Below are 115049 nucleotides of genomic sequence, written 5' to 3' on the forward strand. Positions count from 1 at the left end.
GATTTTTTTCCCGCAGTGGATTATAAAAGAGAGATTGAATCTCCTGAGGTAAATTGGGATGGTAGGCAGGCAGTAAAAACTAAACATGGCTTGTGTTCTTAAAGGGGCACTTCACCATGTGACATTATCAGGAGTCATTTTCTCAGTCATCTTTTTGTAGAAACATGCTGATTTCACAGACACTGGTATGGGTGAATGAGAACTCTGGATAAAAGCATCTGCTAAATGGCATACAGTTGAAGTCGGAAGTTTACATACACTTAGGTTGGAGTCATTAAAGCTTGTTTTTCAACCACTCCACACATTTCTTGTTAACAAACTATTGTTTTGGCAAGTTGGTTAGGACATCTAATTTGTGCATGACACAAGTCATTTTTCCAACAATTGTTTACAGATTATTTCAATTATAATTCACTGTATCACAATTCCAGTGGGTCAGAAGTTTACATAAGTTGACTGTGCCTTTAAACAGCTTGGAAAATTCCAGAAAATGATGTCATGGCTTTAGAAGCCTCTGATAGGCTAATTGACATCATTTGAGTCAATTGGAGGTGTACCTGTGGATGGATTTCAAGGCCTACCTTCAAACTCAGTGCCTCTGCTTGACATAATTTGAAAATCTAAATAAATCAGCCAAGACCTCAGAAGAAAAATGGTAGACCTCCACAAATCTGGTTCATCCTTGGGAGCAATTTCCAAATGCCTGAAGGTACCACATTCATCTGTACAAACAATAGTACGCAAGTATAAACACCACGGGACAACGCAGCCGTCATATCGCTCAGGAAGGAGACGCATTCTGTCTCCTAGAGATGAACGTACTTTGGTGTGAAATGTGTAAATCAATCCCAGAACAAAAGCAAAGGACCTTGTGAAGATGCTGGAGGAAACGGGTACAAAAGTATCTATATCCACAGTAAAACGAGTCCTATATCAACATAACCTGAAAGACCGCTCAGCAAGGAAGAAGCCACTGCTCCAAAACCGCCATAAAAAAGCCAGACTATGGTTTGCAACTGCACATGGGGACATAGATTGTACTTTTTGGAGAAATGTCCTCTGGTCTGATGAAACAGAAATAGAACTGTTTGGCCATAATGACCATCGTTATGTTTGGAGGAAAAAGGGGGAGGCTTGCAAGCCGATGAACACCATCCCAACCATGAAGCATGGGGGTGGCAGTATCATGTTGTGGGGGTGCTTTGCTGCAGGAGGGACTGGTGCACTTCACAAAATAATCATGAGGGAGGAAAATGATGTGGATATATTGAAGCAACATCTCAAGACATCAGTCAGGAAGTTAAAGCTTGGTCGCAAATGGGTCTTCCAAATGGACAATGACCCCAAGCATACTTCCAAAGTTGTGGCAAAATGGCTTAAGGACTACAAAGTCAAGGTATTGGAGTGGCCATCACAAAGCCCTGACCTCAATCCCATAGAAAATGTGTGGTCAGAACTGAAAATGCATGTGCGAGCAAGGAGGCCTACAAACCTGACAGTTACACCAGCTCTGTCAGGAGGAATGGGTCAAAATTCACCCAACTTATTGTGTGAAGCTTGTGGAAGGCTACCCAAAACGTTTGACCCAAGTTAAAAAATGTAAAGGCAATGCTACCAAATACTAATTGAGTGTATGTAAACTTCTGACCCACTGGGAATGTAATGAAAGAAATAAAAGCTGAAATAAATCATTCTCTACTATTATTCTGACATTTCACATTCTTAAAATAAAGTGGTATTCCTAACTGACCGAAGAAAGGGAATTTTTACTAGGATAAAATGTCAGGAATTGTGAGAAACTGAGTTTAAATGTATTTGGCTAAGGTGTATGTAAACTTCCGACTTCAACTGTATATACTGTATAATGAATGTGAGGTTAAAGTGGTCAAGTGCCCCTTTAAGGTCTATGTTATACAGAGGCTACTCCTGTAGTTTTGGTTACTCAGCCAATTTTCCCTTCCTCCCTAACCAACCCAAATCACTGCAAAGACATGCTCTCTCTCTCTCTGTCTGTGTAGTATCTGTTGGAATATCAACCTCACCATGTTTTTGTTATCATTTTGTCATTCCCATGTTTTTGTTGTCTTATAAAAAAAAATGAATTACCCCTTACTGCATGCTTTTTATTTAATTATTTGTTAGTACATTGATTGACACTGAAAATGTTGGCTGCTGTTCTCTCTGTACTATAGAGGGAGCTCATTGGCTAATTTGTGTCTTCACCTGCCTGGAGTGGAGACATCTATGGGTGACATTATCCAGCCCATGGTGATGTGTGTGTGTCATGGAAACAGCAAATTAACACTTGGCTACTGTAAGTGAAAAGACATGGATCAGGCTAGGTGATACCTCTTCCTGAAAAAACAGATTGAGACCAAATGACATGGGGGTTTCCAAACTGAGGAAAAGAATGGCAACAAGTATACATCAACTTCTCTGATCGAAGAAACGGGTAAGTCACAGTCCCAGGGCTGCCTGTTGAATCGGTGTCTCACCAAGCTTTACCCAGCCAGGCCCAGGTAATCTCATGCTCGTCATCAATTACTGAACCAATCTCCTATTAATCCCATCATTAGATAGCCAGCCTACAACAACTTCCTGGACTTGTCACTGTGACCCAATAAAAAGGGTTTCCCTGCCCTCTGTCCAAGCCCTCCCAGACTGATCTGAGACCTACTTCATGAGATTGGATCTCTTCATCTGTAAAATGACCAAACTGATCCAGGACCTGTAATGAAGGCTATATAGTGTAATCTGATGTGTAACAACTTTCTTATGTACTGGTGATGATACAGAAGCAGGAAACTAACAGTGTTGGGGAAGCTACTCTTAAAATATAGTTTACCAAGCTACCAATTACGTTACACTGGAAGAAGTTAAGCTACAACTAACTGCTACCCTTAAGAAGTATATAGTTTACGTAACTAAAGTTACTTTGAAAAAGTAGTTCACTACATCCAAACTACTTTGTGAAAAAGGATATCTAAATCTGAAATCTCACAGACTACAAATTGCAAGACAGATCACTCTGGGGTCAAATGTTAACAGTGTGTAATTTAGCCTGTTAAACACAAAAACAATGTTTCAAGTGAGAATTATGGAGGTCTGATGCCGAAAATAAATCATTATTGCCTACTTCACCCATATTTTATTTTCCTTTTGCAAAATTTTTTACCTAATGTGTAGTTCCAGTAGTTATCTACACCGCTACATGGCAAAACAAGTAATTAACTACTGAAAACACTACCAAGATTTGATGTAGTTAAATTACTCAAAATATATGTAAACTCAGCAAGAAAAGAAACAAACTCTCACTGTCAACTGCGTTTATTTTCAACAAACTAAACATGTGTAAATATTTGTATGAACATAAGATTCAACAACTGAGACATAAACTGAACAAGTTCCACAGACATGTGACTAACAGAAATGGAATAATATGTCCCTGAACAAAGGGGGGTCAAAATCAAAAGTAACTGTCAGTATCTGGTGTGGCCACCAGCTGCATTAAGTACTGCAGTGCATCTCCTCCTCATGGACTGCACCAGATTTGCCTTTTCTTGCTATGAGATGTTACCCCACTCTCCCACCAAGGCACCTGCAAGTTCCCGGACATTTCTGGGGGGAATGGCCCTAGCCCTCACCCTCCGATCCAACAGGTCCCAGACGTGCTCAATGGGATTGAGATCTGGGCTCTTCGCTGGCCATGGCAGAACACTGACATTCCTGTCTTGCAGGAAATCATGCACAGAATGAGCAGTATAGCTGGTGGCATTGTCATGCTGGAGGGTCTTGTCAGGATGAGCCTGCAGGAATGGTACCATATGAGGGAGGAGGATGTCTTCCCTGTAACGCACAGCGTTGAGTTTGCCTGGAATGACAACAAGCTCAGTCCGATGATGCTGTGACACACCGCCCAAGACCATGACGGACCCTCCACCTCCAAATCGATCCCACTCCAGAGTACAGGCCTCGGTGTAACGCTCATTCCTTCGACGATAAACGTGAATCCGACCATCACCCCTGGTGAGACAAAACCACGACTCGTCAGTGAAGAGCACTTTTTGCCAGTCCTGTCTGGTCCAGCGACGGTGGGTTTGTGCCCATAGGCAACGTTGTTGCCAGTGATGTCTGGTGAGGACCAGACAGTGTTTAAACCCTTTACAATGAAGATCTGTGAAGTTATTTGGATTTTTACGAATTATCTTTGAAAGACAGGGTCCTGAAAAAGGAACGTTTCTTTTTTTGCTGAGTTTAGTTCACTACTACCCAACACTTGAAACCAACCTATTACCCCATCAAACCCATAAACTACTGTAGTATTGTTGGATTGAAAAGATCACATTTCAGGTTAATAGAAGCTTAGGGCTGTGTTCAGAAAAGTTGATTTTGGGTAATGGGCACACACTATGGAACACTCTCCCACATTCCATTGACGTCTATGTATGACGTCTCACCTAAGTGAGAGGTAAAGTTCAGCACAGCCTTACATAATACACTGGGGCCAGACCAACATCCCAGTGTCTCACAGGTTGTGACGGATATTATTGAACAGGGCGCACATGTCCAGAACTTAACACACGGACATCTATTGTATAATGGACATGACTTGATTCTTTATGTTGTTGGAGTCATTTCTGTAGAAGGCCTGCCTGCACATGGACAGTGTGGTGCCATTGGTATCAAGTGCAGTCAGTTGAAAGCTATTTTAGATTGGCGTCAGCAACTGGATTTGGTTACAATCATGATAGTTATTCTCTGCAACTACTACTACTGTACTACTACAATGTATTAGGCCAGTGATTCCCAAACTGCAAGGGATCAGTAGGGGGGGGGCGCGGGGTCTCCACCCCCACAAAAAAATAGATACATTTTTTTTTAAAGGAACTCATTCCGGTTTTAAATTTACTCGTGAAAGTTGTAATAGTAGAATGCATAAGGTGCAATTTAGAAATTGGGATAGCATCATCAGTTAATCTTGTCATGTTAGTTATTGTAGACCTTAGAGAGCTATTTCTAACTTGTCAGAAATGTTCAGATCAGCTAACACTTTCATGGAGTTTTATTTTAGCCCATAGATATTGTTGGAATTTTTTTGTCACTCAAATATCACATGAATACACATTAGACATGGCAAAATGTATAGAATTGCAAGAAAATGTGATTTAAAACTGCTACATTTTCTTTGGGCCCCATGACAAAATGTGTAGAATTGCAGGAAATAAACTTTAAACCTGCAAAATTAGGGGTGTGAATAGCTTGTATCATGAACAGTGCTTATGCCCATGGAAATAGGGGGGCCTTGAGTGAAAAAGTTTGGGAACCCCTGTAGGCTATCACTATACTACTGCCGCTTTTTATATTTGGTATCCTATAATAAATTATGAAGATGATGTCATTGAAGTTTCCTGCACTATTTGCAGCTACTATATCATAGTATAACCTCCTGTTCATAATCTTCATCGTTTTAATCTAGTCCTAGAATTGTCAAACTATTCCGTAAAGATTTTTTACAGGGGATTGCGGGGTTCGTGTGTGTGTGTGTGAAATGTATGATCACGTGAGAGAGTGTGACTATAATCTGGCCGCGAGAGTGGGCTATGGGTTGAGTGAGTGCATAGCTCCTATGGGCGGACGCTGATGTATTTCCACACAAACCACCGCTGCTCTCTCCCAAAGCACTGGGACACATTTATGGTGCTACTTCACTTATGTGGACTATAGAACAACTTTTCGTGCCTTGGCCTAAGCGAAAAAAGACACAAGGATTCAAAGAAAGGCATGGAAAGTCAAGTATTTCCAAGATGACCGATGGTTTGGTCACCGAATAAGTTATTTTTGTCGCACGAGAGGGAAACTCAAAACAAGGCTGTTTTTGGAGTTCCACCTCCCCTCTCTCCGTAGAGTTTGATTCAAAATTCGAAAGCCAAGATGGCCGCCGATTCCGTGCAGGTAGGAAAAGTTTACAACTGTTACAATAAACGCGTAAAGTTGTAATGCGCGTTTTCCAATTTAGTAGACTCACTTTATTTTATCGAACATTCGCAGTAGGTTCAAATCTGGAGTTTTATAAATTTCTGAGGGATTTATCCACCCTTTCCCGAAGGACTGGGAATTATGGATTGAGGCCTGGAAAACAATTAGAAGGGGAAAAAAATCCAGTTTTGCATTACTGTGCACTTGAGCACGCAACATCTGAACTACTGAATTCATCTGCTATAGATTATTTAAATGTAAAATATATTATGATAGTAAAATGTTATTTTTTTTTACATTTTGGTAAACAAAATTGTTCAGAACGAATTGGAAGAACATTTTCCATTTCATATCCCATTTTAAACCGAGACGGTAAAAGTAATGTTCCATTTTAAACTCCTTTGTAAACAGTGACACACTTGAGTCAAGTGGGCGCGTGGTAAAGCCCAAAGGTGTCTATTAAAAAAAACATGGTTTACTTGGTTGGAGCCTAGATTTAACGTAGTTGAAAATAATGTTTCAAGTATAGGCATGCAAATCCTAAATGTTAGCTAAGCATTCATTCCCTTAAACATGCTTGAATTTGTAGCTAATCATACAATGCAACATTTAGAAACCTCAAGTGGCTGACTGAAAATAAATGAGAAAGTTTCAATCTGTTTTTCGCCTCTGAACTGTAACAAATTAGTCAGAAGAAAGGTTGTGGTCACCACTGCTGTCACTGGGATGACGTCACCTGTCAAATCTGCCAATTTGTATCGGAAAAAAATGAATACATGTCCATCAAACAACAATGTAGCCTTGAAGCATAATGATGTTTTCGGACCATGCAATTTAGTAACTTTGTATGGTTCCAAACATAACTAAACTCTCTCCTAAACATTTACATTTGAGGACATTAACCTGTGAAAATGTTGCCTTTGTTTGCAGTTTCTATAATTAGATTGAAGCTGGAACACTGTTTGGAACCTTATTTGCACCCATGAATGCAGACTAGTCTTTGCAGACATGATTTCACAAGACTCGTATTCTTAAATGGGTGACGGCTGAGATTGTTTGGACAGTGAGTGGAAGGCTCTTGTATTTGTCAAGTTAATTATGCTGCTATCGGCCACTAAACAAAATAGTCTATTTGGAAACTATTCAGACCCCTTGACTTTTTCCACATTTTGTTATAACGAAAAATAAATAATAATCAATCTACACAAAATACCCCATAATGACAAAGCAATTTATTTTATATATATATATATATATATATATATAATCTTATTTACATAAATATTCAGATGCTTTGCTATAATACTCTCAATTGAGCCCAGGTGCTTTCCGTTTCCATTGATCATCCTTGAAATGTTTCTACAACTTGATTGGAGTCCACCTGTGGTAAATGTACATTGATTGGACATGATTTGGAAGGCACACCTGTCTATATAGGGTCCCACAGTTGACAGTGCATGTCAGAGCAAAATCCAATCCATGAGGTCAAAGGAATTGTCCATAGAGCTCTGAGACAGGATTGTGTCAAGGCACAGATCTGGGGAAGGGTACCCCAAAATGTTTTGCAGAATTGAAGGTTCCCAAGAACCAAGTGGCCTCCATCATTCTTAAATGGAAGAAGTTTGGAACCACCAAGACTCTTCCTAGAGCTGGCTGCCCAGCCAAACTGAGCAATCGGCGGAGAAGGGCCTTAGTCAGGCAGGTGACCAGGAACCCGATTGTCACTCTGACTGAGCTCCAGAGTTCCTCTGTGGAGATGGTTGTCCTTCTAAAGGTTCTCCCTTCTCTGCAGCATTCCAAAAACCAGGCCTTTATGGTAGAGTGTGATCTGATCAGTGTCTGTGTTAGTAGGCCATCAATAGAAGAACAGGAACTGGCATTAGCAGCACCAGCAGTTAGCAGTGCACGCATTGGGTTAGGTAAAGTTAGTCTTACATAATAACCATAGAAAAATAAATGAAAATGGATTGCAATTTATGATCCTAAGGGGAATATAAAGAAATTAAAATAATCTGGGATAATAAAAAAAATCTGTCATGAATAAAAAATGGTCAACGTCACCCTTTGTTCAGAGAAATGCAACAAGTTAATGAGTTTACAGCAGCAAAACAATGGATTTGGGGGCATTTTGGGTTCAATAGTGGTCCAATGATAGCAAACATATGACATTGACAATAAAAGCACTCGAATGAAATGGTCTCTCGCCAATCTAGAGAAAATAACAAAAGCTGAGAGAAAAATGTACAAATGGCTCATTAACACTCTACCAAAAGGCACCTAAAGGACTCTCAGACCATGAGAAACAATATTCTCTGGTCTGATGAAACCAAGATTGAACTCTGGCCTGAATGCCAAGTGTCACGTTTGGAGGAAACCTGGCGCCATCCCTACGGGGAAGCATGGTGGCAGCATCGTGCTGTGGGGATGTTTTTCAGCGGCAGGTACTGGGAGACTAGTCAGGATCAAGGCGAAGATGAACGGAACAATGTACAGAGAGATCCTTGATGAAAACCTGCTCCAGAGCGCTCAGGACCTCAGACTGGGGCGACGGTTCACCTTCCAACAGTACAACAACCCTAAGCACACAGCCAAGACAAAACAGGAGTGGCTTCGGGACAAGTCCTTGAGTGGCCCAGCCAGAGCCCGGACTTGAACACGATCGAAGAGACCTGAAAATAGCTGTGCAGCAATGCTCCCAATCCAACCTGACAGAGCTTGAGGATCTATGGGAGAAATTCCCCAAATACAGGTGTGCCAAGCTTGTAGCGTCATAGCCTCGAATCTTCTTGGATGTAATCACTGGCAAAGGTTCTTCAACAAAGTACTGAGTAAAGGGTCTGAATACTTATGTAAATGTGATATTTCATTAAAAAAAAAATGTTTTTATACATTTGCAAAAATTTCAAACTATTTTTGCTTTGTCAATATGGGTTATTTTATGTATATTGATGAGGGGGAACCCCCACCCCCAATTTCATCAATTTTAGAATATGGCTGTAACGTATCGAAAAGTGGGAAAAGTTAAGGGGTCTGAATACTTTCCGAATGCACTGTAACTAGTGTAGGAGTGACGAAGTTGTGTTATTGCCAATAAACTATGGCCCACAACCTCTTGCTCATCAGTAGTTTGTGTCTTGTCGTAATCCTGCCAAGAAAGACAGGCGAACCATGCACTGTTCCCAGGTCTCACTGCACAGTTTGGCTTGTGACGTAAGAGCAACACATCCAGTTAGACATGTACCGGAACCTTGATGACAAGTACGTATTTTGTAAACCTCCCGCTTTGGGCTTAATGTGTCAGTGTGTAGTTCATATGTGTATGGTCAATAAGCAGAATTGCTGTCTTACCTCAATTAGCCATGAATTCCCTAGTTGGAAAGCGGCTGTTTTCTAGAAGCTGTGCGGTGCCATTTTCCCAAAATGTTCCCCCACTTGGGCCAGCCCCCTAGCACTTAGAGTTTCAGCCAATGAGCTTCTGCCCCTCACCATTTGAGTAACAACTAGCAAGACACAGCACACACAGCAGAGAGAAAGCAATGACGTGGTGTGCATATCTGCACATACAGTACCAGTCAAAAGTTTGGACACACCTACTCATTCAAGGGTTTTTCTTTATTTTGTACTATTTTCTACATTATAGATTAATAGTGAAGACATCAAAACTATGGAATCATGTAGTAACCAAAAAAGTGTCAAACAAATCTAAATATATTTTAGATTCTTCAAAGTAACCACCCTTTGCCTTGATGACAGCTTGGCATTTTCTCAACCAGCTTCATAGTGCCCTCAAAGCTCATCACTAAGCTAAGGACCCTGGGACTAAACACCTCCCTCTGCAACTGGATCCTGGACTTTCTGACGGGCCGCCCCCAGGTGGTAAGGGTAGGTAACAGCACATCTCCCACGCTGATCCTCAACACGGGGCCCCTCAGGGGTGCGTGCTCAGTCCCGTCCTGTACTCCCTGTTCACTCATGACTGCACGGCCAGGCACGACTCCAACACCATCATTAAGTTTGCCGATGACACAACAGTGGTAGGTCAGAGACCGGGCCGTGTGGTGCCAGGACAACATCCTCTTCCCTCACCATGTTCAAGACAAAGGAGATGATTGTGGACTACAGGAAAAGAGGAACCCCATTCTCATCGACGGAGCTGTAGTGGAGCAGGTTGAGAGCTTCAAGTTCCTTGGTGTCCACATCACCAACAAACTAACATGGTCCAAGCACAACAAGATAGTCGTGAAGAGGGCACGACAACACCCATTTCCCTCTCAGGAGACTGAAAAGATTTGGCATTGGTCCTCAGATGCTCAAAAGGTTCTAGAGCTGCACCATCAAGAGCATCCTGACTGGTTGAATCACTGCCTGGTATGGCAACTGCAAGGCCTCCGACCGCAAGGCACGACAGAGGGTAGTGCGTACGGCCGAGTACATCACTGGGGCCAAGCTTCCTGCTATCCAGGCTTCTTAACAGGTTCTACCCGAAGCCTGAACTCCTGAACATCTAATCAAATGGCTTCCCAGACTATTTGCACCCCCCTCTTTTACGCTGCTGCTACTCTCATTATTTATGCATAGTCATTTTAATAACTCTACCTACATGTACATATTACCTCAATTATCTCGACTAACCAGTAACCCCTGCACATTGACTCTGTACTGGTACCCCTGTATACAGTTGGTTAGGACATCTACTTTGTGCATGACACAAGTAATTTTTCCAACAATTGTTTACTGACAGATTATTTCACTTATAATTCCCTGTATCACAATTCCAGTGGGTCAGAAGTTTACATGCACTAAGTTGACTGTGCCTTTAAACAGCTTTGGAAATTTCCAGAAAATTATGTCATGGCTTTAGACGCTTCTGATAGGCTAATTGACATCATTTGAGTCAATTGGAAGTGTACCTGTGGATGTATTTCAAGGCCTACCTTCAAACTCAGTGCCTCTTTGCTTGACATCATGGGAAAATCTAAAGAAATCTGCCAAGACCTCAGAAAGAAAATTGTAGAACTCCACAAGTCTAGTTCATCCTTGGGAGCAATTTCCAAACGCCTGAAGGTACCACATTCATCTGTACAAACAATAGTACGCAAGTATAAACACCATGGGACCAGGCAGCTGTCATACCGCTCAGGAAGGAGACGCGTTCTGTCTCCTAGAAAGGGACGTACTTTGGTGCGAAATGTGCAAATCAATCCCAGAACAACAGCAAAGGACCTTGTGAAGATGCTGGAGGAAATGGTTACAAAAGTATCTATATCCACAGTAAAACGAGTCCTATATTGACATAACCTGAAAGGCTGCTCAGCAAGGAAGAAGCCACTGCTCCAAAACCGCCATAAAAAAGCCAGACTACGGTTTGCAACTGCACATGGGGACAAAGATCGTACTTTTTGGAGAAATGTCCTCTGGTCTGATGGGGAAAAAATAGAATTGTTTGGCCATAATGACCATTATGTTTGGAGGAAAAAGAGGGACGTTTGCAAGCCGAAGAACACCATCCCAACTGTGAAGCACAGGGGTGGCAGCATCATGTTGTGGGGGTGCTTTGGTGCAGGAGGGACTGGTGCACTTCACAAAATAGATGGCATCATGAGGAGGGAAATTATGTGGATATATTGAAACAACATCTCAAGACATCAGTCAGGAAGTTAAAGCTTGGTCGCTAATGGGTCTTCCAAATGGACAATAACCCCAAGCATACTTTCAAAGTTGTGGCAAAATGGCTTAAGGACAACAAAGTCAAGGTTTTGGAGTGGCCATCACAACGCCCTGACCTCAATCCTATAGAAAATGTGTGCGAGCAATGTGTGCGAGCAACCTGACTGACAGTTACACAAGCTCTGTCAGGAGGAATTCACCCAACTTATTGTGTGAAGCTTGTGGAAGGCTACCCAAAACGTTGGACCCAAGTGAAACAATTTAAAGGCAATGCTACCAAATACTAATTGAGTGTATGTACATTTCTGACCCACTGGGAATGTGATGAAAGAAATAAAAGCTGAAATAAATCATTCTCTCTAATATTATTCTGACATTTCACATTCTTAAAATAAAGTGGTGATCTTAACTGACCCAAGACAGGGCATTTTTACTAGTATTAAATGTCAGGAATTGTGAAAAACTCAGTTTAAATGTATTTGGTTAAGGTGTATGTAACCTTCCGACTTCAACTGTATATCCTCGCTATTGTTATTTTACTACTGCTCTTTAATTATTTGTTACGTTTTTTTTCTCTTAACTGCATTGTTGGTTAAGGGCTTGTAAGTAAGCATTTCACTGTAAGGTCTACACATGTTGTATTCGGCGTATGTGACAAATACAAATTGATTTCAATTAACAGTCAATCATTACTTTAAGACATGAAGGTCAGTCAATGCAGTGGCAAAAACCATCAAGCGCTATGATGAAACTGGCTCTCAGGACCGCCACAGGAAAGGAAGACCCAGAGTTACCTCTGCTGCAGATGATAAGTTCGTTAGAGTTACCAGCCTCAGATTGCAGCCCAAATAAATGCTTCAAGTAACAGACACATCTCAACATCAACTGTTCAGAGCAGACTGTGTGAATCAGGCCTTCATGGTCAAATTTCTACAAAGAAACCACTACTAAAGGACACCAAAAAGAAGAAGAGACTTGCTTGGGCAATGGACATCAGACCGGTGCAAATCTGTCCTTTGGTCTGATGAGTCCATTTTTGAGATTTTTGGTTCCAACCGCCGTGCCTTTGTGAGACGCAGAGTAGGTGAACGGATGATCTCCTCATGTGTGGTTCCCACCGTGAAGCATGGAGGAGGAGGTGTGATGGTGTGGGGGTGCTTTGCTGGTGACACTGGCAGTGATTTATTTAGAATTCAAGGCACACTTAACCAGCATGGCTACCACAGAATTCTGCAGTGATACAGTCCCACTAAGTGAAAACCAGGTGGGATGACAATTTTGTTTTTCAACAGGGCAATGACTCAACACACCTCCAGGTTGTGTAAGGACTATTTGACCAAGAAGGAGAGTGATGGAGTGCTGCATCAGATGACCTGGCCTCCACAATCACCCAACCTCAACCCAATTGAGATGGTTTGGGATGAGTTGGGCCGCAGAGTGAAGGAAAAGCAGCCAACAAGTGCTCAGCATATGTGGGAACTCCTTCAAGACTGTTGGAAAAGCATTCCAGGTGAAGCTGGTTGAGAGAATGCCAAGAGTGTGCAAAGCTGTCAAGGCAAAGGGTGACTTCATTGAATAATCAAAAATATATTTGGGTTTGTTTAACCCTTTTTTTTTTTTTGGTTGTTATTTCATAGTTTTGATTTGTTCACTATTATTCTTCAATGTAGAAAATAGTCAAAATGAAGAGAAACCCTTGAATGAGTAGGTGTATCCTAACTTTTGACTGGTACTGTACATGTGATGACATATGCATTTATCGGGGACCACTTTTGGCTACTTTCAGAACTACTGGCTAAAAAGTAATATACAAAAGTATCAGAGAATCTCTCTAAACTGACCAGGGTTGTAAGTTACACCTGTCATCTATGTATTTGTGATGGACCATAATTTCCAAGCACTGCAGTCTTTTAAATGCTTTAGTCTGGCCTGGAGGTGAGGTTGTTGACCTGATGTAGCCTATGTGACATTTCTGTTTTAAATGCAGCTATCAAACCAAATGTGTTGAAGCCGGTTTAGGGTAATACATTGTGTAAAGGTTGAATGGTGTTCAAGGTTAGTCAGGATTTTAAAAAATAAATAAAAACGGGTACCATCGCGCTCTACCATAATTCCAATAGTCTTGGTTTCTAAAGTCAGGCTTTTGGCATAAGTTAATGTCTGCCTGACCAGCTTTTCCATTGTCCCTCAAATTTAATTGAGCTTTTCTTGACATTTGAGTTGAAGACTATTTAGCCTGCTAATAGTGGAAATTCATACTTTTTATGTTAGCTTTGGTTTCGCTGCATGTTTTAAGGTGACATTATATTAGGTGCGTGAGAAATAGGCTAATCTAACATATTAATGAGTAAGGACACAAGCTTTTATCATTTTCGATGATTAAAACTCCTGTGCAAGCCTGTCAAATGTCAGTGTTCTCCTCGGTCAGTTCGATTTTCTTAGCTATTTTGTTGCTTAGAGGGAAGAATAAGGCTGGTCTACGTCTTTGTATTGTGTTCAGTGGTAGCCTAGTCAAACAGAGTTACGGCAAAGCCAATTGGGTTGAGCTGTCTTTTTACCTCTTCCAGGAGTTGAGTTGTTTACCTATGAGTCATACAAGGAGGCGGAGCCTGTCTCCCTCTGGACTGGAATGTACTATAGGCCTCAGCATTGCATATTTCCTCTGTAAAGCACCTTTATGGGAGGAGAGGGTGGAGTTAAAGATGGATAAGTTTTGGCCACTAGCCAGCCAAAACAGGGAACTACCGTGCACTCTAATGCCAAACACACACTAAGCCAGTTTTTTTTTAAACTCTAACTGGGTCAATCAGTGCATATCAATTAGGCAAAATAAATGCTGGCTACTTTGACACAAATACAATAGCTCTACGTTATTCCATTGGCTGTTGGTTGAAACACGGTGCTTGCTTGCACCACCAAAGTAGTAGACTAGATTATTTCATTAGCCATACACTGAACAATTATCAGTACTAAAAGCTGTAGACGGCGTTGGGAAGCGACCTTGGCAAAAAATTACGTTACCAACTCTTTCCCAGGCTCCCAATCTTAACCTTACAAGAAGCCATTTACATGTAGTACACAACTGCAAGCCACCTCCCACTCCCTCACACGTCGCTCCATGGGGGAGGCCATTGGACCGCTGGCATTTTTTTTTATACCAATGTTTATTTTAAGACTCAGCTCTCTCCCCGGAGTGAGATTAGGTCCCATTCTCGTCTCCTGTGACCTCACAGAGCGCAAGGCTAAGCAGGATTTTGTTGTCCCTCAGACGGTTTGTGTGTGTGTGTCTGTCTGTCTGTCTGTCTGTCTGTGAGAGTGGGAAGGGTTGGACATAGAGAGTATGTGTCCAACTGACTTTTGCTTTTGAGTCACCCAGACATGTTGCTGTTGTAGAGGATAACTGTTTTAGAAAAGAGAGAACTTTACTTATGTTATTGTGATGAGAGGAAGAACAAAGCAGAACTTCAAAACATGCATGGACGGGCTTCTGTTGCAGATGTGATGGAGACAAGGTTGATGGAAATCGATGATGTTATGGTAAGGAACATAGATTTGTGTAGGAATAGTAAACTATAGGAATGAGCATTTGAAATGATTTCAGTATTCGAATAATATATTTTTGGGGATATCCAGATAGTTGAAATATATTTGTTTTTTTAAAGAAGTTTTATTTTTGTATAACCAAATCTTTCATTTTTAATGTAAATGGCATGTTATAGAAGGTTCCAGACACCTTTTTTGTGATTTCACATTTTAGAGAAACGTACAGCAAACAACTTCCTCATCCTTGTTCTGTAGTATGGGGGCCGCAAAAAATCTTTTTAGCAAAGGCTCCAAAAACACCCTAATACATCAGTTTGGAAATGGTAAAGCTCTCAGTATAGTGATGCAAGTCTTTAGCTGTTGTATATATGAAATTGTTTCATTCCGAACTGCAACATTAAATTCCATTTTGTTGCGACTACCTAGCTAAAGTAGCATTGCTAATTGAGGCTATTTTCCTGCGCTCCCCTTCCAGTGTCTACAACAGCTCCATTCATATGAAACAACAGCCTACCTATTGGTTGGTCTTTCTGATTTAGCCAACTTAATTCCGTAATTTGAATTACATTTTGCTAGTGTTGCACGGTATACCGGTACCACGGTAATATCATGGTACCAAAACGTCATGATACTTATGATACCAACATTTTAGAATACCGTAGTACCGTTTCATATGATACTACTGACTTTTTCAGACCTACCGATATAAAGAACCTGCTGGCTTCTATTATAAAATGTTTATAAATTCAGTTTTGTTTGTAGATAATAATATCCACTTCACTTTCATGCACATATCACGTGTGGCAGCTGTAATCAGCCAGCTGCATCCCCTACATGCCCTTACCTAAATCAAATCAAATATATTTGTATTTGTCATATACACATGGTTAGCAGATGTTAATGCGAGTGTAGCTAAATGCTTGTGCTTCTAGTTCCGACCATGCAGTAATATCTAACAAGTAATCTAACCTAACAATTTCACAACAACTACCTTATACACACAAGTGTAAAGGAATGAATAAGAATATGTTCATAAAAATATATGAATGAGCGATGGCCGGACGGCATAGGCAAGATGCAGTAGATGGTATAGAGTACAGTATATACATATGAGATGAGTAATGTAGGGTATGTAAACATTATATAAAGTGGCATTGTTTAAAGTGGCTAGTGATACATTTATTACATCAATTAGTCATTATTAAAGTGGCTTGAGATGAGTCGGTATGTTGGCAGCAGCCTCTCTATGTTAGTGATGGCTGTTTAACAGTCTGATGGCCTTGAGATATAAGCTGTTTTTCAGTCTCTCGGCCCCCGCTTTGATGCACCTGTACTGACCTCGCCTTCTGGATGATAGCGGGGTGAACAGGCAGTGGCTCGGGTGGTTGTTGTCCTTGATGATCTTTTTGGCCTTCCTGTGACATAGGGTGGTGTGGTGTCCTGGAGGGCAGGTAGTTTGCCCCCGGTGATGCGTTCTGCAGACCTCACTACCCTCTGGAGAGCCTTACGGTTGTGGGCGGAGCAGTTGCCGTACCAGGTGGTGATACAGCCCGACAGGATGCTCTCGATTGTGCATCTGTAAAAGTTTGAGTGTTTTTGGTGACAAGCCGAATTTCTTCAGCCTCCTGAGGTTGAAGAGGCGCTGCTGCGCCTTTTTCACCACGCTGTCTGTGTGGGTAGACCATTTCAGTTTGTCCGTGATGTGTACGCCGAGGAACTTAAAACTTTCCACCTTCTCCACTACTGTCCCGTCGATGTGGATAGGGGGCTGCTCCCTCTGCGGTTTCTTGAAGTCCACAAACATCTCCTTTGTTTTGTTGACATTGAGTGTGAGGTTATTTTCCTGACACCACACTCCGAGGGCCCTCACCTCCTCCCTGTAGGCCATCTCGTCATTGTTGGTAATCAAGCCTACCACTCTAGTGTCGTTTGCAAACTTGATGATTGAGTTGGAGGCGTGCATGGCCACGCAGTCATGGGTGAACAGGGAGTACAGGAGAGGGCTGAGAACGCACCCTTGTGGGGCCCCAGTGTTGAGAATCAGCGGGGTGGAGATGTTGTTACCTACCCTCACCACCTGGGGGCGGCCCATCAGGAAGTCCGGGACCCAGTTGCACAGGGCGGGGTCGAGACCCAGGGTCTCGAACTTAATGACGAGTTTGGAGGGTACTATGGTGTTAAATGCTGAGCTGTAGTCAATGAACAGCATTCTTACATAGGTATTCCTCTTGTCCAGATGGGTTAGGGGAGTGTGCAGTGTGATTGCGTCGTCTGTGGACCTATTAGGGCGGTAAGCAAATTGGAGTGGGTGTCAGGTAGGGTGGAGGTGATATGGTCCTTGATTAGTCTCTCAAAGCACTTCATGATGACGGAAGTGAGTGCTACGAGGCGATAGTCATTTAGCTCAGTTACATTCGCTTTCTTGGGAACAGGAAAAATGGTGGCCTTCTTGAAGCATGTGGGAACAGCAGACTGGGATAAGGATTGATTGAATATGTTCCGTAAACACACCAGCCAGCTGGTCTGCGCATGCTCTGAGGACGCGGCTGGGGATGCCGTCTGGGCCGGCAGCCTTGCGAGGGTTAACACGTTTAAATGTTTTACTCACGTTGGCTGCAGTGAAGGAGAGCCTGCAGGTTTTGGTAGCGGGCCGTGTCAGTGGCACTGTGTTGTCCTCAAAGCGAGCAAAGAAGTTGTTTAGTTTGTCTGGGAGCAAGACATCGTGGTCCACGATGGGGCTGGTTTTCCTTTTGTAGTCCGTGATTGACTGTAGACCCTGCCACACACCTCTCGTGTCTGAGCCGTTGAATTGCAACTCTACTTTGTCTCTATACTGACGCTACCTGCTTCTCTCCATCCGCTCTTCACGTGCGTCTATTCCTCCCGTCAGTTTAAAAAATATATAATTCAGCCCTGATGGCGAGCGGGGATGCAGACCAAGACCCTGATGAGTTTTCAGTAGATTTGTACATTTGTTACATTGGAGCAGCACACAAAGCCAGCAATGTTGATACATTATATAATTTCATCGCCTGTTATAACCAAGAGCACAGACCAGTCTGAGTACACTTTGCAAGTTCACTGTCATGCAGTCTGAGTGTCAGAGAGGGAAATGGAGCACCGCTTCGCAACAGGCATGCTTGCACCTTTACAGCAAAGAAAACGTCTTGTCTCTAAAAACTAAAATATGACCTATATTACCTGTGATGCCTTTTTTTTCTTTATTGCGCATTTTATATAATTTCACAAACCAAGTCGCAGGCCATTTTTTTAAAGTCATCCTGGGTCACTAATTATTGGTTTGATAACAAAACAACGTTGTTCAGTCATGTTACCTAGCTAGCTAACAACCTGGCAACTTGACAGTAGGTCAAGGCTAATTTGATTGGAACAGGAAGAAAGGAAAAGGGTCTGCTACTCATGAGATGTGCTTCAAAAGGTATGATTCATATAGGACTAAAATATACTGAACAAACATATAAACAAAACATGTAAAGTGTTGGTCCTATTTTTCATGAGCTGAAATAAAAGATCCCAGAAATGTACCATACGCACAAAAAGTGTGTTTCTCTCAAAATTTGAGCACAAATTTGTGTACATCCCGGTTACTGAGCATTTCTCCTTTGCCAAGGTAATCCATCCACCTGACAGGTGTGGGTTATCAAGAAGCTGATTAAACAGCATGATCATTACACAGGTGCACCTTTTGCTGGGGACAATAAAAAGTACTAAGGAGTATTTATGTCTGTAATAAAGTCCTTTTGTGGGTTAAAACTCATTTTGATTGGCTGGGCATAGCTCCCCAGTGGGTGGACCTGGCTCCCAAGTAGGTGGGTCTATGTTGCTGGAGGGACCTACTGACTCCATATACAGTGCATTCGGAAAGTATTCAGACCCCCTGACTTTTTCCACATTTTGTTACGTTACAGCCTTATTCTAAAATGGATTAACCTCTTACATCTAGACGTTCCGCTAGCGGAACACCTGCTCCAATATCCAATGATAGGCGTGGCGCGAATTACAAATTCCTCTAAAATACAAAAACGTCCATTTTTCAAACATATGACTATTTCACAGCATTTTAAAGACAAGACTCTCCTTTATCTAACCACACTGTCCGATTTCAAAAAGGCTTTACAGCGAAAGCAAAACATTAGATTATGTCAGCAGAGTACCCAGCCAGAAATAATCAGACACCCATTTTTCAAGCTAGCATATAATGTCACAAAAAACAAAACCACAGCTAAATGCAGCACTAACCTTTGATCTTCATCAGATGACACACCTAGGACATTATGTTATACAATACATGCATGTTTTGTTCAATCAAGTTAATATTTATATCAAAAACCAGCTTTTTACATTAGCATGTGACGTTCAGAACTAGCATACCCCCCGCAAACCTCCGGTGAATTTACTAAATTACTCACGATAAACGTTCACAAAAAACATAATTATTTTAAGAATTATAGATACAGAACTCATTTACATTACATTTAAGTCATTTAGCAGACGCTCTTATCCAGAGCGACTTACAAATTGGTGCATTCACCTTATGATATCCAGTGGAACAACCACTTTACAATAGTACATCTATATCTTTTTTTGGGGGGGGTTAGAAGGATTACTATATCCTATCCCAGGTATTCCTTAAAGAGGTGGGGTTTCAGGTGTCTACGGAAGGTGGTGATTGACTCCGCTGTCCTGGCGTCGTGAGGGAGCTTGTTCCACCATTGGGGTGCCAGAGCAGCGAACAGTTTTGACTGGGCTGAGCGGGAACTGTGCTTCCTCAGAGGTAGGGGGGCCAGCAGGACAGAGGTGGATGAACGCAGTGCCCTTCTTTGGGTGTAGGGCCTGATCAGAGCCTGAAGGTATGGAGGTGCCGTTCCCTTCACAGCTCCGTAGGCAATCACCATGGTCTTGTAGCGGATGCGAGCTTCAACTGGAAGCCAGTGGAGAGAGCGGAGGAGCGGGGTGACGTGAGAGAACTTGGGAAGGTTGAACACCAGACGGGCTGCGGCGTTCTGGATGAGTTGTAGGGGTTTAATGGCACAGGCAGGGAGCCCAGCCAACAGCGAGTTGCAGTAATCCAGACGGGAGATGACAAGTGCCTGGATTAGGACCTGCGCCGCTTCCTGTGTGAGGCAGGGTCGTACTCTGCGAATGTTGTAGAGCATGAACCTACAGGATCGGGTCACCGCCTTGATGTTAGTGGAGAACGACAGGGTGTTGTCCAGGATCACGCCAAGGTTCTTAGCACTCTGGGAGGAGGACACAAGGGAGTTGTCAACCGTGATGGCGAGATCATGGAACGGGCAGTCCTTCCCCGGGAGGAAGAGCAGCTCCGTCTTGCCGAGGTTCAGCTTGAGGTGGTGATCCGTCATCCACACTGATATGTCTGACAGACATGCAGAGATGCGATTCGCCGCCTGGTTATCAGAAGGGGGAAAGGAGAAGATTAATTGTGTGTCGTCTGCATAGCAATGATAGGAGAGACCATGTGAGGATATGACAGAGCCAAGTGACTTGGTGTATAGCGAGAATAGGAGAGGGCCTAGAACAGAGCCCTGGGGGACACCAGTGGTGAGAGCGCATGGTGCGGAGACAGATTCTTGCCACGCCACCTGGTAGGAGCAACCTGTCAGGTAGGACGCAATCCAAGCGTGGGCCGCGCCGGAGATGCCCAACCCGGAGAGGGTGGAGAGGAGGATCTGATGGTTCACAGTATCAAAGGCAGCAGATAGGTCTAGAAGGATGAGAGCAGAGGAGAGAGAGTTAGCTTTAGCAGTGCGGAGAGCCTCCGTGACACAGAGAAGAGCAGCCTCAGTTGAATGCCCAGTCTTGAAACCTGACTGATTAGGATCAAGAAGGTCATTCTGAGAGAGATAGCAGGAGAGCTGGCCAAGGACGGCACGTTCAAGAGTTTTGGAGAGAAAAGAAAGAAGGGATACTGGTCTGTAGTTGTTGACATCGGAGGGATCGAGTGTAGGTTTTTTTCAGAAGGGGTGCAACTCTCGCTCTCTTGAAGACGGAAGGGACGTAGCCAGCGGTTAAGGATGAGTTGATGAGCGAGGTGAGGTAGGGGAGAAGGTCTACGGAAATGGTCTGGAGAAGAGAGGAGGGGATAGGGTCAAGTGGGCAGGTTGTTGGGCGGCCGGCCGTCACAAGACGCGAGATTTCATCTGGAGAGAGAGGGGAGAAAGAGGTCAAAGCACAGGGTAGGGCAGTGTGAGCAGGACCAGCGGTGTCGTTTGACTTAGCAAACGAGGATCGGATATCATCAACCTTCTTTTCAAAATGGTTGACGAAGTCATCCGCAGAGAGGGAGGAGGGGGGGAGGGGGAGGAGGATTCAGGAGGGAGGAGAAGGTAGCAAAGAGCTTCCTAGGGTTAGAGGCAGATGCTTGGAATTTAGAGTGGTAGAAAGTGGCTTTAGCAGCAGAGACAGAAGAGGAGAATGTAGAGAGGAGGGAGTGAAAGGATGCCAGGTCCGCAGGGGAGGCGAGTTTTCCTCCATTTCCGCTCGGCTGCCCGGAGCCCTGTTCTGTGAGCTCGTAGTGAGTCGTCGAGCCACGGAGCAGGAGGGGAGGACCGAGCCGGCCTGGAGGATAGGGGACAGAGAAAATCAAAGGATACAGAAAGGGAGGAGAGGAGGGTTGAGGAGGCAGAATCAGGAGATAGGTTGGAGAAGGTTTGAGCAGAGGGAAGAGATGATAGGATGGAAGAGGAGAGAGTAGCGGGAGAGAGAGAGCGAAGGTTGGGACGGCGCAATACCATCCGAGTAGGGGCAGAGTGAGAAGTGTTGGATGAGAGCAAGAGGGAAAAGGATACAAGGTAGTGGTCTGAGATTTGGAGGGGAGTTGCAATGAGATTAGTGGAAGAACAGCATCTAGTAAAGATGAGGTCAAGCGTATTGCCTGCCTTGTGAGTAGGGGGGGAAGGTGAGAGGGTGAGGTCAAAAGAGGAGAGGAGTGGAAAGAAGGAGGCAGAGAGGAATGAGTCAAAGGTAGACGTGGGGAGGTTAAAGTCACCCAGAACTGTGAGAGGTGAGCCATCCTCAGGAAAGGAACTTATCAAGGCGTCAAGCTCATTGATGAACTCTCCAAGGGAACCTGGAGGGCGATAAATGATAAGGATGTTAAGCTTGAAAGGGCTGGTAACTGTGACAGCATGGAATTCAAATGAGGAGATAGACAGATGGGTCAGGGGAGAAAGAGAGAATGTCCAATTGGGAGAGATGAGGATTCCAGGATTCCGTTCAACTCCTTTGTGCAATCGAGGTGTCCGATTTTAAAATAGCTTTTTGGTGAAAGCACATTTTGCAATATTCTGAGTAGATCGCCCAGCCATCACGGCTAGCTATTTAGACACCCACCAAGTTTAGCCCTGACCAAACTCCGATTTACTATTAGAAAAGTTTGATTAACTTTGGTGTTCTTCGTCAGAATGCACTCCCAGGACTGCTACTTCAATAACAAATGTTGGTTTGGTTCAAAATAATCCATTGTTATATCCAAATAGCGGCGTTTTGTTCGTGCGTTCAAGACACTATCCGAAGTGTAAATAAGGGTCACGAGCATGGCGCATTTCGTGACAAAAGATTTCTAAATATTCCATTACCGTACTTCGAAGCATGTCAACCGCTGTTTAAAATACATTTTTATGCCATTTTTCTCGTAAAAAAGCGATAATATTCCGACCGGGAATCTGCGTTTAGGTAAACAGACGAAAGAAAATAAAGCATGGGGTCGACTCGGGCACGAGCCTGAGTCTCACAGTACTGTGACCAGCCACTATCCAAACGCGCTACTTTTTTTCAGCCAGAGCCTGCAAAGCCTTCCTGCATGGAATCTTCTCAGGTTTTGGCCTGCCAAATGAGTTCTGTTATACTCACAGACACCATTCAAACAGTTTTAGAAACTTTGGAGTGTTTTCTATCCAAAGCTAATAATTATATGCATATTCCAGTTTCTGGGCAGGAGTAATGATCAGATTAAATCGGGTACGTTTTTTATCCGGCTGTGAAAATACTGCCCCCTAGCCATAACAGGTTAAATAAAACATTTTCCTCATCAATCTGTCTATATAAGGTCCCACAGTTGACAGTGCATATCAGAGCAAAAACCAAGTCATGAGGTCGAAGAAATTGTCTGTATTGCTCTGAGAGGATTATATCGAGGCACAGATCTGGGGAAGGGTACTAAAACATTTCTGCAACATTGAAGGTCCCCAAGAACACAGTTGCCTCCATCATTCTTAAATGGAAGAAGCTTGGAACCACCAAGACTATTCCTAGAGCTGGCTGCCCGGCCAAACTGAGCAATCAGGGGAGAAGGGCCTTGGTCAGGGAGATGACCAAGAACACGATGGTCACTCTGACAGAGCTCCAGAGTTCCTCTGGAGATGGGAGAACCTTCCAGAAGGACAACCATCTCTGCAGCACTCTACCAATCAGGCCTTTATGGTAGAGTGGCCAGACGGAAGCCACTCCTCAGTGAAAGGCACATGACAGTCGCTTGGGGTTTGCCAAAAGGCACCTAAATGACTCTGACCATGAGAAAGCTCTTTGGCCTGAATGCCAAGTGTCAAGTCTGGAGTAAACCTGGCACCATCCTTATGGTGAAGCATGGTAGTGGCAGCACCATGCTGTGGGGATGTTTTTCAGCAGCAGGAACTGGTAGACTAGTCAGGCTCGAGGGAAAGGTGAACGGAGCAAAGTACAGAGAGATCCTTGATGAAAACCTGCTCAGGACATTTGCCCCAAGCATAAAGCCAAGACAATGCAGAAGTGGCTTCGGGACAAGTCTCTGAATGTCTTTGTGGCCCAGCCAGAGCCCAGACTTGAACCTGATCGAACATCTCTGGAGAGACCTGAAATAACTGTGCAGTGATGCTCCCCATCCAACTTGACAGTGCTTGAGAGGATCTACAGAAAAGAATGGGAGAAACTCCCCAAATAAAGGCGTGCCAAGCTTGTAGCGTCATATCCAAGAATACTCGAGGCTGTAATCGCTGCCAAAGGTGCTTCAACAAAGTATTGAGTAAAGGGTCTGAATACTCATGTAAATGTGATTATGTTTTTTTATGTTATAAATTTTCACAAAATTTTGAAAAACCTGTTTTTGCTATGTCGTTATGGGGTATTTTGTGTAGATTGATGGGGGAAAAAATCTATTTAATCCATTTTAGAAGAAGGCTGTAATGTAACAAAGTGGAAAAAGTGAAGGGGTCTGAATACTTTCCGAATGCGCTGTAGGTTGACCTTTCATTGTAATTCCATTCAAGAAGACTCTCTAAACCTTCCCCAGTTAAGACTGGCCGTAATGATGCAGGTCAAGGCCCGTACTAATGCCCAATTCCAAAACAACTCCAAGCTACTAACCCCTAGTCACTTGTGTATATCTGAAAGGATTGGATAGGTATGGGGCCAGAAGTTTTTCCACAGCCTTTAATTTGGGCTCACAATAGCCTAATTTCCCTAGTCGGATCAAGTGGTAAAGGAAAAACTCCTGGCCAGCAATGGTGAACATTTCACCTAGCCTGTCAGAGGTCACAGAGCTATAGCAATATTGCAATGTAATCATCTTATCCAGTCCTTTCATATCACCACGTGTGATTAAGTGGCAAAGGTGGTCCAATGACCTGTGTTTCATCTTTTGGTTCTTGTTAAAATATAATAAATCCTAGCCATTGACTCAGCTGACCAAAAAAAACTGTTAGAGGTTTGGTGGGTGTGAGATTGCTCCTAACCCCAGATCTAGGGTCAGATTACCCTACCGAAAGGCCAAGGTGGGATGAAAAAATATCTGACCACTTATCAGTGGTTAGGGGGCTTACAACCTAACCACTACTTCAAGATGAAGTTCAGCTTCAGGTGGTACTAACCAGAAATGTAGTCTTGATCTCTTGAGAACTGTCGAGACTACGTAAATGTTGTCTCAGTCTAGGGCTCCGGTCTTGACTCTATCTATACTACTATTCTCCTTCCAGAGCATCCATTTTAATCCCCACCTCTCTTCTCTCTTGTCCCCCAGGGTGATGCCAGGGGCCAGCTGGTGTCTGAGCGGCTGGGCCTGGGCCACAATCTGGACCTGTCGGACACCATGGTGCAGCAGAAGCTGGACGAGATCAAGGAGCAGATTCGCCGCGAGATTCGCAAGGAGCTGAAAATCAAGGAGGGCGCGGAAAACCTGCGCAAGGTCACCACAGACAAGAAGAGCCTGGCCTACGTGGACAACATGCTGAAGAAGTCCAACAAGAAGGTGGAGGAGCTCCACCAGGAGCTCCAGGAGCTCAATGCCCACATTGTGGTCAAGGACCCCGATGAACTGCTAGGTATGCTTCTTGTTCACTGGGCATGGAGAGGAATTAAGGTTGCAAAACTCTGGAAGCTTTTCCAGGTTTTTCAGAGATCCCGGTTAGAGTATTCCTAGTTAAAGGATTTCCTCCCTGCTTATTTTCTCCAGATTCCAGGAATCCTTCAACAGAAATTTCTGAAAAATCTGGGAATTTTGAACGTGAAACTTGTTTTTTTGATATGAGGTGTATGCACTGAACTAAATGCCCCCCTCTTCCCTCCTCAGTCCTGTTTCAGTTCACATTGTGGTTAATGACCCTAACAAACTGCTAGGGACTGTATGGTCCACTGATTCATGGTGAGAAGTGAATTGGGTGGAGTACAGTACCCAAATTCACTTTAGTTTAGGGCTGGGCGGTATACTGTATTTTGCTACAGTATATACCAGTACAGAGGTATTTCAATGTTTGGTTTGTTCAATGTGACACGCTACTCCGCCATGTGTAGCGTTCATTTTTCTAGTTTACTCCGCTGTTTGAGTTGTCTATATCCTCTCGCTCTCTCTCCATGAGGCTTTCCACACAGACCAAGCCCCGCGCCAATCAATCAAGGATCGCAGTTAGTGTTGCTCGACCAGAAGACCGCTTGTTCAGTCTGCATGGTCAATGCAGTACATGCAGCATGATGGAAATGATGCGGACAATTACATTGATGGAAACTACAATCTATCTGCAACATTAAATCTGATCTACCCCCTATAAAATAAAAAAATGTTAATAAAAAAGGTCAATTGTTGTAGCCGCTAATGCTAACCGCTTGTTAGTGGGCTAGCACGCTAATATATGTACTGATTCAGAGAATCGCAGCTAGTTAATAAAGCCTGATACTAGTGATGGTGGAGGCCTAAATCGGCATGTTTTCTGTACAACATTATATTCTAAATCAAAGAAGAAGAGATGAAGCATGAATATGGTAGCTACATGAAGTAGCTAAGAGAACATTGAATGTAGCCAAAGGTTATAGGGTCCCCTAGGAAACGGTGACCAACACTTTGGTTCTTAATAACACCTCCCTGGCTTTTTCATTTGTTGTCATGTCACACAACACTGTATTCAAAGTGGCCGTTATTGTATTCTAACTATAGAATTATAATAATCATTATATTTCCATGATTCCTACAGTTTCACCCAATTGTTTTGATCTAAATCGCAAGTCAAATTGCAATTGAAATATTTGGTTAAAAATAAGGCCTCGGTTTTTTTTTAGGCCCATATCGTGCAGCCCTACGTGGCAGTGTGGAAATGATCTGAAATGAGTGCAGGAAATGCAGAAATTGAAAATGCTGGGGGGAAAAATGTGGGTTGAAGTTTGATTGAAAAGTATAAAACAATCAGAATGCCCCATTTGAAAACACTTAGAATGTACTGAATGTGTTGCCACCCTAGGGTCATGCACTACTTATAAAAAGCAAATTTAGCAAAACATAAAATGCCAGCATAACGTCAAATCAAAAAATATAGTGATATGATATTTTGGCAGCATCCTACTTCAGCTGTGGTATTTCTTGGTACAAGGACACTCACTACATGATACAGCACATAATTACTCATTTGACAGCACCAACACAAGTCCACACAATGCATGACAAATGCACAGGATACACAAATAGGACCTACACACAATGAATGCACTCTTTTGTGGTGCGTCATCTTCTAGGAGCTGACACTGATACATCCCACATTCCTTATTGTGTTATTGCCTCCGTTAGTTACTTTCGAGGCTGTTGGAACCTGCTGTTGTGAATTTGTGCGCAACAATGTTTTTTTTTTACCGTGTTACTGGAACTGGGGAAATTCATTATTGTGTTGTTGTGGATGGGCAGGGAATACTTTCTCAAATTGATAATGGGAGAGAAGGAATGGGTTTCTCTGCTGCTATTGCATATTCTACTAGTCATTGGAAATGGGGGGGACCTTTCTCTATATAATACTAGTCTTAAGGGGGAACAAATTTAGCCTGACTCATTGATCCCTTATCTGATGAGAAAGGGCTTTTGTTAACTTACTCATGGCCAGAGGAATGTCATAAGGCGTCTTGGAACTAGGAACTGACCTCAGGTCATCTCCTCAGCAGCCAAGTTCTGGTTAACGTCTGCTCTTGATAACTGATGTCAGATCAGCTCCCCCTTCACTCCCAACATAACCAGCAGAATTACAAAACATTAAACAGGTCTTGGGTCAGTTGTTAAATGGCATGATGTCACTGTATACATTACATGACCAAAAGTATGTGGACACCTTCTCGTTGTTACATCTCTGTTCAAAATCATGGTCATTAATATGGAGTTGGACCCCCCTTTGCTTCTATAACAGCCTCTACTCTTCTGGGAAGGCTTTCCACTAAATGTTGGAACATTGCTGCGGGGACCTGCTTCCATTCAGCCACAAGAGCATTATTGAGGTCAGGCACTGATGTTGGATGACTATGCCTGGCTCACAGTTGGCGTTCCAATTCATCCCTAAGGTGTTCAATGGGGTTGAGGTCAGGGCTCTATGCAGGCCAGTCAAGTTCTTCCACACCGATCTCGACAAACCATTTCTGTATGGACCTCGGTTTGTGCACGGAGGCATTGTCATGCTGAAACAGGAAAGGGCCTTCCCCAAACTGTTGCCACAAAGTTGGATGCACAGAATCGTCTAGAATGTTATTGTATGCTGTAGCGTTACCCATACCCATGAGAAACAGCCCCAGACCATTATTCCTCCTCCACCAAACTTTACATTTGCCACTATGCATTGGGGCAGGTAGTGCTCCCCTGCCATCCGCCAAACCCAGATTTGTCCGTCAGACTGCCAGATAGTGAAGTGTGATTCATCACTCCAGAGAACGCGTTTCCACTGCTCCAGAGTCCAATGGAGGCGAGCTTTACACCACTCCAGCCGACGCTTGGCATTGCGCATGGTGATCTTAGGCTTGTGTGCGGCTGCTCGGCCATGGAAACGCATTTGTTGAAGCTCCCGACGAACAGTTCTTGTGCTGACGTTGCTCCCAGAGGCAGTTTGGAACTCGATAGTGAGTGTTGTAACCGAGGACAGACGATTTTTACGCACTACACGCTTCAGCACTCGGCGGTCCCATTCTGTGAGCTTGTGTGGCCTACCACTTCGTGGTTGAGCCATTGTTGCTCCTTAACGTTTCCACTTCACAATAACAGCACTTACAGTTGACCGTGGCAGATCTAGCAGGGCAGAAATTTCACGAACTGATTTGTTGGAAAGGTGGTATCCTATGACAGTACCACGTTGAAAGTCACTGAGCTCTTCAGTAAGGCCATTCTACTGTCAACTTTTGTCTTTGGAGATTGCATGGCTGTGTGCTCAATTTTATACACCTGTCAGCAACAGGTGTGACTGAAATAGCCAAATCCACTAATTTGAAGGAGTGTCCACATACTTTTTATATATACACTGCTCAAAAAAATAAAGGGAACACTAAAATAACACATCCTAGATCTGAATTAATGAAATAATCTTATTAAATACTTTTTTCTTTACATAGTTGAATGCGCTGACAACAAAATCACACAAAAATAATCAATGGAAATCCAATTTATCAACCCATGGAGGTCTGGATTTGGAGTCACACTCAAAATTAAAGTGGAAAACCACACTACAGGCTGATCCAACTTTGATGTAATGTCCTTAATAAGTCAAAATGAGGCTCAGTAGTGTGTGGCCTCCACGTGCCTGTATGACCTCCCTTCAACGCCTGGGCATGCTCCTGATGAGGTGGCGGATGGTCTCCTGAGGGATCTCCTCCCAGACCTGGACTTAAGCATCCGCCAACTCCTGGACATTCTGTGGTGCAACGTGGCGTTGGTGGATGGAGCGAGACATGATGTCCCAGATGTGCTCAATTGGATTCAGGTCTGGGGAACGGGCGGGCCAGTCCATAGCATCAATGCCTTCCTCTTGCAGGAACTGCTGACACACTCCAGCCACATGAGGTCTAGCATTGTCTTGCATTAGGAGGAACCCAGGGCCAACCGTACCTGCATATGGTCTCACAAGGGGTCTGAGGATCTCATCTCGGTACCTAATGGCAGTCAGGCTACCTCTGGCGAGCACATGGAGGGCTGTGCGGCCCCCCAAAGAAATGCCACCCCACACCATGACTGACCCACCGCCAAACCGGTCATGCTGGAGGATGTTGCAAGCAGCAGAACGTTCTCCACGGCATCTCCAGACTCTGTCACGTCTGTCACATGTGCTCAGTGTGAACCTGCTTTCATCTGTGAAGAGCACAGGGCGCCAGTGGCGAATTTGCCAATCTTGGTGTTCTCTGGCAAATGCCAAACGTCCTGCACGGTGTTGGGCTGTAAGCACAACCCCCACCTGTGGACGTCGGGCCCTCATACCACCCTCATGGAGTCTGTTTCTGACCGTTTGAGCAGACACATGCACATTGTGGCCTACTGGAGGTCATTTTGCAGGGCTCTGGCAGTGCTCCTCCTGCTCCTCCTTGCACAAAGGCAGAGGTAGCGGTCCTGCTGCTGGGTTGTTGCCCTCCTACGGCCTCCTCCACGTCTCCTGATGTACTGGCCTATCTCCTGGTAGCACCTCCATGCTCTGGACACTACGCTGACAGACACGGCAAACCGGGCCACAGCTCGCATTGATGTGCCATCCTGGATGAGCTGCACTACCTGAGCCACTTGTGTGGGTTGTAGACTCCGTCTCATGCTACCACTAGAGTGAAAGCACCGCCAGCATTCAAAAGTGACCAAAACATCAGCCAGGAAGCATAGGAACTGAGAAGTGGTCTGTGGTTACCACCTGCAGAACCACTCCTTTATTGGGGGTGTCTTGCTAATTGCCTATAATTTCCACCTGTTGTCTATTCCATTTGCACAACAGCATGTGAAATTTATTGTCAATCAGTGTTGCTTCCTAAGTGGACAGTTTGATTTCACAGAAGTGTGATTGACTTGGAGTTACATTGTGTTGTTTAAGTGTTCCCTCTATTTTTTTGAGCAGTGTGTGTGTGTGTGTGTGTGTGTGTCTGTGTGTGTGTGTATATATATATATATATATATGTGTATATGAGGTCGCCCGATTATGATTTTTCGATACCGATTATTGGAGCCCAAAAAACCCTTTACCGATTTAATCGGCCGTTTTTTAAAATTATTTTTTTATTTTTTTTTTGTATTTTTTTTTAAATCAATTTAGCCTCAAATAAATAATGAAACATGTTCAATTTGGTTTAAATAATGCACAAACAAAGTGTTGGAGAAGAAAGTAAAAGTGCAATATGTGCCATGTAAAAAAGCTAACGTTTAAGTTCCTTGCTCAGAACATGAGAACATATGAAAGCTGGTGGTTCCTTTTAACATGAGTCTTCAATATTCCCAGGTAAGATGTTTTAGGTTGTAGTTATTATAGGACTATTTCTCTCTATACGATTTGTATTTCATATACCTTTGACTATTGGATGTTCTTATAGGCACTTTAGTATTGCCAGTGTAACAGTATAGCTTCCGTCCCTCTCCTCGCTCCTACCTGGGCTTGAACCAGGAACACATCGACAAAAGCCACCCTCGAAGCAGCGTTACCCATGTAGAGCAAGGGGAAACAACTACTCCAAGTCTCAGAGCGAGTGACGTTTGAAACGCTATTAGCGCGCACCCGGCTAACTAGCTAGCCATTTCACATCGGTTACACCAGCCTAATCTTGGGAGTTGACAGGCTTGAAGTCATAAACAGCGCAATGCATTGCGAAGGGCTGCTGGCAAAACGCACGAAAGTGCTATTTTGAATGAATGCTTACGAGCCTGCTGCTGCCTACCATCGCTCAGTCAGACTGCTCTATCAAATCATAGACTTAATTATAACATAATAACACACAGAAATACGAGCCTTAGGTCATTAATATGGTCGACTCCAGAAACGATCATCTCGAAAACCAAATGTTATTCCTGTTACATTGCACAACCTTCAATGTTATGTCATAATTACTTAAAAATCTGGCAAATTAGTTCGCAACGAGCCAGGCTTCCCAAACTGTTGCATATACCCTGACTGCGTGCAATGAACGCAAAATGACACAATTTCACCTGGTTAATATTGCCTGCTAACCTGGATTTCTTTTAGCTAAATATGCAGGTTTAAAAATATATACTTCTGTGTATTGATTTTAAGAAAGGCATTGATGTTTATGGTTAGGTACAGTCGTGCAACGATTGTGCTTTATTCGCAAATGCGCTTTTGTTAAATCATCCCCGTTTGGCGAAGTCGGCTGTCTTTGTTAGGAAGAAATGGTCTTCACACAGTTCGCAACGAGCCAGGCGGCCCAAACTGCTGCATATACCCTGACTCTGTTTGCAAGAGAAGTGACACATTTTCCCTAGTTAAAATAAATTCATGTTAGCAGACAATATTAACCTCTTACATCTAGATGTTCCGCTAGCGGAACACCTGCTCCAATATCCAATGATAGGCGTGGCGCAAATTACAAATTCCTCTAAAATACAAAAACGTCCATTTTTCAAACATATGACTATTTCACAGCATTTTAAAGACAAGACTCTCCTTTATCTAACCACACTGTCCGATTTCAAAAAGGCTTTACAGCGAAAGCAAAACATTAGATTATGTCAGCAGAGTACCCAGCCAGAAATAATCAGACACCCATTTTTCAAGCTAGCATATAATGTCACAAAAAACAAAACCACAGCTAAATGCAGCACTAACCTTTGATGATCTTCATCAGATGACACACCTAGGACATTATGTTATACAATACATGCATGTTTTGTTCAATCAAGTTCATATTTATATCAAAAACCAGCTTTTTACATTAGCATGTGACGTTCAGAACTAGCATACCCCCCGCAAACCTCCGGTGAATTTACTAAATTACTCACGATAAACGTTCACAAAAAACATAACAATTATTTTAAGAATTATAGATACAGAACTCCTTTGTGCAATCGAGGTGTCCGATTTTAAAATAGCTTTTCGGTGAAAGCACATTTTACAATATTCTGAGTAGATAGCCCAGCCATCACGGCTAGCTATTTAGACACCCACCAAGTTTAGCCCTGACCAAACTCCGATTTACTATTAGAAAAGTTTGATTACGTTTGGTGTTCTTCGTCAGAATGCACTCCCAGGACTGCTACTTCAATAACAAATGTTGGTTTGGTTCAAAATAATCCATAGTTATATCCAAACAGCGGCGTTTTGTTCGTGCGTTCAAGACACTATCCGAAGTGTAAATAAGGGTCACGAGCATGGCGCATTTCGTGACAAAAGAGTTCTAAATATTCCATTACCGTACTTCGAAGCATGTCAACCGCTGTTTAAAATCAATTTTTATGCCATTTTTCTCATAAAAAAGCGATAATATTCCGACCGGGAATCTGCGTTTAGGTAAACAGACGAAAGAAAACAAAGCATGGGGTCGACGCGGGCACGCGCCTGAGTCTCACAGTACTGTAACCAGCCACTATCCAAACGCGCTACTTTTTTTCAGCCAGAGCCTGCAAAGCCACGATTCAGCTTTTTGCCGCCTTCTGAGAGCCCATGGGAGCCGTAGGAAGTGTCACGTAACAGCAGAGATCCTCTGTAATGGATAGAGATAATCAAGAAGGGCAAGAAATTGTCAGACAGGGCACTTCCTGCATGGAATCTTCTCAGGTTTTGGCCTGTCAAATGAGTTCTGTTATACTCAGACACCATTCAAACAGTTTTAGAAACTTTGGAGTGTTTTCTATCCAAAGCTAATAATTATATGCATATTCTAGTTTCTGGGCAGGAGTAATAATCAGATTAAATCGGGTACGTTTTTTATCCGGCTGTGAAAATACTGCCCCCTAGTCATAACAGGTTAACTAAATATGCAGGTTTAAAAATATATACTTGTGTATTGATTTTAAGAAAGGCATTGATGTTTATGGTTGGAGCAACGTGTACCTAAGCGATTATATGCAATGCAGGACAGGCTAGATAAACTAGTAATATCATCAACCATGTGTAGTTAACTAGTGATTATGATTGATTGTTTTTTATAAGATAAGTTTAATGCTAGCTAGCAACTTACCTTGGCTTCTTACTGCATTCGCGTAACAGGCAGGCTCCTCGTGGAGTGCAATGTAAAGCAGGTGGTTAGAGCGTTGGACTAGTTAACCGTAAGGTTGCAAGATTGAATCCCTGAGCTGACAAGGTACAAATCTGTCATTCTGCCCCTGAACAAGGCAGTTAACCCACCGTTCCTAGGCCGTCATTGAAAATAAGAATGTGTTCTTAACTGACTTGCCTAGTTAAATAAAGGTAAAAAAAAAAAAATTGGCCAAATCGGCGTCCAAAAATACCGATTTCCGATTGTTATGAAAACTTGAAATCGGCCATTCCGATTAATTTGTCGACCTCTAATATATAATATATATATTTTTGTATTATTTTACCTTTTATTTAAACAGATTTTTTTCTCATTGAGAACATCTCTTTTCCAAGAGAGACCTGGTCCAATAGCAGCAGAGGGAACAATGTTTCAGACAAAACAACTTACATACACTAACACAACATTAAACAAAACTATAAACACACATACAGTACAACAAAAAACATTTTGTTAAAAACACAAACATCTTGACTAAAAACAGCTGGCCTAAAAACAATTACGCTTTTCTATGATATATATATATATATATATATATATATATATATATATATATATACATAGGTCAAGTGTTTAAACTCCACGAACGAAACTAGATCATCACATTTTAAAATGTTAAGGAGAGAATTCCAGGACCACAGTGCTAAGTAACTAAAACTGTTTTTACCATGACCTGTTCTAATTTTTGGTACTGTTAGAAGCAAATCAGAATGGGACCATCATTTATATTTATTTACTGACCTGACTAAAAAGGAACAGAGATAAAATGGCATTTTACCCAATATGGCCTTATAAATCAGTGTATACCAGTGTTTAAGCCTACGCAAGGTCAATATATAGTGTATGTCGAGGGCTCCCCTATCTGTGGCTGACCTGGGATCAGGCATTTGTCTTGGGGAGTGTTCCCCTGTCAGCGCTCCAGGAGTGACATCACCCTGCTTGCTATTCAGTGACTCAGCGCTTGTCGGCCGGCCCAGCGTGGGCTGTGGAGAGGAGGAGGCCATTGACTGGTCCTGACCCTCGACCAAACCCCTCTCCTCTGGAGGGAAGCCCTGGTTCACAGGCACACGTGTGGCTACACACTCAGATGCACACGAGATGCGCACACACACAGATGGTCAAATGTCAGTGTGGACTGCTTTAGTGACTGCAATACTCACACAGATGATCAAATGTCAGTTGGGACTGCAATGGTGACTGCAATACATTCTATATATATATACACACACAGACACACACACACACACACACACACACACACAACATGGCTGAGTATCCACCATCTATATTTGCATCTGCTGACATTCCGTCTATCTGATGTTGAACACAGTTCAGTCATATTGTCTGAGGAACCTTGCGGACCCGTAATCATTCTCATTAGCGTCAGACTTTATGACTGGTGTTGCCTAGAGCAACCTGACGTACTCTTCTTTCATCTCCCCTATTTAAAGCAACCACAGAGATTCACTGCCAGCTTAATGGGTGATTAAATGAATCATTAGGCTGTGTTTGAATGAATCTGCGACCCCTGAGGCGTTTTAAAGATTCTGCAGAGACCCCAATGTTTAACAGTATGCTCTTCTCATTAAGGTGTTGTGTGATAATTGAATGCTAACTGGTTAGTGCTGTTGACTGGGTATAGGCCTAGAGCTTGTCAGCTGTGGTGCCATTTCAATGTAGCGTTGCAGGGGGGATGTGATGCTATGGGGTCAAGTCAATTCCACTTTCTAAGCTTTTAATTGGACCTGTTATTGCTAATTTTGAATTTTACCAGAAAAATGAAATTTAGCCCTCAAACTGTCACGAGCCAGGAAAAGCCAGTCAGGCAGGTTTATTTTCCCACGTGTATGATGAAGCAGTGTTCACTCGGTTCTCTTCGGGGTATTGAGGAGGTGTTCAGCTCAGCAGCCATTCGAGCCCAGGCACGAAAAGCAGTGAGCTCATGCCTTAGCACTGCAGCTTGACTGAAGTTATACACTTTTGTTTTTGTGAGTGAGTGGGTTGCACACACAGCTGGAGACCCAACAGCTCCTTGGGCAGGAGGAGAGCATGGAGCTCCTGGGTGGTGTTCATTTGGGTTCACCGTAGCAAAACACTGACAAAAACACGGCGGGACTACCTGAAGTCGTCCAGCACGAAACGCTTCATTTTCCGTAGCAATTTTCTTCTGTTTTGTGCCTAATGAACAAGACCCCGACTTTAACTGCTCTCACAACTGTGGCAAAACACCCTGAGAGACATCGGGGGCATTGAGCAAAAAGGGCCTCTCAGTCATACCATAAACAGGCATGTCGTATTTGCATGTACAGTACCGTCACATGTAGTTTTCAGCAAGTTCACGCTTGTTTTACTCCGGAGACTGCCACGGCGGGTTCCCCTAACTTCTGTACAGTTCGAAACAAATCCCAATGCTTTAAGTCATTTTGTCACTTCCTCATATTAGGGATGGGTAACACCAGTCGTTGGGGGCCGGAGTGGTGTCACTTGGTGCCAGCGCTCTCCAAATTCACCAAAGGAATGTGCTTTGTCTCAACAGACCTTTTTCCCGCTGAAACTCTTAACACATTCAAAAGCAGATACTGGAACAATATTTCTAACAGAGAACGTGGGGAATGGTCAGAGGCGATCTATAGAACACTAATGTAATTTTGTTTATTTTGTGACGTCATAAAAAAATGTATGAAGTAAATACTGTAACTTGGAAAGTATACCCACTGCATATATTTTACGATGCCTTGTGCATGTAAAATGAAAGATTATGAAAGATTATGAAAGTGTTTTTGTTAGGAGAGGGATGCGATTTGAGAAGTTATAAGAGTTGTTTTCCATGACTTTGCACAGTGAGTAATCACCGCCCCTGAGTGTGATCAGGGAGCGTGCCAGCCTGCCGGAACCGCCACTCTCGAGGAAACTGTATAAATGATGGGTTAAGAAAAAAACACATTGGACCAGAAAATCGTGAAGCTGCAGCTGCGCGTTTAAAATGGTTTGAACTTTAAATCTCAACACGAGGTGGAGACGATAAACTCACCTCCCGGACAATCACTGGTACGGCTGATTAGCTGTCTTAAGTAAGTTATCTTCTAAATCGAATTTAAGTAGGACCATCCTGTTACTCTGCTCAAACCATCGCATTACGCTACTCTCATCAACCCATTAGGGAACCATCGATACGGCTGTCTAGCCTATCTTTAAAGAAGCATCTTCAAGAGCGAATGGAAGGAAAATCAACTCTGTTCAGGATTACACGACAAGTCACCGGATACCGGACAACTACGAAGAAGGACAACAGTAGAAGAGTTGTTAGAACCATTTCAGACAATCAGATCCTTACAAGCATGTCTCAAAAAAAACAACCCCCTTTCCAAGGCTGCCCCGGTCACCGAGAGATCCCTGGCGAACAAAGGCATTTCACGTAAATACATTTATGATTTCTTGCTCAAAGCGGGCGGTGGTTCGTGTGCAAAGTATATGGTTATTGTAGGTGGAAGTAGTTTCTGAATGTGGCAATGTTAAGTGTCTCTGTCCCTCTCTCTCCCTCTCCATCTCTTCTTTAACAAGCATCCATGCTGTTGTCATTCCGCTAGGGACCTGTTTTCAGCATCTCCAGTCAATAACCAGTGCAGAGTGTGTATGTTTATCCTGTGTACCCATTTAATTAGCTAGTAAATAAATAATGTAATTTTTGTAGTTCTGAATCATAAGTAAGGCTCAGGTTTTTGCAGATGCAAGGTTACGACTGTTCAAAATGATGATATGATACGAGGTTGTGATTAATAAGTTGACGGTTTATAGATGTGATAGGTAAAGACCTTTTTAGAGTTTAATTCGGGAGATGGTAACTCTTTAAAGAACCGCTCTCGTGGTGCCCCAGATCCTAATGAGTTAATTGTTACATGATTCATTTAATAGGGTAACAACTAAACATAGTTAATTAGATAAATAACAGTCTTCAGATTAATGTTAAAGTCAAGTCACGCCATTTTCGGGGACCACTTTTGGCTCATGACCACTACTTTCAGAATTACTGGCTAAAAGTAGTGATCACCGATATGGCATTTTTCACCGATATCCAATATTTTCCTTGCCAAAAAACCCGATACCGATAACCGATATTAAAAAATGTTGTGGCCTTTTTAAGGATTCTAGTACAGTTAAATACAGTTAATACCGCTGTGTCTGTGTGTGTTAAGGCACTGCATCTCAGTGCAAGAGGCGTCACTACAGTCCCTGGTTCGAATCCAGGCTGTATCACATCCGGCCGGGATTGGGAGTCCCATAGGGCAGTGCACAATTGGTCCAGCGTCGTCCGTGTTTGGCCGGGGTAGGCCGTCATTGTAAATTAGAATTTGTTCTTAACAGACTTGCCTAGTTAAATAAAGGTTACACACGCACACCACGCTGGCCAAAAAGTTATTTTGTTGGCATTTAAGTATGTCCCCATTACCAGTAAAACATAATCAAAACCTATTTCTTTCACTTACTTGCTGTGCTGTTTTTTTTATTTGTTCAGTCGTTTCATTTTCCACCATGATTTCTATGGAACGCCGTTTTGGGTCTTTGCCACTATTTGACGTGTCAAATAAGCTTGTTGACCAATCAGGACCTGAATATGACTGCACATCACATAATAAATTCATGCGTTAATAAATATTTTACGTAGTTATTATACGTTGATTACACTATCACTCGTATTTCATATGTCACAAGGATTCATCAATATGTATGCTATGATGCTGGTAAGTTGTCTCGCGCACCTACAGTGCTAGTCATAAAAAAAAGAAGCTAGCTAGCTCATGGATGCAAACAATGTTCTTCCCCAAAAACATAGCAAAACGACATAATCCGTTTCAGTAGCTATCGTTAGCTAGCTAACTATATAGCTCGGTGTCATCATCTAAAATAACCCTAATTTATAAGACAGTTCTTATTTGATTAATGGTGGTCGGACCATCTATGTGAAGCTAGCCACAATTAGGATTAGCCCCAATAGTGGACTTTGCGGTTAGCCTTCAAAATAAAAGTATATCATTGACAGTGATGCAAATGAATACAAATAGTAGAATTATGCCATAATTGAATAGATCATACTAAATGAGGTTGGAATGTTGTTGTTATATAAAATCAACAAAAGACAATCATTTGTTAATTTGACAAATCTGTTGAATTCACAGTGGATGAATTATACTTTAGAATTGCATTGGGGGCATACTTATTTCACTGTACAGCCTTACCTATGGATTGTGTATCAATGACGTGGGGTATCAGTCTACTCTGTGACACCCAGAGAACATTAGCATCATAGCTCTTATTGTGGGACTCTGAAACAACTGTGAATTGAGCCACATTTATTGTCAACCTATGTGTATTGAACATTATTCCAGAGGAAAAACAATACTGCGTGGATGTTTTGGAGTCTGATAACTCTGAGGAGGACGTTGGGAAAAAATGTATTGAGTAGACTGTTACCCCATTTCATTGATCCCCAATCCTTAGGTAAAGCTGTACAGTGCAATATGAATGTCAATACAAACAATAGGCTGACTGGGGAGGTGATTTCACAGAGTCACAGTCCCGCGATAAGAGCTACAACGCTAATATTTGCATTAACTCTTCAGTTGTGTTCTGTGGGTGTCACCGAGTAGACTGATGCCCCATTTCATTTCTTCACATTCCAACCTTGTTTAACATTATCTAGTCTAAATATGGCATGATTCCAACAATTGTAACCTTCTGCATCACTTCCAACGAGGTACTTTTATTTTGAAGGCAAACTGCAAATTCCACTATTGTGCCTAATCCTTATTGTGGCTAACTTCACAACACATAACCCGGTTAGGTCGAGCCTCACTAGCCAGATGAAGCTAGCTGGCTGCTTATAACTTTAGCTTTGGGCAACAGGGTTAAGTAGCTGGCTAGCTATTTCTTTTCATGAACTGAAGTTCAATTTCAATAGACAAACAACAAGTCAAATCAAATTTATTTGTCACATACACATGGTTAGCAGATGTTAATGCAAGTGTAGCGAAATGCTTGTGCTTCTAGTTCCGACCATGCAGTAATATCTAACAAGTAATATAACCTAACAATTCCACAACAACTACCTTATACACACAAGTGTAAAGGAATGAATACGAATATGTACATAAAAATATATAAATGAATGATGGCTGAACGGCATAGGCAAGATGCAGTAGATGATAAGAGTACAGTATATACATATGAGATGAGTAATGTAGGGTATGAAACATATAAAGCGGCATTGTTTAAAGTGGCTAGTGATACATTACATCAAGATGGCAAGATGCAGTAGATGTTATAGAGTACAGTATATACATATTAGATGAGTAATGTAGGGTATGAAAACATTATATGAAGTGGCATTGTTTAAAGTGGCTAGTGATACATTTAATTACATCAAGATGCAGTAGATGGTATAGCGTACAGTATATACATATGGGATGGGTAATGTAGGTAAACATTATATAAAGTGGCTAGTGATAAATTGATTACATCAATTTTTCCATTATTAAAGTGGCTGGAGTTGAGTCAGTATGTTGGCAGCAGCCACTCAATGTTAGTGATGGCTGTTTAACAGTCTGATGGCCTTGATATAGAAGCAACCTAGCTAATACTTACTTACAAGGATTCCTAAATCATTGCTAAGAATAGTGAAAATTACATCAGTTTCTACTGGTTATTGTTTTCAGGCTGGTTGTATTGGTGCTAGCTAGCTACTCCAGAAGTTGCGGTCGAACAAATAATGCTTTATTACCAACGCGATATTGGAAACACATCGTTCGTGGCCGGTGTTTGCTTGTTTGCAGACTTTTGTACAGCTTTGACAGTGCTACTGATAGTAGTGGTGGCACGTGGCTTGCATGTGCAAATTCAGAAAGCACAACATTCTAATAGAACTGTGTTATTTGACATGTCAAATTAAAAGTTTATTTAACATGTCAAATTAAAAGCTTATTTAACATGTCAAATAGTGTTATTTGACATGTATCTTTTTTGACACGCAAAGACCCAAACGGTGTTCCATAGTATGTTGTGAAGCTAATAGCAGTGACGCTATTACTGTGTAACTCTGGTAGGACAACATCTGATCGATTGCGCACTTGGTAACGTTAGTGTGTACCGGTGCTCGACCAATCGCGAAAGCCAACATGACCCACGACAGAGAACGGTTGATTGTCAAGGGGAATGAATTCCATTATCTGAAAGTTTCTTACTCTTTCAAATGACTGCTCGACTTGTTGGCTGCTCAATCCACACAGCAGACATTGTGGGCTAGGTTAGGAATGCTGTGTTCCACGTGTAGCGCCAAATTTTACGTGGCGTCATTACGTCATGTACCTACGTTATATAGGTATGCACGTCAGCTTTGACATCGGTTTTTCACATCGGCATTAAACGAGACATCGGGCCGATACCGATGTTGGCATTTTTAGCTAATATCGTCCGATTACGATATGTTCACCGATATGTCGTGCATCCCTTGCTAAAAGTATCGGAGAATCACTTTTTTAAGTTTTAATAGCCCAGCTTCATATCTTCCCTTCTGATCTTCTACCTTGTTTTTAGAGTGCCCTTTGACCCCGGACACCCCGGCCAGCGAGATAAGGATGTGCACCAGCAGCAGCCGCTTGGCCGCCCTGAAGAAGCAGAACGACATTGAACTAAAGGTCAAGCAGGGGGCAGAGAACATGATCCAGATGTACTCCAATGGCTCCTCCAAGGTACGACCTCTAACCTTTTGACTTTCATAAAGTCATTTTCAGTAGGGAACTCAGGGGACATGTTCATTAGGGCTCTCAACTTTATTTATTTTTTAAATGAGTGTGTCTTATTGGTCAAGTCCAGGTAGTCCCTCCCTGCAGTCTCTTGTTCACTTGACCATTCTTGTAAATAATCAGGTAGGGTTTTTCCAAAGCTTAAGAGACCACAAAAGCCATTATTCAAAATGTTGAGCTCAGTTACCACCATTCTAAATATGCAGGAATGCAATCTCGTCACTTTTCAGTGATGTTTGCCATTTTGATCCCAAAATAGGCCATTGTGTAGGTCTGTAAACAAAAAACTTTGGGGTGTGGAGGTCTGACGAAGAGTGTATCACCCATTGAGCTATAAAAGAGAGGCGCGAACAGATTGTTTCCCTGTGTAATCACTACTTCCTCTCTTGAAATGAATGACTGAGCACAGAATGCATCCCTACGCGTCCTACAAATAGAATGTCAGTTCAGAGTGTAATGCCAGATACAGTGCCTTCAGAATGTGTTCACACCCCTTGACTTTTTCCACATTTTGTTATGTTACAAAGTGGAATTTAATTGTCATTTTGTCAACGATGTACACCAAATACTCTGACAAAGGGGAAGAAATTATATATTTTTTGTAATAACGGAAAATATAACACTATCTTGATTTAGATAAGTATTCAACCCCCCCTGAGCCAATACATGTTGGTCCCTTGCCCATTTCAAAAATGTAATGGAGGATCAATATGATGTTGTCTGTGATTGTTTCTTTTGAATTGTGTCTTTGTTGTATGTTTGAAATGTTCTTGTCTGTATGCCTAAAACTGTACATGTCAACATTGTTTACACAGGGCACAGCCGTAAAAGAGAGCCAGGTCTCAGTCTGTTTTCCCTGTTAAAATAAAGATTTTTTTTTTTAATTAAAAAAATGTTAGAATCACTTTGGCAGCGACTACAACTGCGAGTCTTCCTGGGTAAGACTCTCAGAACTTTGCACACCTGGATTGTACAATATTTGCCCATTTATCCTCAAAAAATTGTCAATTTCTGTCAAGTTGATCATTGCTAGACATTCTTTTTCAAATCTTGCCATAGATTTTCAAGCCAATTTTAGTCAAAACTGTAACTAAGCCACCCAGGAATGTGTTTTAGGTTATTCTCTTGCTGAAAGGGGAATTCGTCTCCCAGTGTCTGTTGGAAAGCAGACTGCCTGTCCTTAGCTCTATTTGGTTTCTTTTTAACCTAAAAAAAAAACATAACATGATGCAGCCACCAAATCCTTAAAAATATAAAGAGTAGTACACATGTTGTGTTTGCCCCAAACATAACGCTTTGTATTCGCTCTCTCTCTCACACATATATTTATTTATGTAGCCAACTCTTATGCTGAGGGAGACTACCTAGTTAGTTACCACCAACCCTGCACAAACCAGTGGCTAACTCTGCTGCTGTACTTTGACTTTCTGGTTGTTCTGCCCTCTCTACCTCATTCACTGCTGCCCCAACCTTTTTTTTGCCACTCGGAAGTAGTTCAGAATATCCAGATTCTGACTGAGTGACAAGCGTTTTGCTGAGTGATGACAGTGACATCTAACCGGTGCTGTAAGGGTGGGAAAAGGGGTCAAGAGACGTGAGCGCTCCACTGCGTTGGGATATCTCGACAAGGCACTACGTCACTCCAGGGGCTTCTTGCAGTGCCTACTGCTTAGCGCAGTGTATAGATATTTTTTTTAATCATTAAAATGTCAGTATATATTTTTATACTGCAAAGCGCAAGTGGTGTGTGGTTATGGAAACTCATACTAGACCTGGAAGCCCAGGTCTAATGATGCCACTGGGCCCGCGGGCCACCCCCTTTTGTAGGCCCGCCGATCAATTTCCCCCCAAAACATTGTATAAAAAAAATAAGTACTCAGTCCGAGTCTCAACTTGCAGTTGAGAGATTTAGAATCGTACAATACACAAGGTGCATTTTTCAAAATTTGCTTGTGCATCAGCAGTTTCTCTGGTTATGCGTCACTGACAGTCACTCAGTTGGCCCATGTCAGCTAAAACATTTTTGATCGCTAAATTAGTCTAGCCAGCTATCTAACCTATGTCAGAATTACAGGAAATGAGTTATACAATTGCAAAATCCTCTCTCCGCCACATGGGAAAATGTGTAGAATTGCAGCAAACTTGCTTTAAAACAGCAACATTTTCTCTATGTCCATGGCAAAATGTGTAGAATTGCAGGAAATGAACTTTAAAACTTTATTTTCAATTAGGGCCCTCAAAAGGCTAGGGCAGGCTCTGACTGTTTGTGTGGGTATGGATGTGGGTACGCAGACCTGCAAGCCACTGTGGCCCCTCATGATGATTTGAGATGTTTTTGTTGTGGCCCTCAAAGTTCCCCATCCCTAAAGCTTAGAATTTTGGCGACCCCAGTGCTAAAATCAGCCATAGCTGACCCTGTGTGAGCTAACCGCTGTATAATAAGGTGTGGAATGTTGACGACCCCCGGTCAGTGGTCCCCTGCCGGAGCGCTTGTAGAGATTGGCACCATCCTGTGGGAAATAGCAGTGCCTGATGTCAGCCAGGAAATGCCTGTCAGACGGAAGCCTTTCCTGCCCGCTACACCGGCATAGGATAGCATGCGCCGCCAGAGGAATTCTGGGTGGAGTCGACTAGATTACTCCACGGGCCAGTGTGTACATGCTTCGAAGGTCACTGATAACACAATGACATTCTACTTTCATCTGCAGTGATTAACTTTTTCCATCCGCACGTTGAAAAATGTTGCACCAATTAAGGTCGAGATTTGAAGAGAAATGGGCTACTTTTGTAGATGTGGAATTTGGGTCAGGTGTGTTGTGTTGTTGTATTCATGTTTTCTCATGAAGCTGTTTGAATCAGATACTAATGAACGTCACACTGTACAGTTACCTTGTATGCTAGATGTGGACAGTTAGCCTGTATGCTAGATGTGGACAGTTAGCCTGTATGCTAGATGTGGACAGTTAGCCTGTATGCTAGATGTGGACAGTTAGCCTGTATGCTAGATGTGGACAGTTAGCCTGTATGCTAGATAGGTGTCGCAGCGTAGCCTAGTGGTTAGAGCGTTGGACTAGTAACCGAAAGGTTGCAAGATCAAATCCCCGAGCTGACAAGGTACAAATCTGTCGTTCTGCCCCTGAACAAGGCAGTTAACTCACTGTTCCTAGGCCATCATTGAAAATAAGAATTTGTTCTTAACTGATTTGCATAGTAAAATAAAGGTAAAATAAAATGTGGACAGTTAGCCTGTATGCTAGATGTGTATACCTGATAGTGTGCGTTTTGATTTTTCTAACAGGACCGTAAATTGTTAGCGACCGCTCAACAGATGCTCCAGGACAGCAAAACAAAGATCGAGTTCATCAGGATGCAGATCCTCAAAGGCAGCCAGGCCAGCGAGTTGAGCTTTGACAACAATGACGTCATGGGTGAGAGACACACACACACACACACACACACACACACACACACACACACACACACACACACACACACACACACACACACACACCTGCCTGTGACTCATTGAGTCTGTGGCCTGTCCTGTGTAATCCCCTTTGACGCATATGGACACACACACAGTGTGTATTTGAGAACAACTACATTGCAGTCAAACTACGCAGAATTGCTGATCTACAAATGGCCTTCCATCCGAAATAACTATTCATTATGTGATCAAGATGAGCGATTCTGCTGAAATTGATCGCCGAAAACGTGCTGATAAGACTCTAACAAGGTCCTCTTTCTCCAGCCAAGCCCATCATCAGCCCGTTGGACCTACGGGTGGAGGAACTGTGTCACCACGCCAGGATAGAGTCAGCCGTGGCCGAGGGCGCCAAGAATGTCATGAAGCTCCTGGGCTCTGGCAAGGTCACAGAGAAGAGGGCACACTCAGAGGTATAGACCAAAGCCATACTTGAGTAAGAGTGCTGATCTCGGATCACCCCCCCCCCTTGTCTATATAATTATGATCTTAAAGGCTAAACTGATCCTAGGTCAACACTCCTACCCTGGCCCCAAGAACAATTAGACCAAAAAAAGGTATTCTAAAGCTATTGCTAAACTGTTAGACAACTCACTGTCAACAAACTTATACCCAAAATGGGAGCAAACACTTTCAAATGTCTGGGATGAACTCAAGGATTAAAAATACCTTTTCTGTTAACGTGTTTTTCCTGGATCATGCTCTGTAAAAACAAGTATGGGAGCAAACAAAGCTCTGAAACGGTGCAGGTACTCATTTTATTTTACTGAAAACAAAAATGAGTACCTGCACCGTTTCAGAGCTTTCACCCATTTTGTGCCTACTGAAGATTTTCCTGTTTTGACCTTTAACCTTGCTGTTCTCCCCAGGCCCAGGCCCGCTTCAACGAGTCCAGTCAGAAGCTGGACCTGCTCAAGTACTCCCTGGAGGAGAGGCTGAGCGAGTTGCCTAAAAACCACCCTCGCAGCAGCAGCATAGTGGAGGAGCTGTCCCTTATGGCCTCGCCCGCCCTCAGCCCGCGCTCCAGCATCATCTCCACCCAGAACCAGTACAGTACCGTGGCCAAGCCCGCCGCGCTCACAGGTAACGCGCCGATATCCCACAGCAGTGGTCACCATTTTCATGCTGTAAACCTCTCTGAATTTAGGGCTGAATGTTAACTTGGGATATGCGTGCTTAATTTGACGATAGTTTTAATCATGTATTAATGTCAATGGAAGATTTGTGCAAAAACTTGAGTTGTTCACACGGAGTTCAAGTTCTAGCGTTTTACATACTGGCATCTGGATTTCAGTCTTTTAAAAAGTATGCCGTTACCAATATATCAAGACAGCAGACCTGCCAACCTGCACGCATTTTCCGTACCATGCACGCAATTTGAGGTCAAAGCACGTTGGTACGAAAAACAACCCTAAAATCGGCAAAAATAGGCTTCTAGTTAGCACATTGTGATTTTGAAGTTAGCGCTGAGCCAATCAGAGGACTTGACTTGGGCCAGGAGAAAAAAATCTCTAACTCTCCACTCCGGACCAACCCCCGTAGTTGTTGTCCTATCAAGGGTGGTGGATAAATGAAGATAGTTCACTCAGGGTGTTTATTGTTGGAGAAAAAAATATGTTCCTTGTTTACTTAAGGGGGTGGCTCTCCCATAGACATTAATGCAATAACAGCTGGGTCTGGTCAAGTTAGTTCATTCCTCTTCTGTCTCTGGAACTATTTTCCTCCCTTGAGCTGGTTGGCAGCTCTCTACTTCGTCCGTTGATACCACTGATGTGTGAGGAAAAAGGGTAGGGAACGTGGAGAACAAACTGTTTGCCAAATACATTTTCCAAAGTTGTATGTGATTGTCAAGCACATAACCAGTATTATTTCATAGTTCGCTTCTCAGCTAAGGAGTCATTACAATGAAGGTAGTTAGCTGCAGCGTTGTTTAGTCAACTAAGCGAGAACGCTTTCTTGCCCGCACATCCTTTGATGGCCGCAACGGTAGTAGGCGCAAGAGCCTTGACGAGCAAGGAAATGCGCAATGGTGAGGTAGTTCAGTGCGCATTGCTGCGTGGATGACACCGACATGGCAGAGAGAGCTGTTCCACTAATACCATCCTTCACAGAAAGTTGTGTTAGGCCTACTAATCTTTAAACAGTCTATGTTAATGACTCCATTCTTAATCTGTCCTCTTGATGTCATTGTATGTCAACAGTAGGCTGCTAACGATGTGATAGTAGTCAGTTCACCAATGATGACAAGGCATGTTGAATGAATGGCAGCCTAGTAGTCGGACCTAACTTGATGGAGCTCATATAAGCCTAGTTCAGTAGTTTCATATTCCAAATATTCTACTGTAAGCTAGACTACTACATTGCATCCAGTAATTGAATTATTTAGAATTTTCTCCCCAAACACAATTTCAGCAGCCAGTTTACATTTTCACTAGACTATCCACATAAAGACACCTATTCACTAGAATAATCATTACCCTGAAATGTAACCCCAAAAAATGTGAGTGTCATTGATACCACCTCAATTTAATTTAGGCTCAAACACAAGACTTCTGTATTGGCTAAATTGTTTGATATAATTTAAGGGTTGACTAACCCCATCCGGACATTTCCCCTACCTCACCTTAGGTCAACATCAGCACCACCTTGTTAAAAAATCCTAGGCAGAGCCCTGTTTGTCCATTTAAAATGTGTTTCTAGTTAGCTACTGAAAAGCAGCCAATTACCAAGTACCCATAAGTCTATAGTCTACCATTTCTACTGAGGCAGTCTGCTAACATCATTATCAGGTTAAAAAAGGTGTATTTGCCTATGATTTGAGCAGTGTGGGTGTCGCACGCACGCCGTCATGGGTTTCGCTGCCTCGCTGAAGTGGTACTCATAAAAAAATGACCATAAGTTGGTAGGTCTCGGACAGTATTTCTGTAGTACTGTGCTTTGCCCATCCTCTCAAAATCTCTCGTCTTCCCCAGGCACATTAGACGTCAGGCTCATGGGCTGCCAGGACCTGCTTGAGAACGTTCCAGGTCGTTCAAAAGCCGGTTCTGTGCCACTGCCTGGCTGGAGCCCCAGCGAGACCCGCTCCTCCTTCATGAGCCGGGGGAACCGCAACCGAGGCGCCAGTGCACGGAACCTCTCCAAGAGTGAAGATCTCTCTTGTGAGTCTCCTAACACCAGCAGTCTCTCCTACTATCAGCCCTCGATCAATAAGTGAATCCATTTATGTATTTTTTTTATCACCATCTGAAATCCAGGGATTTACAATGTTACAATATTTATACATATACTTAACAAAAATGCTAAGTGTTGGGCTCATGTTTCATAAGCTCTCCTAAATGTTCCATACGCACAAAAAGCGTATTTCTCTAAAATGTTGTGAATAAATATGTTTACATCCCTGTTAGTGAGCATTTCTCCTTTGCCAAGATAATCCATCCACCTGACAGGTGTGACATATGAAGAAGCTGATTAAACAGCGTAATCATTACACAGGTGTACATTGTGCTGTGGACAATGAAAGGCCACTCTTGAAAATGTCCAGTTTTGTCACATAACACAATGCCACAGATGCCTCAAGTTTTTAGGGAGGAGACAATTGGTATGCTGACTGCAGGAATGTTGCCAGAGAATTGAATGTTAATTTCTCTACCATAAGCTGCCTCCAATTCCATTTTAGAGAATTTGGCAGTATGGCCAACCAGGTTCACAACCGCAGACCACGTGTAACCACACCAGCCCAGGACCTCCACATCTGGTTTCTTCATCTGAGGGATCATCTGAGACCAGCCACCTGGACAGCTGATGAAACTGTCTCACGGAAGCTCATCTGCATGCTCGTCGTTCTCACCAGGGTCTTCACCTGACTGCAGTTCGGCGACGTAACCAACTTTAGTGGGCAAATGCTCACCTTCAATGGCCACTGGCACCTGGAGAAGTGTGCTCTGAATGGATGAATCCCGGTTTTAACTGTACCGGGCAGATGGCAGACAGCGTGTATGGCGTTGAGTGGGTGAGCGGTTTGCTGAACGTTGTGAACAGAGTGCCCCATGGTGGCGGTGGGGTTATGGTATGGGCAGACATGAGCTACGGACAACGAACCCAATTGCACCTTATCGATGGCCATTTCAATACACAGAGATACCGTGATGAGATCCTGAGGCCCATTGTTGTGCCATTTATCTCATGTTTCAGCATGATAATGCAGAGCCCCATACACAATTCCTGGAAGCTGAAAATGTCCCAGTTCTTCCATGGCCTGCATACTCACCAGACATGCCACCCATTGAGCATGTTTGGGATGCTCTGGGTCAACGTGTACAACAGCGTGTTCCAGTGCCTGCCAATATCCAGCAATTTCACACAGCCATTGAAGAGGAGTGGAACAACATTCCACAGGTCACAATCAACAGCCATAGATTAGGGCCTAATACATGTATTTAAATGGACTGATTTCCTTCTATAAACTAACTCAGTAGAGTTTTTGAAATTGTATGTTGTGTTTTATATTTTTAGTCAGTGTTGTTGCTTCTGAAATGGAACCTATTCCATATATAGTGCACTATTTCTGACCAGGGCCCATTTCCGACGCAGCTATATGCATACTTGACAAAAAAACACATTAGAGAAACCTTAAACCTGTCCAGTGACTGATTTTCCCCTGCCATCATCCCCTCAGCTTAAGAGTATGGATTGGAGCAAAACTATAAATACACAAAGCCGCAGCACTCTATGTAGTTTATCCTAAAGAAAGAACACCATGTTCATTTAAATGTCATGTCACTTGAACAATGTATGTATGAACAATACTGTAATATGTAGATTTTTGACTGGAAATGGTATTTCGTCTTTGTGTTCCTCTCCAGGTGAGATCAGTGCTGTGCTGAAGTTGGACAACACAGTGGTGGGACAGACCAGCTGGAGACCTGTCAGTAACCAGTCATGGGATCAGAAGTTTACACTGGAGCTAGACAGGGTATGACACACAGACAGACATACTTTTTTGTGTTCTTTTGATTAGTGAATAATGGTATACTTTTTCCTTTTTTAAATACCCTAGTGTGTGTGTTTTTTCACTTATTGTGCTTGCTAACTACTATGGGCAAATTGTCTTGATGCAAAAGAGCGCAGATCTGTGCGGAAAATATAGCAAAACCTCATCTGGCAGCGCAATTTAAATTTAGGTATTTTCAACAACAATGTGTTTTACGGAGACTACTATTTATGCATTGCTCAGTTCACCAGACGAGTTAACTAATTGCCTTCTAGTAATGCACATTGTTGAAGAAAGGTTTAAATTCAATCACGCTGCCACATTATAATGAGGTTGATGGTATTTGTCTGCACAGATCTATTTGCACCATGAACATGTCGCATGGGTTTTTAACTCTGCTTGCATATGTGTGTGCTTAACCTTGTGTGCGTTGTTTGACCTGCAGTCTCGTGAGCTGGAGATCTCGGTGTACTGGAGAGACTGGCGCTCGCTTTGTGCCGTCAAGTTCCTGCGACTGGAGGACTTCCTGGACAACCAGCGTCACGGCATGTGTCTCTACCTGGAGCCCCAGGGAACCCTGTTTGCAGAGGTAGCCCACTTTGACACTACACCAGGGTTGTGTTCAGAGCAGACTGAAACAGGGAGGGACTACCTCTGGACCTGTACAATTAAGAAATGTTCTTCTTTGTTTTCGGTGCTAGCGGTTTAAAATGTTTTCCATTGCTTGCCCTAATGAACATGACCCAGTTATCGATACCCTCCTATGATGAAGACTGTTTACTTGGTAAGCCTAACTATTGCTTTTTGTTCAGGTCACATTTTTCAACCCTGTCATTGAGAGGCGACCCAAACTGCAGAGACAAAAAAAGATATTCTCAAAGCAGCAAGGTAAATCATTGTTTTCTGAAGAAAAAAAAATATATAACAGGGCCCAAAGTAGAAGACATCTTGTTTGATATTCAATAGGAAGTCCCCTCAAAGATTATTATATTTTTGTTTTTATATTATTTTTTATTTCTATTTGTTTTTTCTATTTTTCTTTTAAATTCTGTTTTCATTTGAGTTAGTTTTCAGACCTGATTTGCTTGTTTCTATTTAGTTAAAGTTGTATAAAAAAATATATTTATATTTCGTTTTGATGTTATTTAGTGTTAGGGACAGAAAGCATGCCTGGGAGGCTAGGAAGCATTTGTGTTGTATAGTTTTTTTGGGATGTCACTTCTTCCAACTAGGGGGCAGTAATACAATGTGCAAGTGACGTCTTCATACTTCCGGTTCCTGTCCCCTAATCTGTTGAATGGGCTTGATGATTATATCATAATTTGTGAAAACGCGGTCATTTTAAGACATACAGTGCCGTTGGAAAGTATTCAGACCCCTTGGCTTTTTCCACATTTTATTACGTTACAGCCTTCTTCAATGGATTAAATACAACAATTTCCTCAGCAATCTACACATCTACACACCCATAATGACAAAGCAAAAACAGATTTTTAGAAATGTTAGCAAATGTATTAAAAATAAGAAAGAGATCACTTATATACCTAAGTATTCAGACCCTTTCGCCTCCCGAGTGGCGCAGTGGTCTAAGGCACTGCATCGCAGTGCTAGAGGCGTCACTACAGACCCTGGTTCAATAACAGGCTGAGTCGCAGCCGGCCGTGACCGGGAGACCCATGAGGCGGCACACAATTGGCCCAGCGTCGTCCTGGTTAGGGAAGGGTTTTGGCCGGCCGGGATGTCCTTTTCCCATCACGGTCTCTCGAGCGACTCCTTGTGGCGGGCTGGGCGCATGCGCGCTGACTTTGGTCACCAGTTGTATGGTGTTTCCTCCGTCACATTGGTGCGGCTGGCTTCCGGGTTAAGCGAGCAGTGTCAAGAAGCAGTGTGGGTCTGAATACTTATGTAAATGTTTTTTTTATACATTTGCAAAAAATCTAAAAACCAGTTTTTTGCTTTCTCATTATGGGGTATCGTGTGAAGATTGATGAGGGGGGGAAAACTATTTAATACATTTTAGAATAAAGCTGTAACGTAACAATGTGGAAAAAGTCAAGGGGTCTGAATACTTTCCGAATGCACTGTATATCGAATTATTTTCATGGTTGTGGATGAATTTACTTCTGCCAGATGCCTTTTATTAAGCGGTCCATTACAGTCAAAAACCAAGATTTTCTTTTTTTTTATATATATATATATTTATATATATATTTCCACACTCTGCGGTTGGAATAATGTGTGACAATGTGTGCAATTCTTGAGAAATTGCTCTTTGTAAAGAAGCAATTTTTTCTTATTTTTTATCATTTTAATTGAAAACAATTAAGGTCCTTACCCAGAAATGATTTGATATTAATATTAAAATGGCTGTTTTTGCGCTTTTTGAAAACTATTCAAAAATCCTACGAAGTTAAAAAACTACAAGGCTACTTCCTGGTAAATTACGTCACTTTCATAGGGTATACATAAGGTGTGCGCTCAGCAGAACGCAACGTTTTGGAACGTTCCGATAGAAATAGCCTATGTAGAACAAACATGTATTTTTGATATGTAGAATAGGGAATCACATCAGCTTTATTCATGGCATTTCAATCTGCAATGTTTGAGAATGTTTGGGATCTGAACGTAGCCAAGGTCACAGGTTAGGTGAGGTTGAAATTATAAATTCAATCTCAATGTGACTTGGATTTAGAAGGACTAACACAGGGACTGGTGCAAAAAATGTGGCGGAAGGAAGCTCTCTCTCGCCCATGTTCACACCAGTAGGGGTTTACACCAATCCAATGCTTTTTAACTTTAGTAGTACATGTAAGAAGAATCAAGTTAGCTACCTAGCAGAGTTTTTTTTCCCCTTGATAGCTAGTGATAGTGAAACATCACCATCTCCTGGCAGCATTTACCTGCCAGATTCATTAGCTTGAAACCCCTTTTTGGAATTTTTTGCCAAAGCCGAGGGCAAAAACATAACATCATTCATAATGGTTTTTATTTTTGTTCGTTTTGGAGTCGAAGGTAATCGTTTCGGTATAGTTTTAGTTTTTCAAACAGGTTTGTTAATTATTTTATATTAGATTACTAAATAGTTTTTTTTAATCATTATTAGGTTTAGTTTACTATAATAACCTTGGCCCAAACAGAGAGAAACTTTATATGTTTTTATGGAAAATATACATTCATTTCACGTTACTCTGAGAAATCATACAGTTGTCTTCAGTTTTCGTTGTCCACTTTGTATGGTTTAATTAGGTCTTTTACACTAAATATAGGTAATCAAATTGTGGTGAGGTGATGATCTCCATGGTCACCTGGGGGTCATAAGGTCATGCCCTGTAGGGGTGTTGTGATGATTAGTGTTCCCCGTCCGGCTTTGTGACCGGCGTTGAGGTTAGTGTGTCACTTACCTATCCTGCGTTCCCTCCTCAGGGAAGACGTTCCTGCGTGCTCCTCAGATGAACATCAACATCGCCACCTGGGGCCGCCTGGTCAGAAGGGCCATACCTACAGTCAGCACTAACTCCTACAGCCCACAGGTGCCTGAGATCGGGCCCAGCAGTCTTCCAGGATCTCCAACACCCACCAGGTATATATATAGAACAGGCGTGAACACACACACACACACAGACACAAACACGCACATAGGTCCAACAGACTGCACTTGGCAACCTGGGCCAGACACACACTGTCACATGCCTTCTTAAAGTCTTTATCCCACATGCAAACAGTGTGTAATACAGACATACAATGCCTTGCAAAAGTATTCAGACCCCTTGGATTTCTTCACATTTTGTTACAAAGTGGGATTAAAATGCATTTAATTGTCATTTTTGTTGTCTACAATCTACACAAAATACTTTGTCAAAGTGGAATGTATTTATTTAAGATTTTTAAAAATCACATCTTAAATATAGTCGTTGCATAAGTATTCAGCTCCTTAGTTTAGGCAAGCCAAAATTGGCTCAGGAGTCAAATGTGGCTTAACAAATCACATAATAAGACACGTGGACTCACTCTGTGTGAAATAATGGTGGTTGACTCGTGTGGCTCAGTTGGCAGAGCATGGTGTTTTCAACTCCAGGGTTGTGGGTTCAATTCCCACGGGGGACCAGTATGAAAATATATTAACTCACCACTGTAAGTCGTTCTGGATAAGAGCGTCTGGTAAATGACTACAATGTAAAAAGTATTGGATTTCAAGCAAAGATTAAACCACAAAGACCAGGGAGCTTTTCAAAGGACTCATAAAGAAGGGCAGTGATTGGTAGATGGGTAACAATAACAAATCTGATATTGAATATCTCTTTAAGCAAGGTCAAGTTAATAATTATGCTGTGGATGATGTATTAAACCACCCAGAAACATCAAAGATACAGTCATCTTTCTGAACTGAGCCGCAGGACAGGAATGAAACTGCTCAGGGATGTTACCATGATGCCATTGGTGATTTTAAAACAGATACAGAGTTAAATGGCTGTGACGGAAGAAAATGTAGGATCAACAACATTGTAGTGACTCCACAATAAGGACCTAGATGAGAGAGTGAAAAGAAGAATACAAATATACACAATACAATACATGTTTTGGAATATTTGTATGCAATAAGCCACTAAAGTAATACTGCAACAAAAACACAGCAAAGGAATACACTTTTTGGCTTAAATCCAAAGCCTTATTTATGGGTAAACAGAACACATCACTGAGTAACTGCTATTTTCAAGAATTGGTGGTGGCTGCATCATGGTATGGGTATGCTTGACATTGGCAAATACTGGGGACTTTTTCAGGATGACAAGAAACGGGATGTAGCTAAGCACAGGCAAAATCCTAGAGGAAAACCTTGTTCAGTCTGCTTTATTCCAGAGACTGGGGGAGGAATTCATCTTTCAGCGGGACAATAACCTACAACACAAGGCCAAATCTACACTGGAGTTGCTTACCAAGAAGACTGTGAATGTTCCTGAGTGGACTTACATGTGCTTGAAAATCTATTTTGATAAGAATTATGGGCAAATATTGCACAATCTAGGTGTGCAAAGCTCTTATAGACTTACCCAAGAAGACTCACAGCTGTAATTCATGTTAAATGTGGTTCTAACATGTATTGGCTCAGGGAGCCAAATACTTATGCAATGACTATTTCAAATTTCTTCCAATTTTACATTCAAGTATTTTGTGTTATTTGTTGACAAAAAAATGACAAATACATTTTAATCCCACTATGTGAAGGGGTCTGAATAATTTTGCAAGGCACTGTATTCCTCTGTAATTAAGATGTGGCACCTTCCCTTCCAGTGACATTAGTGACCCGTTGGTGACCAAGCTGGACTTTGACAAAGAGCCCACCTCGGGACCCAAGCACTACCCTTTACCCGCTGGCATCAGAGAACCACTGGCACAGGACAACAAACTGCCCGACAAGGAGGAAGTACAGGTACGGACATGGGGTTACCATGGAGATGCCCGATTTGGAGGAAGTAGTGACATGTAGTCATATATGGTAATGTTCATCCCAGTTCAAGTGAATTAAAACATGAAACAACTGTCAATGGAAACCTGAGTCGTGTTCAGTAAAATAACAATACAAACGCTAAACGGGGGGGGGGATGTACTGAACCTGAACATTTTTCCGTTGCAAAACATTTTACTACAGTTTGCCATACTGAACACAACCCCACTGCCCCAATCCTCCTAAGAAGTGTGCTCTGTCTTTGCAGGATGCACTGGCATCGTTTGACTTCTTGAACAAGAGGAACAGCATAGCGGTGAAGTCGTCGGACCTAGACAGACGAGACAACGTAGTAGAGCCGGAGATCCAGCCTCCAGACCTGGAGCTCACAGCCATACAGAATGACACAGAGATAAGGTATGGCTCACTTAACAATGTGCACGTTTGGATGAACGACTACGTTGCGGTTGGACTGCGCAGAATCACTCATCTACAAATCACCTTGCATCCCAAATAACTACTCGGTATGTGATCAAGATCAGCAATTCTGTGCCTCTCTTAAAAACTGGTCCTCTCAAATAGGCTGAATATCTGCGACTCCAATGCTGTTTGGGGAGAAACTCGGATGCATGCATGACTTGCTTTTAATCGGTTTTTGATTGGTTACAGTTAATGTATTGGGGCAGTGTATTTTGCCCAGCTTCCATGAGAACATGCATGATTTCTTTGGGGGCTTATTGAAAGCAATAGTTTGTATTTTTCCATGTAATATGATATCTACCTCCATTTCCAGGGAAGAAGAACAATTTCAGTTTAGTCTCAAAGACTTCAAATGTGTTGCAGTCCTTGGTCGTGGTCATTTCGGAAAGGTACATAGTACACACCCAACCCATTTCTCGATCCTTTTCACAGCCCTTCTAGAGAAAGGAGCTGTTTCTGAAAATAAAATAAAAACCTAGCTTACCTAAAATGTCTCCTCTCTTCCCTCACTCCACACAGGTATTGTTAGCCGAGTATAAAAGCACGGGAGAGATGTTTGCCATCAAAGCCCTGAAGAAAGGAGACATTGTGGCTCGTGACGAGGTGGACAGGTACGGGGCTCAACCTGAGCACTTAAACCAGTTAGGGCTGATACTGATGCCTTTTTAACTGTTTGCTGAGCGTAACAGCTTACCTTTGTTCAACTGTGTTATTCAGTTCAGAGTTGACTACGGCTTTCGGTTTTGTACATCACCTTCAAACAGCCGAAAATACTATGACGTACTCTGACAGTGTGATTAGTAGTAATATAACTATCAGTAGCAATCAACAGGGTTAAAGTATGGTTTTGTCTGTCAGTGAAGAGTAGGTATAAATGTAAAGTTGAAGGCTCATAAAGGATTTTCGTATTCTTTTTGTGTATTTAAAAAAAAATGGATAGTCAGTTTCCTTGTGTTACGTACAGGACCCTAATGTATTCTCTAACAGCCTTCAAAGAATGTCAGAAATTCAATGTGTCCTCACAAATATATTCCTGGAAAATCCATCAAATGCTTCTAGAGACCGAGTTGGAAGATGCAAACTGACAGAATTCTTTTTAAGGCCCGGTGGGGGTTAGCAAAAGAAATGTACTGCTGTAGTAAATTGTACATCAGCTTCAAACAGCCGGAAGTATAATATTTTTGGTTATTAAAAATATATAATGATTCTTTGCTTGTTTTGTCACCTAAACTGAAATTAGGCAAACATTTTAAGAATTTTAGCAACCATGTAATGGCAGAGTGATTTCTACATATTTGCTCCTGTAACAGTTTGTCGTTTTCCACCTGGGGAATAAGATATTAGCTTAGCTTTCTGACCCAAGAGTTTGGGCTGATTTATTTTCTGGTCCTCTGTTGCTCAGTTGGTAGAGCATGGCTCTTTCAACGCCAAGATAGTTCGTTCTATTCCATGGGGCGCCTATACGTAACAAATGTGTGCACACATATCTGTAGGTCGCGTTGGGATAAAAGCGTCTGGTAAATGACTTATTGTATATTATGCATTTTCATTTCAGGAATTGATTTACACATGGGATTTGAGTAGCGTTGAATACCTTTTGTAATCTAAGAATCTTGCTCAGGTATCAGGGGCTTACATTTTTGTTTCTCTCTCTCCCCCCCTCCAGTCTGATGTGTGAGAAACGTATCTTTGAGACGGTGAACAGCGTGCGCCACCCGTTCCTGGTCAACCTCTTCGCCTGCTTCCAGACGCAGGAGCACGTGTGCTTCGTCATGGAGTACGCTGCCGGAGGAGACCTGATGATGCACATCCACGCTGACGTCTTCTCCGAGCCCAGGGCCATGTGAGTGTGACACCAGGGTCCTGTTCATTTTACATTTTAGTCATTTAGCAGATGCTCTTTTTCAGGGTGACTTACAGGAGGAATTAGGGTTCAGTGCCTTGCTCAAGGGCACATTGTCAGATTGTTCACCGAGTTGTTTTTTTGTTGTACCTTTTGGTTACTGGCCCGACGCTCTTAAAACCACTTGGCTACCTGCCGCCCTGTTCAATAGGCAGACAACTTTTTGATGCAGAGCGAAACAGGGAGGAACTACCTGGATTTGTCCAATAGGAACACTGATTTTCATTTTCCTTTTGCAAAAGCTTTTGCTACAGTGTACCTTAGTCAATATACAAATATTATGCAAAGCAACCCATAAAATCATGACTTGCATTTTTGTTGTTTTGGGGGGTTTAAAGGCTCACTTGCTTTGTGAACACTGATGTTTTGCTGCTGCACTGAGATTATTTTCAGGAGCCCCCTCACCAATAATGCTTGCGCAATTGGCTTTGAACTCGTGTCTTAACTGCTCACCCACATATCCAGTGTCTTGTATTCACTTGTACCCTACATCATATTATAAAAGTTTATATATTGTAAAGTGGATTCTCTCCTGATTTCTCTGATTCTTTGCTGACCCCAACTGTTTATTTTTATTTTTTTGTCTTTGGTAGATTTTATGCAGCTTGTGTCGTATTGGGATTACAGTTTTTACATGAACATGAGATTGTGTACAGGTAAGCATATTTCCATTCACTGGGTGAATATATGCTCTGATATGACACATATTGATGGTGATTCTCATGACTTTGTTTCACTTTCAGAGATCTGAAGCTTGACAATCTGCTATTGGACACTGAGGGCTATGTAAAAATCGCTGACTTTGGCCTTTGCAAAGAGGGTAAGTGGGACAAACACAACCTCAACTTCATGTCACTTTTCCAACACCATTGAATGTAAAATTAAATGTATAATATCCTACATCTGACTCAGTCAAAACCTTAACTCTATATCTAAGGTCTCAGCTGATCTGAACCTTATGTTGGTGTCAAACGTACATGTCTGGTGGCTCCCGAGTGGCGCAGCAGTCTAAGGCACTGCGTCGCATCGCTAGAGGCCTCATTACAGATCCGGGTTCGATCCCGGGCTGTGTCGCGACTGGGAGACCCATGAGGCGGCGCACAATTGGCCCAGCGTCGTCCGGGTTAGGGGAGGGTTTTGCCGGTGGGATGTCCTTGTCCCATTGTGCTCTAGCGACTCTTTGTGGCGGCCGGGCGCATGCACGCTGACTTCGGTTGCCAGCTGTACCGTACAGGTGCGGCTGGCTTCCGGGTTAAGCTGTTAGTGTGTCAAGAAACAGTGCAGCATGGTGGGGTCATGTTTCGGAGGACGCATAGCTCTTGACCTTCGCCTCTCCCGAGTCCGTACGGGAGTTGCAGCGATGGGACAAGACTGTAACTACCAATTGGATACCACGAAATTGGGGGAGAAAAATGGGTAAAAAAAAAGTACCCAAAAAGGCAACTTCAGTACCCATCATTTACATGTCTGCGTGTAAAGTTTCTGTACTAAACATGTGTCATGGTTATGTGTATTCTGGCAGGAATGGGGTTCAGGGACCGCACCAGTACGTTCTGTGGCACGCCAGAGTTCCTGGCCCCCGAGGTTCTGACGGAGACGTCGTACACGCGTGCTGTGGACTGGTGGGGTCTGGGGGTCCTCATCTTTGAGATGCTGGTTGGAGAGGTTAGTGGGTCTCACCTTCACACCTGTCATATGGATACCAACTCAGTGTTATGACTGGTCAATACTTTGTCAGCTCTGAGAACAGAATATTTTAGAATATTGGCATTGAATTGACAAGATTATGATTTTTTGGTTTGTTGCCTTTATCACAATTGTCATGACCTTTCTAACATTATATACATAGCCGGTCTGGTCAGTACATTCCATGTAACAAAAATATATATATTATATATCATTGACTGTATGTTGGAAAAAAAAACGTTTTTGCCCACCCCACAGTCTCCCTTCCCTGGGGATGATGAAGAGGAGGTGTTTGACAGCATCGTCAACGATGAAGTCCGCTACCCAAGGTTCCTCTCAACGGAGGCTATCTCCGTCATGAGAAGGGTGGGTTCTGGATCCCTTAATAAACTCACCTCAAATAGTGCACTAACCTCAGATTGATCCTAATGAAACACAACACCTCAAACTACTGCCATCAGAAATCGGAACGCGTGAAATGAGAAGAAGCAAAAGACAGTTGCGTCATTGAATTACAGCTTCAGTGTTTATTCTACTTTGTTATGCTCTTTTTGTTTGTAGCTTTTGAGGAGGAGTCCAGAAAGACGTCTGGGGGCAGGAGAGCGAGACGCAGAGGAAGTAAAAAAACATCTGTTCTTCAGAGTAAGTAAAGAATGTTCTACTTTCTCATATTTAATGTCTTTCAACATTCTAAACAGAGCCACAATTTTAGGCAATGTGGATACCACAAAATGACATATGTAGTCTCCTGTTCATTAGACTTGCCTAATCTTGGTTATTGTCGCAAACAGTTTTTCTCATGAGGTGGATGATACAGTACAAGTCTATCCTGAGAGTTGACATAAATTCACTATTTCCTCACCCATTTTCTCTCCCCCCCCCCCCCAGAATATGGATTGGAACGGACTACTGGCCAAGAAGGTTAAGCCTCCATTTGTCCCGACCATCCAGGACTCCAACGACGTCAGCAACTTCGATGACGAATTTACCTCAGAAGCGCCAATCCTGACCCCACCCAGAGAACCTAGGGCGCTCAGCGGGGACGAGCAGGACATGTTCTCTGACTTTGACTACATCGCAGACTGGTGTTAGCCCCCCCCTTTTCCCTCCTCCTCCAAATGTGTTGAACAAACACACACTGTGAACCAACCAACACAGCGCTGACTGACTGTAGCTCACCATTTTTTAAACGCCTCTTTTCCAAACCAACGTCGCAAAACGGGGGATCAAACGTCACTCTACCATTTAAAGACCCCCCCCACAACTGAACCCCCGAGGTTATTCTTTAACAGAAAGAGAACAACATTTTTCTTCTCTTTAGAAACTTCGGCGGGGAAAAAGGAGGAGTGAGGCCTCCAGCGCATGTCGTGTCTATTGTCTGACCACTGAGAATGTTGTCAAGTGAACTCTGTCAAAGGAAATGCCGGCAATATAACCGTGATATTGAATAACATGATTGTTACGTTTTTTTTTATCATGTACAGAATAGTATTCCTCTGTATTTTTAACAAGTCATTTCGCAAGCCCACTGCCATAACTAAATGACTTCTGTAAGGGTTAACATGTATGCCATGTTGTATTACGCATTATGAGTGCTTTGAGCATTTTATCACTGAACCGTCACTTAAGGTTAAAGACAACAAACATCTTGACTACTACTGCCTCGTCACTTGAAACCCAAGGTCTCCTTTTTAGTTTATCCTGGTCTTTCTCTCCCCCAGTTGTTTTTTATTTTTTTTTTATTTTAAAGATGCCTTAAAATGTTCCTGTTTCTACCAAAGCTTAGAGCTATGTCTAAGAATAGAGCCCAGAAAACTTTTATTTTTAAACGGATGATCACAAAAGCGGTGCATCTAGTGTTAGTCGTCGTGGATTTACAGAAACTCTATCCCTCATGTACTGTGCCCATGCCAGTTTTACATGAGCTTTAACTGTATCGTTTTAAGGGTTTCTTTATGTAGTGCTGTATGGTTGTTGAAATAGTGTCATTATTGCGGTAGAACAGTTCTAGACTACACAGCATACCACACATCAACGGAGACGGCACCATTTTAAACGTGGTCATTTGTAACACACACTACGGAGACCTATCCTGACATGGCTCCTTCTGGTGGATTCCTAGCACCAAAAAGCACTGGCCATATGTATCCAAGCGTCTTGGAGTAAAGTGCCGCGATTTAGGATCAGTTTTGCCTTTTGGATTGCAAATAATTTTATATGGGACCTGATTCAGAATGAGCACTCTTACTCTGAGACCCTTGATATATACGGCCCCAGATCTAATTCTTGAGGGGTAACAATGCATTCAGCTAGCAATGTTGTACTCTTGAGGGTAGAATCAATTCCTCTAGCATTTCTAACAGAGTTTATCAGTTTCATTCCAATCGAATTGAAGCCGAGAGTGAATTTAGTATTTCTGTTGACTTTCCATTCACTCCCCGAATTGACTGAGTTGAAATAGAATTGATCCCAACCTCAATACCACAATCATTCTCTTAACTGAAGAAGATACAAGAGCAAGGGGATCTCACAGCCTGCAATGATTGGACATGGTCAAATGGTGGATCTGAAGTGACTGATACAGTACAGCTGATTACCAAAACCCATCCCTCCAGTCCTGACAGTGGGACTATGGAAAACCGTGATGGGTGAAGTTGCCTCTTGGTTAAAGTTAGGATTGGGTAAGGGGGGACCTAATTCTAGGGGAAACTTGACTCTGGAGTGTAAACTAAGCTCAGTGCCAGTTTGTGCAGACAATATGTAAATGAATCACTACAAGGGAGGGCAGGGTATATTTTATATATATGTACACACAATTAAGCTGAAAGTACTAATTTTATCAAGATATTTTTGAATTATCTATGTTTAGCGTAATTATGAAAAAAGATTGTACAGTTTTTTTGGGGGGGGCTGTTTGAGCATGTTACAGACATACAACCTTTTTTTAATGGTACACCACATTGAAGTTACACAAGACTGTTGAACCTGGTGTAAAGAAGCATTTTGCAGTCGTCGTTTGTCGCCTATCATGAATGCACAAATTAAACGTCGTTGGAGTGGTGCTACTTCCTTTGCATATCGTATTCTATTGGTGTCAGCACATCACTCACACAACTCTGCTGTCTTTGCTTTAAGAATCTCCCGTAGAACTGGCCATCAACATACTATGGCAGTCCACTGTCCATCCATGTCCCAGAGACTATATATCTTACTGAACTCAGACCATAGAGGACTCATCTGTGCCATTTTATAGCGTATGTGACAGCATAAGGCAGCGCCTTTCAGGTTACAACCCATAGGAATTCCCACGCAGTGTATATGTTAAAATGGCGCTGCCACATGCTTAAACAGCCTTTTGGCCACTAGAGGCCTCTATCATTCTCTATAGCCCCTTTTATACCTGGTTCTACCATGCATCCTTTGTCCTGATCTTGTCCTCCATTCTGATTGTGCCCACATTTTCAGATGGGTGTAGATGATTAAAAGACGCATTTTGATCAGATTGTGATGTTCCTGGCCACCCTCAGAGGTAGTCAGGCATGCATTGTGCCTTGATATTTTACAAGTGTAGATGGTGAACACATTTAAATAATTATTCTGTCTTCTAAAAACATTGACAGGTGGCACCATCGACTTATGGCATCAATATCTCTTTCAAAGAATAGCTGTTAAATAATTTGCATACAGGGATGAACCAGGAACGTGTCAGAGGACAAATATGAGACACATTTTAATAGGCTACCACCATGTGAAAATATGGGCACAATCAGAATGTGGACAAGATCGGGACAAAGGATACATATTAGCACCAGGTATAAACGAGGCTTACGACTCAGACCAAGCTGGGGCTGGCTTTTGAGAAATAGCATGGAAATATACTGAACAAAAATATAAATGCAATATCCAACAATTTCAAAGATTTTACTGAGTTACAATTCATAAGGAAATCAGTCAATTGAAATAAATGAATTAGGCCCTAATCTATGGATTTCACGACGAGGCAGGGGTGCAGGCATGGGTGGGTCTGGGAGAGCATAGGCCCACCCACTGGGGAGCCAGGCCCAGCCAATCATAATTAGTTTTTTCCCAACAAAAGGGCTTTATTAGACAGAAATACTCCTCAGCACCCTTTTATTGCCACCAGCACAAGGTGCACCTGTGTAATGATCATGCTGTTTAATCAGCTTCTTGATATACCACCCCGTTAGGTGGATGGATTATCTTGGCAAAAGGAGAAATGCTCACTAACAGGGATATAAACAAATTTGTGCACAAAATTTGAGAGAAATATAACATTTCTGGGATTTTTTGGGACCAACACTTTACATGTTGCATTTATATTTTTGTTCAGTGCATGGTCCTTTGAAGTCAAGGTAAGTGGATAACTAAAATGTGATCTGTCTTATAAGTATCTACATCTCTGGCAGCAGAGTAGTTGGCACTAATTTACCTTCATTCACCCAGGAGAAGCATTGAAAGCAAGTTCCCCTTATTAAGCTACAGTGTAACGTTCAGTCATGTTCAACTTTGCAACTATGTGATGTAATGAAAGCCAGATGACCTTTGACTCCCTTAAAATACTTTTTTTTTTTTTTTAAGATGCAATGCTGTGTTGAACGCTTGCTTTATTTGCTATGCTAGGCCCACAACTGTACACCAGGCGGTGGGAACGAGACTAGCTGAAGCTAGATCAACTTGGGCTATCCTCAAAGGCCAGAGAGGTACTGATCAATGTACTCAATGGAACTTCAGCTTAGTAATAGAGAAAAGTTTCTTAACACTCCAAATGGTACATAAGCAGTATTAGAGTCAACACACAGAAAAAATCTCATTCTGTAAACAAAGTTTAATGTTAATCAATGCATGAGGTGTTCAACATGCTTTTCAGAAAAGCATTTAATTTACTTAATACAAAGCAAACAAGCTAACAAAATAGAACCTGCATTTCCTACAAAAGAAAATGTATATGGTATGAAACCAGTCTAATATTGCAAACACCAATTACATTTTCTCACTTGGACATATATATACAGTATATATACACTCAAATGAAATACTGTAAGTACAGTTTGCAATCTCATTTTTTTTAAGTATTGGAATGTGTGTCCTGTACTTGTCTGTATTCCAGCAAAAAGTGCCTTCACAATGGCCTGAAGTCTTAAGTTAATTAACAAGGGGGGGGGGGAATCTCTAATAGAATAAAAACTAGAAAGAGAACCTTTAAAATGTCGTCGGAGCGAGTGGGTCTTCACAGCTGGGGCAGTTTGTCCACAGGGGTGTCGAATTTGAAGTCCGGGGGGGAAGAGGTCGGCTGCGCGGGGGTAGATGAGTCGGTACGACTGTCTGATTGTGACGTCTGCCACACCGGCGATGTCTCCAATCTCTGTCCAAAAAGGGAGAGGATTTGCAGAAATGACTACTGGTGCTTTAAGTCTTCAGACCATTGTTGATAATTGTGTTCTCAGAACTATCAGAAATATGAGTTCCTGAACATTCAGAAAGAGTTTGTGTGAGCTCTCAAGTCAGAAATACAAGTGTGGACCACAAACGGCCCACTGTTGTGCTGTTGTTCGTGCCTGAAATTTACTGAACCATGTTTTAAAGTTTATAGACAAACACAAATAGTTCAGATTCAGCCCATCAAGAAGACCTTAAAAAGACAACCACCACCACTATCTCCACCATCCTCCCACCCACAACCTCACCTTTCTGGGTCTTCTTCTCGGCGGAGGCCTGAGAGGCCATGTAGATGGCGGCGGCGGCCACAGAGATGGGGCTCCTGCCGGGCACCAGGTCCTGCTCCACGGCCTTCCGGGCGATGTAAGTGGCCGCCATCTGCACCTGCTTAGGCAGACCCAGGTTGGAGCAGAAGCGGGACATGAAGTCTCCGGTGGTGATGAGGTCCACGCTGGTCTCCAGGGCCTTGAGGATCAGCTTGAAGCAGCGGCCGATCTCCTTCTTGGAGATGCGGGACACAGCGCAGATCTCTGCGGGGGATGGATGACAACAAGGGAGTCATTAGTGAAACCTTCAGGGTGGTTTTAATAAGACATGCAAGGGAAAACATTTGAAGACGAAAATAAAAATCCCTGTTTCAGTCAGTTTTCTTCTGTTTGGTGCCTAATGAACACGATCCAGGTAAATTTCATAACCGTGAAGTCTTGATTTAAAATTTGTAGCGACCGTAAGAACCAGCACAAGCACTCACTCTCCAAGACGTTGCTTGGAACATGCTAATATGATCTTAAAACCATAGATGATATAGATGATTCGATATGTAATTCCATGCTCTAAACATCCTCTTTAGAGGAGCTCACCTTTAAACGTCCGAGGCACGCCCTCTTGTCTGCAGGCGATGTAAAGGCAGGCTGATGCGATGGCGTCGTTGGCCCGCCCCTTCAGGCTCTTCTGTTCGTACACTTGCTTAAATAAGTTATTTGTTCGGTCCTGTGGGTCAAAGACACCATTTACCCTCAGTTTGCTGTGAACATTCATATAGTTTAGTTCAGAGAAAATCTGCCAAAGAACTTGAGTTTTGGAAATAGATGAATCAGTTAGCTAGCTAGCTACTAGGTTCCACAAAAGCTAAACAAATGAAAGTAGAAGAGAGAACGGGACTCACTATGATGTTCCTTGGTAGGTTGATCCGGTCGGCCATGGTGGTAATCTCTTTGAAGGCGTTTAGCATGGCACGGTCTGAACTGCTCATGGTCCGCCGGTTCTGGTACTTGGAGTTGCCGAACTCGTCAAAACTAGCCGCGCCTGTTCCCTATGGTGACAACAGAATTGTTGGAACCATGAGTGATATAGACTTACTACCTGGTAAATCTTACGAGAATAAGTATCTTATGGAAACCTGTGGAACCTGATGAAGACCATATCACACAAAAAAAGGGGAGCAGACATTTTATTTTCATTGAATTTCTTTGTCTGGCGCCACTAAGACCACAAACATAAAAATAGTTTTAAGCATCTTTCTCTGTAAGTGGTGACTTTAGCTAGGTGGCAGGGACTCTGTGCCAGTTGTGGCGCCAGGTAAGATGGCCAAAGTGTGTACTTACCTTGCTGATCATGGTGGTCAAGTCTCCCCCGTTGAGGAGTGGGTTCTGGGCGTCGCCCACTCTAGACGGGTCTTTGGTGGCTTTCTCATTGGTGAAGGTCCTCCACTCTGAGCCGACGTCAATCACCCTGTCACCTGGGGAACCACACAAATTACTGGGCTCCCGAGTGGCGCAGCGGTCTAAGTGGTAGAGGTGTCACTACAGACCCTGGTTCGATTCCAGGCTGTATCACAACTGGCCGTGATTGGGAGTCCCATAGTGCGGCGCACAATTGGCCCAGCATCGTCCTTGTTAGGGTTTGGCAGGGGTTAGGCCGTCATTGTAAATAAGAATTTGTTCTTTACTGACTTGCCTAGTTAAATAAAGGTTAAATAAATAAATAAAAACTACATGGGGCTAAGCTCAAATATGTTTAAACAACTTCCTTTCACCATTTACCTTACTTTATCTCCTTGAGCACTTACATGAATACATAAAGGAGGTAAAAGCGATAAACATCAAGCACCCACTGTATTGATTTCACCATCATAGCATAATAGCGTGATGTATTGTTGTCTCTACTTTCCTGCCCTTTGTGCTGTTGTCTGTGCAAAATAATGTTTGTACCATGTGTTGTGCTGCTACCATGTTGTATTGCTATCATGTTGTGTTGCTACCATGCAGTGTTTTCATGTTCTTCTGCCATGCTATGATGTTTTCTTAGGTCTCTCTTTGTGTAATGTTGTGGTGTCTCTCTTGTCGTGATGTGTGTTTTGTCCTATATTTTTATTTTATGTTTAATCCCACCCCTGTCCCTGCAGGAGGCCTTTTACCTTCTGGTAGGCCGTTTGTTCTTAACTGACTTGTCTTGTTAAATAAAATAACTTGGTGGAAGCATTATTTTACTTATTTAAGTCCTTCCTTTTGTGACATAAAGAGAAGAGGAAATTCAATATTAGGAAGGGAAGCGGTATTCAGTGACATTGGGACCAGGGCCAACACTTCATAAATGTAAATAAGAATAGTATCTACAGTTGAAGTCGGAAGTTTACATACACTTAGGTTGGAGTCATTAAAACTCGTTTTTCAACCACTCCACAAATTTCTTGTTAACAAACTATAGTTTTGGCAAGTCGGTTAGGACATCTACTTTGTGCATGACACAAGTCATTTGTCCAACAATTGTTTACAGACAGATTATTTCACTTATAATTCACTGTATCACAAATCCAGTGGGTCAGAAGATTACATACACTAAATTGACTGTGCCTTTAAACAGCTTTGAAAAGTCCAGAAAATGATGTCATGGCTTTAGAAGCTTCTAATTGACATCATTTGAGTCAATTGGAGGTGTACCTGTGGATGCATTTCAAGGCCTACCTTCAAACTCAGTGCCTCTTTTCTTGACATCATGGAAAAATCAAAACAAATCAGCCAAGACCAATTTCCAAACGCCTGAAGGTACTACGTTCGTCTGTACAAACAATAGTACGCAAGTATAAACACCATGGGACCACGCAGCCGTCATACCGCTCGGGAAGGAGACGCGTTCTGTCTCCTAGAGATGAATGTACTTTGGTGCGAAAAGTGCAAATCAATCCCAGAACAACAGCAAAGGACCTTGTGAAGATGCTGGAAAAAACAGGTACAAAATTATCTATATCTACAGTAAAAAAAAAAAAAAGCCAGACTACGGTTTGCAACTGCACATGGGGACAAAAATCGTACTATTTGGAGAAATGTCCTCTGGTCTGATGAAACAAAAATACAACTGTTTGGCCATTATAACCATCGTTATGTTTGGAGGAAAAAGGGGGAGGCTTGCAAGCCGATGAACACCATCCCAACCATGAAGCACGGGGGTGGCAGCATCATGTTGTGGGGGTGCTTTGCTGCAGGAGGGACTGGTGCAATTCACAAAATAGATGGTGTCATGAGGGAGGAAAATGATGTGGATATATTGAAGCAACATCTCAAGACATCAGACAGGAAGTTAAAGTTTAGTCGCAAATGGGTCTTCCAAATGGACAATGATCCCAAGCATACTTCAAAGTTATGGTAAAATGGCTACAAACCTGACTCAGTTACACCAGTTCTGTCAGGAGGAATGGGACAAAATTCACCCAACTTATTGTGGGAAGCTTGTGGAAGGCTACGCAAAACGTTTAAAGGCAATGCTACCAGATTCTAATTGAGTGTATTTAAACTTCTGACCCACTGAGAATGTGATGAAAGAAATAAAAGCTGAAATAAATCATTCTCTCAACTATTATTCTGACATTTCACATTCTTAAAATAAAGTGGTGATCCTAACTGACCTAAGACAGGGAATTTTTACTAGAATTAAATGTCAGGAATTGTGAAAAACTGAGTTTAAATGTATTTGGCTAAGGTGTATGTAACTTCCGACTTCAACCGTACATAAGTATTCAGACCCTTTGCTATGAGACTCAGGTCCATCCTGTTTCCATTGATCATCCTTGAGATGTTTCTACAACTTGGAGTCTACCTGTGCTAAATTCAATTGATTGGACATGATTTGGAAAGGCACACACCTGTCTGTCTATATAAGGTTCCACAGTTGACAGTGCATGTCAGAGCAAAAACCAAGCCATGAGGTCGAAGGAATTGTCCGTAGAGCTCCGAGACAGGATTGTGTTGAGGCACAGATCTGGGGAAGAGTACCAAAACATTTCTGCAGCATTGAAGGTCCCATAGAACACAGAGACGTGCATCATTCTTAAATGGAAGAAGTTTGGAACCACCAACACTCTTCTTAGAGCTGGCAGCCCGGCCAAACCAAGCAATCGGTGGAGAAGGGCCTTGGTCAGGGAGGTGACCAAGAACCCGATGGTCACTCTTATAGAGCTCTAGACTTCCTCTGTGGAGATGGGAGAACCTTCCAGAAGGACAACCACCTCTGCAGCACTCCACCAATCAAGCCTTTATGGTAGAGTGACCAGACGGAAGCCACTCCTCAGTAAAAGGCACAAGAATTTTCCAAAAGGCACCTAAAGGATTCTCAGACCATGAGAAACAAGATTCTCTGGTCTGATGAAACCAAGATTGAACTCGTTGGCCTGAATACCAAGCGTCACTTCTGGAGGAAACCTGGCACCATCCCTACGGTGAAGCATGGCTGTGGCAGCGTCATGCTGCTGAGATGTTTTTCAGCGGCAGGTACTGGGAGACTAGTCAGGATCGAGGGAAAAATGAAAGGACCAAAGTACAGAGAGATCCCGAGTGGTGCAGCGGTCTAAGGCACTGCATCTCAGTGCTAGAGGCGTCATTACAGACCCTTGTTCGATTCTTGGCTGTATCATAACCGGCCATGATCGGGAGTCCCATAGGGTGGCGCACAATTGGCCCAGCGTCGTCCAGGTTAGGGGAGGGTTTGGCAGTCATTGTAAAATAAGAATTTGTTCTTAACTGACTTGCCAAGTTAAATAAAGGTTAACGACACTAAGCACACAGCCAAGACAACGCAGAAGTGGCTTCGGGACAAGTTTCTGAATGTCCTTGAGTCGCCCAGCCAAAGCCGGGGACTTGAACCCGGTCGAACATCTCTGGAGAGACCTGAAAATAGCTGTGCAGTGATGCTCCCCATCAAACCTGACAGAGTGTCAGAGAAGAATGGGAGAAACTCCCCAAATACAGGTATGCCAAGCTTGTAGCGTCATACCCAAGAAGACTCGAGGCTGTAATCGCTGCCAAAGGTGCTTCAACAAAGTACTGAGTAAAGGGTCTGAATACTTATGTAACTGTAATATTTCCGTTTTTTTTTATACATTTGCAAAAAAATCTAAAAACATGTCTTTGCTTTGTCATTATGGGGTATTGTGTGTAGATTGATGAGGGGGGGAAAAAACGATTTAATCCATTTGAGAAAAAAGGCTATAACGGGGTCTGAATACTTTCTGAAAGGGACTCAAAATGGGAGTCCCATAGGACTGTTATGTTCAGATAGAGGCCTGTAATCTGTTGCTCTAACTAGGATGGCTTTCCAAAGCCGTCTAAGGAAGGCGTGGACAGATTTGATTCTATTGTATCTTTGAGAGGATGTTATGTTTCTATCTTTTCCTGGTATTATGCACTCTAGCTATGTGACAGGTCATACATGACGTCTTTAGTCCCCCTCTGCTCCCAATTTCTTTTTTTACCCTTTCGTGTGTGTACTTTACTGTATTTATACTTGGGATATATCTTTTCAACATGAACAATTCCAAAATCGCTGGAGGACATCTGTAAGGGCCTTGCTACTCAAGTCACATGTCATAATAACAGCACAAACACATCACTCCCCCTGAACAAGAGGTTAGGACTGTGTCTATAGAAGTGTAGGCCCAGAAGTTTCAAGTTTTAATGTCACGGGCACAAGTACAGTGAAATGCCTTTCTAAACCCAACAATCCAGCGATCAATATCAATGTAGTACTAACAAATAACACAAGGACGAACAAAAACACACAAGAAATAAAGAAAATAAATAAGAAAACGAGAAAGTAAGCGCTATATACAAGGTCAGTTCCAATACCATATAGAACAACGTGCAGGAATACTGGAGTGATAGAGGTAGATATGTATAGGGGTAAGGTGACTAGGCATCAGGATGTATGATAAACAGAGTAGCAGCAGCGTAATTGAGGAAATAAAAATGCATTAAAGGGTCAACTCAGTCCGGGTAGTGATTTTGTCAAGATGCTCTCGATGGTGTAGCTGTAGAACTTTAAGGATCTGAGGGCCCATGCCAAACTTCCTGAGGGGGAGAGCCGCTGTCACGCCTTCTTCACGACTGTGCGCTTGAACCATTTTAAGTTCTCAGTGATTTGGACCCCGAGGAACTTGAAGCTTTCGACCCGCTCCATTGCAGCCCTGTCGATGTGGATGGGGTCGTGCTCGCCCCCCCGTTTCCTGTAGTCCACGATCAGCTATTTGGTGACGTTGAGGGAGAGGTTGTTGTACTTGTTCCTGTCCTCAGCCGTAGCATCAGGGTTGTCTGCGATGGCTCTATGTGCAGTAGCCCTGTCCTTTAGTTTAGCGCCAACCTCTGTGTTACTCCAGGGGCTTTTGAATGGGGAAGCAGCGAACCTTCACTGTTGGGACGTCGCCAATGCATTTCCTTATGAAGCCAGTGACAGAGGTGGTTAGCTCATCGATGTTATAGACGGAGTATTGGAACATATTTCAATCAGCGTTAGCAAAGCAATTCTGTAGCATAATCTCTGATTCTGATGACCATTTCTCAAAGGAACGAGTCACGGGTATTGTTTGAGCTTCTGCTTGCAAACAGGAAGCAGGAGTCATGATCTGACTCGCCGAATCACGAACGAGGGAGGGCTTTGTATGCTTGCTTGTGGGTAGAGTAACAGTGGTCTAGGACTATCGCCCCTAGTGGCAAAGGAGACATGTTCATGGAAGTTGGGCATCACATGTCCTAATGACGCGGAATTAACAAGGCAGTCAGCTTCCGGATGTAAGTTTTCTTGCTTGTTTACAGCCTCGTACAGTTGGTTAAGTGCCAGCTTGTTAGATTTCATGTCCTGAGGTGGAATTTATCCAACAGTCACGATAACAGCTGAAAACTCCCTCGGGAGGTAGAAGGGTCGGCATTTGACAATCAGGTATTCCAAGACTTGTGAACAATGGGTTGAGACTACCACTGCGCTCGAGTCAGAACGCCATTTGTTGTTGATTAAGAGGCTCATCGCTCCCCTCTCGATTTCCCTGACTCTACTGTCCTGTCCGCTCGGTTAATGGAGAATCCATCGAGTTGGATAGCCATGGGGGGTCTTGTCCGAAAGCAATGTTTTAAAAAAGCTGAGAATATTGCACGTTCGAGGAAAAAAAGCTGAGAATATTGCAGGTTCGAGAGTCCCGTTGGTAGCAAAGCCGTGATCGGAGGTCATCCATCTTATTATCAATTGGCCAATAGAATGAAGGGAAGAGGTAGCCAGTTCTCCTTTCACCTTAATCTCGCCAGGATGTCCCCTCTCATGCCTCTAACACTGGCGGTTTCTCTTGGGTACCCCGAAAATTGGGTCGGAATTACAGAAAGAACCCAGGGCAGATCAGTCAAAGTTGAAGCCGGAATTAGGGTAAGTAACTGCTGATCCGATGTTCAAAAGTTATTGTCGGTTATAAGAAATGAAAGCGAATTAGAGAAAATAAAGTACATAAGGCCTCTGTGTATGTTATGTTACGCTATTTACCTACCGCAAAGGGGTTAGGTTTAGAATAAGGGTTAGGTTTAGGGGTTAAGGTTAGGGAACACAGGATTTTGAATGGAAATACATTTTAGGTCCCCACAAGGATAGTAAAACATATGCTGTGTGTGTGTGCAACCTATCACTCACCAACTACAAGGCCACACTCGGGGCAGATCATATCCCCTGCTCTGTAGTCTTCTACAAGCATGGCGTCTGGGTGGTTGGGGCACTGCACTTTAGGAAGGGCCAGGGCGTCTCCACTGCAAGTAAAGAATACATCCCAGAGGTCAGCCAACAGTGACCTCTTACCTTTGACCCTGCCTAGTGAGAGTTAACCCAGCACTGGGTGTGATTGTACTTATCTCCATAAACTGGTTTACTGCCAACGACATGGTATTCATTTACTTAACTCTATACACTCCTGTGAACACTGCACAGTGGATAAAGCCGGTTGACACTGCTCAAGGTGAGAAAGTATGTTGTTTAGTGAGTTGTCAAATTATGATAACGACAGGGAAATCTTATAGGCCTGTTAAAATTGTACACAAATTGTTAAACATGTCAGACTGTCTTTCCCTTAATCTGAGAAATATGAGGATCATATTTACCTTTAATAATATAAAAACAAAAGGCACTTCTGAAAATGACATACAATGTTGCAAAAGCAATTCTGGCTGCATGTTTTACAACAGTAACTGTTCACAAGCATCAACACCAGTCATAATGTTACTTGTTTATTGGTCGAATATGTATATGCATACCAAGATAAATAGACTGGGAAGTAGGCCTACTACAAGACTAATACAGAAAAGCCACTGCAGAGATTGTGTCAACATAATGTAAATGAGTTTCCAAGCTAAATTATGATTCAGTGGTGATGTGGCCAAAAAACGTTGGACAATGGGACCCCAAAAAATGGGCTTCCAGCGTTTCAGACAATTATCCTCGACACCAATTCGATTCTACAATACGAAAACATAACCCATTTAGCGAACGGACTTGGTGGCAACCTTTCACTAGTGAAAACAAGCTATTTTGAGACAGCCAGTGAAATAAATGGCTGGTTAAACAACCCAATCAACTTGCAGTGTCCTTGTGACAATTATCTATTCAATGGCTGAAAACCTCTCATGATTAAATCACTGTCTAAGAGTCCGTTGACACTCGGCTACTGTAAATACATTAATGTTGCTAGCAAATTGGATTTAGCCAGCTGCGCTGGCCAGACAACATCACCTTGCGAAGTTGCGACATCACCCATCCCTAAAACATTGCTTATTGACACACGCGTTTGCATCGTGATTTGGAAGTTAGATATCATGTTGCGCTACCTAACGTTATATCGGATGTTTACAAACAGTATGATCAAGTTGACATGATATACGATCGAGACAATGTGTAAAAATGTGATTTGATAACGTTAGTGTTTTTGGTAGGCTAGCGAAGGTTAGCTAAAAGTCAGTAATGGACATTCCGGTGGCTATGATGGAAAACACTTAGAAACAACCGTCTCTCCGTGTTGCTCGCCATCACCACCCATTGTTCAATAACTTTCACTTTCCCATATGAAAAGACAGTGATGCAAAACACAGAAAACAGCTTGGGATACATATTGTACACACCGGCTTGTTGACGCCATGTTCGCTAACTACTTCTTTATATCGCGAACAATGGCTTCTTCTACCTTTTATATATGTATTTTGGCCCACGTGGTTAAATGACGACGGAAGGGCAAAAGGCTCAGACTTAAAAAAAAAAAAAGCGATTCAAATATGAGGACTGGATGTAGGCTACTTGTAAAAGTATAATGTACTGTCACAGACCAATGCTTTTGACCCTTCAAAATGGATAAAATTACTATCATTATCAAATGAAATCATATTACTTCCTAACCGTGTCACCTTTAGTCACTGAGCATATCATGGAAGTGAATAAAGATAATCAAGTGCAACCAAAAGGCAAAACTATTTTAACAAACTTGTGGATTTTTGTGTGTTTGTGTGTCTCAAACTTTACTTTTTCTTTATAATCTTATTATTACATGCTTACTTATTTTTGCAATGAATACTAGCCCACACCTCTTCAAGCTGGGCAGCTGGAACAAATCCCCCAACCCTGTTCCCATCAGAGATTAATATTCCACTTGCCAGCCACTAAAGAAAAAAAGCACTTACATGCTGGGTTATGTGTACCATGTTGCCTACATGGGAAAACATAATTGGAAAATGTGCTCAAACAGCAATGGTAGTGGCATAACCTTACTTAACCCCATTCAACAAACTGACTCAACTCTGAGCAGGCAATACAGCAGTCTCACTTTGTAAGAGCCATAGCAGACAGGCCTGTCTATGAAGCTGTCAGAGATGGCATTGTCTCTGTGTGCCAGCCTGTGCCCCTATCCTCGTGCTAGTCTCGGACTGTATTGCCTTGATTCTCTCTCGCCGACACAACCCCTGTACTATTGACCTCAAAATCTCTGGTTGGACAACCACCACATAATGAGTCATTGGCAAGAGATCCATTGACAGAGAATTTAAAGAGAAATCAAGTGTTTCACAAATCATTTGTGACTGTATTACATTGACTGTGGCATGCACCTTGAGCTGTTTGGATTACATTGATTAATGGATTACATTGCCATAAATAAACAAGCCTTGTCAGCAGCACATATTTTATTAAATTGCACGATGTCCAATGACATTGAAGACTAGTAGGAGGTGAATAGAATTATTCTCCTTTAACCTGTAAGACAACAGCAGGTGGAGCTAAATCCAAAAATGTCAGATATGGCCATTATTAAAGGCTCTTTTAGGCTTTTTCAAATGCTAAATACTAAATCATATTATTATTGTACTAAAGTCTCATGATGAATCAACATACAGAAGGAATTTATATCAATTATGTAAAGATTCATTCCTCTGAATATCTGAGATTCTCAAAGGTAAGGCATTGCTGACGCCTGCCAGATCTGACAACACCAGGACGCCTGGATATGTATTTTACGTATCAGCTAACCACATCACATTGTTCATGTGCTTGTCGGAACTAGTGCCGCGATCAACCACATGGCATATATTATAGCAATCTGTCAGTCGATGACACAGTCAATGACGTGGCACGCAACCATTGGTTGATGCAAGCAACACACTAGTGACACACTAGTGATGATGTCACACTAATGGCGATGCATCATCCTGGTGAGCAATCTCATCCAACTGTTGCTAATGCTGCCAGCACTGTGTGGTGTGAGTCCCTGAGTCCCATCTGAGGGACCTCTGTTGGATCCTCTGCCCATAGCCACAGCAGCACAACGGTTATTATCTCATCTGCACTGATAAACACAAACAACACTCTCAATGAGTCACACAGAACACCATACAGGTAGACAGTACATGGCAAGTGGTACCGGAGCGCCAAGTCTAGGTCCAAGAGGCTTCTAAACAGCTTCTACCCCCAAGCCATAAGACTCCTGAACATCAAATCAAATGGCTACCCAGACTATTTGCATTGCCCCCCCCCCCTTTTTTTTACACTGCTGCTACTCTCTGTTATTATCTATGCATAGTCACTTTAATAACTCTACCTACATGTACATATTACCTCAATTACCTCGACTAACCGCTGCCCCCGCACATTGACTCTGTACCAGTATCCCCTGTATATAGCCTCGCTATATTACTGCTACTCTTTAATTATTTGTTACTTTTTTTTCTTATTCTTATATTTATTTGTAAGTTTATTATATATATATATTGGTTTGGGCTTGTAAGTAAGCATTTAACCTGTTGTATTCGCCGCATGTGACAAATTCAATTTGATTTGATTTACATGTTCTTACCATTGCAGGCTGCTGAGGGTAGGATGACTCATGATAATGTCCGGAATGGAGTAAATGGAATGGTATCAAAGACATAATGTGTTTGAAACTATTCCATTCACTCCATTCCAGCCATTATATTGCATTCCAGCCATTATTATGTGCCGTCCTCCCCTCAGCTGCCTCCATTGGTTCTTACATCAGCCTACATCAACTGACTGTTCCTCACCTGAGCCCCCCCAGGCTGTTGACATTCTTTATCAGCCATGATTACTGATTCAGACTGTTTCAGGCACTGTCTCAGGCACTGTCTCAGGCAGCCTCATTCGAAGAACGTGAATATGCACAGACATATCAGTAACCGTGAATATAAGGCTGTAGCTGTAGTCACTTGGTGTTATTACTTATCATATTACAATCTGGTATACTGGGATTGGGGACATGTCGTGCTTACTAGTCAGCAATTGTCATGGAAAGAGGTGTGTCTGGGATTGTGTTTGCATCTGGGAAGTTCATGCAAATTCAGGAGGGACTAGGCTACGAACTAGGTAGTTATAATGTTTGCACTTTCCAGACAGCACATAAAATCATGAACTGTTATGATTACCTCAGGTGTTCCTCAAGGGATGATGGGTGAAGGGTGTTGTTGTATGAGATTTTCTTTGGTAAGGGAAAGAGGGATCTCTAGCTTTTGAGTAATTTACTATGTGTTCAGCCCTTTGTCAACACATGACCTGGTTGCTAAGGATATGTGGTGGGTACGTCTGTACGTCTGCTGCCGCCCCTGGGGGCCGGTCCTCATTACACAACGGCTCCACCCATTCCCCATTGCTGTGACCACGACCACAACCCTGTATGCGAAATTTCCTTTTGTAAGACAGCCGGAGGCAAAGTCATTAATATTCATGAGTTACGCCTTTTTGGGTGAATGAGGTCACACAGATGCGCTGCAGAGCCATCTGATTGGGCGCATTTCTTTGCCCAGGCGTTGCTGACGTATGCCAGATCTTACAACACCTGGATAGGTATTTTACGTATTAGCAAACCACATCATATGTTATAGCATTCTGTCAGTCGATGACAGTCGATGACGTGGCATGTAACCATTGGTTAATGCATGCAACGTCTGAGCAGGGGAATGCAACCTTTAGCTTGCTTGCTGGCATGAGCAGTGAACACTCTCCGTGTACTTTTAAGGGCCAGCCGTGCTGCCCTGTTCTTTGCCAACTGCAATTTTCCCAAGTCCCTCTTTGTGGCACCTGACTACACTACCGAACAGTAGTCTAGGTGCAACAAAACTAGGGCCTGTAGGACCTGCCTTGTTGACCGTGATGTTAAGAAGGCAGAGCAACACTTTATTATGGACAGACTTCTCCCCATCTTAGCTACTGTTGTATCAATATGTTTTGACCATGACAGTTTACAATCCAGGGTTACTCCAAGCAGTTTAGTCACCTCAACTTGCTCAATTTCCACATTATTCATTACGAGACGTTGTTGAGGTTTAGGGTTTAGTGAATGATTTGTCCCAAGTACAATGCTTTTAGTTTTGGAAATATTTAGGACGAACATATTCCTTGCTACCCATTCCGAAACTAACTACAGCTCTTTGTTAAGTGTTGCAGTCATTTGAGTCACTGTAGTAGCTAACGTGTATAGTGTTGAGTCCTCCGTATACATAGACACAATGGCTTTACTCAAAGCCAGAGGTATGTCGTTAGTGAAGATTTAAAAAAACAAGGGGCCTAAACAGCTACCCTGGGGAATTCCTGATTCTACATGGTTTATGTTTGAGAGGCTTCCATTAAAGAACACCCTCTGTGTTTCTGTTAGACAAGTAACTTTTTATCGACATTATAGCAGGGGGTGTAAATTCATAACACATACGTTTTTCCAGCAGCAGACTATGATCGATAATATCAAAAGCTGCACTGAAGTCTAGCAAGACAGCCCCCACAATCATTTTGATCATCATTTTCTCTCAACCAATCATCAGTCATTTGTGTAAGTGCTGTGCTTGTTGAGTGTCCTTCCCTATAAGCGTGCTGAAAGTCTCTTGTCAATTTGTCTACTGTGAAATATCAGGTCAAACACCATTTTTTCCAGAAGTTTACTAAGGGTTGGTAACAGGCTGATTGGTCGGCTATATGAGCAAGTAAAGGGGGCTTTACCATTTTTGGGTAGTGGGATGACTTTAGCTTCCCTCCAGGAGCCGAGTTGGCTTTTTTCAAAAAATGTAATTTAAGGTGCTTCAAAGCTTTTTACTACCATTATTTATATCATTTATCTTTGATTCATAATATAGTTTATTTTCATTTTGTTTAGTCACATGATTTCTGAATTTGCAGTACATTTGCCAATCAGTTGGGCTGCCAGACATATTTGCCATACCTTTTTCCTCATCCCTCTCAACCATACACTTTTTCAATTCCTCATCAATCCAAGGGGATTTAACAGTTTTTACAGTCATTTTCTTAATGGGTGCTTGCTTATTAGTAACTGGAATAAGCAATTTCTTAAATGTGTCAAGTGCAACGTCTGGTTTCTCCTCATCTTTACTAGATGCAGTTCTTCTACTAATCTCACTGCAACTTCCAAGTCTCCGACCACTACCTTGTATCCTTTTCCCTCTCGCTCTCCTCCAACATTACTAACTCTGCTCCTACTCAGAGATGGTATTGCGCCGTCGCAACCTTCACTCTCTCTCTCCTGCTACTCTCTCCTCTTCCATCCTATCATCTCTTCCCTCTGCTCAATCCTTATCCAACCAATCTCCTGATTCTGCCTCCTCAACCCTCCTCTCCTCCCTTTCTGCATCCTTTGACTCTCTATGTCCCCTATCCCCCCGGCCGGCTCGGTCCTCCCCTCCTGCTCCGTGGCTTGACGACTCATTGCGAGCTCACAGAACAAGGCTCCGGGCAGCCAAGCGAAAATGGAGGAAAACTAGCCTCCCTGCAGACCTGGCATCTTTTCACTCCCTCCTCTCCACATTTTCTTCCTCTGTTTCTGCTGCTAAAGCCACTTTCTACCATTCTAAATTCCAAGCATCTGCCTCTAGGAATCCTCTAGGCCTCTAGGAACCCTAGGAAGCTCTTTGCCACCTTCTCCTCCCTCCTGAATCCTCCTCCCCCTCCCCCCCTCCTCCCTCTCTGCGGATGACTTCGTCAACCATTTTGAAAAGAAGGTTGACGACATCCGATCCTCGTTTGTTAAGTCAAACGACACCGCTGGTCCTGCTCACATTGCCCTACCCTATGCTTTGACCTCTTTCTCCCCTCTCTCTCCAGATGAAATCTTGCGACTTGTGACGGCCAGCCACCCAACAACCTGCCCGCTTGACCCTATCCCCTCCTCTCTTCTCCAGACCATTTCCGGAGACCTTCTCCCTTACCTCACCTCGCTCATCAACTCATCCTTGACCGCTGGCTACGTCCCTTCCGTCTTCAAGAGAGCGAGAGTTGCACCCCTTCTCAAAAAACCTACACTCGATCCCTCCGATGTCAACAACTACAGACCAGTATCCCTTCTTTCTTTTCTCTCCAAAACTCTTGAGCGTGCCGTCCTTGGCCAGCTCTCTTGCTATCTCTCTCAGAATGACCTTCTTGATCCAAATCAGTCAGGTTTCAAGACTGGTCATTCAACTGAGACTGCTCTTCTCTGTGTCACGGAGGCTCTCCGCACTGCTAAAGCTAACTCTCTCTCCTCTGCTCTCATCGTTCTAGACCTATCTGCTGCCTTTGATACTGTGAACCATCAGATCCTCCTCTCCACCCTCTCCGAGTTGGGCATCTCCGGCGCGGCTCACTCTTGGATTGTGTCCTACCTGACAGGGCGCTCCTACCAGGTGGTGTGGCGAGAATCCGTCTCGTGCTCTCACCACTGGTGTCCCCCAGGGCTCAGTTCTAGGCCCTCTCCTATTCTCGCTATACACCAAGTCACTTGGCTCTGTCATATCCTCACATGGTCTCTCCTATCATTGCTACGCAGACGACACACAATTAATCTTCTCCTTTCCCCCTTCTGATAACCAGGTGGCGAATCGCATCTCTGCATGTCTGGCAGACATATCAGTGTGGATGACGGATCACCACCTCAAGCTGAACCTCGGCAAGACGGAGCTGCTCTTCCTCCCGGGGAAGGACTGCCCGTTCCATGATCTCGCCATCACGGTTGACAACTCCATTGTGTCCTCCTCCCAGAGTGCTAAGAGCCTTGGCGTGATCCTGGAGAACACCCTGTCGTTCTCTGCTAACATCAAGGCGGTGACCCGATCCTGTAGGTTCATGCTCTACAACATCCGCAGAGTACGACCCTGCGTTACACAGGAAGCGGCGCAGGTCCTAATCCAGGCACTTGTCATCTCCCGTCTGGATTACTGCAACTCGCTGTTGGCGGGGCTCCCTGCCTGTGCCATTAAACCCCTACATCTCATCCAGAACGCCGCAGCCCGTCTGGTGTTCAACCTTCCCAAGTTCTCTCACATCACCCCGCTCCTCCGCACACTCCACTGGCTTCCAGTTGAAGCTCGCATCTGCTACAAGACCATGGTGCTTGCCTACGGAGCTGTGAGGGGAACGGCACCTCCATACCTTCAGGCTCTGATCAGTCCCTACACCCAAAGAAGGGCACTGCGTTCATCCACCTCTGGCCTGCTCGCCTCCCTACCTTTGCGGAAGCACAGTTCCCGCTCAGCCCAGTCAAAACTGTTCGCTGCTCTGGCACCCCAATGGTGGAACAAGCTCCCTCACGACGCCAGGACAGCAGAGTCAATCACCACCTTCCGGAGACACCTGAAACCCCACCTCTTTAAGGAATACCTGGGATAGGATAAAGTAATCCTTCAAACCCCCCCCCACCCTCCCCCCCAAAAAAGATATAGATGTACTATTGTAAAGTGGTTGTTCCACTGGATATTATAAGGTGAATGCACCAATTTGTAAGTCACTCTGGATAAGAGCGTCTGCTAAATGACGTAAATGTAAATTACACGCTACAGCACATGTAACCCAATATTGCATGCTCTGATATTGCAAAAAATTGGAATACAAGTAGTCAGTTATCGGGTTCAAGTCTGGGCTCTGGCTGGGCCACTCAAGGCCATTCAGTGACTTGTCCCGAAGCCACTCCTGCATTGTCTTGGCTGTGTGCTTAGGGTCGTTGTCCTGTTGGAAGGTGAACCTGAGCTCTCTGGTTCTCCAATCTCTACAGAGGATCTCTAGAGCTCTGTCTTAGTGACCATCTGGTTCTTGTTCACCTCCCTGATCGAGGCCTTTCTCTCCCGATTGCTCAGTTTGACCAGGCGGCCAGCTCTAGGAAGAGTCTTGATGGTTCCGAACTTCTTCCATTTAAGAATGATGGAGCCAACTGTGTTCTTGGGGACCTTCAATGCTGCATAAATGTTTTGGTACCCTTACCCAGATCTGTGCCTCGATACAATCTTGTCTCAGAGCTCTACGGACAATTCCTTTGACCTCACGGCTTGGTTTTTGCACTGACATGCACTGTCAACTGTGGGACCTTATATAGACAGGTGTGTGCCTTTCCAAATCATGTCCAATCAATTGAATTTACCGCAGGTGGACTCCAATCAAGTTGTAGAAATATCTCAAGAATGATCAATGGAAACAGGATGCACCTGAGCACAATTTCAAGTCTCATAGCAATAGTTTTAAAAACCTGTTTTTGTTTTGTCATTATGAGGTATTGTATGTAGATTGCTGAGTATTTATTTTATTTAATCCATTTTAGAATAAGGCTATAACCTAACAAAATGTGGGAAAAGTCAAGGGGTCTGAATACTTTCCGAAGGCACTGTACACATATTGCAAGCAACCTTAGGATATCTTAATGCATCTTGGAAATATAGACCTGTAAACACAGAGAGAGCGATACACTAGGCAGAATGATCAACTATGAATATTTATGATGAATGTAAGCTTAACTTTTTGGTAGACAGCCTTTCATGTCAAAATTAGCTCTCATTCAGTGCTGTATGGCTGTGCCTGACAAAAATACATACAGTTACACAAGTGGGCTGAGACAGTCAAAGGTTTCTCTGTGGATGTAATATGTTCAGCTTCTTGCAATTACATTAGCCCCCCACAGATTTGATTCCAAATCCATTATGGCATCCCAAATCTAATATGGCTGCCTGTATATTTAAATGAGAGACATATTTTAGATGTGTGTACTGTACTTATGTACTTCATACAATTTTTGTGTAATTCAACTATGTTAGGAATCCAATAGGCCTATCATAATTACACTCAAACACCATTGTCTGGATATACTGTAGAAAAGGCAGCAGATTGCTTGGCAACACCATGCATTCCAAGTCACGAGGCTTTGAGGATCAAGGAAAGAGAACTCTGGACACACTACCTAGCAATGCAACTTGCAGTATACAAACTGTGGTATAACTTGTGCCTCCAGGATTGGGGTCTTAAGTAACCTCATTATTTAGAAGTAAGCTTTAATTCATTGCTAGTCCAATATGGCTGCCTGAATTCAACATGACTTTCCTCTGGCTCAGTGCATAAATGTCCACGATCCTGACGGTCTGTCCTGGAGTTGTTGACTTGGTGACATTAGTATAGGTTGGCTGCAACAACACATGACGACAAGCGCATAAGGCAGGTGTTCACTACAATAAACAAACACAACCTGACAGTCAGTGACAAGCAAAAGGCCCCTGAGGATGGTCAAACATAAACAAAGCTGCTGTATGTGATCGTGTATGGTGACTGGGGATTGACTGTGATGACTGGTCTTTGTGCACCATGCTTGATCAGTTCCGCCACCTCGGCAACCCCTTTACTTTCCATCGATGCCCAGGGATCATCTTCAAATGTATATGTGTGGAGCTGTGCTACGTCTCTCATAATCGTGGTCTACGACCTATACTCGAAGTAACCTCCTAGGTCACCCTCACAGGTTCTGTCACTCTCCTTATCTCCTGCTGGGCCTGCCCCAGAACGTAATCACAGCCAGCTACTCACCGTAAATATCGGCCAAATAATCATACCTGACTTCAAAATTATTATACAGGAATATGTAGCATCTGAACACCACAACTTTTTACCACATTCAGCATTAAAAAAAACACTGGTCCATTAGGTGTTGGAAAGATCTAAGGGCAGGTCTGTTTGTGACAGCCCTTTCACATTCTCTCCTTCACAACCAGACAACCAACCATTCCACTCCTGGTGTATCCCATGCATAATTCAGGCTAAGATAACATTCCAGTTAGTAAATGGGTCTCGGCCTGCAAGCAGGTCGATTGTCTCGTGCCTGCACCCAACTGTTGTAGAAATGAAAACTGATCACCACACAGCCCTGAATACCCTGCCAAAAATGCAGAAAGGATACTACCCTTGTCGCTGCAGCTTGCCCAGAATGACCACTTAACTGTGCAACCTGGTTAGGCCCCAGAACTACAACCACAACAGACTCATGTCATGCTCACCTCAAAGACTTAGAATCCACCTTGCACACTTAGTTTCAGTGGGGAATAGAGGGGAGATGTTAGAGCTGTACATATACGCTACTAGAATGGCTGACTGCTGTATTACAGGTTGCTTTCCTGTAACTTGGTTACTCTACTATTTGCTTGTATCCTAAAAAAAACATGAACACACATTGAAAAACGAATTAGCGTCAGCTATTCAAACACAACAGTGGTATGGCGGTACCACTCATAGTCCTAGTTATACCAAGAGCAGTATGAAACATTTTGAAAGACAGAATAACACAATACTAAATTAACCAGGGCAATTTATATGCTGGCACAGGGCTGGGCTGAGTAACACCTCTTGCCTCGCCTCTTCCTCTCTGGCAAAGTCTAGGGTGGCCTCAAAGAAAATATGTGGCCCCCTGACTGAATCGCAAGAGTAGGGTGTAAAGATACAAAATCCTTCAAGGAACCTTGGACCCCAAAAAATGAAATTTTAATGTCTGAGCCCACTTGTTGTCCTTAGTGCCGATTACAATAGCCAAAACATCAAAAGATATGTAACCGTATTTTTGTCAGGCAGGACCATACAGCACTGAATAAGAGCACATTTGACTTGGAAAGCTGTCAATAAATCAGCTACTAAAATGTTAAGCCTACACAATTATTAATAGTTGATATTTCCACCTATAGAATCTCTGTGTTTACAGGTCTATCTTTCCAAGAAGCATTAAGGTATCCTAATGCTGTTTGTTTGTGTATGTGGGACAGACAACTGTCTATATCAGAGCTTGCAATATCGGGTTACATGAGTTTCTGGCCCATCTCCCTTAAGCCGCGAATAATTCTGCACTTCTAGAGGTAAGGGGTGTATCACAATATCGATCAACTTAACCACTTTTGCAGATCCATTTTGTAAATGGGAGACATTAGAGATGTTAAAAAAATATGTTTGTTTTGTTCTACCTTGTTTAGGGGTATCTCAAAAATGTATAGGCCTTGCCACTAGCTTATAGTGTAAAATGTATCTTCTGTGTGTCTGCCACTATATACAGTTCTGGCGTCAGATCTCTGCTGTTACACAATCACAATCCATCTCAGGTCCCTGTAGAATTCTCTCTTTGTTATGTTATAACAGTATCCCCCACATTCTGAAATTGCATTTTTGTCCCCCCCCCAGTTTTATCATTGAAATGTGATACAAAACGAGGTAACAGTGTGCTTTAGGACCATGTGGACGCCTCCGAGCATCGGGTAGGCTGTGTTTATCCGACAATGTTTTTGTTTTGTTATGTCTCCCCACTTCTAAAACCAAAGTTGCGCCCCCGTAATAAACAATAATAATACAAAATGTTTAAAAAAATGTTCATGCTGATTTTTTTCATGTTGCAATTTCTCTGTCATAATAATATATTTCAGTATGTCTGATCATTGGGCAATGGCTGCTAGGATCATGGATTGGAAAAAAAACGATAGGTGGTGTTTAGAAAGTTAGAGAGACCAAAAAAAGGCTTGAGGCCAACGTTGCTAAATGTGTCAAATTGACCCACTTTCTTTTCTAAAAGTTCTGGTTCTGCTGGTCCAAGTGCTATGACCTTGTCTGTGCTGAGAAATGATGCTAGGTTTAGCACTGACAGACCAGCTGCTGCTGCAGAAGACAGTGCAGTCGAGGTAGGGAGAAAACAGAAAAAGAGAGACTGACAGATTTAGCCTACTGCTGCCAGTTAATATTCTGGATGTATATCGTATGAAATAGTAGGCTAATTAACATTTAGGCCCAATTTAGGGAAGGGGGGGATTCAGGGAAATTCATATGACAGGCACAAACTAGCAATAGCCTAAAAAGTAATTTTGATTGGATTTTATAACACATAAGCCAATAGCCATCTATTAGACATTAAATACAGTGCTACTGCTTTTTATCAAATACAAGTCATTATGTATTACAATGAAACACTGAATTAATGCATAATATTTGCTAAATAATCTCTGTTAAAGGTCAATTCAGGGACTGTGTATTTTAAATGTTTATTTTCTTCTGAATCTCGTTTTTTTCAGCCAGCGAGTGGGTCTTATGAGCTGTAGTAATGACTGACCCTGGTGTCAAATTACATTACACAGCCACTGCAGGCTGGAAAGCCCTGCCTAAATCCTGTCTATTTCCTTTGCTGAAAGGCCTGTCACGCGGCACTGTCAAACGAAGCACAACGCTGGAAATCTATCTTCATAAGCTAGTCCCGGCATCATTCTATGACTAACACAGAAGGAGAGAGAGAGAGAGAGAGAGAGAGAGAGAGAGAGAGAGAGAGAGAGAGAGAGAGAGAGAGAGAGAGAGAGAGAGAGAGAGAGAGAGAGAGAGAGAGAGAGAGAGAGAGAGAGAGAGAGAGAGAGAGAGAGAGAGAGACTCAGTCATAGGACCAGGAACCACCAGCCTGAGAAGGGAGACATGAAAGGAAGGTTAGATAGTCACTGGGGAGCTGTAATCTATACGTCGTCTTGTTGACCCTCCGGAGAACCTTGAACAGCCCCATAAACCGGGGGCTCAGCTTCTTGCAGGGCAGGCAGAGTGGGAGGTTCCTGGTGGAGAGCCAGACACGATCACCAGGATGGAACAAGAGAGTCTTACTGTGGTGGCGATCCGCCTGCTCCTTCTGACAGTGGACGGCGCACTGGAGTCTCACGTGATCATCGCTTCACACTTCTGCACGCCTGAACCACACGTCTCAGACCACAGGGGCTATGACCCAAGAGGGAGAAATTATGGGTGCATTCAGGACCCTCTCCTGAATCGTAGAGATGGGACAGGGCATCGGCTTTGGTGTTCTTTGAAACTGGGTGATAGGTCAGCGTGAAGTCAAATCTAGTAAAGAAAAGGGCCCACCTTGCTTGGCACGGGTTCAGCCGCATCGCTCTCCGTATGTACTCCAGGTTCTGATGGTCGGTGAGTATGACGAATGGGTCCTTGGCACCCTCCAGCCTGTGTCTCCACTCCTCTAATGCCAACTTCACCGCCAGGAGCTCTCGATCGCCGATGTCATCAATTCTCTGCAGGAGATTATTTCTTAGAGTAATATGCACAGAAATACAATTTCTGGGGATTACCTTGTCATTGAGACTGGACAGCTCCCACACCCACCTCTGAAGTGTCCACCTCCACCACAAAGGGTAGCGTCGAATCAGGGTGTTTGAGCAATGGGGCAGAGGTGAAACGCCCCTTCAGTAGGCGGAAGGCCTTGTCAGCTGCTGCACTCCACACCAACCTATGGGGACCACCCTTGAGGAGAGAGGTGAGAGGAGAGGCGATGGAGCTAAAGTTCCTGATGAAATTGGTGATAGACGTTGGCAAACCCCAAAAACCGTTGTAACCCCTTTATGGTGGTTGGGACTGGCCATGACCTGACCACATCTACCTTCTTTACGTCCATCATCACTCCTTGCAGGCTGATCTGGTAGCCTAGAAAGGAAACAGCTTCCTGATGAAATTGGCACTTCTCTGCCTTGACATATAGTTGGTTGGCTAGGAGGCATTCCAGAACTACTCGGACGTGAGCGATGTGATCCTCCAAGGTAACGTAAACTCACCCCATTCCGTACAAATGTGCGCAACCGCGACATTCAAACGAGGCTACAGTGGGACTGTAGCGACTGTGTTGACTTCAAAATCTGGGGTGTGAACAACATTTCTATTCAAGCGTTGATCGACATGGTAATGGCTCTATAGTATTGGAGAAAATTAGAAAAAAACTGACCCTCCGTTACATCGTGACGTGTCATGCCGTAACATACAGCATGCATAAAGCAACTATTTCTGTCTTACAATCTCTCTCCACCAGGTGTAGCACTTCTCTCATCGTTTAAAAACAAGAAATGGACAGTGACGGGGTAAGGGGGGGATACCTAGTAGTTTTTTGCGTCATCACTGTAAGCGATCATGACTTTCAAAGCCGCTGTTTACTTCTGAAGATCACTTTAGCACCGCCCTAAAAACCCGATTCAAATTCGACACAAACCTTCAAATAGGTATGTAATGACACATTATATAAACTATTTATAGTGTTTTATTTACATTTTATAGGCGTAAGGTGATAAGTTGGACAGATCAAGTGAAAAAAAGCCGTTTTACCATACATCTCCTCTCCTTCTCACTATCACACATTAGTTTCGCTTCCCCACCCGCCATTTTTAAAAAGACCCGACAGAGCTCATTGCCTTCTTGAATCATGCAGAAACGGGCAGCGTGGATGTCATGCCACTGATTCTGTTGGAAAGGGGAGAAATTGTGCTTTACAATGGTATTGACATTACAGTTGATCTGGAAGTATTACATTTTTGGGGCGCTAAAATAAGGTCAATTGTACGCACCAAGGCGATGTACAAAAGTGAGTGAGTTTACGTTAGCAGAGATGTCGTCGATATAGACGACCACCTGGCGTCCGAGCATGTCCCGGAACACCTCGTTAACGAATGCCTGGAACACAGAGAGCATTGGCTAAGCCAAAAGGCATCACCAAGTACTCGTAGTGACCAGATATCATGCTGAAAGCTGTCTTCCATTCATCCCCCTCCCGGATGCGGATGAGATTATATACACTCCGCAGCTCTGTAATCAATACATGGGTGTAATCCTCCATCCTTCTTTGCCACGAAAAAGATGTCTGCAGACGCAGGAGAGGTGGACGTGCGGATGAATCCCCGTTGGAGCGCCTCATGGATGTACTCCTCCATGGCCTTAGTTTTAGCCAGCGACAGAGGGTAGATGCGTCTGCGCGAGGGTGCAGAGCCTGCAAGCAGGTCGATTGCATATTTCCTCCTGCAGGTCCTGGTATACCTCCGGGAGGTTGGGCTGAAGGGCAACCACAGGACTCTCAACCGACATGGAACCACCGGGGATGGAAAAGTAGGTCCTCCGGTATTCGGGTTATGGAATTGGAGCCATGGGAGGCTGAGGATGATCTTGTGAGCTGGTGCACTAATGACGAAGAAGGGAATGTTCTCCTGATGGATGGACTCCACGGTGAGGGTGAGTGGTGTGGTGATGTCTCCGATGGTCCCGGAGCCTGGTGACCGATTGATCAAGGTCTGGAACAGGAAACGGAGAGGAGAGCGGGTATCAGGTGATGTTATGAGAGGAGGCAAGGGTTTTGGTCAATAAAGTAGGCATTTATTTTCTTCTTTGTCTAATCGTACCGGATGGGTAACAATGTAGTTCAATGGTCCATAATAAACTATTTACAGGGCATTTATAAATTGTGTGTTCACCAAGTCTTTTTGCAGTCCCTAATCTAAAGTAAGTGCTATTTATAATGTATAAATACTTAATAAATGTCTGAGTGACCAGTAATAATTTCTCACAAAAAGATTGGCATGCCATTAGTAGACATTCCTGCAGTACCTGCAGTGGCGACCCGTCATTCAGGACAGGTGGGGCATTCCTCCCTTTGTGATGGCTTTAGACGCTTTTTTTGGGGGGGGGGGGGTTGCATATTATTTCGGCATTAATACGTGTCACATATCAGTTTGCAAACAATGTAGAAACGAATATTTGTGTTAATAAAGCTGCATGCAAACATGGTCTCTTTTTTGCTTTCTTGAATAATGCAGCTCCAAAATGCAGGTGTTTCAGCCTAGCTCAGTGCTTTCTGTGGTGGTGGGGCAACCAGCGGAAAATACGGAGCGTAGGGGTTGGTAATGTTCTCTAGTTGCGCCATGATTGGCTCAGTGTTCTGTCACTCATTGGGACACTACGTCATCTGCAAAACCGCAAAAAAATGGGTAGAGCTCGAAAATTCAAGCCCCTTGGGTGCTGCCATAGATTTAAAATGAGAAGTCCCATTCAAGAAGGCTCAAGGTCACTGGCCACAGACAAAATGACGTCAAATCACGTTATATCTACCGTAGCTTTGATTGGACTGATCATATCAACATCATACTTTCAAAATCTTAGCTAGCAAGCAGTAATCATCATGAATCAATTCGGCAATCTACTGGCAAATCCTTTTCAATCCTTGTCATATGAAGAGAAATTATAGCTAAAACATATCGGTGCTCATTGGCCATTGGACATAAACATTACACAACAAGTTGGAAATCGCAAATTCAACAATGATTGGTTGGTAGGAATCATTGGCTAACTGCAAGCTTTGCAAAGCAATCGTTAGCCTGCTATTCAGTGGAGAGGGTGTGTGGTTTAAGGGTCTCTTTTCCAAGCTTAAAAGGATAACAATTAACTCGCAACACACCATGGGTCAGAAAAGGTTGAATACATTGGCCATGCTGTCAATCCAGCATGACTTCTGCCACGTACAATACAACTGGGAACTCGGGGGGGAAAACGAGCTCTGACTGGGAAAATACTTTTTAAACTGTCATCCAATTCGGAATTCCAAGTCGGAAACCCGGGCCTTTTTCTAGAGCTACGACCTGAAGATCACTGACATCATGATTCGACCTTGTTTTTTCTGAGTTCCCAGTGTTCTTGAAAGCACCATAAATCCAGAGAATGCCAGACTTTGATGACAAAGTTTGATGTCAAAATTTGCCCACAAGAAGGACCACTTTCCTACACCACCTTCCTGTTCAAGTGAGCACAGCACCAAAAGGTGAGTCCAAACATGTATTTTATGCTGCTGCATAAATTATGTTATGCCAGGGAGATATGTATACTGTAGCTAAGAAAGTAATACTAAATGTATGTTGTGTAGTAAGCTGTTCGTAGCCCATGTGCCTCACCTTAATAATTTGGTCTTAATTTGGTCTCATAATTTAGCCTACTGTTCTGACTTGGTGGTGCACATGTAGCCTATAGCCTGTTTTAGAGAAATGTAATCATTGAACATTGTAAGAGCTTTCACTGTATGCTTATATTTTTATTTTATTTTATTTAACCTTTGTTTAACTAGGCAAGTCAGTTAAGAACAAATTCTTATTTACAATTATGGCCTACCAGGGAACAGTGGGTTAACTGCCTTGTTCAGGGCCAGAACGACAGATTTTTACCTTGTCAGTTCGGGGATTCAATCAGCACTTTTGAAATGTACTGCGACAGAATTCAGAACATGGGCCCTCTTACAACATTCTCCCTGTACACCAAGTCAGAACCGTAGGATAAATGAAGGGGGCATGTTCTGCCTAGTTAAATAAAGGTTACATTTAAACAATTTACATTTTAAATAATGTCTAATGTCTTAATCGAAATTACGGATTGCCTCTTATTTGCTCGTCGTTTCCTTATGCCATAGTTTGTATATCTCAATTGTCAGTAGAAACCACATTTGTTTAAGCAAGTCAGCCATATCACCTATGTTTTTTAAGGCTGAATGGCCACCCCTCATAGCCTGGTTCCTCTCTAGGTTTCTTCCTAGGTTTTTGGCCTTTCTAGGGAGTTTTTCCTAGGGAGTTTTTCCTAGCCACCGTGCTTCTTTCACATGCTTTGCTTGCTGTTTGGGGTTTTAGGCTGGGTTTCTGTACAGCACTTTGAGAATATCAGCTGATGTACGAAGGGCTATATAAAAATAAATTTGATTTGATTTGATTTGATTAGTAGAGGTAAGGCGTCACTCTATGGTGCTGAAATGAAAGCTCTGCTGTTGGGACAGCTTTATGTAGGTCATAACAGTTTGTGGGCACCGTTTGTCACCATTATAATGCAATTTATGTAGTGTTTACTGTTTTTCTGTGTAGTGGCTTTGCTGGCATGCATCTAAAAACATTTCTTTTGAGTTTGCCCCACCAAGATTTACTAAACTCACCACTGTACCTGTACCTGTACCTGTTAAAAGAATAGTAAGCAGCTCAGGTCATGTAGGAAAAAAACAGAGAGAGACACTGACACAGATGTACTTCCAGTTGTCATATTTTGGCTCTATATTATATATGCAATAGTAATTAACCCTTAGGATATATATACATCTTTTTTCAACCTTTATTTAACTAGGCAGGTCAGTTAAGAACAAAATCTAATTTACAATGACGGCCTACCCCGGCCAAACCTGGACGATGCTGGGCCAAACCTGGACGATGCTGGGCATAGACATTATTTAAAATTTAAATTGTTTAAATTTAACCTTTATTTAACTAGGCAGGTCAGTTAAGAACAAAATCTAATTTACAATGACGGCCTACCCCGGCCAAACCTGGACGATGCTGGGCCAATTGTGCACTGCCCTATGGGACTCCCAATCACAGCCAGATGTGAACCGGGGACTACAGTGATGCCTCTTGCACTGAGAGGCTGTGCCTTAGACCACCGCGCCTCTCGGGAGCCCCATAAGGATAGGGGGGACATGTATGAAATCCAGGAATTTATATTTTCAATATAAGTAGTTAGGCTTACATGAGGTATTATGAGCCAATTGTAATCTATTAGGCATTTATTCAGTAAACAGAGAGATACAGTTCAGTTAACTTCGGAGTGACAGACAGACAACATTCGAGAACAAGGAGAAGCAAAGACAGACAGAGTGACAGACTGAAAGAGACAGAGTGACAGCAGAGAAGATACAGAAACAGACTGCACAACAGGCAGGCAAGATGCACAGTTATAGTGGTGAGTTGTATCTCCAGTGATGTTTTTACATGTTGTGTTTGTCTTTTAAACATGAGCTGGTTAAAAAAGGAGGAGGACTATGTTTCACCGCTGACTGGTAAAGTAAAAGTTGCAAGGGGATGTGGGCTGGTGTGGCTAAAATGCCAGGGCTGAATTTTTGTTCCAGTCCGCCCCTGCCTGGCACTCCATGGACTTGTTTTTATTCACTTCCTCTGAGAGTACAAGGGTTGAGAGGAGGGTAGCCCACTCTTTTTACATGATCTAGCCTGGACCGGTTGGAACCTGTACCATACTCAAGAGACACTTCCTCAACAGTGTGCAGTGCACCGGTGCAGCAAGCAACCAAATCCAGACATAGCTGGAAATCCAGCATGACTTCAGTCGATAGCGAGTTACACCAAAAGGGTTCTAGATTCCTGACGTCTTCATATTTCACAATTAGGCTGGCTATCTAGCCTAACTACAGACAGACAGACAGGACGAGAGGGAGAGAGCTAGCAAGGATAGTTACATTGTGTAGCTTACTGGGGCAGCAGATATGATGTACCAAATACAATGTATTCATTTACAGACTGAAAAGTAGTAATTGCTACATAGTTACTGAACAGATGGTTACAGTTCAAAGCTTCTGAATGAGTTATATTGTAACAGAATGTTCACGCGGGAGAAACATTCGATCAAGTCGTAGTAGAGTAGGTGGTGCCCTAGTTTTCATTATTAGGCCTATCTCGAATTTGGTGGCATCTGAGACAAGCACGTTGTGTCTTTGGGACGTTGATCTGTGGCATCCACCATCTCATAAACGCCGGTAATAGCGCTTTAATGTTAAAGTTGGACTATCCTTTACTTTGAATTACATGCGTACGGAGGCAGACGTTCTGCGCATATTGTTCACGTAGCTAGTGTTTATCAGGTAGCCAATGCAGAACCGTGGGTATTGAGAATGGTGCTGACATTCGCACTGTCACGAACATAATATTCTTGGTCACAAGCTTTATTCTATAGATGATGGTTTAATTATTTGATCTGAACCGTCGGAAGGAACTGTCTTGACCGTAAAAGTGGAATGGAGTGCCGGAAATCTTATTGATAAGAGATAACGTCACCAAGATAGTAAGTATGGTATTTTTTTTCTCGCATTTACCACGCTGTAAAAACTGTCAAATCCTAATTTATATTTGTTTGATGTTGATTGTCATAATGTGCGGTTATCCCAGGGTAGTTTATTTAGGCTGTGGCAAGATAATATAAATTGTTAAGGAACGCACCGTAAATGTTTTAACTGGGCACATGCTGTAGTTGAGTTACAGTTTAAGTTTACCCCACGTTACAGCAAGTCACAAGACCTCAGTCAGACAGCAACATAAAAATGAATGCGCAAGATCTCTAGAAGATTCTCAAGAGTTTAACATGTGTCTAATAGTTTATATTTCCTAAATGAAATAACTGTAAATATGTTCGATCAGTAGCCTAGGTGTATTCCACAACTGGTCTCTCTGCTCTTCTCTTTTTTAGACCAGGACTGTCTCTACGGTCTACTACACGCTCTCGCCTACAGATCTTCTGCTTTGATTATATGCAAAACGTCTTTAATGATGGCTTACTCTTACTGGGATGTCACCTTAAAGCATTTTTGATTAATATTATACTATAGTTATAAATATAGCCTATAGGCTACTAGCCTATAATGTCAAAATATGTATTGATATTACTGTAATTCTTTAGTTCAACTATGAAAGGAAATTATGAATGAAAAAAAATATCATCGAGTTTTATTGGTTGGTAAAGCGTACCATATTTGTTTGAGAATACTGGTAAGGAAAAGTGTATGCCATAAAATCACTCTTAATAGTGTTGTAACAGTTACAAATATTAACAGTAGTGATCATTATCTAGGCTACCAAGATCTAGGCTACCTAGGCAATGTATCTTCACTGTCATAAAACAATTGTAAACATAATTTTTACCGTGGGAGAAAAGGATCAGAGAAGGAAGTGCTCCCACATGTTGAATCTGGGCACAATTACCATTGCTTCTTAAAACGGCACACCAACATTATAAACTTCTCAATGACATACAATAGTTTGTAGACTCAGATGTTTTCAAATTCTTTATAGAGATGCATGAGAGAGAGTAATAAGCCAATGTCATTACTAATGCTGTTTTGTATTTTATAAGCCACTTTGACATGGAGAGCCAATCAATTTAGTTCTAAAAAATAATGGCGTCAACCTTTATTACCTTTTTAACCTTTATAACCATACCAAGTACAAACATTTACCAACAAAAATCGATTTGATTCCAAACAAAAACACACATTTGAAGTGCTTGTTTTATTTATTTATAATTAGATTGTTTGAGAAATAAGTGCTTTCCATACTAGCTAAATGCCCAGTCTTCTTCTATTGCAGGAATGTTTACCATCACTGAGTTAGCATCGCTGAATGACATCCAGCCGACCTACCGCATCCTAAAACCATGGTGGGACGTCTTCATGGACTACCTGGGGGTGGTCATGCTCATGTTGTCCATCTTCGCCATGACGATGCAGATCACAAAGGACCAGGTGGCATGCCTTCCCTACCTGGAGGAAGCGGAGGAGGCGGCAGGGCCAAACTCTTGCACAACCCAATGTCAGCAAGAAACCACCTCATCAACAGTTAGTATGACGACAGTGCTTGCTACACCAATGGCCACTAAAGATCTACCAGACAGTGCTGTACACGAGATCCACAACACCCAACCCATCGTTGTGAAGCGAGAGAGCAAAATGCAGCAACCTGAGCCCACAGGAATCCGAACCAACTTAGATTATCAGCAGTACATCTTTGTCAACCAAATGTGTTACCATGTTGCCTTGCCCTGGTACTCAAAGTACTTCCCGTACCTCACCCTCATCCACACCCTTGTGCTTATGGTCAGTAGTAACTTCTGGTTCAAATACCCCAAGACAAGCTCAAAGATTGAACACTTTGTGTCCATTCTCGGACGGTGCTTTGAGTCTCCATGGACGACAAAGGCTTTGTCCGAGACAGCCTGTGAGGATTCTGAGGAGAACAAACAGAGACTGACTGGCACCACTTCAGCACCGAAACAGGTATCACAGGAAAATAAAGACGAAAATGCTGCCAACACATCTACTCCTATGCTTGGGAATACAGGAGTCAAGTTCTCAGCAGATACGCCCGTTGCTGAGGCACCAAGTATGACTATCTTGGACAAGAAGGATGGAGAGCAGGCCAAGGCTCTTTTTGAGAAGGTGAGAAAATTCCGTGCCCATGTGGAGGACAGCGATTTCATCTACAAGCTCTACGTAGCTCAGACCGTGGTCAAAACGGTCAAGTTCATTTTGATTCTGTCATATACGTCAACTTTTATGGCTGCCATCGACTTTCGCCACAAATGTGAGCCCGATATTAAACACTTAACCGGATATAAGCAATTCTTTTGTACCCACAACATGGCGTTCATGCTGAGAAAGCTCCTCCTCAGCTATATGGCCCTCATATTGATCTATGGGATGGTGTGCTTGTACTCCCTCCACTGGCTTTTCAGGCGCCCCCTTAAAGAGTACTCATTTGAGAAAGTCAGAGAGGAGAGTAGCTTCAGTGACATTCCTGACGTGAAGAACGATTTTGCGTTCCTCCTGCACATGGTCGATCAGTACGACCAGCTGTATTCCAAACGGTTTGGTGTATTCCTCTCAGAGGTCAGCGAGAACAAGCTGAGGGAGATCAGTCTGAACCACGAGTGGACATTTGAGAAGCTCAGACAGCTTGTGATCCGAAATGCCCAAGACCAGCAGGAGCTCCACCTCTTCATGCTCTCTGGTCTCCCCAATGCAGTGTTTGATCTCACCGACCTGGAAATACTTAAACTAGAACTAATTCCTGAGGTCAGGTTTTCGGCAAAGATTTCCCAAATGACCAGTATGCATGAGCTGCACCTCTGCCACTGCCCTGCCAAAGTTGAGCAGACAGCCTTTGTCTTTCTCCGTGACCACCTCCGCTGCCTTCACGTCAAGTTCACAGACGTCGCTGAGATCCCAACATGGGTTTACTTGTTGAGAAGTTTGAGGGAGCTTAACTTGGTAGGGAATTTAAGCTCAGAACACAACAAAATGATAGGACTAGAGTCCATGCGAGATTTGAAACATCTAAAGACATTGTATCTGAAGAGCAACCTCACCAAGATGCCTTCAAGCCTAACTGAGCTATCCCCACACCTGATCAAACTGGTGGTGCACAATGATGGTACTAAACTACTGGTACTGAACAGCCTCAAGAAGATGACAAACCTTGCCGATCTGGAGTTGCACAACTGTGAGCTGGAGAGGATCCCCCATGCTATTTTCAGCTTAACCAACCTTCAAGAACTGGACCTCAAATCCAACAACATTCGCACCATTGAGGAGATCATCAGCTTTCAGCACCTCAAGAGGTTGACCTGCCTCAAACTGTGGCACAACAAAATCATCACCATTCCAGCCTCCATAGGCCAGGTCAAGTGTTTGGAGTCACTTCACCTTTCGCACAACAAACTGGAGACGCTCCCGCCGGCGCTGTTCCACCTCCCCAAGCTGAGGCACCTGGACGTCAGTCAGAACTCCATCACAGTGATCCCGCCGGACGTGGGTCTCCTGCAGAACCTCCAGCACTTCGCCATTAATGCAAACAAGGTGGAGGTGCTGCCCAAGCAGCTGTTCAGGTGCACCAAGCTGAAGGTCCTGTGTCTGAGCAACAATGGCCTCACCACCCTGCCTGAGACAGTGGGTCAGTTGGTGCAGCTCACTCAGCTGGAGCTTAGGGGGAACTGTCTGGACCGCCTTCCCTCGCTACTGGGGAACTGTCGCCTTCTACGTAAAAACTGCCTCATTGTCGAGGACCACCTTTTTGACACTTTACCCGTAGAGGTAAAGGAGAGCATCAGTCGGGAGACCAATGTGTCCTTTGCGAGTGGCTTATAGCTTATAATCTCTGATATCTTAAACCCTTACGGTACAGTGATTAACTGAAATGTATATTATAACTCACTGAAGCAATACGCCATGAAATTGAGATGTTATTCACCAGGAAGTAGCCTTGTAGTTTTTGAACTTTTGGGCAAAAACATGGCAGAATGGTCTTCAAGTCAAATACTTCATAAAAAGCATCTGGCAGAAGTAAATTCTTCCATAATATGATTTGATGTATTTCTTAAAGGACCCTGTTTTCACGAATTTGATTATATAACTTCAAGCCCATTGAAAAGATATGGGGACATGACCCGGAAGTAAAGCGGAAGGGGTGGTTACTTTCACAGGGTATTGAACCACATTTTATTGATTATAAATTGCACTATATGGTTTGTTCCTTGACACTTTTAACTTAATAAAGTGAGAGAGAATGCTTCTTCTCAACGCAGACTGCAGAGCTCTGTAATCACGTAATGACTTTTTGCAATTATCGTTTCAAAGTAGTATATTTTTCAAATATTTAAGAATGTTCAGGATAAAAAAAACATTTTCAGTTGCTTCCTAGGGTATTATCGCATAATATTGTTAACGGGAATTGAATTTTTGACTTATTAATATATATTGTATTAGCTACTCAGGTATAATGTTAACCATGGGGAATAGATTTTCAACCTTAACTGCTGCTATTTCTCAGTGAGGGCTTTAATAAGAAAGGACCAAACAGCATGTTTGTCTAAACATTCACTGTCATTATTCACATCACCATTCAATGACAGAACAAATTCTCTCTTTTCAGTAGTAATTCACTTTTATTTAAATAAAGTTTCATTCATTTGCTTCAATGACGTCCTGCAGCCAAGACATGGTCTGTCAGCAGAGTGACAGTTGTTGTGTGTTGATAAGAGGTGGGATCCTCAGTCTACCGGGAACTGTTTAAAACTGCTTCGTCACAGTCTTGCCTATGTGATCATACTAAGTTCACTGGGGGAATAGAAGATACAGTCTGAACTTTTACCCCCTCTTGGGGATTACGCTTGAAGTTGGGTGTTCTTTGCACAACCAATATTTGCTTTTCTCATAGATTGTTCAATGTTTTCTATGGATTACACTCGCCTATCACAGACCATACTAAACCTAATTTATTTTTTAAAGATGTGTGATTGAAAAGGGATGAGGTTTGACAAAACGGAGAGAACAATGGGACAGAGATTGTTATAGCTTTTTTTTCTATGTATTTCTGTACTGTACATGAACTGTTCACATTTGCCACCATACCAAATTACTGATCATACGCTCAAAGTCCATTCATTTATGGCACAATAAAACTAGATTTTAGATACATTTTTCAAATTCTTGTCACTCTCTGTTTCAATGCATTTCTCAATGGTAATTGGACATTAGTTATAGCACCCAGGTCTCACAGCCCACCAACACAACCAACTTGAGAAGATCCAACGATTCCAACGATGTGCAACCTGGCCTTGCAGCCCCTGGAGTCCCGCCATACCTGCCTCTGCAGATCCTTTGCACAGAAGCTTGCAAAATCCCAGGATTACAACAAATGGCTGCCTCAGATGAGAGGCCATGTCACTGGCAGATCTACCCAATTCATCTCGGACTGACAGCTTCTACAACAGCCCTATGCCTTACTTTGTGAGACTGCTTAATGCTGCTTAACTGTGATATTGTACACCACTTCTAATATATATATATATATACATATTATTTTCTGTACTTAATTACGTGTTCTGCAATTTAGCTTTTAGCTGCAAATGTGTAAAATTCTAAATAAACCTTAAATATATTATATACAGTATGTACACAGGTGCTCCTGTGGCATCTAGTCTTTATGCAGTTATAGCTGTATAAAGAATTAGATCATCAGCTGCCGTACAAAATTATTTGTTGAGGGTTTGTTATCACATGTGCATTACATTAACTGAATTTCCTTGATCAAGCAAAGGTACAATGTACACAACATCTTTAGGGATGATGTCATGCCAAAACAATAGGGCAATTTGAATAGGGAAAAAGAAGAAGAAGCATTTGCAACTTTTGAAATACAATCTGGAAGTTAATGCCTGTAATTCTGACAACAGGGCAGATGAGATCAATTCAGGCTCTGCAGAGAACACTATCTTGCCAGTACTTTGGTAATTCAATATCATAGTCAAGTTGAGTTTTGTGTGTGACTTTCTTTATCTCCTTCCAAGGATGATGGCAAAAAATTCTAGCACTTTGTTGGACATTTGCTTGCTGCTGCACCTGGTTACACTTTAATGTAGCTAATAATGGCATTAAAAGCAAGCCACAGATAGCCTGGCATATGGAGATCTCTTGACATTTTAATTCATAGTCTACATACCTTTTACCAGGGCCATTGTGGCTAACAAGTTAATTCATCAATAAAAAGCTGTTGTTTGGAAATTTGGAACTGGAATAGAAATCACTGGTTTCATTACAGAGTAGTCTAAATAGTCCAGCATGATCGGTGGCAGTAATCATTCATAGTTTAGAGCCTAGAAGCAGCTTCTTTGCAGCATCTTCATTGACTAGCTACAGTCATGGCCAAAAGTTTTGAGAATGACACAAATATTAATTTTCACAAAGTTTGCTGCCTCAGTTTGTATGATGGCAATTTGCATATACTCCAGAATGTTATGAAGAGTGATCAGATGAATTGCAATTAATTGCAAAGTCCCTCTTTGCCATGCAAATGAACTGAATCCCTTAAAAACATTTCCACTGCATTTCAGCCCTGCCACAAAAGGACCAGCTGACATCATGTCAGTGATTCTCTCGTTAACACAGGTGTGAGTGTTGACGAGGACGAGGCTGGAGATCACAATGTCATGCTGATTGAGTTCGAATAACAGACTGGAAGCTTCAAAAGGAGGGTGGTAATTGGAATCATTCTTCCTCTGTCAACCATGGTTACCTGCAAGGAAACACGTGCCGTCATCATTGCTTTGCACAAAAAGGGCTTCACAGGCAAGGATATTGCTGCCAGTAAGATTGCACCTAAATTAACCATTTATCGGATCATCAAGAACTTCAAGGAGAGCGGTTCAGTTGTTGTGAAGAAGGCTTCAGCGCGCCCAAGAAAGTCCAGCAAGCGCCAGGACCATCTCCTAAAGTTGATTCAGCTGCAGGATCGGGGCACCACACCAGTACAGTGCTTGCTCAGGAATGGCAGCAGGCAGGTGTGAGTGCATCTGCACGCACAGTGAGGCGAAGACTTTTGGAGGATGGCCTGGTGTCAAGAAGGGCAGCATTTTTGCCACTTCTCTCCAGGAAAAACATCAGGGACAGACTGATATTCTGCAAAAGGTTCAGGGATTGGACTGCTGAGGACTGGGGTAAAGTAATTTTCTCTGATGAATCCCCTTTCCGATTGTTTGGGGCAACCGGAAAAAAGCTTGTCCGGAGAAGACAAGGTGAGCTCTACCATCAGTCCTGTGTCATGCCAACAGTAAAGCATCCTAAGACCATTCATGTGTGGGATTGCTTCTCAGCCAAGGGAGTGGGCACACTCACAATTTTGCCTAAGAACACAGCCATGAATAAATGGTACCAACACATCCTCCGAGAGCAACTTCCCCCAACCATCCAGGGACAGTTTGGTGATGAACAATGCCTTTTCCAGCATGATGGAGCACCTTGCCAAAAGGCAAAAGTGATAACTAAGTGGCTTGGGGAACAAAACATTGATATTTTGTGTCCATGGCAAGGAAACTCCCCAGACCTTAATCCCATTGAGAACTTGTGGTCAATCCTCAAGAGGCGGGTGGACAAACAAAAACCCACATCCATCAGTCAGGATGTGGCCCAGAAGTTAATTGACAGCATGCCAGGGTGGATTGCAGAGGTCTTGAAAAAGAAAGGTCAACACTACAAATATTGACTCTTTGCATCAACTTCATGTAATTGTCAATAAAAGCCTTTGACACTTATGAAATGCTTGTAATTATACTTCAGTATTCCATAGTAACATCTGACAAAAATATCTAAAGACACTGAAGCAGCAAACTTTGTGAAAATGAATATTTGTGTCATTCTCAAAAATTTGGCCACGACTGTACTATCACAGAGTAGGAAAATGCTGCTCCCACCCATAGAGAATGATAGAGGCCTTTAGTGGCCATAAGGACGTTTTAGCATGTGCAGCACAATGGAGGGCTTCCACCGTTTTAATGTAGTCAGCTGGGTGGGATTTCCAACTTCATTGGCTGATCCCTCCTGGTGACCCTGTTGGAGTCATGTCCAATTGGGTCATCAGGAGGGATCAGCCAATCGTGAAAAATAAAATGGACTACTTTAAAATGGAGATTGCCTCAATTCGCTTAATTCACCCGACGTGACACGTCACTTCCAGCTGAATGAATGGGAAACAGAGGCCGGAAACCTAGGCAACATAGTCAAAAGTTGTACTGCTGCGTCCCTGGATGTAACTCCTACAAAAGGAGGGAGTGATGCAGAGAATTAACTTTTCACAGTTTCCCCAAAGACTGCAATCCGACGTCAATGAGTGGTGAAAGTAAAGAGTTGTCAAACCACATTATAAGGTAAGTTATGATTTTTGAATTTAATGTTGCTAGTTAGCTAGCTATCTACTGGCCAGCCAGGCTAACAGCAGAGCCACCAGTTAGTTGAGAAATGCTAACATTGGTTAACTTAGTACCTATTTTTGCATCTCTAACCAATATAGGAAGTTATAACGCTTGATAACTAAACTGGATCAATATTTCCCTACACAGTTAACTGACAACAACCAAAGTGTGTTCAAAACACTTTGTTGTGGACTCCTTTTTAAAGACAATAAGTGGGAAACGGATGCTAAAGGAGCAGGTTGTGCCGACTGTGTTCACCTGGATGTCCACCCCAAAGCCTGGCAGGAAGACCATCATCAGAAAAGCTGCAAGGTAGGCCTTCTAGCGTAGCTTACCCCTAAACTAGCTAACTACTAGTTTATTAAACAACTTGACAGGTAGAATCATTAATCAACTGTAACTTATTTTTTCTGTGTTACAGTGAGGCTACCCATCATGGAAAGGATGCACCTGCTGAGGAGCCAGATGAGCTAAGGTAGTTGTTTATTATTACATATGTATCTTTTCTGTAATTATCAATAGTTCATAGCAGGTATATGTAACCAAATCTTGAATCTACAGTGACTCACTGGATCAGGATCCTCAAGCTGAGAACATGGCTTGCCAAATCATGGTCAGGTATAAACTTGCTATGTGAACTTCAGTTACTTTAGTGTTTTTGTGAGTTTACAATATTTGGTTTAACCTCGGTCACTAGCTCCTATTTACAATCATTCACAATGAATACATCAGTATCTGCCCGTCTACTCTACATAAAGGCCATGCAAGTTCATTTTGAGTTGTTTTTCTGTAAGCGTTCTACTAACAGAAAAGGAACATGTATTAATTTGCGTGGCCTGTATTTGGAATAGAAGATGTAGAGCTGATAGTATTCATTTTAAGAGCATGTAGTTGGGCAGCTTGAAGAGGCACGCAATGAGGTCGCTCGTCAAGCCGAGGAAATTGTGAAGCTTCAGGCAAACCAGTTCCTCCTTCAAAGCTTCCTGTGTGACAAGAAGAACAACACGTTTTACATGGGATTTAGGGACTACAGTACTCTAAAAGGTGTTTTTCTGGCATTACAGCCAACAGCAGAGACCATGGTTAGATGGAGTCAGGTACAGCGCTTAAACAAAACAGATGAACACACACTTAGAGTTGGAATGAGAAGCTTCCTTATTTTCCCACCGTTGTTTTGGCGTCATTCAATATGGCTGCTAGCTGCATTAAGCTAATGGCGCTGCCAGTGCTTTCACAGATGTTATAAATGGCACAGAAATAAAAATGTGTTCTCTGTCTGTCTTTATGCTGCTTAGACCTCTGGTCCACACTCCAGTCCTGTTGGTGGCGGTAATGCACTTTAAAGTTGGTTGCCAACTGCCAAAAAAAATACACAGAAGAAGAAAAATAATCTCTATACTTCCACCTCCTTGCTCCTGCAGGGAGAAATTGAAAGTGGTGTTGTCTAATGTAGTTTATTTGTAGCATGAGGAAAGCTTGCTAGACTTTTAGCCACCTGCAGCCACGTAAACGAGACAGTAATGGAATAGAAATATGAATATCCGTAATGCTTCGATCCGCAACTACGATGTTGAAGGGACATTGGGCACATAATGTTGTTAGCTAGTTAATCAAAAATTCTTAAAAGCCATGTAGTTGATGATAAAGATGTCGATAGTTTTTTTTTACGTTGAAAATGCAAACATGCCAGCAAAAATAATTAATGCAATAACATTAACTGTCAGCTAGCTAGTTATTATTATGAATGGCCAGCTAGCTAACGTAAAGTACGTAAAGTAGTCAGCACCGGCCTGGACCCTACCTGCACTAAGCTCTCTCCTGGCCCCTTAAACTAAATCTGAATTTGCCCTGCTAGGTGACCTAAACTGGGACATGCTTAAACCACCTTAACATGTCCTAAAGCAATGGGACTCAATAAATCTTTCTCAGATTATTACCAATCCCACAAGGTATGACTCCAAAACCCCAGAAAAGGCTACTCTCCTCGATGTTATCCTCACAAATAATCCTGATAGGTATCAGTCTGGTGTTTTCTGTAATGACCTTAGTGATCACTGTTTTACAGTGTCACGAGTGTCGTGTGTGGAGGACCAAGGCGCAGCGGGTTGCGTGCTCATCATTATTTTATTTATAGGTGAACACGAAAAAACAATAAATAAAGAACGACAGTTTCGCAGGCTATACACAGCAATGCAAAAACAATCTCCCACAAAGGGACAGGTGGAAAACAGGCTCCCTAAGTATGACTCTCAATCAGAAACAACGATGTACAGCTGTTCCTGATTGAGAGCCACATCAGGCCAACAAAGAAATACACAACATAGAAACCCTAGAATACAAAACAAGAACATAAACCAAAAGCCCCGGAACACATAAATCCAACACCCCTCTACATACACACACACCCCGAACCATATAAAACAAATACCCCTCTACCTAAATACATAGCCCAAACCACATGAAACAAACACCTCCTGCCACGTCCTGACCAAACTATAATAACAAATAACCCCTATTACTGGTCAGGACGTGACGTACAGTCTGTGTTCGTAATGGCTCCTCAGTGAAACGACCTGTCCTGATTTGTCATAGACGCTTGCTAAAAAAACTTTCATGAGCAAGCCTTCCTTCATGACGTGGCTTCTGTATATTGGTTTAGAATCAGCTTGATCCTCTCTGTCGAGGAGGCTTGGACCTTCTTTTTTGATATTTTCAGTGATATTGTTAACAAACACACCCCCATAAAGAAAATGAGAATTAAAAACAGGTTCAGACCCTGGTTCGACCGTGGTCTTGCAGAGTTACTCCACCTCAAGAATTGCATTTGGTGAAGGGCTCAGCACTCACATACTCAGGCTGACTGGCTCTCGTTCAGACAAATGACAAATAAGTGCACTCGGGCTATCCGGAAGGCCAAAGTTAGTTACTTTAAGGAGCAGTTCTCTCTCTGTGGGTCTAACCCCAAGAAGTTCTGGAAAACGGTTAAAGACCTGGAGAATAAACCCTCCTCCTCACAGCTGCCCATGTCCCTTAAAGTTGATGATGTGATTGTTACTGACAAGAAGCACATGGCTGAGCTTTATAATCACCACTTCATAAAGTCAGGATTCCTATTTGACTCAGCCATGCCTCCTTGCCCATCCAATGTTTCCTTATCTCCCACCCCTTCTAATGCGACTAGCCCCGATGCTCCTCTCTCTTTTTCCCCCACTACAAAGTTTCTCCCTGCAGGCGGTCATTGAGTTCGAGGTGCTAAAGGATTAAACTTGACCCCAAAAAACATCTGAATCAGATGGTTTAGACCCTTTCTTCTTTAAGGTTGCTGCCCCTCTAATCGCCAAGTCTATCTCTGACCTTTTTAACCTGTCTCTCCTCTCTGGGGAGGTTCCCATTGCTTGGAAGGCAGCCACGGTTTGTTCTTTATTTAAAGGGGGAGATCAAGATTAATCTAACTGTTATAGGCCTATTTCTATTTTGCCCTGTTTATCAAAAGTGTTGGAAAAACTGAATTAACTGACTGGCTTTCTTGATGTCTATAGTATTCTCTCTGGTATGCAATCTGGTTTCCGCTCAGGTTATGGATGTGTCACTGCAACCTTAAAGGTCCTAAATGATGTCACCATTGCCCTTGATTCTACCCAATGTTGTGCTGCTATTTTTATGGACTTGGCCAAAGCTTTTGATACGGTAGACCATTCCATTCTTGTGAGTATTGGTGTCTCTGAGGGGTCTTTGGCCTGGTTTGCTAACTACCTTTCTTAAAGAGTGCAGTGTATAAAATAAGAACATCTGCTGTCTCAGCCACTGCCTGTCACCAAGGGTGTACCCCATGTCTCAATCCTCGGCCCCACGCTCTTCTCAATTTACATCAACAACATAGATCAGGTAGTAGAAGGCTCTCTCATCCATTTATATGCAGATGATACAGTCTTATACTCAGCTGGCCCCTCTCCGGATTTTGTGTAAAATGCTCTACAACAAAACTTTCTTAGTGTCCAACAAACTTTCTCTGCCCTTAATCTTGTTCTGAACACCTCCAAAACAAATGTCATGTGGTTTGGTAAGAAGAATGCCCCTCTCCCCACAGGTGTGATTACTACCGCTGAGGGTTTAGAGCTTGAGGTAGTCACCTCATACAAGTACTTGGGAGTATGGCTAGATGGTCCTTCTGTCAGCACATATCAAAGCTGCAGGCTAAAGTTAAATCTAGACTTGGTTTCCTCTGTCGTAATCGCTCCTTTTTCACCCCAGCTGCCAAACTAACCCTGATTCAGATGACCATCCTACCCAGGCTAGATTACGGAGAAGTAATTTATACATCGGCAGGTAAAGTTCCACTCGAGCGGCTAGATGTTCTTTACTATTCGGGCCATCAGATTTGCCACCAATGCTCCTTATAGGACATCACTGCACTCTATACTCCTCTGTAAACTGGTCATCTCTGTATACCCGTCGCAAGACCCACTGATTGATGCTTATTTATAAAACCCTTTTAGGCCTCACTCCCCCCTATCTCAGATATCTACTGCAGCCCTCATCCTCCACATACAACACCAGTTCTGCCAGTCACATTCTGTAAAAGGTCCCAAAAGCACACGCATCCCTGGGTCACTCCTCTTTTCAGTTCGCTGCAGCTAGCGACTGGAATGAGCTGCAACAAACATACAAACTGGACAGTTATCTCAATCTCTTCATTCAAAGACTCAATTATGGACACTCTTACTGACAGTTGTGGCTGCTTTGCGAGATGTATTGTTGTCTCTACCTACTTGCCCTTTGTGCTGTTGTCTGTGCCCAAGAATGTTTGTACCCTGTTTTGTGCTGCTACCATGTTACTTGCTGCCATGTTGTGCTGCTACCATGTTGTTGTCATGTTGTGTTGCTACCATGCTGTGTTGTCATGTGTTGCTGCCATGCTATGTTGACCTGCTACCATGTATTGTTGTCTCTCTTGTCGTGATGTGTGTTTTGTCCTATATTTTTATAAAGGTAAAAAAAATAAAGGTAAAATAAAAAAATGATGTATTGTGTTTGAGAGGATTCACTTGGCTAATATAATTTCTTTATTCGAGTACAGCATCACACCAACCCAGAAAAGTGGAGGTAGGTCTACATAGCTTTGGTCCAATATTGGCAATACATTGGCAATACCTGTCTGATATGGACAGGAAACCCGATTACTTAATGATTGCCTACAATGTGTTATTGTTAATCACTTCAATAAACAAAGCGCATTTTATTCCACACAGAAACAACCCATGGTTATACCCACCACACAAGACATTCGACTGTAAGCCCAGCAACTTACAACTCTCAGTAAACAAGCAACTCAGAAAAGTAACATATTCACTTTTGCTTTTGATGTACCCATTCTAAATGTATCAAGCAGAGGATTTCCTGCAAAATGTGATTTAGACTTGTTTGGAAAATCGCTTGGTATGTTAAATAGCTATTGAAGACACGGCCTAGTTCTAGTGTAAGGCCTCCTTAAAAGTGGTACCATATACTGTAGAAATGTGGAGACCTGAAAATCGTGAAATACTTGTTGTTTTCTCCAGGGCTGAGCTCTACGACCTGTATGATCCTGGCTCATCATCAGACTCATAAGTGGAGCCTTCCAAAGACAGGGAAGACCATCACAGACAAAGAGTCATTGGACGGAGCAGCTGCCTGAGTACTGGATATCAAGGCTCCGCTTCAGTAGCTGGGCATCATGAAAGCCTCATCTGGGACTTGTCATAGTCTTGTTCTGGCACCAGACATGAGCAGTCGAACCATGGCACCAGACATGAGCAGTCAATTCATGGCACCAGACATCAGCAGTCGAGCCATGGCTCAAAACATGACCAGTCAAGCCATGACCACCCAGCCTGGCCATTGCCCACGACAGAAACGACACTATTGCCCCTCAATGCATATGGGGGGCGGGGGAAAATGGGAGAGAAATGTCCACAACCACAGTACCTGACAAAGAGGTAAGAGGTTCAGAGGTTCCTTGCAGTCGGGTTATTATTTGGGGAAAAGGGTCAAAACATGTTGCTGAGGCTTGCGTCGGTGCTGCATTGTGAGGTACAGTTGAAGTCGGACGTTTACATACACCTTAGCCAACTACATTTAAACTCAGTTTTTCACAATTCCTGACATTTAATCATAGTCAATATTCCCTGTCTTAGGTCAGCTATGATCACCACTTTATTTTAAGAATGTGAAATGTCAGAATAATAGTAGCGAGAATGATTCATTTCAGCTTTTATTTCTTTCATCACATTCCCAGTGGGTCAGAAGTTTACATACACTCAATTAGTATTTGGTAGCATTGCCTTTAAATTGTTAAACTTGGGTCAAACGTTTCGGGTAGCCTTCCACAAGCTTCCCACAATAAGTTGGGTGAATTTTGTCCCATTCCTCCTGACAGAGTTGGTGTAACTGAGTCAGGTTTGTAAGCCTCCATGCTTGAACACGCTTTTTCAGTTCTGCCCACAAATTTTCTATGGAATTGAGGTCAGGGCTTTGTGATGGCCACTCCAATACCTTGGATTTGTTGTCCTTAAGCCATTTTGTCACAACTTTGGAAATATGCTTGGGGTCATTGTCCACTTGGAAGTCCCATTTGCGACCAAGCTTTACCTTCCTGACTGATGTCTTGAGATGTGGCTTCAATATATCCACATCATTTTCCTGCCTCATGATGCCATCTATTTTGTGAAGTACACCAGTCCCTCCTGCAGCAAAGCACCCCCACAATATGATGCTGCCACCCCCGTGCTTCACGTTTGGGATGGTGTTCTTCGGCTTGCAAACATCCCCCTTTTTCCTCCAAACAGAACGATAGTCATTATGGCCAAACAGTTCTATTTTTTTTTCATCAGACCAGAGTACATTTCTCCAAAAAGTACGATCTCTGTCCCCATGTGTAGTTGCAAACCGTAGTCTGGCTTTTTTATGGCGGTTTTGAAGCAGTGGCTTCTTCCTTGCTGAGCGGCCTTTCAGGTTATGTCGATATAGGACTCGTTTTACTGTGGATATAGATACTTTTGTACCTGTTTCCTCCAGCATCTTCACAAGGTCCTTTGCCGTTGTTCTGGGATTGATTTGCACTTTTCGCACCAATATATGTTCATCTCTAGGAGACAGAACACGTCTCTTTCCTGGGCGGTATGATGGCTGCGTGGTCCCATGGTGTTTATACTTGCGTACTATTGTTTGTACAGATGAACGTGGTACCTTCAGGCATTTGGAAATTGCTCCCAAGGATGACCCAGACTACAATTCTACAATTGTTTTTTTCTGAGGTCTTGGCTGATTTCTTTTGATTTTCCCATGATGTCAAGCAAAGAGGCACTGAGTTTGAAGGTAGGCCTTGAAATACATCTACAGGTACACCTCCAATTGACTCAAATTATGTCAATTAGCCTATCAGAAGCTTCTAAAGCCATGACATCATTTTCTTGAATTTTCCAAAGCTGTTTAAAGGCACAGTCAACTTAGTGTACAGTCGTGGCCAAAAGTTTTGAGAATGACACAAATATTAATTTTCACAAAGTTTGCTGCTTCAGTGTCTTTAGATATTTTTGTCAGGTGTTACTATGGAATACTGAAGTATAATTACAAGCATTTCATAAGTGTCAAAGGCTTTTATTGACAATTACATGAAGTTGATGCAAAGAGTCAATGTTTGCAGTGTTGACCCTTCTTTTTCAAGACCTCTGCAATCCACCCTGGCATGCTGTCAATTAACTTCTGGGCCACATCCTGACTGATGGCAGCCCATTCTTGCATAATCAATGCTTGGAATTTGTCAGAATTTGTGGGGTTTTGTTTGTCCACCCGCCTCTTGAGGATTGACCACAAGTTCTCAATGGGACTAAGATCTGGGGAGTTTCCTGGCCATGGACCCAAAATATCAATGTTTTGTTCCCCAAGCCACTTAGTTATCACTTTTGCCTTATGGCAAGGTGCTCCATCATGCTGGAAAAGGTATTGTTCGTCACCAAACTGTTCCTGGATGGTTGGGAGAAGTTGCTCTCGGAGAATGTGTTGGTACCATTCTTATTCATTATTCATGGCTGTGTTCTTAGGCAAAATTGTGAGTGATCCCACTCCCTTGGCTGAGAAGCAACCCCACACATGAATGGTCTTATGATGCTTTACTGTTGGCATGACACAGGACTGATGGTAGCGCTCACCTTGTCTTCGATTGCCCCAAACAATCGGAAAGGGGATTCATCAGAGAAAATGACTTTACCCCAGTCCTCAGCAGTCCAATCCCTGTACCTTTTGCAAAATATTAGTCTCTCCCTGATGTTTTTCCTGGAGAGAAGTCGCTTCTTTGCTGCCCTTTTTGACACCAGGCCATCCTCCAAAAGTCTTTGCCTCACTGTGCGTGCAGATGTACTCACACCTGCCTGCTGCCATTTCTGAGCAAGCTCTGCAAAGCATTGATGACGGCACGTGTTTCCTTGCAGGTAAGAGGAAGAACAATGATTCCAAGCACCACCCTCCTTTTGAAGCTTCCAGTCTGTTGTTCGAACTCAATCAGCTTGACAGTGTAACATCCGTTGTTGGAATGAGACCAAGGCGCAGCGTGGGTTGGGTTCATCATACTTTAATATAAACGGTGAACCAGCAAAAACCAAAACAAGAAGCAACACAATAAACAAACAGTTTTGCAGGCTTCTCACAGCAATGCAAAAACAACTTCCCACACCAGACAGGTCGAAAAAGGGCTACCTAAGTATGGCTCCCAATCAGCGACAACGATGTACAGCTGTCCCTGATTGAGAGCCATACCAGGCCAAAACACAGAAATACAAAACATAGATAGGGAACATAGAATGCCCACCACAACTCACGCCCTGACCAAACCAAAATAGAGACATAAAAAGGAACTCTAAGGTCAGGGTGTGACAGTACCCCCCCAAAGGTGCGGACTCCGGCTGCAAAACCTAAACCTATAGGGGAGGGTCCGGGTGCGCATCTATTCGCGGTGGCGGCTCAGGGGCGGGACGCAGACCCCACTCCACCACTGGCTCACCCCACTTTGGTGGCGCCTCTAAAGCGGGGTCCCTCGCCGCCGACCCCGGACTGAGGACCCTCGCAGCGGGTCCCGGACTGGAGGGCGACTCTGGGAGCTCCGGACTGGAGGGCGACTCTGGGAGCGCCGGACTGGCGGGCGACTCTGGCTGCGCCGGACTGGCGGGCGACTCTGGCTGCGCCGGACTGGCGGGCGACTCTGGCTGCGCCGGACTGGCGGGCGACTCTGGCTGCGCCGGACTGGCGGGCGACTCTGGCTGCGCCGGACTGGCGGGCGACTCTTGCTGCGCCGGACTGGCGGGCGACTCTGGCGGCTCCGGACTGGCGGGCGGCTCTGGCGGCTCCGGACTGGCGGGCGGCTCCGGACTGGTGGGACTTGCAGTAGGCTTGGCTCTGGGCGCAGGCACAGGACTCACCAGACTGGGGAAACATGCAGGAGGCCTGGCTCTGGGAGAAGGCACAGGATAGACCGGATCTCGAAGATGTACTGGAGGTCTGGAGCGCACAGCCTGCACAACCCGTCCTGGCTGGGTTGTAACTGTAGCCCTGCACGGGCGGAGTGCTGGCACAGGGCGAACAGGGCTGTGCTGAGGACTGATGGCTGCCGTGCGTAGAGCAGGCGCAGGGTAGCCTGGGCCTAGGAGATGCACTGGTGGCCAGATGTGCTGCGCAGGCATACTCCTTCCTGGCTGGATGCCCACTCTAGCACGGCACTTGCGGGGAGCTGGGATGTAACGTCCCGGGCTGTGACCGCGCACTGTTTTTCTTATTTGGTGTCCTTTAGTAGTGGTTTCTTTGCAGCAATTTGACCACGAAGGCCTGATTTATGCAGTCTCCTCTGAACAGTTGATGTTGAGATGTGTCTGTTACCTGAGCTCTGTGAAGCATTTATTTGGGCTGCAGACAGGTGCAGTTAATTGCCGATTTCTGAGGCTGGTAACTCTAATGAACTTATCCTCTGCAGCAGAGGTAACTCCTTTCCTGTGGCGGTACTCATGAGAGCCAGTTTCATCATAGCGCTTGATGGTTTTTGCAACTCCACTTGAAGAAACTTTCAAAGTTTTTGAAATTTTCCGGATTGACTGACCTTCATGTCTTAATGTAATGATGGACTGTCATTTCTCTTTGCTTATTTGAGCTGTTCTTGCCAGGATATGGACTTGGTCTTTTACCAAATAGGGCTATCTTCTGTATACCAACCCTACCTTGTCACAACACAACTACAAAGCCTGAAAATATGGCACTGAAAGAGAGGGCATTCTCGCTTATAGTCTTTAGGAATATTTGCAGTATTTCATTTTTTTTTCTCTTTATTGTCTCTTAAATTGTTAGCCCTGAAAATCTTAAGTGTTATTATTTGCTCACCTGACCTAGAATTCCTCACAATCAAATGCCGGCCATATTATCTCCCAAGGGAATTCTCTTGGGTTATTGTCACAGCCGTGTATATCCCCCCTCAAGCCGATACCACGACGGCCCTCAAGGAACTTCATTGGACTTTATGCAAACTGGAAACCATATATCCTGAGGCTGCATTTATTGTAGCTGTGGATTTTAACAAAGCAATTTTGAGAACAAGGCTACCTAAATTCTATCAGCATATTGACTGTAGCACTCGTGTTGGAAAAACACTGGATCACTGCTACTCTAACTTCCGCAATGCATACAAGGCCCTCCCCCCGCCCTCCTTTTGGAAAATGTGACCATGACTCCATTTTGCTCCTCCCTTCCTATAGGCAGAAACTCAAACAGGAAGTACCCGTGCTCAGGACTATTCAACGCTGGTCTGACCAATCAGAATCCACGCTTCAAGACTGTTTTGATCACACGGACCGGGATATGTTCCGGGTAGCCTCAGAGAATAATGTTGACGTATACGCTGATTCTGTGAGTGAGTTTATAAGGAAGTGTATAGGAGATGTTGTACCCACTGTGACTATTAAAACCTACCCTAACCAGAAACTGTGGATAGATGGCGGCATTCGCGCAAAATTGAAAGAGTGAACCACCGCATTTAACCATGGAAAGGTGACTGGGAATATGGCTGAATACAAACAGTGTAGTTATTCCCTCTGCAAGGCAATCAAACAAGCAAAATGTCCGTATAGAGACAAAGTGGCGTCGTAAGTCAACGACTCAGACACGAGACGTATGTGGCAGGGTCTACACACAATCACGGACTACAAAAGGAAAACCAGCCACGTCACGGACACCGACGTCTTGCTTGCTTTTCAATCTCTCCCTATCCCAGTCTGCTGTCCCCACATGCTTCAAAATGGCCACCATTGTCCCTGTACCCAAGAATGCAAAGGTAACTGAACTAAATGTCTATCGCCCCATAACACTCACTTCTGTCATCATGAAGTGCTTTGTGAGACTAGTCAAGGATCATATCACCTCCACCTTACCTGTCACTCTAGACACACTTCAATTTGTTTATCTCCCAAATAGGTCCACAGACGATGCAATCACCATCACACTGCCCTATCCCATCTGGACAAGAGGAATACCTATGTAAGAATGCTGTTCATTGACTACAGCTCAGCATTCAACACCATCGTACCCTCCAAGCTTATCATTAAGCTTAATAAGGCCCTGGTCTCAACCCCGCCCTGTGCAATTGGGTCCTGGACTTCCTGACGGGCCTCCCCCAGGTGGTGAAGGTAGGAAACAACATCTCCACTTTGCTTATCCTAAACTAATACAGAATACCTGTTTTGCTTGAGTGTGAAAGAGCCATTAGATATCAAGTAGTTGGGGACTTGTAGTCATTTTTGTTTTATGTGGAAAATTTCATGCACAAACACCCATCTTTAACTGTGGACTTTTTTTTTCAGTTGGAAAGTATTTCAATAGATATTATTGAATGCAGAGTAGCGCAAATCTTCAGCTCTACGGATTGAATTAAGCCCCTAGTTAAAGGATTACAGCAATCTTTCCATCAATAGCTGCGTTTACATAGGCAGCCTAATAACGATCCTTTTGCCGCTAATTCAGGGTTTCCCTAACACGGTCCTTGCTGTTTGCCCTAGCACTACACAGCTGATGCAAATAATCAACAAATCATTCAAATTTGATAATTACAATCAGCTGTGTAGTGTTAGGGCTAAAACCAAAACTTGTGCACCTTAGGGTCCTGAGGACCGAGTTTTAGAAATGCTGCACTAATTGGTATTTTGACCAATCAGATAGTTATCCAATAATTGGGCATAAGAATAGGGCTGCCTGTGTTAAATGTAGACAGCGAAATTGCCACGAGTAGCATCGCAGCTATTGAGATGAGTGAGATGCAAGACGTCTGTGCATGGGACCAAAACAGCTGAGAAGTTGAGCCTCAACTTAGCTGTTGCAGAAATCGACCCACTATGCTGTTCACTTCCTGCATCTATGTCATATAGCCGAGTCTACCTGTAACGCAGCCATAGACAAACTATACTGAACAAAAATGTAAACGCAACAATTTCAAAGATTTTGCTGAATTACAGTTCATATAGGAAAATCAGTCAATTTAAATAAATAAATTAGGCCCTAATCTATGGATTTCACATGGCTGGGCAGGGGCGCAGCCATGGGTGAGCCTGGGAGGGCATAGGCCCACCCACTGGGGAGACAGGTCCAGCCAATCAGAATGAGTTTTCCCAACAAAAGGGCTTTATTGCAGACAGAAATAGTCCTCAACACCCCATGCCCCCTCAGACGATCCAGCAGATGAAGAAGCCAGATGTGGAGGTCCTGGGCTGGCGTGGTTACACGTGGTCTGTGGTTGTGAGGCCGGTTGGGCGTACTGCCAAATTCTCTAAAAAAACATTGGAGCTGGCTTATGGTAGAGAAATGAACAGTAAATTATCTGGCAACAGCTCTGGTGGACATTCCTGCAGTCAACATGCCAATTGCATTCTCCCTCAGAACTTGAGGCATCTGTGGCATTGTGTTGTGTTAAAAAAACTGCA

General features: G+C 43.0%; 3 protein-coding genes across 5 annotated transcripts; 2 read left to right on the plus strand and 1 right to left on the minus strand.

The window, feature by feature from the left end:
- Nucleotides 1-5611: 5611 nt before the first annotated feature.
- On the plus strand, nucleotides 5612-62510 carry LOC106568990 (serine/threonine-protein kinase N2). Of its 2 annotated transcripts, none has more exons than XM_014139924.2 (22): nucleotides 5612-5952; nucleotides 25220-25520; nucleotides 41251-41405; nucleotides 44758-44887; nucleotides 45211-45356; nucleotides 45813-46026; nucleotides 47916-48101; nucleotides 49806-49915; nucleotides 50379-50522; nucleotides 50746-50821; nucleotides 53357-53513; nucleotides 55223-55361; nucleotides 55645-55793; nucleotides 56170-56245; nucleotides 56376-56467; nucleotides 57523-57699; nucleotides 58353-58415; nucleotides 58503-58579; nucleotides 59282-59424; nucleotides 59704-59811; nucleotides 60007-60087; nucleotides 60334-62510. In XM_014139924.2, exons 1-22 carry the CDS (start codon nucleotides 5932-5934, stop codon nucleotides 60535-60537), a joined length of 2949 nt encoding a protein of 982 aa, XP_013995399.1. In that variant the 5' UTR covers nucleotides 5612-5931; the 3' UTR covers nucleotides 60538-62510. The 2 variants fall into 2 exon arrangements, with proteins under 2 accessions (XP_013995399.1, XP_013995398.1); XM_014139923.2 differs by lacking the exon at nucleotides 5612-5952 and adding an exon at nucleotides 14900-15180.
- Nucleotides 62511-64426: 1916 nt separating this feature from the next.
- On the minus strand, nucleotides 64427-74399 carry LOC106568989 (transcription initiation factor IIB). The gene is given in 8 exon segments (XM_014139922.2): nucleotides 64427-64744; nucleotides 64746-64828; nucleotides 65151-65432; nucleotides 65763-65892; nucleotides 66068-66214; nucleotides 66507-66640; nucleotides 72838-72950; nucleotides 74313-74399. Coding segments are annotated over 8 exon segments (957 nt in total). The 5' UTR covers nucleotides 74330-74399; the 3' UTR covers nucleotides 64427-64693.
- Nucleotides 74400-90169: 15770 nt separating this feature from the next.
- On the plus strand, nucleotides 90170-98797 carry LOC106568987 (volume-regulated anion channel subunit LRRC8D). Of its 2 annotated transcripts, none has more exons than XM_014139921.2 (2): nucleotides 90170-90556; nucleotides 94914-98797. In XM_014139921.2, the coding sequence occupies exon 2, from the start codon at nucleotides 94916-94918 to the stop codon at nucleotides 97466-97468; it is 2553 nt and encodes an 850-aa protein (XP_013995396.2). In that variant the 5' UTR covers nucleotides 90170-90556; nucleotides 94914-94915; the 3' UTR covers nucleotides 97469-98797. The 2 variants fall into 2 exon arrangements, with proteins under 2 accessions (XP_013995396.2, XP_013995395.2); XM_014139920.2 differs by lacking the exon at nucleotides 90170-90556 and adding an exon at nucleotides 92684-93615.
- The last annotated feature ends 16252 nt before the right edge of the window (nucleotides 98798-115049 follow it).

The sequence above is a fragment of the Salmo salar genome, chromosome ssa14, assembly GCF_905237065.1.
Source record: "Salmo salar chromosome ssa14, Ssal_v3.1, whole genome shotgun sequence".
Taxonomy (NCBI): Eukaryota; Metazoa; Chordata; class Actinopteri; order Salmoniformes; family Salmonidae; genus Salmo; species Salmo salar.

Bases quoted from the DNA above. Each gene is read 5' to 3' on its own strand.
- LOC106568990 (XM_014139923.2), top strand. From the start codon at position 15,115: ATGCATGGACGGGCTTCTGTTGCAGATGTGATGGAGACAAGGTTGATG. The intron at 55,362-55,644 runs GTACGGACATGG...CTGTCTTTGCAG, and splicing joins CCGACAAGGAGGAAGTACAG to GATGCACTGGCATCGTTTGA. The intron at 58,416-58,502 runs GTAAGCATATTT...TTTCACTTTCAG, and splicing joins GAACATGAGATTGTGTACAG to AGATCTGAAGCTTGACAATC.
- LOC106568987 (XM_014139921.2), top strand. From the start codon at position 94,916: ATGTTTACCATCACTGAGTTAGCATCGCTGAATGACATCCAGCCGACC.